The following is a 141,588-nucleotide window of genomic DNA, read 5'->3' as shown; positions in this document are numbered from 1 at the left end:
ATGCATTAAATGGTTTTTTTTTTAGAAGTGTGCTAAATTCTTGTCCACAACAGTATATGTATGTATATGTAAAGTGGTGGACAAAAATTTAGTACACTTGAAGAATATAATAAATATTGTTATTGTACTTGTATACCTATTAGCCCTATTATAGCTATCAACTATCAATTAGATACTTGATACATAATAATATTTTTGATGCATTGGTATTATGTCTATCAACTATCAACTTTGTTGATGAACTGCGAATTTTATCACTATTGTGAATGATTTTTCGACACACTTCGTATTATGGATATCCAAAAAATAAATTGAGCAAGTCAGCAGCTCAAAATACGCACAGCATTACGTGATTCTTCCAACACAATGACTTTGGGCGAACACATGTAATAAAATGCTTTCCTTTAATTTAATTTTACATTGGCTAATGAAACTTCATTGCAGATTCTTTTAAAACTTCAGGCTTTACAAACAAGCGTTTCTGGAGGTGTTAAAAGATATTGATGAAAAATTTAAACATATAAGAAGTCAGCAATCCATTTCAAATGCATACTAGAAGTAGCAGCGGTTTTAAAATTCTTTGCCCAAGAAAGTTACCAATTGTGCGTAGGAAACGTTGCTTACTATTCTGCTCTTAAATACAAAAATACCACATATAGAAACAAAGTAATTTTTTATAAGAGCAACTACATTTTGGCACAAAATTTTTTTCCTTTAGTGGCCAAGAAATCACTAAATACTCCACACGTGAAACGTCAAACAAAATAAATACCCATAATACCAACTTATCAAATAATTGATAGAAATTATCGACTATCTAATTGATGCTCATAATAAGGCTGTAAGTTTTGTTTTAAGCAACTTTTAATTTCATGTAGTTATTGACAACATTGTTGAAAAGCAAAAACTGTTTTAAATCTCTAAATGAATAAATTTGTTTGCGTTTTGAGAAAACTGCATAAGTTTTGTAATACAAAATATTTTTAGCTGGACATAAATTTAGCACATTTGAATTTTTAAATCCTTTTTATTTGAACTAAAGTGAACTTTTGAAGGTAATCCGGTATTTGTTATACCCCTAATACCATTGGCGAATCGAATGACAAGGGGATATGAATACCCTAATAATGATTATACACAGTGCGAGTAATTAGGAAAGAATAGGATTTGAAAGGAGATAGTTAATCATTAATGTAAGATTAGTGGTTGTAGATCTTCCAGATATAAATCCATGTTGTAAATCGGATAAAAAATCTTTTAATTGAAAAGTGAGCTTGTCACAGACTAATTTCTCAAATAACTTAGGAAGAGCAGATATTTTACTGATTGGTCTATAATTTGTAATTTCTTGTTTAGATCCAGATTTAAAAATTGGTGTAATATAAGACAGTTTCCAACATTCTAAAAATTCACCTTTCGAGAGCTATAGGTTGAAGATGGCTGTCAATGGAATAGCTAAGGATGGGATCCCATCAGGATCAGGGATTTGAGTTGCTGGAGGAAATAAGGCTGTTTTTTTCTTCAGAAACCGTCAGAACCATAGACCCCATGTTTACGATAGAAGAAACTCTTGGTATACAAACATTCGTTGGAGTGTTTGTGGAGTAAACAGGAATTTAAATAAACAGCAAATAAGTTACAAATTTCTTCAACATCGCTCGTTGATTTTTTAAGCTTGGATACATTACTTTTCACCCTACTCAGCAAATGCACAGGGTAGAGAAACACAACACCTTGAGCGACTAGACTATGTAAGGTGATAACAGAAAAAGACATTAATACAAGACAGAAGAGAAAGAACAACAGACAGAAAGAACACATGACAACAGCACGCGGTGGGTTTCGAGATGGTCACCCATCTGTCTACTAACCACGCTCAGTGATGGTTGATTTCGGTGATCGATGGGAATCAAAGCTTTATTAGTTGCCCTTCTCGGATACATGCTTGCTTTTGCGCTTAGCGTTAATGTACTTCCAAAAATGTTCACTTCACGCTATTAGAAATATGATTTATTTGTATCAAGTCAAACGACTAAAAAAGTCTATTAAATTAATCTCAATTCCTTTTTTATTTAATGTATTTTCATTAACTGGGAAAACTATTATTACTTTATCGTCAACGAATAAGATACATATTCATATTCTTAAATCTACATATACATATAAATATTTTTAAATAACTGCATCTAATCCCCTTCTCCTGGATCGCTGACTTAAAAGAGGCCGAGGTTTGTAGAGATCCTCACTTGAATATCGTTGATTTCGATTGACGATTACCTTGCGTTTGGCAACAGCGTTTATTTCTTTGTCCATTGAAGATTTGCCAGCGTCTCGGGATCCCAAAGAATCTAAAAAATAAATAAATTAGATATTTATCCTTTTCGAAAATATAATCGTTTTGTAAATCAAAATTACCGCTATCGCTTTGGGAGTTTTTATCAACAAATTCATTTTCTTTCGAATTGACGCTCAAATCCGATGATGTAGGTGAAACTTTTGTTTGTGCATTGTCGTCGAATTTGAAACGTTTGCTTAAACAATGCGAAATGGAAGCGTCGCCATATTGTATGCAGTCGATGGTGAGAGTTGCACTGGTCAGTGTTGTGGCTGGCTTGCTGGGACTTGTCGAAGGTGACAAAGATTTAAGTCGACCACTAATCGAACTGGTCTCGGTTTCGTGACTTGCATTGCCCGAACCCGATTCTGATTCGGTTGTGGATGGATCGCGAGAGCTTCCCAAACTTGATTTTAAGATGTTTCGGAAGTTCTCCATGATGTTTGTGAGAATATTTAACCGAGTTTCGACGTCTTCTTTTGTTTTGGTTTCATTTTCAAAATAAAACAACGACTCACCATTGTACGGACACATTTGTACTGTTTGATCAATAATGGTTGAGTTCACTTGGACGCAGGCGTTTCCGATTTCAATGAAATTGGTCTCTGGATTCTTGAGTAAATTATCCAACATAACAATTTCCTGTCCGGCTAAATTCAGCTGAATTGAAGTTTCTACCACACTCCCTCCAGCTAAATAAAAGAAATTTAATTTAAAGGCTAAATAATTGTGAAGGCCTTATAGTCAATAATGTGTTTACCATTGCCATTTGGATTATTTGCAATTGACGTTCCTGACGAAGTATTGCTGTTGTTGTGAGTGCCATTGGTGACATTGTCCTGCGAATTACTGCTTTCCTTTGGACCACGCGGCTGTCCTCCCTCCTGGCTGCTGTCCTCGTCATTGGAATCTGTAGATTTCCTCCATTTGTGTTTCGAGGAGTAGTGATCGTCAACTGAGGTCTTGCTTCGACTAGACTTTTCTTTTGATGTCTTGTCTTTGTCCCTAGTCTTATCTGACCTTGATTTGCTGCGATCTCGACTGCGACTGGATTCTTTGGAATCATGGTAACTGTGCGAGGGTTTGTCATAACGCGAAGAACTTTTTGATTTATGCACCGAACTGCTGCTGCTGCGATGATGATGGTGGTGATGATCTGATAGCGTGCCACCGCTGGTCCTATGGCTACTCGACGATTTGGAAGAATGATATCTTGATGAAGACGAGGATGGTACCTTGTGGCTGCTACTGCTGTACTTATCTTTATCCTTGTCAGATCGCCTGTCCTTAGAGTATTTTTTATGCCGGGAAGATGAGTGCTCTCTATCACGATGACTAGACTTGTGATGAGAATGCTGCGGAGAAGACGTCGCCGAGGGGGATTTTGGCTTCACCATTGGAGATTTAATGGAATTCTGCGACATGGAACACTGGGACATTTCTGATTTTTCAATTATATGCAACTCCCTGTCGACAGAGTCATCAAGCGAGGTTGTTTTTGTAACCTCTTCTAAATCAACTTTGACTTCGATTTTTGAGAACTTGAAATCCGAGTCCTTTTCGAAGGAAAACTCATGTGAGGGCAGTGGGATGTCACTCGTTTCGGATGTATCGATTGTCTTGTTCTCCATGGAGCTGTCCACTCTGTGTTCTTCGCTGATATTCGGGGACGTATCTTCACTTGGTGGCTCGGTTTTTCGTTCAGTTCCTTCGAATATGATTTCGTCCTTTTTGATGTCAAAGTGCAGTGGCTCAGAGGGTTTTTGGTCGGAGCAGGAATTAGAGTTTTCACTGAACTTTGGCATCTGTGCTTCCTCGGATATGTTGACGTTGTTCTCCTCTTTAATTTCACAAGCAGTTGATTGATCATCTTGTGTATTGCCATTGGTAACAATTGAAAGACGGCTATCGCTAGAAACTTGCGAAAGCTGGGATTCCTGTGTGGCATCACCTGGCGACACATTGCATGGAGCACTTGCATCCGACTTAACCGGAGGTTCAGGTGCTGGTTCATTGTTCTCTTCTGCATCCCAGTCTTCTGAAGAACTTTCATCCTTGACTTGTGGATGATATCGCTTGAAAGCAAAAGAATGTGATGCAGGAGCCGCTGGTGTTGCTTCTTCAGTTTTTATTTCTTTTACTTCTTCGATTTTGGGTTCCAATTTGGATTCAAACTTGAATTTATCCAAGTTGCTTTTCTCAATAGGTTCAAAGGCGGGCGATTCAAAGTCATCGAGTTTTTCATCAGTCTCCATATCGTCCTTGGAATCGGATTTCACAGTACACTTATCGGAATCCGGACTTACCTGTTCCAGATCAGTTGGTAGTAAGTCAGTTTCAATTTTAAGAATTCCATTCAAAGGCGGAACATCCGACGAAGATACAACAACCGTTGGCTGCGGTTTTGGTATTCCAAGGTATTTATAGGCGATGTCTTCGATTTTCGGCTGAAAAACGGTAGCAATCTTGGGATTGACTACTTGGTCGACTATTCGCTCGACACCAACATCAAGGAAGCCAGCTCTAGAAAGAGATATGTAAATATTTTTCCCAAGGATAAATGTGAATATCATAAATATTACTCTGTTATGTGCTTTCGAAGCCTTTCGCGAACTTGATTCTTATTCATGTCTGGAGTCCATATTTGGGCAGAAAGGAATTTGTTCACGGTATTTTCAACGCGTTGGCGAAGGTTTTGGTAGGCAGGTTTGGTGTCCACATCGGCCATCGAGTCCTTGCGGAATTGATCAAAGACTCCTTGGGATTTTACCTCATTGGCGATTTTGTCCACCAAAAGTGGATCTAGATTTACGTGCATTTTTGGATTTTGTTTTCTTTTCGAAAAGTTAAAAGTAGATGGAAGTTTGTCTGGCGAATTCTTACAAAAATAAATATAAAAGTTATCTGATAAAATAATTGTTAAAAACACTAGCAGAACGACTGCGACTGACAAAGTGACAATGACAAGCCAAAGTTTTTTAATTTTTTTCGAAATTCGGAGTCGATTCCGAATTGTTAAGGTCTCACTGCACTAGGCAACTTAGGCTTGTCACCAACGAGAAGGTATCTTAAAGTTGCTTACAATATCTTTGTTTTCTAAAAAGTTGCTCGAAATTGCCAAGCTGGGTTTGAAATTGCCAGCAATTTTGTGCATCTTCAAGTAAATAAATAACGATAGTGGGGAAGTTACGTTCGACTTGCCGACGGAACAAGTAACTTAAGTTTATTTAAATAAAATCAATTATTTAACAAATATAGCTGAGAAAGTGCTTCACGACCGACGCGACGAGTCAAAACTAAACCATTACGAATTCGGACTTCAATATGTCCACCATATGTAAAGGTGATTTCAAAAATTTTATTTCGTTATTCTATTTTTAATAATGGCGTAAGTTTAACTTGTCAAATTTAAGAAGATGACAGCTTATAATATGAAAGCTAATGAAATTAAATTAATTGCAATGAATGCTCTTATTCGAAAACACATCAGACTGCATTTGTTCGCATAGAAGCAAAATTTTCAATAGAACTCATTATGTTTAAGCAAATACGCTGCTGTTGTCACGGCTTCTTTAAGTAACATACACTTCGCTGCTTCAGTTAGGGTTCGGTTCTTGCGTACTTCTACACCGTTTTGCTGTGGTTTAGATGGAACTGCGTACTGATGATGTATTCCTTCCCTCTTCAGAAATTCTTCCAAGTCTTTAGATACGTATGTATTCCTTTGCATTGTCGGATCGCAGAATGCAAGGTTTTCTACCAAACTTGTTGAACATAGCTGCGACATAACCCTTTACAGCACTAGCTACTTCATCTTTCGATTTTAGAAAATGCACCACTGTGTTACCAAAAAAATCGTCATTCAGTGTAAAAATATCGGTTACTTCTTGGAGTTGATTTCTGCATAGGACCACACTGATCAGAATGTATCAACTGTAATGATTGCTTTTCTCTATTTTGTCTCACAGGAAACTTATACTGTGCCAGCTTGCCTTTAATGCAATGTTCGCAAATGATATTCTCAGTACACTTCCTCAAATGAATGCCAGTTGCAAGATCTTCCTTCACAAGTCTCTCGATAGCTACTAGATCTCTATGTCCAAGTCGACGATGAATACACAATGAATTGTCAGCTTTACAGGACAGTTCAATAGAATGTTCAGTTTCCAGCTTGTAAAGACTGTAATTTCGCTTTGGTACAGCAACCATTCGGGATCCATTGTAGATTTGACAAACATTTGTTTTCAAAAATGACTCTATGACCTTGATTTGCTATTCGTTGCACAAAAGCAATCCCCCATCAAGCTCAAGAACAAATAAGACTTCTTTGATAAATTTATTCTGGTTATTGCCATTAGGTACTAGGCAATTTAACCAGCTACATCCGATTTCTGAAAACATCACTGACGAGCCATTTGCAAGATATATTTTTGTGTTATGATATTAAAACGAATCAAAGAAGTTTTAATCGTTGGTCATATGGATTGTAGCTCCAGAGTCAATATACCACCCACCACACTCAACTCGTACTTCAGCACAAACTTCAAACGAGAGAAAATCTTTATTGCTGATGCTGTCATGTGATGTCGATGCAACAGATTCTTCCTCTTAAGGTTTTCCAGAAGCTCTCAACAAACCTACAACCTTAAGAATAGCATCTATAGTGGTCATCTTACCACTAGTATAGTGAATGCCATATAATTTTCATCTTAAGTAAAGGCGACTTTCAAAAGTTGACCTCTCGTATTTCTTAGAGAAAACTTCCCAAATACTAAACGCATCTTCTAGATGGGCAATGTGCATCAATTGACCGTCCTCTACGCTCAACATTAAATGAGCTTTCGCTTTATTATTCTCCTTCGTCCATTCATCATCGATTTCTGCTGGTTTGGTTTTGCTAACAACATCCCAAAGTACATCTCTTATAAGGACGGCTTGAATTTTCGTCTTTCAGAAAATATAATTTTCTCCATTTAAAAGCTTTCAAGTCTGTCATAAGATTTGGAGATTATACTTTTAAAATGTTTAAAATAATTAGCAATTATAATTTGTGCCACGATACTGGTCCCATAACATATTGAAAGTATCCTCTGCAATATATATTTACTTTAGAAATAAAAACAAGGACTTCTTTCTAGTAACGATGATTATGATTTAATAATATTAATTTTCATAAAACCATTTAACGAAAATTTACTTGAAACAATATATAAAAACAAAGTATAAATTAATCCAAAGTATTGAACAGTCTGAGAGCGCAGTTTTTACAAAAACAAACAAAAAAGGACCAAAGTGACTACCCTGGGGGACACCAGAATTCACAACAAATGAACTTGAACACTCATTACAAAATTTAAAATCCAGGTTATGAAACAGTCGTTAAAACCTTGCTTACCTTTTAAAAGTAATTTTTTATGACACAATTTGTCAAAGGCCTTGCTGAAATCAGCACAGATACAATCTACTTGTTCACGTTTTTCAAAAACATCTAAATAAAAGGACGTAAAGTGAAACAGATTTGTAACAGTTGAACGCTTTTTAACAAAACCATGAAAAAAAGGAATAGTTTAGCAAGAGCTGTGTAGGTTATTATTTCGTTTTTAGGACCTTTTTGTGTACTGGTATTATGAAGGAGCTCTTCAAGATGAAAGGAACCAGCGAGTTACTTAAAGGCGTTTTGAAAAGAATGGATGATGGTACACCTTCGGGACCAGGACTAAAACATTCATCAAGTTGTAGGATTAAGCACAGCATCTTCACTTATAACGAAATTGATAGAATTTAAGTGGGTGAAATTTAAAACAGTGGTAGATGTGTTAAGAAAACTAATAGTATTATAATCTACACAAGCTTCTTTGAAGTAGTTTGCAAACATGTTCGCAATTATTCTCGGCTCAATACTATTTGATTTCGGATCAGTCATTAAATTAGGGTACCCACATGTTTTTTTCTTAGGATTGACGAATTTCCAAAAACTATCAGGAATATTTTTAAGGTTTAATTAAATTTTCCGAATGTAGTCATCATATAGCATGTTAGAGTAGTTATCGTCGTCAATTTGAATCCAATTGAGATTGGGTAAATTAAAATCACCAACAACCAGTACCTAATTCGTCTTCAGGTTCCAAAAGGATATAAATACTTTCTATATAGTTGTTTAGTTTTTCATTAACCTTGTTCTTGGAGCTTAAAGGTATATATACTGATACAATAAATAAATGTCCTGTTGCCATTTTAATTTTCAAGCATAGTAGTGATATTTTTATAACTTACCAACATGTACAATTTTGTAATGTTTCTTTCAGTTACTGCTCATCGCTCATCGAAAATCAATACGACGACGTGAAAAGGATGAGTTCTTTCAACAATATTAATATATCTATATTAATTCATTTTATTCTACACCTTTCACCATCATTATTTTTATCACCTTTGCACTAGAATTTTCAAGTACGAAAACAAACACACTTTAATTTGGTAAATGTTTCTATCAATAATATATTCTCTTTATTTTTTAATCACATATTTACATACAAAAGATTCGTTTAAAACTAAAAACTAACGAACTACAAAATTAAATAAACCCTAACATCAAACAAATCATCACCCTCATGTATGATTTAAAATGTTTATGCATGATCACGCAAATGAGTGCTTAAAAGTTTAGAATGGTAAAAAATTTCCAATATGAATTGATTTTGAATTTAAATAAGTACAAAAGAAATGGTTTCATGTAGAATATCAAGAAAAAAAATATACATTAAGTTATTATCTTACAATGTAAACAAATGAAAAATTATGTAATTCTTTTCGTTTAGATGAGGTTAATCGTTTATCTAGCGCTAGCCTATGCCTTTCGTTTTAAACCCAATATGCATGCAGCAAAGAAAATTATAATCCAGACTGTCATCACGATGAATCCATTGTACACTTGAGAATTAGTGATTGACCAGCCTTTCTCGATTATGTTCCTAGCGGAAATCGACGGTATTGTGAATGGGAAGAACATTACAACTTCCTGTAGAGCTTTTGGCATGCCCTCCAATGGCCAAAGAAGACCTTTAAAAAGAAGTAAATGTTTATCATTTCATAAGAGATTTTGTTTCAACACTTACCACAAAGAATAATCATGGGATAAAAGGCTCCAGTTGCAACAAAATTTGCTGTTGTGTGCGAGCGACAATATACTGATATTAGCAGTCCAAAGAGCATTCCACAAAAAGCTGTTAAAGTTAACAATCCAATAAGTGTTACGGTGTCACCTTTGTTATAGGTGTCAAATACAAGTCCAATGTACATTATCACTTCGAAGGACTGGAACATCATTATGATGAATTGTGTCAAAAGATGAGCCCATAGCATTTCAGTTGCAGAGACACCTTTGAAATAAGGGAAAACAGTAAATACTTAATTGAAGCAAAAAATTATTGAGTAAAATGTTTTACCCGCAACTAGTGTCCTGTCCCAAACACCATCCATTCTTTCCGATATGAAAACAGCAGCTGTCATTAGAGTTGCTAAGAAAAATACCATCCTTTGAGAAAAACAAAAAAGATATTTGAATTATTTAAACAGTAATAAGGTGTGTTTTTAGCAGAAAAAACACATTAAAAGTAAACAATTATTTGTAAAACGGGTGACATTTGGTTTTCTCTATTGCCTAGTCATAAGATTCTATAATCGGTGTAATGTGGCAGTTTCAGACAATACTACGGACTTCATTTGCATTCAAATACATTTTTTGAAAGTAAATTTACATTATAAAAAGTTAGTTTACTGGTGTCATTAATTTTATACTTGCAACAGAAAACACTTTATATGTAAATATAAATCGTTTGTACGTATCACCCTACAAAACCTTTTTTTCACATTCTTGCATTTGTAATGTTTATGAAAAGATGTGAAATTCATCAACAATTTTTAGAATGATTTTTAAAGAATGAGTTTTTTCATATTTTACAGGCACTTAAAGTGTTATTAGTACTCTTTCTATGTTTATATATAAACACAGTGTGAGCATTAGGAAAATAGGAAAGGATTTAAGAAGATATTCCGGTGCACATTGGTCTTAAAGTTCTGAACATCAACATGGGAAAAAACAGAGTTGGCTAAAGCATTACATATTCTCGATGTGCGACTTAAGAAAGAATCTCTATACTTGACAGTACGCCCGAAATTGAGCTGAAGGGTAAACTGATGAGCATTCCTGGAAGTGCGAGTATTACGGCTGAATCGTTTACGGCAACTGGCTAATTCGACAGAACATTGCTTGTAAAAATATCGATAAAACTACGAAAGGCATGAAACATTACGGCCGTGTTCTAGCGATGTAAATGTTTCGATTATAGTTCTATCGCCTATCATTTATAAAGCCCTTTTTTGTATTCTATCCAAGAGATTTAAACTTGTTTTAGAGGCACCTGCCAGATATGCGAATTATATTCAAGCTTTGGAGGGATGAAGGCTTTGTAAATTACAGTCAGATCAGAAGGGGTGAAACATTTCTTGCACCAAATTCGAATCCTAAGCACCTGGTAGCATTCTTGGAAATATCAAATATATCATCATTCCATAAAAGGTGATATGTGATGCACATACCGAGTACTGACAGTTGATAAGTTTTCTGGATGCAAGTGCCAATCATAGATAGTAGCATCGGGGGTGTGTTACGCTTTAACGACAGGAGACAACATTAAGTTTTCGAAGCATTAAATTCAACACGGTTTCTTACTCCCCATTGGATCATGCTGTCAAGATCACAATTTAATAAATAAGTCCATTCCAATTTGACAAGCAATCATTTTATATTAAAATTCCAATGAAATAATACAAACAATTAATTAATTCCCGATTAATAAAGTTCAGCTTATTTTGACATAAGTACGCATAACATGAAAGTGAGGAAAATTTATCTTGGAACACAATTTTACAAGTTTTGATACTTGAAATTTCCCTTAACTTTAATTCCCTTATGTCGATGAACATAAACGTAGCCAGTAGGTTACGTTGGACAGTACATTCAAAATGTAAAAAGAACTTATGTACGTACTTTTTATGTTTTTGAATAAGACGGTGGATATACAAAAGTTTGTCGTTTTAATTTTTAAATAAATTTGAGTTTCTGCGCAACTTGCCCTATGAATATTTAATTAGATTATGCTAATTTTTGCATTATAAGAAACATATTTGTATAATTAGTCTTTACACTGAATAGTATTAAATCTCGTATTTATTCTTACAAAAGGTTCCGAAGGACTCTTTTAAAACACTTCTACTACTCCTAAAATCTTCGATTAATTGTTTTGAGTAATGTTTTTTCTTCCCCAAGTCATTTCTTTTGAAATCATTACGGACGTCTTGCCAAATTGATTCTTTTCTGACACAAATATCTTGTAAATTTAATTTTGAAAAAGTGTTTCCACTTAATGTGTTGCTTAAAATATTAACTGTTAAAATAAACCAAATCAAATATCTGCATACGTCATTACGACACCTGGAGCCACATATTGCTGAAATTCAATGTCGAGTGATCCATAAATCGGTTCCTGAAACTGAATTGGAGTATTGGCCAATGAAGTTGGTAAATCACAGTCCTGAAGGATGTTCTTCATAAACGTGCTAAATGCTCCTCTTAATCGACGTTCAATAAAATATGCAATCTGTTGATCTAAAATTGAAGATAGAAAATGGTTAAATAACAAATCTAAAAGCAAAACTTTTTTTTTTAAACTGTACCAGTCATATCGATTCGAACTGTAAGTTCTCCCCACTTGAAAGCATCCGCTTCAGCATAACTGCCTTTATCCAAAATTTCTTGCATTGATTCTGAGAAGTTATGAGGAAAATGTATAAATCCAACAACATCAGTTCGTTTGGCAGCTGCCAGAGCTTCTTCGGTACTATTAAAATACACCTATGGAGCATGTAAATGTAATTTTCGAAAATAACATTTGAAATTAAACTATTTGAATGTTATATTACCCTTTGAGCCATGTCGTCACCAAGTTCTGTTATAAATCGGCATGATATCTTGTGAAACATGCAAGTTCCATTTCGATTGTAAACAGATTTAATACTGTGTGCAAAACACGATTCATAGTCTGGTATCTCATTATCCACGATGCCAATTTTTAGATTTCCCGGTGTCTTTCCGATTGCCAAATAGAAGCATGACAGTTGAATTATAGGAAACATTAACATAAAAATTACACCTCTGTACACCAATTATACAAGAAAAAGATCAATTTAAAGTCGATAATTATAAAAATTTGTAAGCAAAACATACGATGGCTGTCTGAATAGCTGAACAAAATTCTTCGTCATCAGAGCCTTAACTCTTCCTTGAGTTGTGAAAAGTACTTTGCGTTTGTTATCATGCAAAACTAAAGGCGGTTTCTCAATCTTCTCGATATTCGCATTTTTGTCCTCGTACACTTCTGGTTCACTGACATCAACTGATGTTATTGCATTTGTTACTGCCGGCGTTTGTCGTCTTGTGATTGTGCTCGAATCAACTACATCAGATTTTCCCTGTCTTGAACTTAAGTATAAGAATGCGTCTTCTATAGAATTTGCTTCGAAATTCGCCATAATATTTGTTGGTGTATCTTCAGCGAGTAACACTCCATTTCGCATAAGTCCAATCTAATTGAAAACAGTAAAATTAGCATTCACAGGACCTAAACAAAAAGAAATCTATTTCTATCTACACAATTAGCTTGTTTGGCTTCTTCGATATAGTGCGTTGTTATTATCACAGCCATCTTACTATTTCGTGTTGATTCTACAAGAAACTCCCAGATTCTATAAGAATTGAATAATACAAATTAAATGATATTGAACGCTACTCAGTAAACTTCATTACTTTTCTCTCAGCATCGGATCAAGTCCAACAGTAGGTTCATCTAATATCAGAAGCTCAGGGTCATGAATCATTGCGCATGCAAACGATACTCGCCGCTGTTGTCCTCCACTGCATTTTTTAACTAATTGTTTTGGTGGAGGTAGCTGGAGTAGGTCACGTAGTATTTTGAATTTTTCGCGGATTTTTTCATCATTTAGACCATATATTCGACCAAAGTAATAAATGGTTTCTTTGACAGTCATTTCTTCGACCAGTGCTATTTCCTATAACAAAAGAAAAAAAAATGTAAGTGTCATTTTCAGATGAAAAAAGCATCCATAAAAGAGTTCGCTGGCCAGCTCTTTTGTTTTTAGTTACATTATTGTCATCAATTCAAAATGTTTGTATTCTCAATGTATATACTCAAAATAAATTTACTCACTTGTGGCATGTATCCAATACGTGATCCAGGGATTCCACTTCCCGGCAAGCCTGGTTTAAGCCCAAGTACTGTCACATCGCCACTGTTGAATTGACGTTGGCCTACAATGCATGACAAAAGTGTTGTTTTGCCGCAACCTGATGCACCGAGAAGACCATATCTTCAAAAGAAAAATAACAATACAAAATAATTGAATGTATATCGGTATTGTTTTATTTATAAAATACTAATACATAAACGTACAATACAATATTTAAGAATGTTTAGATTAAAGTAACAAAAAGAATCAAAAATTACAAATTTAAATTCAACTCACATCGATCCACGCATAACGTTCATATTAAGATAATTTAAAATTATCTTTTGATTCGATGAGCTGCCATAATATTTGTATCCATTTCGGACTTCAACTGCTGCCATTCTAAAACGTGGCACACAAATGACCTGAAATAAAATTAAATATAAAATAAAATAATTTCCTTGGTTTATTTGGTATTGTTTTTGATATTTGGTTATAACTTCCTTCTTACAAAAAATAACAATATTTACGATTTCAAAGCAATTTTTACGTTAGATTGGAAATAAAATCGTATTATAAAATAAGTATTCAAGGTTTGCATTTTCAAAATGTTTTCTTTTCAGAAAATGTCTGCATACTTTTAATTAATAAGTTAATTCAACGTTAAAACTTATATACATGAAACAAGAGCACAAGTTTTTAACGAATCTTGAAGAAATTTTCGATGAAAATACCCATTTATAATATAAAATGAATATCCTCTTTTTCTCAGCATAAAAACTAATAAGCACGAATTTAAAAGTTTAACTATTATTAACTTGACATGAAGAGTTAAAAAAATAAAATCGTAAACGAAAAGACAAAAAGACTAGGGTTCTACTACAGATAGCTGCATCTGGGATTCTTAAAGCAGCGGTGAAAAGAATATGATTAATAAATCTTTGAAAGAGAAAAATAGAGTTCAGAAGATTGGATGCCATATCCATTTCTACATAAAGATTAAGGACTATTGACATGTTCGTTTGTCATTTGTTAACAACTCGACTTTTAAAACGTTATTGTAAAAAGAAGCAAACGGCTTTTACTGAGGCTCACGTTGAGTATATATGTACATAAGTGATTTGTGATTTAAGAAGTCAGAGTCTAATGAAATATCATTACCAGTGGGAAGCAATTATCTACGATATCCATTTTCATTTAAATGGTGATGTCAATAAACAAAATCTTCGATTTTGAAGTAAAAAGGTACCTCGTTTTATTTGAACCCCTCCCCTTCCTCTCACCTGAAGTGGGGATATGAATAGGAGTTGTGGCGGCATGGGACTTAATAGGTCTGTATCAAAAATAAGGTACATCATTTGAGTGATATTATTTTTAATACCGAAAAGCTTTGAAAATAAATGAGTACACCAACAAAATTGTGCGTTTTTTTAATGAGACTTATAGGCTTTTTACTCCAAGTCCAAAACCCTATTTTCGCGAAATCATCGGTTTTGGCCGAAAACCTACAACGAAAACTCAAGTTTTCTCATACATTTTTTGTAAACCAAAAGTTTACAAGCTGCTGCTGTCAAAACCAATATTTCATTTTCAAATAAATTTGGTCGTGGTAAGCACTGGCACTGGCGGTTCTTTTATGATTCTCCAGAGATTCACACGCTCTTTGTTAAGCAAGGAATAGGAATCGGAATTCACTGTGGCTACTGGCGTGACGACCCCAAAGATGAGGAAGACTTGCTCATAGTTCGTAATGACTTTTCCAAGGGATGCGTCTTCGACGTTTTCGCTTACTATCTAGAGACAGACTTTCCGGTAACTTCGTTCAATCACAAGGGTTTGCAAGATTTGAGAATTACCATAAGTTAATTTGTCGAGGAAAATAAGTATGAAAGAAAACCTCTGGTGGAGGACAGTAAGCTAGGAAAATTTGCGCCAAAACATTCCACAATGTGGGAATCGTTGTTCCAGTGAATAAAACCACAACAGTGCGCTATCGACATCCGCGGAAGCGGATGCGGATGCGGATTTTTTGAGACTCACATCCGCGGATGCGGATGCGGATTTTAGAATTTATTACATAAAAACAATTTTAAGTCCGTAAATAAAGGAAAATTGTATTGATTATCTTTGCGTTTAATAATAAAATTTAAAAATGGGTGAGTTATATTTAATAAAAAGCAAGATTGCAGCCTTCTCAGACTGTAATCTGTTTCTTAGTTTATCGTATATTAATCCAGCTGCGCTAAATAGTTGTTCGCTAAAAACACTGGCTGGTGGAAGTGATAAATACCTCAGTGCAACTTTGGAGAGCCTTTTAAAGTCTGTTTGATGGACTTTCCACTAATCAAGTGGATTATTATCCAATTCTAGTCTTTTTTTTTATTTCGGTAACATGCTAACTCCCTTTGGAGAAGTCCTTCGTGACTAGCGTTATCAGATTCTCCTTCACCTTCGTCTTCAGTTGATGAATCTAGCATCATTTGCATATCGCTTCTAAAGCAAGCCTTTGTTTTATGTTTATAAAAAATATCATACCTGCATCTTCTTTCTTTTTTTTTAAAAGATTTTTATTGCTGGCGCTTTCAAATAAAACAAACTCTTCTGGGCGCTTTGACTTCAAGTGGTTTTTCAACGAAGAAGTGTGCGTCCTTTTCGTGGGTATGTTTTACGACATATTTTGGATTCGGACTTGTCAGGATCATTTTTAATTAAATTAAAATAGATCCAGATGCTGCTTTTTGTTGGTGGTGGCATTTATGTTCTGTATTTGTATCACTTTTTCACTAAATATATAAAAATAAACTGTATCCTCTGGCCACTTAGCAATAGCTCTTATAGCCAGGCGAGTTCTCAAAGGAAGAAGCTAAAGAGATAATCATGGAGAAATTGAAGCTCATCATAACAGCTTCAGTGATCGCTCTGGATGAGTGTGATTTTGGTACGAATCTGAAACTTGGAATTGACCTTTTCTGCTCCGGCCATAAGAACCTATACGAAATCGTTCAGAATCTTCTCGACCCCGCCTACAAGTTGCTCGGACGGCCACAATATCTGGCGATTCTGAAGGCACATTTTGCCAACAGAAGCAAAAAGTCTCTGTATTTTGGATTGAATTTGTTTTGAAAGAAGAAAAAAACGTTTTAAATGAAATTAATTTTTATTGCAAGAGTTTTGTTTGTTGTTGATTCTATGATATATTTTCTAGACAATTAGCTTCTCCTTAGTGAATTGTTGTCAAGCGAGCTTGTAGTTCTTGTTGGTTTGTGTCGTGAGCCCATTCCACCCGTGCCCAGAACTTCAGTTGAAACTCTTCTTCGAGACAAGCTAGTGTTACGTTAAAATTAATTTAAATTGGAAGAACAAAACTTTTTACTCACAATTTCAATGCAAAATTTGACAGTCGGTGTTAAACAAATTTAATATCGTGTACTAAACTTCACCATTGATGATTGTGGAATGTCTTAAAAACCGTGCCAATATTTTTTTTTCAACTTCCATAACCTTTGTTTCAGATAAATATGTCTTATAATTTTCTACATACTTCGAAAAGAATGCATATTAATGTTGAGATTTGAAAAACGTTCAGTTCAAAGAAAAAGAGAAGAAAAAAGTTGCCCACTTCATTCCATTATTTGAATGAGTACAATGAAACGGTTACATAAAACTATCTTCTTACATTACTCGTACTGTGTTCCCTCTGACCATACATTGCAAGTTCATCACTCTCAAAGAAAGAAATATTTTTATTGGGTCAGTCAGCCGTCATTTTTAGCGTCGATATATCTTTCGTATAATAAAATAGCTCTTTTATATTTGAGGTCTACTTTTACTAATGGACTGTCACATTGGGCTATTGAGTGTGATTGATGACAAAGAAAAACCAGAAATCTATCAAAATAAACACAAAGGTTTCCTTCACCACCGCACCATTTCGCCTTCTCATCGCACAATAAAGTATTTCATGACATGGCATTTGATTCATTTTAAAAATTTCTTTTTACTTCAAATTCAAATAACCTGGTTTATGAGATGGCACCGAATGGAATTGGCGGAATCGCACAAAACATATCTTTGAACAATATATATGTGTATTTCTATTCATTGGAACAGAACCACAGTGAAAAAGGAAAATAAAAGTCGGTTTGCATTTTCATTGCTCCAATGGTTTTTCTTTTCGACTCCACACTCCACGAGTAATAACACGGAAGTGCGCTGCACGGTGTTCCGATATCTGCAGCAGTAGTAAGTAGCAGCAGAAGTGCGGCTGCAATTTTGCTCGCTAAGCAATAATTCCAACTCGATTTCAACTTTATTGTGGTTTTATGTATTTGTGAGCTTCTTTTATATGTATCTATGTTATGAAGCACATTTATATATAGTACGCTCCGCATGCTGATATGTAAACGGGTATTGCCATTGCTATTCGGAAAAACTTGAGACCAAGTTTGGCCGTTGTTGGTGTTGCCCGGAGCCCGGATTGGCGTAATGGAACGTAAACTTCGTTTTGATTGCTCCTCTGTGCTGTGCACTTTATTTAACTGCTTCGGTGTGGTGCAGACTTCAGAGTATAAAGTTGAGTACCATCGGCATGCGTTTATTCCGGAAAATATGAACGTTATGTCCGCTTCGTGCATTTATGCAATATCTGACCACCAAAAATCACCAATACGTCGTCCGTCGTCGCTAACTATGTACGTAGAAGAGTGTTGGCACATACCTTAGAGTCACAAGTGTTTGACCTCGATTTTGCAAGAATATGTTTAGTTATTATGTTATTGTTTTAATTGTTATTGCACATAGGAAATATGCATATGGCACAGGCAGAGTGCGCCGATATAAAGTTTTATTTATTTAGGGGCGTTTGTCTATGATCAAAAAAATGAAGGAATTATTATTTTAAACATTGATATTTATGAAATAAGGACAATTTTATGAACGTCGATAATTTTTCTTTGCTTTATGGTTAAGAGAAGTAAACTTACAGATGACTCAGGTTTAACCGTGGTTCAAGTATGTAAAATAGTACGTACTTACATAAGATATGGAATGATTTTCTTTAAGATCGCTTGGATTAAAATTCAATGTCAAACTTTATACTGTTTATTTTTTGAAATATACTTATGTCCGAATGTAATGTGCTGCAATAAAATATAGTTACCTACATTGTTTATTTATTTTTCTCATCATTTTCATATTTACAAACAATGGCAGAGATTTGAGATTCGATACAAATCGTTTTTATAATGACATTGTTTTTCTTTTTTTTATTGAAGATCTTTACTGGATTAATCAACTATTCTTTAAATTAGTAATTATACTTGTACTCGATTTAAAATTATGAGGTTGGCCTTTATTTATAATATTACAAAACAATTCCGTTCTTGAAAAAATTGGTTTACCAAAACGGTCACCATGAACCAGACAAAAAATAAACTAGGTTTCTTTTGTGCATTTAAACTCATTGCAGAGTCAAAAGTTATGTTTTTATTTTTATATTAATAATACAACAAAAATGTTAATGATGTATTTTGTATGATATCGAATAAAATTCATAAGACAATAATTAGCACTATCAAAGGACGACTTAAGAACTCACAAAATATTGAATTTTATTTTAAAGGATTTTCGACAAACGCAGCAAACAATACTTTTTATAATTAAAATATATATGTTAACTAGCAGATCCGGCCACGCGTTGGTGTTTCTGCTGCCATTACCCGTTATTACAATGAAATTATTATCTGCTAACTAACCCGGAATCTATAAAGCTCGTAAAAAAATTACTGGTTTGGGGACTTTAAACACAATTAATCAAAATGTTCGCCTGCTGCTTTAAATATTTCGGCAGCGATGCCGTCAGCTCCAGAAGCTTTGTTTGACTTCAGCTTATATGTATTAGATATAGCTATCTTCACTTCGACAATGACGGGTAGGCGGAATTGTTGATCTGCGTCGCCTAGGTTGAGTGGTTCTCTTACAGCGGAATTCGGTTCGTCATCGCCGTTATATAATTTGGAGAAGTGATCTTTCCATATTCTCAGCATCGACTGTGGTTCTACTACGATGTTTCCTTGATCGTCTTTACAGGCTTCGGTTTGTGGCTGGTACCCTTGGGAGGTTTTTTTTTACCTTTTGGTAAAATTTACGAACCTCATTCCTGTTGTGACATTTCTCTATGTCCTCGATCGCGCGATTCTCATGCTCTCTTTTTTATCATCTATGAAGCCGGTGTTCCTCTCTCCTCTTCTGCTCGTAGAGCTCGCGAGCAGCTCTAGTCCTTTTGTGCAGCGCCGTTTTGTATGCCTCTTGTTTCGCTGCATGCGCTTGCCGGCATTCGTCGTCAAACCAGGGGTTTTGCTGTTGTGGCCTTGTGAAACCTAGCACTTCAGAGGCGGCACCTCTGATGACTGCAAGGCAATGTTGCCACTGGTTTTCAATGCTTAATGAGGCAGCATAGGACTCCTTAAGAGGTTATTAGAGACTCAATCGGAAAAGGACATGGCAGTCTCTTGCGATTGTAGCCCTCTAACGTCGAATCTTCTCACAGTACTTCCTTGTTTTGGCTTGGATCGGGATATCCGTAGCCGTACCCTGGCTACAACGAGGTAGTGGTCCGAGTCAATGTTGGCCTCTCGGAATGTTCGGATATCCTGGATACTGGAGAAGTGTCGTGCGTCGATCGCAATATGGTCAATCTGGTTGACGGTTGATTGATCAGGAGATTTCCATGTCCCCTTGTGGATATTGAGATGCGTGAACTGCGTACTAGCTACCAGAACGTCTCGCCCCGCAGCGAAATCGACCAGCCTGAATCCGTTGTCGGAGGTAGTGTCGTGCGACTGTATCTCCCGATTATCCCACCAAAGATGTCTTCTCTTCCTAGCTTGGCATTAAAATCTCCTAAGACAATTTTAATGTCATAGCCAGGGCACTGCTCATATGTCTTGTCCAAGAGCTCGAAGAATATGTCTTTGGTGTCTTCATCTTTCTCCTCTGTTGGGGCATGCGCGCATATTAGGCTTATGTAGGCGAATTTACCCTTGATGCGGATTGTCGTGATGTGCTCGCTTACACGGTTGAAACTCAAAACTTTTTGCCTAAGTCTAGTTCCAACAACAAATCCACACCCAAATAGACGCTGTCTTTGTTCTCGGTAGCAGTCGACGTAGTAGATATCGCAGTCTTTTAGTTTGCGTTTGCCCGGTTCATCCCATCGCACTTCTTGGATGGCGGTAATATCTACCTTGCAGCAGTTTAGGGCTTCCGCTAATTGTTCGGTTGCATGTGGTCTGTTAAGGGACCTAACATTCGACGTACAGATCCGAAGTTCTTTGTCTTTATTTCGTTTGCTTGGGTTGTCAACCGTGAATCCGTCCGTATCCGGGGCTTGTTGGTGCTTCGCAACTAAGGTATTTTTTACGTGGTCAGGAAGTCACCCCGACTGCACAACCCCCAACCTGGAGGACCAGATCCTTAGTATAACTCCAAGGACGCTCCAAAACCATTCCTTATAGGCCAGGGCTTCGAATAAGTCGTAGAAGCCCTATAAGGTGTTTACTAAGTAGTTCAACCTTACTAGACCTGTAGACGCCACCGTTCATTTTATCTCGAGAATTCATCCGCTGCCGTCTGGAAAAGGAGAGGTGCCTTAGTGGAAACACCTCTCCCCCTCTCTCGTTTGCACGTAATTTATGTATATTAAGATTATTAAATTTTATTTCACCAAAAAGACACAACTATCTAGAAATGTCTATTTATAGGTAACTCCTATCGAAAAGGCATAACTCTCAGGAAAGTCATAAAAGTTATTTTAATCATACAAAATAAAATAAAATTGGAAAACATCCTTGAATTCAAAATTCGATTCTGTATTGGTCTACGTTGTGCTACGAAACTTAAGACAAATAATTGTAAGACCTTTTCATATTATCAAATATATCAATAAAAAGTTTGTCTTAAATGTATTGGAATAATTGTGGTAATTTAGAATTTTATGTGACAGTATTACAAGACAAAAATTATGTAACACGGCAGCGCCAGAGTGGCGCGTCGGTGTTCGAAATTATAAAATCTCGTTGTTTTAGATAAATCTAACAATTTCTATTTGTCACATATAATAAATCTCCTGCGCGGGCACAAAATCGAAACAGCTACCCATCTAACAATGACATTATTATAAACCTCTAGGACAAAATATGCCAAGCTGACTGACTTGAGAATATTTTAAGATGTGACAATCGTCGGAACTCAGCTCAAAAATAATGCAATTCTTGAATGTAATTTTTTAAACGTTTCATAGGAATGATTTCTGTCTAGGAAAATTCTTGACACTGGCGCCTGGTATCATTACATAAAATGGTAAAGTCTGCATTCTGCACATATGTATGTATGACACATCTCGTCAACTTCGTAACGTGTTATGCTTGTTAGCAAGTCGTATGAAGCTTGATGGGTATATAGCTTAAATTGGTTACAATAAACTACTGCACATGCACATAATGCTTGCTGCATATATTTGTTGCATCAAACAAGCTATAATCGCCATGCGCTAATTGTTAAACAATTCAATACCAAATCGAGGTGATTTAATTAACATTTAACAAAATGTTCAGGTTCTTGATCCTCTGAAATGTATAAATCTTGTAAAAATAAATAAAGTTAACGACGATTTGGTAAACAAAATAACTACGAGTATATTCATACCTTGCAATAATTGTTTAATGCGTATGCCACATTAACATAACTTTATTAATTAAAATGAATAAATTAGCCGAGGACGTCTCATCATCACCATTGATAAGCCGGCTACGTAACCCTTACAATTATTATTCCGCAACTTGTTTTCATAAAAAATCAATACTTCTCTAATAGATATTTTATTATTTATATCTTTTTATAAATGAGTTATGTTCTTTTATTATAAATTGTAAATATGAATCTTTTCTTGTCTCAACAACAACAACAACAATGTAATTGATAGAGTAACAAAATTAAGATGATGTAATATTTTGATTTATAAAGATATTTACTTGGTCATTGTTTATGCATATTAACTCGAGGGCTTTATACATACATCTTGTCTTCTTTAAAAAGCTAGCTCATCAGGTTTTCTCATAATTGTATTGTTGTGCGAACCTGTAAGCCATACAAACAGTGGTTAGGCAAAAGTAGATACCCAGGTACCTTAAAGATGGAACAAACATTATTATTTGTTTCTGTAACGAGATTATATTGATGGATCTTTTTTGAAGATAGGCTCTACATGCGATGCCATGATCATTGTGCGTCATTGTTTATCGACTTAAGCTGGTTTAGACATTTTGTTAAGACGAAAACCCAAGCGATTCCATCATTTTACAGTGTACATTCAGTGAAGTTAAAATATTCAATCATCTGATGAGACGAAATAAAATATATAAACATAGCTCGTATATTATAGTCAAGGTCGACTTTCTTTTCGGATGCGACCTTGAGGCGGTGTATTCTTTGCATAATGATAATGAGTTGTGTGAGTGTGATTTTAATGCAAGAGGCAAGGTATAATGACCTAGATTACTATAACAATTTGTTTAAAACAGGTTAACGTACTGGACTTACGAAAACGTTAACATTTTAACGATGTATCAATTTTTTAGATAGACAAACGCACGCTTACTCAACTCTGGTGGAATTTCGGTATTGCTTGTATTGTATTTTTTGTTGTTAGTAATAATAAAATAAATTATTGGTTTGCTTTTTTTAAGATTTTTCTTTTCAAAGAGTTTTAAAAATCTAGGAGTACAATAATTTTTTAATTTTGAATTATATCAAACTAGCTGGTTTACCCGACTTCACCCGGGAGGTATTCAACTATTTTATATACAAAAATTAGGATGAAAAACTACTATTTTCTTATAATGTACCTTTTTTATTTAATAATTTTTATAAAGTATCTCTATACATATTTCTATTATGGTTAAAATACTTTTTTGTAAGCATACAGATTTTTTGCCGAGCTGACACGGAGCAAGCAATATAAAATTGTCCGTGGGTAAAACAGGGATTTGTGATATAAATGCCTGCAACCCTCAGTGTCCGTGCCTTATTGATAGACATAGCAAAACAAAGCTTTATAGGGCATTCGTTAGTAATCAATAATCATCAGTATCCTGGGAATGAAAACGCTTTGGCCTTGGGCTGAACCGGAAAGAATTTTAGCTTCAATCGCTTTCCCCTGCATAGTTACTATCCGTAATCTAGTACCATTGCATAATTTCGGTGCATTTAATTCCTCATAAGTATTATTTGAGCCGCAATTTTCAAGTCTAGTTTATGCCAAGGAAGTTCTAATGTATTCAAAGAATTTAAAAATTCGATTGGAATATCAATAGCATCTTCTTGATCAGTCAGATTATCAATAGAAAGATAAGTTTGTTGATGGGCTTCAAACATTGAAAGAATTTTATGATTTATGCTTGGAACAGAATCGTTTTTAGGTTCTAAAATCACTCGTTCGCGTGACGGCGACGGGTAAACATTAGCTTTTAATACATCTTGTCTAGCTAGTAGCAAATAATGGTTCTATTAGTACTTCACCATCATTATTTAAAATATTTACATTTCCTATATCCAAAAGAGTTTAAAATTGTGCTGCATTACTATCACCACCCAAATGTACGCGCATATTTGTGGTCAATCTTAAAAGTTTGACAGAAGTCCACAGAAACGACGATTTTATACCTCTTGGCACACCTGCAAACAGTATCACAACACCTCTCATCGGACGTTACTCAGTTCTAAAATTCCTAAGTGTACGATCCAGAGCTTCAGGCTGGTCGTGGCATTATTAATTAAACTTCACTTCCCTTCAATCCACTTCTTAATTATTTATTTAATAGAAATAGTTTTAATATTGATTTCTTACAAATATCAAATTGTCATCGATACGTCATTACATAGCTGTCATTTTACGTCAATTACATAGCTGTCATTTGCGTTTTGTTATTCCAAGTCTGATCCTTTTTTGTTATACCACGTTTTAAAGTGACTGACGTTTCATGTCAAGTCACACGGGAACGCTGTCGAACGGGATAAAAAGTATCCTATGTCCGTCTCCTGGCTCTAAGCTACCTCCCTACCAATTTTCAGCCAAATCTGTTCTGCCGTTCTTGAGTTATAAGTGGTGTAACTAACACGACTTTCTTTTATATATATAGATATATGTCTTTATTGTAGCTCTATTTTTTTCAAGGCAACGGATTGAAGGTCTAAGAACTTCGTTGTGTAACAAAATTAAAAGGGATTTCTTTGTTAAAAAAAAAGTCAATTTTAATAAAAGTTCAGGATCTTCGTGAAGTTGGAAAAATTTACGGAAACTTCAGAATTTAAAATTGTCTTAAATATTTTGACAGTTCAAGATTTAGAAAATCTCGCTAGGTGTAAATTCGAGTCTAAGAATTGTATATTATCAATATAGACACATAGAACGTGTAATGATCTCATATATTTTTTTTAATAAATGATAAATTTTGAAAAAGAGAACAAATTCAGTCTCAGTTTGAAACACTAGAAAATGTCATTGTACAAACCCCGTTTATATTTTGATATGTATCTAAGTACCTTTAAAATTGAAATGTTGATGTGAAAATTTAAATGCATTTATGTATTCATGCATGTGTAATCCTAAAAGTATCATGCAAATGCTAACTCACGAAAACATTAAAAAGTTTATTATAATTAGTATAATTTTGTGTAGATATGTAGCTTTACCGTACATGTATAGTTTAAGATGGTTTTATTACGTGGTTCGTTGTATTTCGAATTGAATCATTCTTAAGTCTACTTACCTAAAACCATGACGAAGAAGCTTGTCAAATTCACTTAAAAAATGCAAACAAATGATAATTTTTCTACAAAACATCGCAAAACCAATAATAATGAATATTTCTAAGTTCTAATCGTTAATAATATTCTTTGTGATTTTTATTCTCTTCGGTCATTCTAATATTATTATTTAATTAGTATGCAAATTTAAAAGATAATATGACTTTTTTATTTATTTAAAACCCAGTTTATCGTTGGAGTATATGGTGGGTAATATATGTACCTTTTAATGAAGCGAAATTCATTAAGATGTCCTCCGAAAAAAGCTTGACTTAGTCAATTAAAAAGAAAATTGCTGAGTCGAATTGAAATTGAATATTTTGGCACACAGTATTAAACTCTGAAGTTTCTTTTAAACGGAAAATAAATATCACAACTTATCAATTCACATAGCATTAAGCTTCCTGTATGCATTAGTGTCTTATGGCACAAGATTTAGAGCACTTTTAAGGTCATTTTAGTAAGTTAAAACGATGGTTTTGCTAATATGTTACGATTGTAGCAATTTTTTTTACAAACCGTACATTTTTAGAAGTTTTTTCAAATAGGTAAATTATGCTAAACAATTAAGGAAACTGTTTAAAACTTTGTCCCTAATACATGTTTTAGCTAACTATTAGAAAATAATGTTACTGATCTATTTATCAAACAAATAAATTAGGTGATGCAGCAGTCCGTTGATAACTAGGGCCTAGTGACTTACAACTCTCAACTATGCCTGGTGTGCGAGTATTTTTTGTAACAGATGGATTTTCTATTTAATTTAATTTACTTTCATTTTATTTTAACTTAAGTTTATTACTCCTTATGTGCAGGTAAAGTAAAACTTGCTTAAGAGAAACCCGTATAAGATATAAACTTAGCTGTGAGTATTTGTAGTGTGGTCGTCCTCTCGTTCAGTCATGTTGAAAATATCACATAGCAGTGGAAGATCTTCGCGATGTGGAACGCAATTTATGTTAAGCAGTTCTTAAACGAAACATGTTGGAGATATGCTCTACAGTATTTATGTCCTGGAAGTAGTTTCTTTCATTAAGATTATAGTTCAGCCTGCTATAGATCATCCGAAAAAGTGAGCTGGACGCCTGTTCTGTGAAAACATTTCTAAAATTTTCATCCAGACGCCTAATTATCTGTTACAGTGACGATTTAAATGTACTCTGTTCACTGAGATTTAAATTTACACCTGTATCTTCTGCTAGCCCAATCCACTCTTTAACCCATCCTGTTTTGCTTTGTATCGCTTGTTAAGCTGCTTTTTTTCTGTACTTTCAGAATGTAATTGACTTGCAGCTTCAACGGTTTTATGAAGACTAGGGATACGCCTGTTTCTAACAATATTATGTAGTTTGGGTTGCATGAAGGAAGGCGGAATGTTCGTTTCAAATAAAATCTCAGGATTTTTTCCACAGTCTCAAATTTCTTTGCTCCCCACACTTGGGCTGCGTAAAACAGGATCGATTAGGATACTGCTTCGAAAACTTTATATTTACTGCTATGCGCAATGTTTTTGTTGTTGAAACATTTTTTCCATTCCACGTTAAACGCGGTTTTAGCCTTAAGAAGTTTTTCGTTGAGGTGTTTTTCCAAACTTAAGTTGTGAATAAAATATACTACTAAGTATTTGTATTCTTTCACTCTTTCTATGTTCTTATTGTTGAAGTATCATTGTTCACTTGAGCTTAACCTTCCTCCACCATCACTTTCGACTTGTTCAAGTTCACTACCAAGCTCCATCGCCTACAATATTCCGAAAGTCGATTTATCATAAGCTGTAAGGATTGCTGTGAGTTTGCCACCAAGACTATATCATCTGCGAAGAGTAGGGCTTTAATGACCTCTCCAGCAAATGTAACCCCTCCTGGTAATACGTCATCGATGTCATTTATAAATATTGCGAACAAGCTAGAACTGAGAACACAGCCCTGTCTTACTCCCGACTGCGTCTGAAACCATTCAGATACCTGGTTTCCATTCCATACATCAATGAATATCAATGCGTTCCGATCAACTTAGTCAAATGCAGCTTTAAGATCCACAAAAAAAGTGTATAGCTGTTTATTTTTTTCCAAAAAAGACTCAGCAATGCTCCTTAAAACGAATATATGATCGATGGTCGAGTAACCCGACCTGAATCCGGCTTGAGACTCATATAAGAGATTATTGGAGTCTATCCACGTGTTCAGCCGCTTTAGTAGAATATCGGTCAAGATTTTATAGGATGCGTTCAAAAACGAGAATCCTTTAAAGTTGGCTGGATTTTCGATGTTACCTTTTATGTGTATCGGAAAAATCAAAGCATCTTTAAACTGCTGAGGGATGATTCCAGTTTCAAAAATTTGAATACATATGTTTGCCAGGTTCTTAATCAGTTCGTCAGTAACATATCTGTAGAATTCCGCTGGTATTCTGTCTGTACCTGCCGCTTTTCCATCTGCTAGTGCGTTGAGCGATACACGAACCTCATGCCGGGAAATTGCACCGTCTAAAATCTCGTCATGAATATAGGGTTTGCCATAGTATTTCATGATTGGGTCCACCATTGATGGGTTCAGCAGTTGATTAAATCGATTTCGTAGAGTAAAAGTATGCAATCCACGACTGATAATATACTTCGATCCATTTAGTTTTCGTGCGAAGTTCAAAATTCAGAGGGACTACTACATCTAGCTAGCTTTTCTACCTCAGCTTCATATTAGTTTACTCTTTTTTCCTTACAAAGCCCTTTATAAATTTGATTGTGTTCAATATATTGGTTTTTTAGCATTCATTTAGCCAAGCAAATAATAATTTTCTCGCTCGCGCACAAATTGAATCAAGCATTTGTTGGCACCTTGTGCGCCTCCTTTATGAAACATTCAATTTTGCTCAAGCACATATAATTTTCCTCGGACAGTAGGAGTGAATTCAGTTTTTGTCTGTAATTTGAGGCATAAGTTCTAAGGCCACAATTTCCTCTCGTACCGTTTCGATCATTTTCCGTTCCTCCTTCGTTACCGATCCTGACATTTAAATCTCCAACTAGCATCAAATTTTCAACCAGGTTTACCGGTGTAATAAACTCCCTAGTTTTTTTAGGTTTTTCTATCTTATGAACAAAATTTATAGAAATAAAAATTTTTCTGAATGGTTTTTTTATTTTGCACCAAAAAGTGGCATTTTAATGTCTGATTATGACTAGAAAACTCGAAATAATAAATGAAATTGCGATTAACTCAACCGTGATACGTTTAAGTGAAAATCCCGCTTAAAAAATTAGTGACATTTTGCCGTTTCTATTAACTTTAACTGTTAATTTATTTGAAAAAAATTGCATTTTTAGTAATGCCATCTCCAGCTCTTCATAACACTGTTCATAAATACTGTTTTTTGTTAAAAGTAATAAATGAATTTATAAAACATATGGACGTTTTCAACTTTAACTTTATTTGAAATGCATGAAAACAATCAACTGAACGAAAACAATTCCTTTCCATTTTAAAATTATACCTATTGCATAATATCTAAAGCAAATGTGAACTGTAGCAAAAATTAACAATTATATTTGTTGAACTGAGTGCATAAGCCTTATGACATTAATTTATTCAAAAGTTCACTACTTTTACATCAAACAAAAATTAAACTTATGACTGACAGAAAACGTACCAGTTTTAACTAGAGAGTGTATCCTTCGTATGACCTTCGGGTTTTTCTCTTGACGTTTTATTGGCTTTTACTTTACATCTTTACGTAACCCAAATATTTAACATTATAACCTGCATTGTAAGTATACCTACTATACCCATTACATAGCGCGTCGTATGTGCAGGAAAACCCATTGAGATACACTTTAGAATCCGCAGCGAATAATTGTAATGATCGTCAATCATCACCTTGTGATTCTGTGTTTACCTTACAATTATGACTGTTAAAAATATTGACTCGCAAACATCTTTTGAGCAAATAATATTGAGTACACTAGGTGACCAACTGAATGTCTGACATTACCTTTTCTTTGGAACTTTGAGAACTTTTACGCCTTACAAAAGTGTCACTTACTTTTTGATGGATATAAGGTAAGGATGCTGAACTATTTTCTTAAATCATCGTCGTTTTAAACTATGAGACCAATCCCACTATCTGAGTAAGTGGATGAAAAACTGACTGATACGTGATGGACACTATACGCACATTTTATTTTGTTTGCAATGCACCGTGATATTGCGCACCACCTAAACTGCCAATAACCGTACAACCTTGGAATGGATGGCGCGGCACGGCGGCGTATACGAAATATGACAATTTAGTGAGGCGATTGTGCGGAGTATAGCCTGGCAATAAACGTTTCCATTGTTGGGTTAACTATAAATATTTAGGTACTCCATAGTACATGTGGCAACGATGTATTTACCAATTACGTGAATTGTATAATAACTGGTATAATTTAAGCAGCAGAGCTAGTCGCTGTTGCTGCTGCGATAAAGCTTTGGGATATCATTAATTTTGTTTTTGGAAGCGATTGGTATTTTGATTGAAATTGTTGAAGAGATTGTTTGTAATTCATTTAAATAAAATGAAATGCTGGTCATTTTTGTTGTGATCGAATGTGAAGCGAACGTCAAATCACGTATTCAATAATTTTTTAGAAGGTATAAGTATATCCATTATAATTCAAATGTGTTTTATGTAGAATACAATGAAGAAAGCTAGAGATTTTAAGCATAGGCGCCGCCGGGAGGGGACATTATATTTAAAATAAATTAAAATAACTTTTTATACTTTTCACCCTGGAATTATCTGAATTACTTCTGTACTTCTCTTGTTCTTATCAGTTGTGTGTTTTACTCTCTGATAGCACCTTAATAAAGTTAGCATTCAGTTCTCTTTTTATAATAAACGGGCACTCGAGGGGTTATTAATACCCTTAAAATGTTTAAATTTGTGTGAGCTTGTGAGCTTTAGGAAAATAGGAAGGATTAAAAAGTAGATACCGATGCACAATGGTCTTAAAGTTTTGAAAACCAAAATGATAGGGAAAAACAGAGCTGGGTAAAGCATTCCACATTCTCGATGTGCGGTTAAAAAAAGAATCTCTATACTTAACGGTGCGTCCGAAAATGAGCTCCACGTTAAATTGATGTGCATTGTTAGAAGTTACGTATTTGTTTCGGTTATAGATCCTGTCCAATATTCTTAAACTTGTTTTAGATTCACCTGCCCAATTATGCGAGTTATATTAAAGTTTTGGACGAATGAAGGCTTTGTAAATTACAGCCAGATCTGAAGGGGTAAACATTTCTTGCGCCGTCAGAGAAATCCTAAGCACCTAGCAGCATTTTTGGCAATATCGAATATGTGATCATTCCATAAGAGGTGATCTGTGATACACATACCGTGTACTGAAAGTTGATTAGTTTCCTGGATGCAAGTGCCGCTCATGGATAGCGGCATCGGGAATAGGTTACGCTTTAACGACAGGAGACAGCATTGAGTTTTCGAAGCATTAAATTCTACACGGTTTTTGATTCCCCATTGTACAATGCTGTCGAGATCAGAATTTAATGGGCTTAACATACTCGTACGCTGCTGTTGAAGTTCCACATCCGAAGGACAAGGATGAGAATCTAAAAACGAATATGAAAAAGAGTCTACATACATTTTCTTTTTTTTTAAATTAGCCAGAATTGTGTGAAGTTATTTACTCAGTATGTAAAATAAGCTCGGAAGGTAAATTTAAACTACTCCAGAAAATCAAAAAATATAATACTCTGCTCAATCCAAATCTGCAGGTATAATATTATTAACAAGAAATTACCCACTATAGCGTGAGAAAAATAAGAAGGAAAAAGTCAAAAAATACTAAATTTTTTCACAAAAATGTGTTAATTTTTCTTCGGTCGTACTATGAAGTACAGAGATTCGTTTTTTAGCCATACTACGCGAATGTTGAACGTTTTGCCACGCTCTATCTTTCCCTGTCATTGCAATGTTCAGGAATTCAAAATCAATGTAAACCGACACCTCCTATCCAACCTTTCCTTCTTTTCCTAATGCTCACACTGTGTCTTTGGCATATTAAAGGTATACCCGTGCTTTAAGAGGAGATACATCAACTGAAGGTAGCTAACCATTTACAACGTCGTAGGACGCCGATTTTTTTAACACAATTTTCTTCAACGGAAGCACATTTCTCACTCGGTGGGTATGTTAATAAACAAAATTGTCGTATTTGGGGTTTTCAGAATTCTCAAGTAATTGAAGAGATGCTATTACACCTACAAAAAGTCACTGTTTGGTGCGCTCTTTTTAATTTGACACCGCTGAACTTATTTTGTGTGGCTACCCTAAGGGGCCAGTTATAGCTATCATTGAAATCGATCCGGAAAATTTTTCGAATCGATATTTGACCGTGTTTCCTTTGATTAGAAATAAATTTATATACTGATCGATCGGAAATCACACAAAGAATTTTTTTGCCGGACGGAAATTCATTTTTCTGAACAACTGATACTTTTATGTTCAAAAGTGAAACGAATCGTGATTAAAATTTCACACAATTCCAATGACAGATTTCAGTCAGTAAAAATTTTTTGGTGGCTTTCAATCAGAGAATTTTTAATGAAAGCTATAAACGACCTGCCAAAAAAATTCCAATGTTTGTTTTCAATTATGAAAACCAATAATAGCTATAACTGGCTCATAAAGAACATGTTTACGCAGATAAGCCTCTTGAGCCTATAAAAACCAAAATTCGTTAAGTTATGGCTGAGATACCGACCAATATGTGTCAAGAAGTGGTCGAAAATTACCTCAAAAGAATCGATGCTTGCAACAATTTGCGTGGTGGTCACTTAAACATTGTAATATTTCACAAATATTGTCAACGTTTAATGTCAACGTTTTATTTTACGTTTACTTTTGAAACCATAAAATGGATAACCCTTAAATATCAAGATCCTTTTTCCTGCTATCACATTGAACCCATTTTATAAAATAAGTTTTCAAATGAAAGAGAATTTTCTGCAGACTATGCGAATTCTATTTTAATTGAATATAATTTATAATTTGTTTGAAAACATAACATTTGTCATAATACAAATTCGAAATACTGGGAAGATGATAATATCAAAAGAAATGGTTTGTGTATTCGAACGAACGAATCGAATGCACGAACCGTTTTTCTCTGTAACTTAGTTTCCCTGTATTTTATATTTTTTGAGATTAGTTCTTTCTAACGTCATAGATGAGAAAGAAAGGTCTAAGGACGAGCTAAGACATGTTATGAGCTCTGCGAATGTTTCAAATCGTGGGCGGTGCCAAGGCAGCCCATGCTTTGAAATCCGTCAGGGACACTTTATACCGGTAACTCACTCCCACAAAACTGCAACACTGGAAATCAATGTTATCACAGGTTAATGAATTTTGTATTTCCGAATGGGTTTAAGATTAATTTAAAAAATTACCAAATGTTAAGTCAACGTGGATGAGGAAGGATAATGATTTATGATAATTATTTGGAAGGTGTTAGCTATTTAGGCACGTTTGGTTTACACAACCTGAAAAGGGATGTTTGCATACTAAAGGATAACTTTTGAATACAAATTTAAAAGAGATCTGCTAACTTTATAAAAGGCAAGAAAAAACCAGACTAACTTCAGAAAGCTTGAAACATATAATAAGTTTTTGATAGCCTTATTGAAAAGTTTTTTTTGCGTCAGTTCTTCTAGCTCTTTATAATTAAAATACCAATTGACATTTCAAGCAAACATAAAAAATGTGGCTCGAAGTTTAGTAATTGGAAAAACTTCGGGTAATAATATTAATGAATAATAGGTCCGTTCTCGTACTTTCTGCACTAAAATTCGTAAAAAGAGAAATTTTAAAAAGTGGGGGTAAAACTCTCTCACAAAAAAAAAACAACAAATATTTCAAACAATATTATTGTCTTGTTGTTGTTCTTTGAAAATTTATTTTTAAATTTTATAACTGACAGCAAAAGCGAGCAATTTATTTAATTTATTTGAATTTCTATCAAATTTGACACTTTTCACAAATCAGCCCAAAGAAATTTCTTGGGCTAAAATTCGTAGTTTGGGGAAATATTTGACTCTCTCGTGAATGCTTTCTTTTAATAAAAACTACGAAATTTTTGAGTACGTGAACAGGATTTGGGTAAATTTCGTATTTTTTCGTATAATTGGACTGTTTTAGGAGGGTTCACGAACGGACCAAATAACTTCAAACTGAACTCGTGAATATAATTTACCAACTTTAAGACTATAACAATTAATACAAAAAATTGGGTGCCGCAACAGTCCGTTAAAAACTAGGGCCTAGTAACTTACAACTCTCAACCATTCGTGTGTGCGAGTACTGTTATCAGGAATGGATACAATTTATAAGCCGAATCCGAATGGCTAATTTAAGAAAGGACTTTTCATGACAATAATTACTCTTATAGAATTTGTCAATTCCTTGCAAGAGGCAGTACCCGTGAAAATAGCTTTAGATGGCATCGGCAGGGATCGAACACAAGACCTCTAACATGACAGTCCAACGCACTAACCATCATGTCACGGGTACTACGACTTTTACAATAGTCAAATGAAATATTTACTAAGCAAATTATTTAACATTTTTAAATATCAGTGTGGATAAAAGTCAATTAATTTTTGTAAAAATCAATTATGAAGTAAAATAAATAAAAATTGTTGTCCAAGCTTTAGTAAATTTCCAAAATCTTATTAAATCCGTTTAAAAACTGAATTATTTTACTGAAGTACGATTTATTAAACACTTAACATTTTACTTTTCTAATATACTTAATTTAATCGTTTTTCGTTTAATGTCCAATGGATTAAAACTCTTTTCTTAATTATCCTTTTACAGTTCTTTAGGTACAACAGTTTAACGATTATTTTAAAGGCCAAACTTTAATACGTTTGTCAAATATTCAGTTTTATTGTAAGTAGACGAAATAAAATGTTTATTCGTTTACCTCCATACAAAGTTAATTATGGAAAAGAAATGTTTGCAATGTATAAAAATTGAATTATTGCACCCGAAAAATATAAAAAATTCTTACTTATGGAGAAGTCTCTTAAAAGTTTTTAAAACAAAGTTTTTAACGAAGTAAATATGAAATATGAGAAACATCTTATGTTGTGTTAGTTTCATTGCGACAATCTATTCTAAAGACTATTAACGTTTGGTCATACAATTGACAATTAAAACTACCTTAGATTTGATGAATAGTTGGCAACACTTCCTTTAAATGTTGGCTATGATTCGACTGTTTGTCATAGTTAATTATTGTATTGTTTGATTTACCGACTAATTTGTGTCAATTTTCTTTCTTAAAATGAATTATAATCTATGACTGATTTATGGGTAGTGTGTAATTGTTTGAAAAAATGTCCACATTTTATTGAAGCATTAAATTTATTTCACTTAAATACAAACATTTCGTTCCCACAATTGTTATTTTTAAACGGTGGGATATTAAAACACCTTTAATAATAACTTTTTTCCAAAAAATGACCTTGGTTCAGAAGTTATTACTTCAAATTTCAGACAAGTCTTACCGAACCAATGAAGTTAACGTATTATGAGATACACTCATTACAAGTCTCAGTACGAAAATAGGTCAGTTGAAAGTAAATTCGTTTAACTTTACTCGTAAAGATTATTTTCATAATTTGAAACAATTTTGTCAGAAATATTAAAAGATAACAAAACTTTGTTAATTGCTTCAAACTCAATTACTTTGTATGTTATTATATTAAAAAATTATGCAAATAAACTACAACCTAAACTTTTTGTTGAATAATTTTAATACCTGTTCCCGCGACTCAGATTATAATAGATGAGGTTTGTACCCTCATTGTAAGTACATAAACCTAAAGTTAACTTAATAATTAAATTTAATTGTATTCTAATTGTTTCTGTCATTTAAATGTTTAAGTGAATTGCATGCTTCAATGTTATACACAATCAACTCACGAATAATTGTGCAAACACTTCCTTGACAATCGTTAATATTTTCAAATGATATGCAGCAAAAACTGATGCTACACTTTTGATATCAAAATATGCATATTAAGGCAAGGTTTACGTATATTGCATGTGGTGTGCGCTCATTTAATCTTTATCAAGATAAAAACATTTATTTTAATTTGTTAGAAAATTAAAGTTCGTATTTTGAAAGAATTATAATAGGTAGGTATTACATTCATTTAACTTTTTAAAGAATAATTTTCTGCTTTATTTAAATCAGATGTGCACAGAAAATGGTTGCTCAAAAGGCTTGACTTGATGGAATTCCCGCAAAGCTTTTACAAGCATCTCCAACTTCATCAAGCGAACTGCTTCATCCGCTCATAAAAGAAGCCTGGGCCACCGAAATCTTCCACCATTAGTGGAAGAGAGGAATTATCGTCAAGGAGATCTTACACACTCGATGTCGAACAAGCAGGATTCCACGCTGGATCCTCCTGTATTGATCATATCAACACCCTGCGGATCATTATTGAACAGTTCGTTGAATATCGATCACCACTACACCTGCTGTTCATTGACTTCGAGAAGGCCTTTGATAGCGTTAACAGGGAGTATATCTGGTAAGCTTTACGGAGGAGAGGCATGCCAGAAAAACGAATTGCTATTATTAAAGCAGCATATGATGGATCCAAGTGTCACGTTCTGCATGATGGTAGGTTGTCAGATGATTTTCCAAAGCAGAGTCAGACAGGGCTGTATTCTGTCACCAATATTGTTTTTGTTGGTGATAAGCGATGTACTGCGCCCAGCTCTGTAGTTAGCACTTGGATTACGCGGACGATGTTTGCTTACTCTCTCATAGAATCATGGATTTTCATCAAATGACAACAAGTGTGGAGAGAGAAGCGGAAGTTGTTGGGCTGAAAATTAATTCCGACAAAACAAAAATGATCAGCGTCGGAACCCAACCATCCTCTCAAATAAATATTTTTTCGCAAATTAGAAGAAATAACTCAATCAATTTAAAAACAAAGCTACGACTGTTTCGCACAAATGTTGAATCTGTGCTTCTTTATGGGTGCAACACTTGGAAGGTTACTTCAGCCATAACAAGAAAACTGCAAACATTCGTGAATAGATGTCTAATTTAAAAACAAGTATATGTACAGAAATAATAATAAATAAAAAAGGTAGCAATAGATAAATCTTAATTACAATAGAGATTACGATAACAAAGCAGAGATAACATTTTTTTTAAAAACATCTCTTGAAATATTAGAAAAAGTATCCATAACCTCAACAACAGAATTCGTTTCTCTTTTGCAAAGTGCAAACGATCGTTTCTACTATAATTCCTTCTATGAAAAGTCTCTCGCAAATGAAAATTGAGAGTCCTTCATGGAAAGTAAGCAAATATTTTCAAACAAACATGAGTATTTGATACGACTGCTTATTAAATCTTTTACAAACATTATTGAAAAATATTTTCTCCTTACTTCAAGCGTTTGAATGTCAATAAGCAGGCATCTAGATTGATAAGATGGTACTTCGATATTCCAATTTAATTTATAGAAATCATACCTAGTAAAACTTTTTTGAATTGTTTCTATTCTAGAAGAAAAAGTACCGATCTAACAAGTTCTCCTGAAAGCTTTACTGACTATGTAATCGATGTGCTTATTAAATGAAAGCTTTTCATCCAATATAACTCCCAAATCCTTTTTTTCCGTAACCCTATCTAAACGCGTATTGTTGATAGTATAATCAAATATGATAGGTGTTTTTTGTCTACGGCATGTAAGGCTTTGACATTTGGCAACATTCAGGAACAACTTGTTAGATTCACACCACTCAGTCAATTTTGGATATCCTCTTCAAGATACAGACAGTCTGTAGAAGATTTTATGAGCCGGAAAATCTTGACATCATCGTCATACATAAGATACTTCGAGTATTTAAAATTTACCGGAATGTCATTTATAAAAAGGATAAATAATAAAGGGCCAATATGACTTCCTTGCGGAACAATACTTTTGGATTCAAACTTTCCCAATTTTACAAATTGAACCCCATTTTTTTAAATATGAAGAAATCCATTTTATGAAATTAACTCTATCAAAAGCTTTTGCAAAATCTGTAAAGATATCATTAGTTTGTAAACCTTTTTCGAACCCGCAAAGTACAGATTCACAAAACATTGAAAGATTTGTAGCAGTAGATCTTCCAGAAAAAAAACCATGCTGGTATTCGGATATTAAATCCTTAGCAAAAAGTATAATTTTTTACAGACAAACATTTCGAAAATTTTTGGGATCACTGAAAATTTACAGATAGGCCTATAATTGGTCACATTTGGCTTGAGCCAGACTTAAATATTGGAGTTAAATAAGAGATCTTTCAACAGTTTAAAAACTAGCCACTTTTTAAAGACTGATTGAAAATCAAGCTGAGCGGTAATGTCAAAGAAACAGCACAGTTTTTTACTGCAACAGGGGCTATGTTATCTGGCCCAGCACTTTGATTTACATCAAGACTAGCTAGAGCTTCAAAAAACATTAGAAACATTTAAATCTATACTTTCAATATCAATAGCATAAGTTGGTGACAAATCAGAGGGTTCACACGGAGCAGAAGGCAAATAAACAGATTTAAAATAATCGGCAAATAAATAGCATATAAAATTCATATTACTAGATACACAATTGGAGTACTTCATGCAGTTTGGAATCCCTAAAGACTTTCTTTTAATATTTATAAATTTCCAGAAGTTGTTTGAATCTTTTCTAATTTTTGACTCATCAAAGAGAATAAAATTATTAAAAAGAAAGCTATTGTGACAGTCAGGTGGCACTGAATGTATTTCTGCTTAAGGAATATACATATCAAAAGCTTCATGTAGATACATTGCAAATTTTTCAAACGCATGATCAAGGCTTAAATTAATCAAGGCATTATCACAAGGAATTGACGACAAAAAGTTATTGATTGCAACAAAGTTTGCACGTTTATAATCCAAATAAAATGCTGGTATATATCAAAAGTCCTTGTATTTAGTAAAGAGTCGAAAGTTCGAGTACCAAGTACTTTTAATTATTTAAAATTCATAAAAAAAACTTAATCTTTGACCTACATTAAAAAAAACTTTTACTTATATACTCTTATTAAAATATCTTTTATTAGAAATTGAATAAATCTTTTCCTTTTGTACTTTGACATGACTAAAAGTTAATAAAAAGTTGAACTTAGTAAAAACTAGAAATATACATACATAAATAAAAGTAGGAAACTATACATAAAATATTTACTAATGAATAATCATTAAAATGAGGATAGAAAAACCATAACTTTAATTTATGGTTTGGCAATAAAAACTAGTTGATTACAAAAAAATGTATTAGTTTATAATTCATTTCAAACGACAATGCACTTCGACCCTTGAACGAAAGGCATATGTATACATTAGACCTTGAAAAAGAAATTGCAATTAAATTACTTTAATTAAGGAAACCCAAAGTAGCTTTGACAGAACATCTGCTAACGATGCTTTTTTTTAAACAAATCTATAAAAAGGATTTATACTTTCAGACGAAAACAAAGATAAACATTTTGCTCTCCGTTGGAAAAATGGTTAAAAATGAAAAGAAAAATATTAGCATATTGAAACCTTTGCCTAAGTTTTCAAATCCCTTTATTCTAAAAGGTTTTTTCTAAACAGCGATTAAGTTTGCTTTAGAGTGTTGACTATTAATTTGTTATTGTGACAATGAAGTAATATTTACAAATGAATTCCGGATATGCTATGATTATACATACATATGTATTTACAAATGAAATCTATTACTGTACATACGAGTACATTATGTACATTAAAAATTGTTTTAAAAATCTCGATTAATCATCCCATTTTTCTACAAAATATTTACATAAACAAAAAAGCAATGTAAAATCACAGTACTTACATAGGTAAAGTTGTGATTGAGAAAGAGCGTAAATGTAAAGTGAAATTATTTGAACACATTTTTCTTTTTTCTATAGACAAAGGCTTTACATGATAGGAATACTAATTAAGTAATATTCGATTCCTATCGAGAGAATTTGTTTATGCGATTCTTCGAGTTACTCATTTTACTAATTTTTATAGAAAATCTTATAAAATCTTTATAATATAAATACACATGTCGATACTATTCTATTTAATGTTTTTGATATTATTTCGTAAAAAGTACAATTATTTTTAGGTTTGTACTAAAACAAAGTCATTCGAAGAGTTAACGAACTTCGAAATAGCTTCAATAGCGACTGTTTAAGTATTCAGTTCACATATCAGGCCACAGACCATACGCATCCGCATCCGCATCAGAAATAATGCTTTTAAATTTCTATAGAACAAATTTCCCTTGTAGAATTGGCATATTTCCATTGAGAGTTAAGAACTTCGGTGAATTCAAATACAAAACAATAACACGTTTTCTAATTCAACTTTTGTTTTTCATACTAAAATTTCAAATTAAAAGAAACAAAAATAATTTTTTTTAAAATTTAAAGTTTGCGTTTTCGATCTACATATATATTTCCTTACTGTGTGTCTTTTTTAAAAGTTTTCAAGTACTTTTCGTTGTACTACAAAAAGGCTTCACACCCAGAACAATTTAAGATAATTGTGAATAATAAAATGGTTATCTTTATAAATTTGATAGAACAAATTTTCGTGAAAGAGTATTTGAAAAATGTATCCTTAATCAACCAACATTATATGTATGCTAATAATTTAATTTGATTTAATTAGGTACATACATATATCTTATTATTCAAACCAATTATAATCCGAAAAAAGCTTACAGCTTAAACAATAAATTATAAAAAGAATGAAAAATTAATCTATTAAAAAAATGCATGATTGCTTTGTTTAATTATTATTAACTTTGATCTTTAGTATTGTTAGGTTAAACCGGTTTAACATTAATTTCCACACTAGACTTTGTAATTTGTATTATATAATAACCTATACATGTTTTTATGTACAATAATTTGAAAATTCAAAACTTTATTCCTTAAAACAACTTCAAAACGAGCTAGAGCTATAGAGTCAAACTGATCAGGTTCGCGGGATTTGTATAGTAAATATATCGTTTTATAGTATACTGGCTGACCCGGTCACGCGTTTCTGTAGCTAACTTTTTTTGTCATATTACATTGTTGTAAACTATTAAAGGTAAACGGTAGGAGAACATCAGACATTTCCAATACCATGCTTTTTACATATGTAGATGCCATTTATAAACAAAAATATGGCGACCTTCATGAATGATTTTCTACTTCCGTGACTCCTTATTACAATGAAATTATTATTTACGAACGAAGATGGAAACGTTAAAGTTGGTATACAAATTTACTGTTTTTAGGATTTGAAGGGAAAGGACTTTGAACACAATTGATCAACATTTTTGTACAGTTGATGTAAAACAAAAATGAATACAAAAGAATAAAATGTATTATTAGTTTTATTGAAATTTGGAACAAATTAGTATATTAGAAAGTTTTTTAGTAAAAAACCATGTGACAGTAAAATTATAAATAAGGTATGTAGGTAGGGCGGATGTTTAAAATCTTCTAACAATAATATGTATTATTTTGAATTGTAAATAATTTTAATTACGATTTAATTTAGCACTAATCAGTGCAGAACATTTTTGGTTTACCTGTCTTTCTCTAACATAGGTTCATCGGTTTTCCTTCACGTGAACATGCAACAAATAGCTTCCCATGTGGAAATCATGATTTTCAAATCCTAACTAACTTGAGACTTATTTACAGAACTGGAAATTGTAACCTTCTGAAGGGTGTGGGAGAATCTGATTGGAATACGTCGCAACAGGACTACTCTTCCTTTAAACTTTCCAACTTTAAAATGATTGTTTCAAGAATATTTCCGGTGGTTTTTTTGATGACCAAACGTTTATCGTTGCATAATTAAGAACCAATCTTTAATCGAAGGCTATTTAGGTATATCTAGTGAATTTGAAAAATTCAATTAAAAAATGTACACACATTATGTTGCGATCATAAATGGAGATGTAAGCTATCCTATCTTTCAAGTTCGATCAAACTGAACACGGTTTACTAATTTGATTGAAATTGGTTAAGTAGTTTAGAAGTCTATCGCGGACAAATAGCTTGACACGTACATTTTTTTTTTATAATAAGCACACACTCAAGGGGACATTACTACCCTTATTATGCAGAGGCACAGTGTGAGCACTAGAAAGAGGAGAGAGAATTTAAAAGGAGATGTGGGTGCACATTGGTTTTGAATTCCTGAACTTTGCAATGACTAGGAAAGAGAGAGTGTGGTAAGGCATTTCCCATTCGCGTAGTACAGCTAAAGAATGAATCTCTGTATTTGACAGTACGGCTGAAGTTGGGCTCGAGGGTATACTTATGAGCATTCCTGGAAGCGAGAATATTACGGTTGAACTGTTTAAGGGAAAGAATACAACTGGCTATTTCACTAGAACATAAACTGTTAACCTTACGACGATGTTCAATCGAAGTAAATGAACTTATGATGATATTATCATCTATCTATATTTAAATGCTCTACGTTCAATACTATCCAAGATGCTTAAGTATATTGCAGGAGCACTAGCCCAGAGATAGGAGTTATACCCAAGCGTTGGATGTTTATAAGTTTTTTAGATAACAGCCAGATCAGAAGGGGTGAAATATTTCTTGCATCGCCTAAGGAAACCCAAACACCCTGCGGCATTTTTGGTGACATCGCGTATGTGATCATTCCACAAGAGCTGGTTGGTGACACACATACCGAGAATATCGAGATGTTCAGTCTCATTGATGCAAGTGCCATCTATAGATAATGGCAATGGGGGTATATCTCGCTTTAACGATACAAGACAGCATTGCGTTATTAAATTCCACTCGGTTTTTTAATCCCCATTGAACAATGCTGTTTAGGTCGGAATTTAATGAGCTTATCATATTTTGTCGTTGCAGTTCCACATCCGAAGAAAAGGGATGTGAGTCTGAATATGAAAAGCTAAGATTACTATCGTCAGCGAAACAATGTATTGGATTAGATTTTGCAGACAGGAGATCATTAATAAAAATGAAAAAGAGTGTTGGAGATAGAACAGAGTCCTATGGCACACAAGCATTTATTTTATGGTTTTCAGACTTGAATCCATCCAATACTACTTGTATTGAACGATTCGAAAGGTAATTACTAATCCAATGAAGGAGGGATTCATGAAAACCGAAAGCACGTATTTTTAATAAGAGAGGCTGATGCCAAACCCTATCAAATACTTTTGAAATAACAAGTGCAATAATCTTACTTTCTCCAAAGTGATGTAAGGATTTGCTCCACTGTTCGGTGAGATGAACCATGAGATTACCAGTGGACCTATTACTTCGAAAGCCTACTGCCGGTCATTAAGAAGCTTTCGAACTTCAAGATATTTCTTGAGCTGATAATTAATCAGCGTTTCCATGACCTTGGAAAGAGGGGACGTAAGTGCAATCGGTCGGTAATTAGAGGGCGATGAAGATTCGTCTTTTTGGGGATGGGCTGGACAAATTCAGTTTTCCATTCTCTCGGAAGGAGAACTGAGGAGTAGGACAGATGAAAAAGCTTACGCAGTGGTTTTGCCAGCGTTGAAGAACAATAGCGGGGATACCATCTTGACCAGCGGACTTATGTGTGTTTAATTCTCTAAGGACTCTTGCCACAGTACGAGTGTGAAAAAAGATTGGTCCCATAGAATTACTAACTCGCTCAAGTTCAGTCATAACACTCACTGGTATCGTATAATTGGCGGCGATTAGCTTTCTCTAAAGCGCTAACAAAAGAATGTCATTGCCAACAAGATAATGGACAGTTTTTTAGTTCTAAAATATTCTGTTTTATGTCCAATTAACAACGGATTGTGTTTTGACAACACCTGGGTACTCACTATTTTACCAAAGCGAAATTCTAAGAAATCTTAAATATAACAATAATGTGACTACATATTAACTTTCAACAGATTGATGTTTGATAGATAGATAACTATTATTTTTCAGAAAACACTGTTATAAACACGAGGTTTTGAATGTTCTTGATTTTTTTTGCAACAAACATTTTGAAACTAGGAACAGTGCTAAGATTCTGTGAAAGTACCAGTTGAGCTAGAAAACAATGTTGGTATTGCACATTGAACTACATCGTTTGTCATAAAAGAAGACTGTGAATGGATCAAGTTCCAATACAAGGGCTGCAACAAAACTCCTTTGCTTTATTAAAGGTTTCCCTATCTTATTAACTTAATAAGTACTTTTGAAAGAAAAAAAGTAAGCAGCTAACTTGAAAATCGGGAAAAGTTTGTGTTTTCAATACCGAATTGGATACACAAAAAAGATAATTCAATATAATCAATGAAATATAAATTATGAAATAGGACTTGATCTTGGCAAAAAGGTTCAAGACATTTTAGGGTCTAATTATTAAACTAATTATTATCCTTTTAAACTTCTATAGTCCTATAGTTTTGTAGATACGATGGATCATTTATTTTCCACCGTTTTCAACGTTTCTGTTCAATGAGCTCTCAATAGAAATCTTAACCTATCTATTATACATACATACATATGTAAGTATTTCAAAAGAACTTTTGCCTTAAACTTCTAATTTTATTCTTAAAATATATAAGAATATACAAAACATCATTAGTTCGTCGAACAATATTTTTCATTTTCCTGAGTACAGCTAACATTTTTAGATTTTAACCAAAAAGAACAAACTAAACACTTCTTGAGATTAAAAACAGCTGTTCGGTTAACTCCAGCTTAGTATATTTAAAATGCAAAGCAATTATGTTTTTATATACAACCTTAATACAAAAATAAATAAATTGAGTGGCGCAACAGTCCGTTGAGAATTAGGGCCTAGTGATTTACAACTCTCATTCATTCCTGTGTGCGAGTTATGTTGCCAGGATTGGAGGGGACCTACAGTTTTTCAAGCCGAATCCGAACGGTTAATTTGAGAAAGCACTTTTCATGACAAGAATAACTCTTGGAGAAATTCTCAATTCCTTGCAAGAGGGAGTACCTACCCGTGAAAAAAACTTTAGATGTTACAAGCAGGGTTTGAACTCAAGACCCCTGGCATGATAGCCCAACAGGTAGTACCTTAATATGGGTATCAACCTTATAAGAAATTGTACAATAAAACCTATAATTTCAAATCAAATATGTTTTAAGAATAATTTTTAATTACTTAAAGGAACACAGAAATAGAAATTAAATAAAAGAAGATATTAAAAACTTGCGATTTCCACGTAATCCAATAAATGCTTAAATATGATGAATATTTAAGTCGTTGTTTATTAATTGCACAACAATTATTGTTAATATAAATTTTTCAGTTTTTCCTTTAGCTCTTTCTTGCTTTTTTTTTGTATTTTATTTGTGTGGCAGGTATGTGCTCATATCATACCACCATTAATATCCATTAATTTCAACACATTGCAAACTATTAACTTTTTGTTTCAACTTTTTCTCTTCTTTTACGTTACTTTTTAACAAACATAAACCACCACGTTTGAAATTAATTATGATTAAAATTGTTTACATAATACACAGCTTGTTTGTTTTTGTAAGCATATCAAAAAAAAAAAACAAAAAAACATAAGTATAGTATCGATGCTGCTAGGATATCACCTTTTAAATATCTTTAAGTTACTATAAAAGTTGCAAAAGTGTATTCAAAACTGGAAACTCAAATTGCGTAAAACAAAAAACAACAATCACACAAAAACATTTTGAAATTTATAATTATTCACTTTTTTCTGTTGATGCACTAGATACTAGATACGACTCTATAACAAGGCAAAAGACAACTACTAATATTAGATACAAAAATGTCTACTTTTGCGGACAATATAACGCTAGAAGTTATCATAGGTAGCTAGCTATCTAGCCATCTGCAACGCCTTAACCGTCTTACTTCGGATTATAGGTCTTGGTTGTAGCAAGCCCAAGGAAGAAGAAAAATAACAAGAAACTTTATTTAAACTTGTTAAATAATATCTTCCAACACACGATGATATAGTTGCTAGTCATAAAGAGTTTAATATTGTACCGTAGCGTAGTAATGTCAAGTCAGCTTAATTGCTTCCAACAATTATGTAGGTCGAGTTTTTGTTTTTTTTTTGGTTTATTATTTTGGCCCGAATTTTATTTTTATGTAATGTTAGCAGAAAATTAATTGGACTTTTGGTAAGCAACTTATTGCTGATTGTTTCAATGGAAACTTAATTTTTATTCTGGATTTAAAACCCATCCCGGCAGTAATAATAAGAGTGGGAGAGTTGTGATGGTGCTGGTATGGTGTGGTGTGGTGAATGCAAGTGCTAAGTATCTAACAGCGATTGCACATTTTGTTTCTTTTGTATCTTTACCTCACTTTAAGCAGCGCAATCTGTTCACACAGCGTAATCGAGCACTATTTGTGGTATAGAGTTGTTAGGAAACCAGTATTTTGGCTTTTGGGTATCGGTACCCAAAACAAAATCAAAGAAAACGAAGAGGTATTTTCGCTGGAGCTCTTTGAGTGTAAGATACTTTCAAAATTTAGTGTTGGCTCCGTTCACCTGGCCCGATTGTATGCGCGACACTAACTGAGTCGTCAGTTTTAAACTACCAACTGCTGAAGCTTTAAAAGCGACGACGACGATGCACAGCACAGTTGGGGCTTACTAGTGTATCTCGTCCCACACTATGTTAATAGCGCAGCTATCAGAAATGACTCAAGCGAACTTAAACGATGCAGAGCTAAGAAATTGGTGGTGTGAATTGGATTTCGATGGAGTATTGGAGTGCAAAAGTTAAGTTTCTTCCTATACAGGGTGTCTCATCCCAGGTATCAATTTCGTTTGTCATTTTAAGCTATTGAATGTTATTTTCTTCTTTAAAGCTTTTTTTTTTGTAATTGCGAAGAAAAGGAAATATTATGAAGTAGGAAAAACCGATCAAATATTTTCGAATGCAATTTATGTCAGAGTTACTGGTGCCGAGAACTATTTTTCCTAAATCATTATTTAAACATCTTAAAATGGTTTAGAATCATATTTATTGTATACAAAGATTTTAAGAAAGATTGTAGAATAATTAATTTTTCGTTTATCAGTTTATTGAGTAATGTTTGTACATAATTTATCGCCTTGCATCAGTTTTATGATACTTTTTCTTCAAAAAAATACGTTATTTTTCCTTTCTTTATTTAGTTTTTAGTATTTAGTTTATTTAGAAATGAAAAACATTTTCAAAATAATGTTTAAAGTACTAGAATATTGCCAAATATGAAACTAAATAAATATTTTCTTGCAATCATATACGAACATACTTGGTATAACAATTTTTACTGTGGAGGAAATTTCAAAATCTGTTTGAAAAAGGTTTTATAAAAATAATGAGTTGTCAAATTAATACAAAAAAATATAATAAATTAATATTATACTTAAACTTATTTAACTTTCAATCAAATTATACTTTTCCTAAGAAGGTTTCTGATGGACTCAGTAGAATGCGACCTCAAAATCTGTCTCTCACGTCAGGTTTTTGAAATATAATTTTTGAAATTAAAAAAAATGTAGTGTATATATAAGGTTTCTTAATTCATCTGTCTTCAATATGAATAATTTTGGTATTTTATTTTCGAAAAATTTTCATACATTTTTAAATCTTTGCAAGTAATATTTGTCTAAAAATGGTTAAGGTGATAACCTTAAAAACACAGTATTGAATATTTTTTAAACATTTTATTTGCATTATTAAAGTGGTAGATAGAGAGATAGATAACTTCTTTATTAACAAAACATTTTGATTAACAATATTTCTTTTCTTAAGAATAATGACATGGCTTATTCTGCCGTCTGCCTGATATGACATTTCATTTAGTGTTATAAAGAATAAAAATGAAATAAAATAAATATAAGTAACATGTTTTTTTTTAGTGTATACAAATTCAAAAAAGCATAAAGTAACTCAAAATTAGATTTACACAATTCAATTGAGAAATTTAACAATTTTAATATGATTTGAAACACCATACTAATTTTGAAATGATTTGAAACACAAATATATTTATACGTTTTCAATTTTAAAGTGATTTGAAACACAAAAGATATCAACAAAAATTTTGGTGCTTGAACTGCAACAACTGCTGTTTTAAGTTACATAACTATTGCGATATGCTAAGGCGTATTTGCAGTACTTATAGAGGGTAGACCATCCTATCGCTCCATTGAGTATTTCATAGAGTCGGTTTAGGGTGAGATGACATGATTCGAAATACAATCGTCGGATTTCCTGCAGCATTGGACAGATCGCAATAAAATGGATTGTATCTTCATTCTCTCGTCTGTTGCAAAGCTCGCTAATTTGTGACAAGTCAGCTCGGCGGGGCATAAAGTTTAAGTTTAACAATTCGACACGAAATCTGAATATGTAGCTTATAGCTTCGGCCGAACATTCAGTACAGAAATAATTCGTTTCCGAGGGTAACTGGTGATTGAGGTTCTTATACATATTTCTAGATGTAGTTTCATTTGCTCTAGATAGATGCTGGGTGTAAATTTATTCATCTATTTAAGCGATGACATTAGCAAAAAACCCCGGCCATTCATCAACGTTTGTTTCACTTAGGGGAAGATTAGTTCTGTAGGCTAGGGCTAACTCGTTCCAATCCTTAAATGGTGAAGCCCTCGTTTGCAACAATCTTACTATCTAAATAAGCGCTTGAAGAAATATCTTTGTACTGCTTCGAACGCCTCTATATAAGTATGTCCGAAAACCGGGGTACCATAGCACATGCATGTATTCACAGTCGCGCGAAACACACGGTATTTTGACAACAGATCCATTTCTTGGTTCGTAAAGAACTTGGGCCACATTATGCTCAAAGCTAATTTATCCTCATTACTTTTATTCTTAACATGCTTTGCGAAGTTAAGGTTGTGTGTGATTAAAATTCCCAGATACTTAAATTCCTGCACCACTTCAATAGCAATATTATTTAGTTGCCAATTCTCTTCGGGAAGCCTTCTTCTTTGACGAGTCTCAAAAATCATCACCTTAGTTTTACTAGTATTGATAGCTAACCCCCATTTCTCGCAGAGTGTATTTAAAATGTTTATTTGCAGCTGTAGAGTGAAAGGGTTTTCCGCCAGCAATACTAGGTCATCAGCATAGAGTAAAACTTTTACTTGTATGTCGGCAAAAGATATTCCTCCTGGAAGAACATCGGAAATGTCATCAATAAATAAAGCGAAAAGGATTGGGCTTAAATTGCAGCCTTGTGGGACACCTGTTGTCGTTTCAAACCAATCTGATAGATGCGACAACTTAAGCCCATTGCTTTTTGCACTGTTTCTCGACGATCTAACTGATTGGCTTACTTTCGGAGTAAACATTGGAAATCTAAGTATAAAGACAATTATGTACGCGGATGACATAGTGTATTCAGCTGAGTCACTATCATCACTTCAACTGATGATTAACAAACTTGTTGAATATTGCAATCTTTGGGGACTGGAGGTAAACACAGATAAATCCAAAGTTCTGATTTTTAAAAATGGATCAGGTAGAGTGGGAATGGAGGTAACATTCAATTTAAATGCAGATTCGCATCCTAAAACAAAATTGAACAAAGCGAAATCAGCGATTTGCGCAAATTGGAGAAGAATCTTCAGTAATAGACTTATATCTGTCAACATTAAGTACCGAGTTTTTAATGCAATGGCCATGTTTGGGGAGTGGGTAAATTTGAACCAGTGAAATATCTTTTGAGATTTTTTCTAAGAAAAATATTCTACCTGCCTATAAGTACCCCAAAGTATGCACATATGTACTACCTGGAAACAGGACACCCAAGTCCCAACACTGAAATTAAATGCAGATTATTTGCTAAAAGTTTTAAAAATGGAGGACACTAGGCTGCCACAGCTTATTCTTCAGTATGCAGTTCTTAACAAAAAGCTATTTTGTAAGGATTGGATTAATCTTGCTGCCAACTGCGGTATGACGATTAATTTCTTGGACATGAATGCTGATAACTGGAAACGGTCTTCGTACGAAGTCATATCTCTTACAGACGTAGATGAGAGTATCAAATGAAATGAGTATCATTCATCGAAGCGCCGAGATTGTCAATGAATGAGTGGAATTATTTCAACAATGCCTACTCTTGTTTAGTAATAGGCACAGTTTTCAAAATAAGAGGAGAGCTTTTAAAATTGAATTAACTGCCACATCGAACAGAGAGAAAGAGAACTATAACATGTAATATTTGCAATCTACACGAAAGGGAAGACATATTACACTTTGTGGCGACTTGCCCTATACTTAAGGAGATTAGGCGATATCACTTCGGGGAAAATAATCTCACACAAGAAGAATTTTTCAACTATCTGAATGAATGAAATTTACCATTAAAGCGATGAACTACAGAGAAAAAATCCAGAAAGAAAATTTTTAAAAATTCTAAAGATCTATTTTTGCTAGTTTGATTTTAATACACGTAAAGTAAAGTTTTTAAAACCATTTGCTATTTTATGTTAACTAAATTAAAAATTAGTTTTTTTTGCTATTTTGTTTTTAACTAAACTGAAAGTTCCACTTTTTTGGTATTTAGTTTTAACTAAACTGAAAGTTACATTTTTTTACTAATTTGTTTTAACTAAACTAAGAGTTCCAAACATACTTAGTTTTATATGCCAACTAAATCTTAAATATCACAAACAACAGCAACATTAATTTAATAACAAAATGTATGATAAAATTATGACTTTATTTGAAATTTATAAAATAATAGTATTTGGCAGTCATGCGTGTATTTGTATGCAAAATAAAAAATAGTTATTAAAATAATAAAGACTTTTGAAGCAAAGAAACAACAGATGGCGTTTGAAAATTAATTCAGTTCTTTTTTCGCCAAACCTACAATCACAGTAAAAGAGCTAAGTTTTATATGAGAATAAGTACCGTATAGTACCACCTTAATATAACTTTAATACCACTTTGATAACACTTAGTTTGAAGTTTTTTTAAGGTTTGTGTTCATGTTTTGGTGTCAAAGAACAGGTATCAGTTATGAAATCTGGAATGAAATCTTGTGGAATTGATAGTAAAAAAAGAGTATTTAAGTCCAATAAAATGTGTTTTTTTCTGTAAGAACTTCAGTTGTTGTGCTCACGTGTAACTCACGCAGATCCGTTTTTTTTTTAAAGAAATACACGATAGTAGGTGATAGTGATAGTTAAATTGTAGTAGAACATTGCCATCCTCATTTTGTTTTAACCTTTACGCTTTGATTTTGGCAGCTGCAGCTGTCACTCACCCCAAATACAAAATAAAACAGTCTTACCAACTGCATAACAAATTCCATCCAACCATTTTGCATCTTCGTGGATTTTTGTTTTCGCGGTTAGTTTTGCAATGTTCACCAAAAACTGAATTACCTTTTATTTATTTTTGGTCATTTTATTTTGATATACAAAAAAAAAAACAATTCACTCCTGCTACCTTTTGCATTAATATAATTCATCATCTTCGTAAAACAACGCAATTTCCATCACGTCAATCCCAGTTTCCTTGATTTTAATTTCGAAAAGATATGAGAAACATCAATTATTATTTGTGTTTTAATATTTTAAATCATTTCGAGTGAAATAACTGGAAAGAAATTTACCTATTTCCTTACCTGTAGTCCCGAATACTTGTGAATTCTGACAGCTTTGTCGCGGCAATATTTTGGCGCCAAAAAAATTTGGCATTCGATAGATGTGTGCGCTCAACAATTGAATTGATTTTTTTCTTTTGGTCTCCCGCCTGAAATCATCTCCATCCAACCCCTTTTGCATACATTATGAAATCCACCGAAGGTAAGTTCGCCGCGGATATTGAAGATATCGCCACAGCGCACTTGATACGATTTAAATCTCCCCCAGGTAAAGTAAGGGGAAGGCCACCCATTCGACAAAAACAAAAGGATACGAGTGCGTCGTCCGAAAATGAACACAAAACAAGTATTCTCGATTTCTTCAGCCCGCCACGGAAAACTGACCCAAACTTAAATAATAATGACAAACGCAGTGGTTCAACACCAAAAAGTAGGTTTTCCCAAACTAAATCTATGTCATTTACTTATGTTGCGTTTGTTTTTGTGTGTTTGCAGGAAGAAAGAATCCTTTGGAAAATCTTCAGTCGAATTTGAGTCCCAAATATATCGGGTTTAGCACGCCAACATCGACAGACAAGCGTAGATCAAAATACCGGATAGCGAAGCTCAACGATTCCGATGGTCCAAGTTCGTATTTCCAATCCAATCACGGTCTCATTGGATGTGTCCGTCGAACTACTGTAAACGGCCGCCTTAACTCGCCCAAGTCTTCTCCTGAAGTCTCTTCACGGCGGAGCGATTTCTTTGAATCTCCCATCGAAAAGCTGCTGCGAAAGAACGGCGCTATGAAGTCACTGCCTAATTCACCAAGTCATGGTAAGGTCCAAATGTCTGCATCCACCGTGGTCGACGATTGCATTCAGAAGCTGGAAGAAGTCGCAAGCAGAAAGAAGAATTGTGTTGTGCGCTTGGAACAGATGAACCACGGTGTGGCTATGGTTGGTGCGAGTAGTCACGTCACCGACGAGGTGGAATCTGAGTTTGATGCTTCCACTGCGGAACATGACATCGATGTTAATAACGAGTGTGATAATTTACAAGTGATTACAATCGCAGATGATGAAGAAGATGCTACCTTAGAAGCCAATAATGTAGTCCCCACAGTATCGAACATAGAGCATGAAAACACAGTTGCTGTTGGGGTTAAAGATGATGTTTTGAAAGGAGCTGAAGATGATGTAGTAATGGAAGAACAGAAGACTGCTTTGAATGAAAACGTTGATGATATCGAAATGGAAGAAAATTCAAGCAATCTAAAGAAAGAAAAGACCCAAAGTTCTCCTGCAACAACAGCGGCAGATTCGGAAGAGAAAAGTGATGCTAAAACTGCAGTTGAAGTTGATGACATTATTAGCATTGAGGATGACGAAAGTCAATCAAGCGTGAAAAATGTAAGTTCGATTATTTTTTCCATTTTGTTGAAATTTTTAGCAACAAATTTTGAATACTTTAAAATCGAGACTTCGTAAAATTGGCGTTGATTACACATTTTTAAAATGGTGATAAAGTTGCCTTCGTCGATGTAAGACATTTTTCATCCCTTCTGATCTAATCTATCTGTGACGTACAAAGCCTTCCTTCGTCCGATTCATATCAATTTTACCTCTGTTAAAGGTAAATTCAAAAGGAATCATTAACCGTTGCTTTACAATCCTGGCACTTTTCTTCATCTCCGTGATGTTAAAGGGTTGACGGTGTTTGTTTTCCACCCCGAAACGAAGCAAGTTAAAGCATTCTTGCTTTGAGAGTTTTAGATGATATGGAATATGGATTCTTAGGATGTGATGTTTTCTGTTGATACACGCTCATTAGGATTTCATGTCCAATTGATTAATGACATGGGTATTTCTATGACCTACATATGAGCTTCTTTTCATACAAATCTGCTGTTTTAGTTCCAGGTATTCCAATTAATGTCGTTGATGTTTCTTTTGAAGAATTTGGGTTATGCATTTGTTTGTATAATTTTTTAGTCTATTTAAAACGTCTTAGTTGTCAGTGCAAGTAAGAGTTTTTTTCAGACCAGTTTCTTAAGTAGCCTTAGGTAAAAGTTGGTCTTTAAATCTATGTTTGCTAGTTTGATAAATGAGTATAACGTGTAGTTTTGCGTCATCATTATTAAAAATTTCATGTGGATTTATGGAAACTATTATGTCCTTATCCATGGCCTGAAAAATCCTTTTTGGGGTGCAATTTGTGTTGCATGTTTCTAACTTTGGGTGTTTATGATGGTTTTTTAAATATAAGAATGGTTTTGTTTTAGTGAAATCTACGTCAAGCAAGATGAGTGCAATATTAATGCCTCAAACTAGTTATGACTGAAACCCATGGAAATGGGTATCTTATCTTATTGGGGTGGCTAATAAGGCTAATGCAGCTGTTTTTTTATTTTATTTTATCAATATCTTAAAGCTAGACAAAAATTCTTTAAAAAAAACTAGCGTGAATTTCAAAAACTTAAAAAACATCTTACTGGCCCAATGCGGATGCTCAAAGTTAATCCATTATCTTATAACTACTGCCTTTCGGCCTAAGAACAATTTTAATACTAAATAACAAGAACTTAATCTAAAACCAAGAAATTAAAAAAAAACTTGGTATCTTTATCTTTATTTTTGATTTGATATAAAATTTAAAACTAAATACAAAAAAAAACGAAGCCATTATAATACTTAAGCTCCTTAAAACTAACCAAAACCAATAATACTACTTCAAATTCTTAAAAAATACTTAAAAACTAGGACAGCCACAGTAAGCTTTTTTTTGTTTTTTTTTTTTTAAATTATATTTTTTAATAGTTTTTCTTGGTGCCACCCTGACTGTCCCTAACCTAATCCTTAAACCAATATAAGCCGGCCAAGATCAAACGCCCTTGAAAACTTAAATGACATTCTCAATTTGAAGCCACCAAAACTGGTTCTCCTGCATCACCCTATCTCTTCTGTCCCTATCGGGATCCTACTGAACCGAAGGCTCTCGGCTCCATGTAGTGCGAGGACGTGTCGACTGTAAAGGAGTCGTCTATCTACAGTTTTACGGCTGATGTGGTAGATTAGCGGAACCGTCTCCCTATCATGTATCAGCCCTCGATTGTCTAAATAGAGAAAAGCTTTGGGCGGAATGTTGCGACTTAAACGTGCACTTTTGTAGTACTCATTGTTGGGATAGTAAGCCCCCAAATTAAGCTGTTAGTCGACGACAGCGCTTTGCAATGCGACCCCTACCAAGCTTCAGCAAGAAATTAACTATTTTGTTTATGTTTGCTCTGTTGTATAGAATAGCAATGTTTGTACTCCGACTCTGGTGTTCTGTTTAGTCCAAGGCAACGTCGCCGACATTGTCTCTCAAACACCCGAATCTTTTCCATTTGAGATGAGGCAACGTTGAACGATACCGGGCACCCGTAGGCAATCATCGTCCGGATAAGGTCCAAATCACCTTCACCCTGCTGTCAAGACGGCTGCTAAAAAACAACCGTTTTGTCAGTGCAAAGGCTCCACTAGATGTGGGCAGAGCAGCACTCATATGTCTGTCGAAATACAAGCACTGATGCCAAGGTACTTAACTACACTTTTATTCGCCAGTGGCTGTCGATTTGGTCCAACGATCACTGATTTCTCCAGTTCTTTCTCGTATCCCTTGAGGCTCCATACAGAGGAGTCCTGAACAGAATAGTTTCGCATTTCTGAATGTTGATTTTCAAATTCCAGTCATCGCAATATTGCTGAATCTTTTTAAAGTCGCTCTGCAAAAGTGTCTTGATAACCTCAATTTTTGGGGCCGTTCTGTACGCAATAAGGTCGTAAGCGTACGCTATTGCCTGAGTCAGACTTGCTATAAAATTACTGGTGTAACTGAATAAGATCGGTGAGTTAACCGCTCCCTGTTGAAGACCATTATTAATATCAAAGATTTTGGTAGATGTTACATTGCCAATTTTGACAATAAACCGTCTACCATTAAGCATGTCATAAAGCATATACAACAGTTGTTTATTTATGCCAAGTCTGTTTAACTTTAGATACAGACCCTCTAACCATACGGTATCGAAGGCCTTTTTCAAGTCAACCGGACAGGCACCCGTGTATTGTCTTTTAGATTTGTTCCACTGTATATCAGAAACAAGCTTAGACGCTGCATGAATAGTGTCATGTCCCGCCTTAAAGCCGAGCTGATTATCCGGAATTATTTTGTTATTCTTAGCCCACTTGGACAGAGCTCTATTTATAACCTTCTCGAATACCATACTGATACTCGGCAGCAGACTTATTGACCGGAGATTCGCCGGATTGGAGTTGTCCTTTCCCTTTTTCGGGAGAGGATGTACCACAGCTGTTTTCCAACGGACCAGATAATATGCATTATTCAGAACGTTGTTAAACAGAGTGGTAGAAATAAAATCCCAGGATTTTAATATAATTTTGTATTGGAATTTTTTGCTTGCTTAGGCATATCGCGATTCCATTTTGTTGAGGGCCACTTTAGCTACTCCTCGTTCAGCTTTAGCTTCCAAAATAATAGGAAATATGAAAATTTCTGAGCACAATTACGTACTTACTTAAACAAAAATTGTAAATTTTGTCAGCGTAAACGCCTACGAAATCAATTTTATCAAGTGGTTTAGTTAATTTTTGAATATACGCATCAAAGTAAAAATTGAAAATGATTACTGAGAGCGAAAATCCTGAGCAATTTTATTTGAATCATCAGTTGTGAGAACAGAATAAGTCCATTTTGAAAAGGGTTGGGAAACGCAAAAAACTGAATAGCGTCTATATTTTACTTTACTTTTGAGATGCAAGACCTATAGATAAAATGAAGATCACGTTGATTTGAGTGGAATAAGATCAAAATTTTGTTTGTATCCGGTTCTGGTAGCCAAGTATAACAGTTTGAAAACGTTGGACTTATTCCGTTCTTGCAACTTACGGTTTGAAATTTTATATAAAACTCAAATTTTAATGAAATTAATACATGATTTATTTAAAATAAAGCTTTAAATGATAACAAAATATTTAAGTAATAGTAGAGATTATGTAATTAAAAAAAAGTAGTATACATAAGCAAGATCACATACAAAAATATAGTAACAAAAAAGTTTAATGAAAAAAAGTTGTATCTTTTTTATCACCTTCAGAAACTGTGGTTGGCCATGTTAATATAGTTAGGTAGAACTCCTATTTGTCGTCTTCGTTGTTAAACGTTGCGGCCGTCCTCCTTTTTTTTATGGTTTATGGGAATTTTATTTTCATAAGCCATTGTCGTTGGTAAGGCAGGAGTGGCGAGGCGTTTTTTGAGCAAAAACTGGTGTTTTATAAGACCGTCGATCCATTCCGAAGCTTCCACGCGCCCTATAGATGTTTAGCTGTAGGTCAGATGTCTGTATTTAGAAATCATAAACATAGAATCATTGTTTAATGATTTGCTGGTTTTCTTGTAAAAATTTGGCCAGGTGTTTTTGAAATCCAGCATATGTATTCGCAGGGAGTGTAATCCGATCAGTTCTTCTTATAAGCGTTTTTGCTGTCCCAAAATTCCGATCACATTGCAGGAATGAATGACCCCGTACAGGAATGGGCTGATGAATAACGTAACCTAAAAACGGCCCAATGAAACTCAAAGGAAGAATCTTACTAGTGTGTTTTTCATGTTTTGCCCTCCACAGACGGCACTAAATACATGTAATTCTTTGATAGCAGGATCAAGATTATGAATACTCCTCCTCAGCAGACTGCAAACGTCATCAGGTCCTCGCTTTGCTATGCCTTCATGGTACGTATAAAAGTCCGCAGTGTTCGTCTCTCATATCATGGTCGTACATAGAGCCACAGTTTTCGCAAATAAAATATTTCTTGCACTGGAATCTTCGGCAAAGGCAGGTTCTGCATGTATTCAAAAACAATTCCTCCAACATCTTTTCTTTTACCACATAAAGCCAGCACTTCTTGTTGTTTATTGTAAAACTTTTTTGCCCGTCTCGAATGAATCATTTTTTCTGCGGCCTCACGTATAGTCTTAGTCACTGTTGCTGGAGTCACTAGACATTTCTGGAAGGAATTAATTTTGTTTCTAAAAGAAAATTTTGTAAGAAAAAATCCAAGTCACCGCTTAAATGTTACACTTACATACCTTTAAAAATATATTTATTTAAAAAACAAAAATTACAACAAAAACTGTAAAACTCAAAGTAGTTTACTCTCTAATATTAAAAACCAAAATAGATATTGATGAAAAAATAACTTTACATCTATATATACCACAAGTTTTTCGCGATGCGGACACTTTTTCACACAGTTTGAAAAACATACCTTTTTTTATTTTCTTTCATAAAGTTCGTGGGTTTTCCTAATGACCCCAATATCTTTATGAATCACTGTTTGCCAAATATTTACTTTTTGGTAAAAAAAAACATATGTATCTAATAGAAGGGTTTTATTACCCTTCTTATAGGGGCAGGTATAAAAAACGCAACTTTGCCTTAAAAGAGGTAAATTGTTACATTTCATTAACAGAACTTGAAAAATTCCAAAACGTTTTCCTATTGACCTGTCTAAAGATGAATTAAAAAATAATTAATTTTTACATTACACGAAATTACATAACTTTTGAGTCCTGGACTTATGAAATTTTTCACTCTCTGTAACCAAAATAATTCTTCGTTTGATTTCTTCGTTCAAAACTCAATAACAGCTAAAGCCATTTTAACCGTATCTGTCAATACTCACAAACACTACATTGGCATCATGCTGAGTTGGACAAACTTTTGAAAGATAGTGCATCTAGTGTTGAAGTAGCGCGAATTCTATGTGGAAGTCCTGCACAAACGGGCATGGCTCTATAAATGCTGTCATAAGCGTCCTTACTATCGATTTGATTCTCATGTTTTTTTTTTGCGACTACAGATTAAAACCTATTAGGTTGTTGATGTTATGCCAGAGAAGATTTTGTAAGCAATGTTAAGGAGACTGATTCCTCTTTAGTTGATGCAACTTAGTGGATCTCCTTTTTTCAGTATAGGGCAAACAATACTGAGGTCTCATTCATCGGGTATGCTTTTTTCTGACCATATTTTACATGCCCCTTACCAAATTATTTTTAACTGTTTTAAAAGCTCGGCATTCACGCCACTCGCTTCATCAGCATTATTAGACTTCAGGATAGATATGGCAATCTTTACTTCGTTTAAGTTCGGAATACAGGAATGTTGGCTTTCGTCGTCTATACATTCATATTAAATGGATCATTTTGCCTGACAGTAGGATTGGCCCTACCATATCCTGAGCAGTGACTACAGTTCTACTATGATGTTTTCACTTTCATCGTTGCAGCCTCCATGCATCTTTAAAACATCTTCTACTAAAAAAGTAAATTTGGAAAGTATTTTAAGGAATACCCATTCTTGGAGTTGAATGATTGTGGTAACACTATCGAAAACTTTTTCCAAATCCACTGATAGTAGTATTTTTCATCTGTTATTTTTGATTGCATGCTGGACAGAGGTATTTTCATTTTGTATACTAAACCGAACTATTCGTCAAACAAGAATTTTGTAAATTAATTATTGAGAAATCAGTTAGTCTTTATATCAATATATGTAATTAATTAATATTAAAGTCCATAACATAAAATTTAAATATTTCTTTAGCAGGCATCCGCTCAAGAAGACGAAACTGCCCTTGTAACAGGAGAAGCTCTTTCGACTGAAAATCCAGCAGAGGATACGCTTACCAGTTCACGATCAATTGCCGAAGAATCTGCTGCTCCCAATAACGACTCGGAAAAAGTTATAACTTACGACGAAGTTGTGCAAACAATAAACATTCCACATGAAACTGAAGAAACCAACACGATTTTGAATATTTCAACTGAACAGGAACAGGAACAAGAAGACGACACCTCTGAAACATTTAATATTAACACGCAACTAGTAGATACTCAAAGCGAACAGCTTCTGCAAGCAAACTCGAAATTCTCCAGCGAGGATATGCTCTCGCTTAAATCACCCTCTACGTATTCGGTGGACAGTGCCAAAGGATCATCGCTTGACAATGACTTAAATTGGGTATCTATTGAAACTGGTGACTTATTTTGGGGACAAATTTTCAATTTTGCCTATTGGCCTTGCATGGTTTGTCCTGATCCAGAGGGCAAGACAATAACATTTAACGAAAACGGAAGGCAATCTCAACATGTGATGATTCATGTGCGATTTTTTGCGGACAACGGTCGTCGTAGTTGGGTGAAAAGGGATAACTTAATGTCGTACAATGGTCTCGAAGCATATAAAAAGAAACAAAACGAGGTGGCACAAAAATATGGCAAGAAGAATGGAAAGTACAAAGTCTTTGTTGTCTCCAAGAAAACTACACTATGGAATCAAGCAATCAGAGAAGCTGATTTAATTGAAACAGTGCCGCTGGAAGAACGTCTGGATATGTTCTTTAAACTTTTAGAGGAAGTGAAGTAAGTAATATTTTTATTCTATTAATAATTCTTCAAAATCAAGTTGCTTTGGTTATTTACATGTGTGTGCATATTAATGAAATCCGTCTTTTAAAAAATATAATAGTTATTTTGTTAGTCTCAGTCCACACGTTATATAAGATTTCTGTCTGTATGAATAACCTTGACTTGAGGCACAGCTTGCTTCATTCGACACAAAGGACTTTGAGCAATCTAGTAAAAACAGAAAGTTAATTTACTTGCAGTTGATGTCATTGTTAATTGAACATTTGAAAAGCTTTTCCCGTAAAACTAGAACTACTTGCAGTAATGATACGTGCAAATAAAAATGATCCCTTCGAGTACTGCTTTGTACGTAGTATTCAAATGCAAAATATAAAACAACACTATTTGCTCGTCTTTAATGACACCATTTGCAAGCTAAATAAATAAAAAGCTTGCAGCACAGTTTTTGGATGGAGACTGACACGATTCTTCTTAAGTTGCTAAAGTAACCATTTACAAAGCATTTATCCTGTCAGTCCCGAAAAAGGCGGATTCTCCTTCCCTTATACTATTTCCAATTGTTGCGATAATACACTGACCGTATATTTATTAGGATCAGAGGTAAAAAACAAGTCTAGGGTGTTGGCGGAATGACGTGCTTACTTTACTTACTTACTTAAGGTGGCGCTACAGTCCTGTGTGAACTAGGGCCTCACCCAACAAACTTCTCCATCGCGCTCGGACCCTAGCTAGATGTCTCCAGTTTCGCACTCCAAGTTTTGCGCTCCACCTGATCTTCCTCTCTTCTCTACTGCGCTGTCCTGTGGGTGTGGATTCGAAAATTTTCCGGGCCGGAGCATTGGTTTCCATGCGCTCTACGTGACCCAGCCATCTTAGTCGATGGACTTTTACCCTTCTGGCTAAGTCTACGTCGCTGTACAGCCTGTACATCGTCGATCCATCTTCTCCTCCACTCCCTTTCGATGCATACGGGACCGTAGATCACACGAAGAACTTTTCTCTCAAAATGACACAAGGTGCTTTCATCCGCTTTTGAAAATTTGACCCTTCGAGAGAGGACTTTGCCGCTCTATTCCTTTCTTAGCCCAAAGAAACAGCGGTTATCAAGAGTTATTCTTCGTTTGATCTCAGCGCTGGTGTTGTTTTCTGCGTTTACAGTGGAGCCTAGGAAGACGAAGTCCTTGACTACCTAAAAGTTACGTCTGTCGATGGTGACGTTTTGGCCAAGACGTCGGTGTTTGTATGTCCTTTATTGACGACAGCATTTACTTTGTTTTGCCCCATTGACGTCACGCTGAGTTCTTCCGATTATTGGACAGACTAGAGCCTGTAGTGTTGACGTGTGAGCTCTGCACTATTCTTTCAAGCACGATATTAAAAAAACCGCATTACAGCGCATCACCTTGTCTAAAACCTTTTTTGACATCGAAAGGTTCTGTTAAGTTGTTTCCAACCTTTACAGAGCAGCGTGAATTCTCCATGCTGTCATATGCGGTCTGAAAGCAATGAAAAGATGGTTGGTGTCGATTTGGTGTGTGGACTTTCCTGGTCCAAAACCACACTTATAAGGACCTATCAGGTTGTAGATGATAGATAGATATTACGGCAGAAAAGATTTTATAGGCGATGGCGATGTTAAGTACACTAATTCCTCTATAGTTGATGCAGTTAAGAGGGTCTCCTTTTTTCAGGATCGGGCAACAATATCGAACATGCCTTCTTCCGACCATATCTTACAGATACGTTGGTGCATGCTCCTAACCAACTTATCTCCAGCTGCTTTAAAGAGCTCGGTTTTCAAGCCATCCGCTCCAACGGCTTTATTAGATTAGAACCAACTTATCTCCAGCTGCTTTAAAGAGCTCGGTTTTCAAGCCATCCGCTCCAACGGCTTTATTAGATTTCAGCTTAGATATGGCAATCTTTACTTCGTCTAAGTCGGGAAGACGGGATTGTTGGCTTTCGTCGTCTATGTTGAATGGATCATCCTGCCTGACAGCGGAATTCTGTTCGTCGCCGCCGTTATACAGTCTGCAGAAGTGGTCCTTTCATATCCTCAGCATTGACTGCGGTTCCATTATGATGTTTTTCACTTTAGCCTTTGCATCCTTCTGTTCTAGGTTTATGTACCTGTGAATTTCATTTCACCTGTTCATAAAACTTTCGAACTTCATTCCTGCTTGCAATCCTCTCAAAACCGCACGTTTCTCATGTCCTCTCTTTTTCTTTCTGAGAAGCCGGTGTTCCTCTCGCCTCTTCTGCTCAAAGAGCTTATGAGCAGCTCTCGTCCTTTTATGCAGCGCCGCTATGCGTGCCTGTTGTTTGGCTGCATTTGCTTGACGACATTCCTCATCAAACCAGGGGTTCCTTGTTGGTGGCTGCTTGAAACCCAGCACATCAGAGGCGGCTTCTCTGACTGCATCTTGGCAATGTTGCCACTGGTTTTCGATTTATTGTGTTGCCGGTAGAGAACTTCGAGAGAGGCTACTCGTAACTCGGTCGGAAAAGGATTTGGCGATCTCTGGCGATTGTAGCCGTTCGATGTTGCACCTTCTCCCAGCACCTCCCTGTTTTGCCTTGAATCTAGAAACTCGAAGTGCTACCTTGGCTACAACGAGGTAGTGGTCCGAGTCGATGTTAGCTCCTCGGAAAGTTCGTACATCCATGATGCTGGAAGCGTGTCTGGCGTCGATCGCAATATGGTCAATCTGGTTGACGGTTGATTGATCGGGAGAACTTCAAGTTCCTTTGTAGATGTTGAGATGTGGAAAACGCCTACTGGCTACCATGACGTTTCGCCCGCAGCAAAATCTATGAAATGTAGACGCAACCGTAGATTCCATCTCGGGAATTCCTCTGCTCCCGTCAGGACAAGGAGAGGTGCATTAGTGGAAGCACCTCCCCCCCTCTTGTTTGCTGCCCCAAACAACTCTCCACTGGGGTTGGAACCCAATCTCCAGTTGAGGTTCTAGGCACCCGGTGTTCACACAGAGGGGTGAAAGTAGGAGTTGAAAGACAGGTGGGTTTTGAGAAAAACCTGTGGACACTTGTGCCCTCTTGAATGAACAGGTCTACCATTTGAACATCGGATTGACCTGCAACGTTAGGAATCCGCGTTTGCTCGTCAACTAACTGAGTCAGGTGGTTTAACTCAGCAAAAATCTCGACACACCTTATCTCGGATATTGTCTGACCAGAATAGCGCAACCACGAAGATGTTTTAACTTGATGACTTTCTTTTCTTAAAATTACTATGCAATCACCTTAAATATTGTTTTATGATTTTAAATTTGTTCATAATTTTTTAGGATCAATAATAATTTGGAACGAAAAAGACGGCAGTCCATGGTGCGTTCATCGACTTCCGATATCTGCAGTATGTTTGACTCTAATGACAATTTGTACCTGAAACAGCCCACCCTTAAACGGGATCGGTCTCCAACACCGGTAAGTCCGGCCTACTCGCCCATCGCACCTAAAAACTCTGAAAAAAGAATCAAACTTGATAACAACAATACGAGCAGATCGTCATTCATGGATGACCTAGACATGAATCCCGATGCAAATGTAAATGAAACCTCGAGTAGTACCGAGTTGGAACGCATGCAAAAGGAAGACATCTACAATGATACCGAATTCAAGAAATTCGTTTCCGCTATGCGAGGTTTTATTTTGGAAAGCTCCAAGGATCCCAAATTAAGTTATGAGTTTATGATGAATGTTCGTAGTTTATGGGCCCTCAAACACATCACGGAGCGCAATCGGTTAGAAGCACAGAGCAACGCCAATGGCTTGAAACGTCTTTCCCAAAGAATTCGTAATATTACAATACAAAGAAGTCTACCATCGACCCCTGTGCAAAACAATGAACAACAAATTGCCCTAAAGTCGACTGGCCAAAAGCCAAGGAGACCTTTAAACCGACCCATAGACGAAGTAATAGATGACATCTTCCAGCTGGATAGTAAATACCTGTTTAGGGATATTCCAAAGGAGAATCTTTGCAAGGAATGTTTTAAGGCTGGATCGGATGTAGTAAAGTGCTCTATGAACTGCCAGACCTACGTGCATCCTGCATGTAGTGCAAATTTACCCGAAGAAGAAGTGCCACAGGTGCCAACTCCTTTTGTTCATATAACTGGAGATATTGACGAATCATTGTCCAATGCGGAAACTAAAGACCAGCCCACAGTAATATGCAAGTCATGTTATTCGGGCGAGGCTATAAAGTGCTTCGTTTGCAAGAAAGACGATCCCGAGTTGGGCGATATGGCCCGATGTAATAGTCAACAATGTAGTAAGTTTTACCATCCGGCTTGCCTCAAGTACTGGCCTCAGGCAAAAGTTACGAAGTCTTCTGGAAAACTCGAAAGTCTGCGTTGTCCTGCACATGTATGTCACACTTGTGTCTCGGATGACCCGAAAGGAAAATTTCTGCAAATTGATAAATCAAAGCTGACCAAATGTCTGAAGTGCCCAGCAACTTATCACATGGACTCTACTTGCATCCCAGCCGGTTCACAATTCCTGACGCCTGCGTTGATAATTTGTCCTCGACATTACAAACAACCACAGGATCTGCTTCTTAATGTTAACTGGTGTTTCATATGCGTCGCCGGTGGAAAGCTTATTTGCTGTGAAACTTGTCCCACAGCTGTGCATGCTGAGTGCCTGAAGATTCCAGTGGCCGATGAGGGGTACATTTGTGAAGAATGTGAAACCGGACGCATGCCCCTGTATGGAGAAATGGTTTGGGCCAAGTTTAGAAACTTCCGCTGGTGGCCTTCGCTGATTCTTCCTCCCACCGAAGTGCCACTGAATTTAGCTAACAAACCCCATAATCCTTCGGAGTTTGTCATAAGATTCCTTGGCAGCAATGATCATGGTTGGATTAGTCGAAGGAGAGTCTATTTGTATCAGGAAGGCGATTGCTGTGAACCACCAAAGACCCAAAAACAAGGTTTGTTCTATTTGTTTTGTTCTCATTCAAAAACCATTTAACCTTTTATGTTGTGTATTCTTAGGGCTTGACCATAGCTATATGAAGGGGGTCGAAGAAGCTAAGCGAATTGCTGAGATTATCAAAGAAAAAAAGATGCTACTAAATACTAACGACAAGAAACAGCGCGTAAGTCCCCTGCCATATGTTAAAATCAAAGCGAACCGCGCTGTTCCCCCAATAAAGCTGTTAGTTGATTACGACAATATAAGCAAATGCGAGTGCGATAAGGATAGTGAGAATCCGTGTGGCCAAGATTCGGGCTGTCTAAATCGGGTCCTCTACAATGAGTGCAATCCTAAAATATGCCCAGCAGGTGACCGATGCCAAAATCAACTGTTCGAGAAGAAACTCTATCCGAAGTTGCAAGTTTCGTATATGAATGAAAAGGGCTTTGGCTTGATTTGTCTAGAGCCCATCAGTGCTGGCACTTTTGTGATCGAGTATGTAGGTGAGGTAATTGACGACGCCGAGTTTCGAAGGCGGATTTCCCAAAAAGAGCAGGAACGCGACGAGAACTTCTATTTTCTGTCCCTGGAAAAAGATTACATAATCGATGCTGGGCCTAAGGGTAATTTGGCAAGATTCATGAATCATTCTTGTGATCCAAATTGTGAAACGCAAAAGTGGTGTATTAATGGCTTGGATCGCATTGGCTTATTTGCTATTAAGGACATTCCAAAGGTAATTTTTTTGTATATAGGAAAAATGTGATGAAGTATGAGAATTTTGTTTGTCTTTTCTATTCTTGCAGAACTCTGAGCTTACATTCAACTATTTCTGGGACGAATTGCTTGGTAACGAAAAGAAGATGTGCCATTGTGGCGCTGAGAAATGTGTTGGAGTTATCGGTGGAAAAAATAAAAAACCTGTAAGAAATAGACTTTAAGCTTAAACTTTTTCAAAGGCCTTTTATCACATACCGATCAATCTTTTCAGGCAAAACCATCTCCACCTGTGCAGCAAGAAAAAGTAGCGAAAAAGAGACGGTCTACTAATACAAAATTGCATCCCCAAAAAACAAAACAGAAATCAAAAACTAAAGAATCTAAAAAAACAACTAAACTGCCAGCTAAAAGCAACACCAACAGTAACAACAACAACAACAACACATCACCAACAGTAGATACAACCGAAGAAGAAGATAAAGATTTAGACCAACAACATACATCCATATCGAAATCCAGTTTGACGTCGGAAACACTTGGGAATAACTCGAATCCAGAATCCGTTGAAGGAGTTCCATCGACGACGTTCTCGTCGTCGTGAAGTTAGTTAATTGTTTAGGTATTGTTTTTTTAGTGAACCTTAATATTTTTATATTTATTTTTCAAAATGAATGAACTTTTGTATCAAGCAACTTTCTCAATCATAAAAATCTATGTGTAAATTTGTATACCAACTGTTACAACAATTAAATTTAATGTTGTTGATCATCTATAAGTTTTTACTAAGAGCTTTATGTTACGGTCGGTTATGTTTGGACCCGTTTGTTCAGAGTAAACTTATGTTTATTTTGTATTAAGCGTTTTGAGTTCATCAGAATTCCTCGGTTGTTGTAGACCAAGATGTATTTAACATTAATAAATTTACGGGTTCTTCTCATCTGTTATAATAAATAAGATATTACAATAAAATTATGTTTTCGAACGTGAAGGTCAAAAGAGAAATGTTAAGAAATAACACCAAAGCTCGTGTTGCAAAAAAAAACAAAGAAAAACAGAATCCATGGTGTTTTTTAGCTTTTAATAACAATAAATAATTTATTTGTGTTTAATCTATTAATATTATTATGTTAAAAATGCTTTATGCTAGAATTAAAAAGTTAAATCTGATTTTTCCTTTTATTCGAACAAGTTTTACATTGCAGTTTTAAGATATTTGTTAAGGATAATAATAAAACAAGTTGTGTTTTTGTAGATACAGAAGGAAATTAAGGCTAATCATTTATTTCAAAATAGTTTATCGCCAAATCTAAGTACGCGTTTCAAATGTGGAAAGTGAGAATGGTCAAAAATATATTTCGAGCCTGTCTACCTAGTGCTCGAAAATTAGACCTATAACAATAATTAGGTACTGTGGACTGTACCAAAGTACGGGCCTTTTTGATAGTTGGCTAAAACAAGGAACCAAAAAATAAGAATAACTCTTTGAAATCCCGAATAAACAAAGACTATATTTACATCTTTATATGAATATGTCATCATCTGGGAATATGAACAATGAATTTATGGTTTGAAGGGAATGATCAATGGACACTTTAGGATGGTTGAAATAAATTACCAAAAAAAAGAAATTTTGTAAGCCCCACGATTTATAATTCTTTGACCATGATAAAAAATAATGGTCAGGTTCAGACGCTAAAAGGGACTTAAAAGTAAGGTAAGTTTCAATTATCTATGTATTTAGCTGCCAAAAAATTGCCTTCCAATTAAGGCAATTTTATGGGAAAATAAGTGAAGAAAAATCTCCCTAACTATCAAGTCAGGTCCACCCATGTCAAAATGACAGCTAATCATGATTTTTCCAATAACAAAAAGTGAACTTTACTATTTTATGAATTATTTATTGCATTTAATGTTTTGTGTGAATTTGAAAAGGAATGAGTTATAATTTCTTTACAATAAAAAATACAAATCGTGTTGGACTTGTAGCTTGCCTGTGACGTGTTTGGTTGACAATAATGATTTTTATTAGTTTTTGCACAATCAACATAAAGGTAGAGGTTTTTGAAGTAAGTTTCAGAGTTTAAAATGTATCACAATTGAAAAAGTAACTAGTTGCCTTGGTCACAAAATGTGCGTTCAAAGAATGCAGTTGACTGCAAATGAAGTCCCTTATGTTTTCTAAACCTGCCCAATTACTAAGCTTTCCAAAGATGTACATATGTATGTCACAATTTTTGGGCAATATCCATTCCAAAATGTTCTCCAAGCATCGAGTTTGTTGGCACCCGCAATCAAGACGTTATTTTAAACTAGGGTGAAATCTTCCATTAGCTGACTATCCAATGTACAAATCCAGCCAGATTTGACAAAGTATAAATTCCCTTTTTATGGTAGACTATGTAGAGGTGCTAATTGATTTTTCATTAAAAAAGATGTAGAGTAAAGATCAAACCCCAACACTTTAATTGGAATGACAATTTTCCCTTCTAGAGCTGTATCGTTTAATAAAATTGGAAATTTTTCCATGCCAACTCGCTAATGCTGCCTTCTGTGTTAAAGTTCGACTGAACATCGTTTTGCTAAACCATTGCGCTAGAGGAAAATAGATTTATTTAAAATGAATGAAAACTAGTGTAGTAACCGTTATAATTTGAAAAAATGTGTTGGTGGCAATTAACAAAATATTAAACACCAAGCCATCAAAATTTGAGACTTATCTAAGGGGCAGAAGTGAAATGAATATCTTAACAAATGTGGAAAACTTTATCCCAAAACCTTAACATTAGGCACATCAAAAGATAGAAGAAAGTAGAATATTTAATGCAACCATTATAATAATTGTATGTTGGGTTTTCAGATGTGGTCAGATTTTAAGAACAACTGAGGTCAAATAACACCAATTTATCGGGAATCCGTGGTGATACGTTTAGTCAGTGACAAAGGTGACTGGATTGCTTGATCTTGGGAATGCCAGGAAATACCAGCTATTGGATAGCAAAAATAGCTCTATGATTACCGAATGATCAAGATATGATAAATTCTTGAGTAAAAACATGAAACCGTCTTAAAAAGGACGGCAGGCCGACCATAACATCAATAAAAAATATTATAATTGACAAAAACTCATTTTAATATTTTATGATATGAAATCCTTTTTCGTTACGATCCACTACGTTAGCAGTGTGTCTTATTTTTCGTTCAATTTGTTCCTTTCGTTCCTAAAATTCTTATTAATCAAACAAAACTGCAATGCTGTCGATTTTTGTAATTTTTCTATGGTTTGCATTTTTTAAGAATGAGTCTTGTCGTCAAAGATAGTTCCATTTCATAGTTGTACATTTTTTGCAATGAAAAATAAAGTTTTTAACAATTGATAAAATTTTGAGAACAATCAAATAGACAGTTTTTTTTATAAAAAATAAAAACCTAAACAGAAAACATTACTCAAACTTGGTAAAAATTGATTTTCGGCAAAAATATCTTTTCAAAAATTTAAGATTATGGCTTTAAACTACTTTTATCTTTTAAAAAATATTATTATAAACATTCAGTAAAATTTTAAGAAAAATCGAATTGACAGTTTTTTTTTACAAAAAACTCAAAACCTTAAAAAAATTTAACAAAAGTTGTTGAAAATTAATATTTGACTCAAATATCTTTTCAAAAATTTGACCTACAAAAAAAATTAATAAAAGTTGGTAAAAATTGATTTTCAACTTAAATATCTTTTAAAAACTTTTAGATATTGGCTTTAAACTAATTTTATCTTATAAGAAATATTGTTTTCAACAATGAGTGAAATTTAAAAAAAAAATGAGTTTTTTTTACAAAATAATAAAAACCTAAACAAAATTAATAAAAGTTGGTAAAAACTCAACGACTCAATTATCTTTCCAAAAATTAAAAATATTGGCTTAAAACTTATTTTATCTCACAGAAAGTATTGTTTTCGATATAAAATAATTTCTCATAAGAATCCAACAGTCCGTTTTTAATAAAAAAAATAGTACGCAAATTTCGTAAAAACTGATGTTCGGTTCTTGATATCTCTCAAATTAATTTTATTCATCAATGCTACTTAAATTGGTTAAAATTTGCTTTCGACTAAAAATCTATTTAACAAAACTAAAGTTTTAAACTAAACTATTTCTTTATTTGAAAAATATTGTTGGTAAATTAAAATTTTTAAGAATAATTCGACTGACAACTTTTTTAACTCAACACGAAAACCTACAAACTTTTAAGCAAGACAAATGGACAGAGGGTATGGAAAGTTATCAGTGTAGATCGCATCCTAGCCTCTTTTTTTATTTAAAATTTTAAAATATCTCAAATACTTTATTATCAGTGATTGTTTAAGACGGCAATTTCATGATTTTTTTTGTTGAATCTCTTGATAAAAATCAAAAGTAATTTCTTGAATCGGCAACTCCGATTCAGTATTCATGAAATTCACAACTCAAAGAATAACAAAAAAATCATATCAGTAATTAATATAAACCTATCAAATTGGAACATATGCACCTACAATCGAGCAATAGCGAAACCTTTTTAGGTTCAGACTGATTCCATCGATTTTAACAGAAGTCTTTTAGATTTAGCTTCAATTTTTTATGTTTAATTACAAAATTTGTTGCAAGCATCTATTAATATGACATCGGCAAATTAGTCGGCTTTGTAAAACGTTGGTCAAATGAATTTTCCAACCACTAAGTTACATCAATTTTGTCCGTCCTATCATTTAATGAGCCTCTACATTTTTGTTCGTTACTTTTCGTTTTTCAAATTTATATTTAATTACCCGATTTCTTTTGCGTAACCTTTTTATGTTATTTTGCATCCCCTTTTTATCAAACAACAACGAGCTCTTTGTAGGCAGGAAACTAGGGTCCGATTAGGGACAACAAAAAAAAACTCTTATAGCAACCGAATGAGATACGGGACGCTGGAGAAGCAAAGACTCGCCGCGTTGCTCCGGCGATTAAAACTCCCGTTGTTGTTGTTTTTTTTGTCAATGAAATTTACCTAGTCTTGTTTTTTTGTCTTAAGTTAATAGTTAAGTCTTTTTCAAAAAAACAATGCTATGAAAATCAGTGTTTTTTTTTGTTTGTGATTTGGCTTTAGAGATGGAAAAAGGGAGGTATTTTCAGGGGGTACGGTATTGGTAACTAATCCCAGGTTTGGCAGAAATGTAGTTTCACTGCAGTGAACTTCCGCATTTGGGGGTGTCCAACACTGGCCGCTGATACCTAAAGGTAGGGTGTGTAATGACCTCACTGCACTAACATCCGCAGTGCCCTGATATGCCAATAGTCTGTTCGTGTATGTTTCCATAATTTTTCCTCATTCATTAGCCTGATCTGTGTTTTTGTCTGCAGGCGAGGTTGAGTTTAGGGAGTAAGACCCCCCCCCCCCCCCTCTGAAGAGCTGACGCCGTGCACCGCAAGCAGGCCGCGTCCCCCGGAGCTCAACAATCCCACCAAACCTTTTCCATATCTTTCTACCTCATCCTTATCCTACCCTTCCATTTCGCCCACCTCGATGCCTAAATTTGTATGATCTTTTCTCCATATCAAGGCTCTGGAAGACAGATATATGACATCTTTTTAATCCTTCGTCTGCTGTCTTGCTCTATTACTTTTCTATTCTTTATAACTTCTCTTCATTAACACTTACCCTCCGTAATTTGAGAAATAATAAACATTCACTTTTTTATCTTCCATCCACCATACTCTTATGCCTAAATGAACACATTTCTCGCATGATACGGAATGGCAATGAAAACTTTATTGATTTTAGCTTAATCACTTCTTGCTTGAAATATCGTCTCCAAAAATGTCCCTTTCACCAGCCTCAGCTATAATTACTTATAGTTTTTAAGTAAGATTAAGTTTGTAGCTTGAATTAAGCCGAACAAATGGGGGGTGTTTTTCCCACAAAAATTATGCTTTTAATTCTTGATTTTTTTCAGAAAGAACAAGTTATTTAGAATACTAATAATAAGTTTTTTATTATTTAATATTTATACATCACACGAAGGCATGGAGTCTTAGAAATAACATTACATTATGTATATTTGTTCTACTACAATATTGTAAGTTAGTTGTTTATTATGATTTTGTTTAATTTTATTCAGTCAAGAGATAAATTAAGCAACACAGAGCAAAACAAAAAAGAGACTTTGATTGCTATTACTTTGTTCGTATAACTACTTTCTTTTTATTTATTTTCGTTTAATTGTTGGTTGATTTTTCTAATTGATCTTGTGCTTATAATATCTCCCATTATTAATTACAACAACAACCAAAAACTGAGCAAAACATTATATTAAATTATTATTTTAATCAAGTATTTTTGTTTTCTTTTTTCTTTTTCTAACCATACTATACACTATCAGAGTACTTAAAGTCTTAAATATTTTAATTTTTACATTTTAATTTTTGGCACAATTGCTGCTATTCTATTGACAATACAAACAACACCGTCCGACGATGAATCGTACAGAAGTCCCAGGGATAGCAATCTTAGTCCGTGTTGGTTGAAAACTTCCAAAACTGACCATTTTTCGAATAGTTTCAAACAATTTCGAACAGAGTCAGTTGAAATACTTTCACCTTAAAAACACACAAAATCAAGTTATCGAAAGAGGTAAACAGAAAAGGAGATCAAAAAGAAATCTTACCATAGGGACAGCTCGCATCGTTAACTTTGTCAGTGATATCTTTGATTACAAACTTAATAAATTCACTTTCGAGCATTGAACTTTTGTACAGAATCTTCAAAGATTGTGCCACAGAGTGGTACGCGTGTGCAAACGGTGCCAATATGTCACAAACATATTTCTGTTCTTGGAGCGTGTTGTAGTTTATGAAAAGTTCCGGCTTTTCTTGATTTTCTAATGGGGTTAAATCCTCATATTCGTCCTCGCCCAGATAGGCCATAAGATTATTTGCCATGCGATGGGTTTGCACGTCACATTCTGTCGTATCCTTAGTCTAACAACGAAATTAGTTCTATAAATTTTCTGAATTTAATATAATAAAGACTCAAACCCACATCTAATCCCTTTATTAGATCTCGATTTATTAATGTATCGATTGTCGACTCGAGAAGTTGTTCTAGCACTTGAGTTGGTTTGTTAAGAATAAATTCATAGCGGTAGACGTCACAATTTTCAAGACTAGCATCGATCAAATGTTTTCGAGAGATCCCAGCGTCCTTAAAAGGCAAAAGGAAAGAGTTTTAGCAATGAACAATTATTATACCTTGAGTCGAGCATTTACGTTTGGTTTGTCGCTTAAAATTGAATGGAGGGATGTCAATACAATTGCTTCAAGAGCAAAATGTGGCGTAAGAGTATTTGAATAGTAAGCTAATTCAATCAGTCTTGGAACGAGTGGATTTGGTTGAATAAAGTTTTGTTGGTCCCTTTTGGTTCTCACTACAAGATCTGTAAACAACAATCACAAAATCTTATATTTGTTTCTTGGATTGATTTTGATTGGACGACTTACCGGGTCCTAGAAGATCACAGGCATATCTCACAACATGAATCGACTCGCCAGAGAAACCCATGTCTCTCCGACCTTTCAATACGCTCCTAAGCTTGTCCAGTTCCTTGGCAATTTCAACTTCTAGAGCACCACTTCTAAACCGGTTAAGCAGCAAGAAAGACAACGCGTTCGTTGACATAACTGACGTAGCAGCCGCGCAATCGTATACCACTTGTCTTGATATGCTATCTATTAAGGTTCGATGTTCCTCACATACAACGTCTGTGCCGTACAAAGAGGACGTGGATTGATTATGTTGCAATGTTCTAAAAACAGGAGGTTTGGTTCGAAATTGATCTTACAGAGCTTACAGACAACAAGCACTCACCTTGCGCCTGGTTTATAGATTTTCATGTTGCCATCTTCCTTTGCAATCTTGTTGTAACTTTGGACAAGTTCGCGGATGGAATAAGGTTCGTTGAAATCGATTCGCATTAACCCGTATTTGGAATTCAAAGCCTGAAAGAAAAAAAACATCCAGCTTCTGGTAAATTTGTTCCTTCGCAAAATTTACTTTACTATTACCTTCCATATACCCGACATAGCTTTACCAAATGATTCTGGTATCTTCTTCTGGCCAAGTTGTTCACGGACGAAATTACCGTCAACAAGACGTTCATAGTTTACTGATACTGGGACTAAAAGTGCATCCGGGATACTGCGATCCATGAAGGCATTAACGATAACGGAAAGGATACCACCCTGCAATAGAAGAACACACAAATGTTTCATTATAATAGTTTGAGCAATTAGAAAAAGAGGATAGGTTAAGAAAGGAGATACCGATGCACATTGCTTCTGAGTACCTGCACAGTGCACATTGATATGAGAGAAAAAAGCAGAGCCTTGTTTTAGTACAGTACAGTCCGTGGCCATATTATAACACGCACGGCAGAATTTTTATAATTATTAGATAATGCGCAATATTTTTAACGTTCGATGCCACACAGCCCGGTCCATAAAAACTTATTTGAAGGAAGGAAGAACGTAATTGGAAGATAAATAATTTGAAGGGCAACATTTAGTCATTATCACAGACTGATGGGGCGTTATTCTCGAAAATTTCGGGGACTTTAGCTTTTAATTTGCTGTTGGTTTAGTTGCTTGGGTTGCAGTTCTGTAGCTTTCGTTTTTGGCATTATAAAGCAACCATTCCTAAACGATGTATGAAATTAAAATGTTGATGATAAATTTAGTTTTTCTGAAGACTGAAGCATATTTTTTTTAGGAATGTTTAGACTAAATTGTGTCAATAAATTCGAAGCTTCCCGTTCTACTAGCAGCTGTAGACTAATCCTTGTTTAACAGTTGCAACAAATTCTCTTTCTTGAATTGCGTACTGGGCTCGCCTTCCATCAGGCCCAATTAGCTAATTTAAATATACATAATAAAAAAGAAAGCAAAAAGAATTTGCCAAGAAATTCGCATCTTAAATATTCAAAGTAACGATTTAAAAAATATTCCATTTATTGTGCAGAACAAAATCTAATGCTTAGTTCAGTGAATGGTAAGGAAGTCAGATGGTTTGAGGATGATTCAAAGTTGTTTTTGTCTTTCTTCCGTTAAGGCAATCTCAAGAATTTGTGGGGAGAGAGGACACTCAGTAAAAATGTGCTAAATTGTTTACGTTACCTTGCAATTCAAGGAATTGTTATGTGCTTGCTTTTGCAAATTATGCTTCTCATACACTCAAGAGAGTATTTGAATTTTGCCTTTATATTAATTTCATAATTGGAATACAAATTATAAACCTAAGATTTTTATTTACATAAATATAAAGAAAAGGGAATTTAACATCAATTATTTGCCAAAAAGTTGAAAAGTAAAAGTTTAAATCTACTTATGCCTCTTATTCTTCTCAAAGCGGTCGGCAAGAGTTCCAAAGGCGTACAAAATGAATACAAAGTAACGCTCAGTATTTAGATAATTGTATCGGGGTAGTATTAAAGCAAAGAACCTTGTTGAATGAGGGAAATTCAGCTTACTGTATAGATAATCAGGCTGTTGTGTTTGGATGATTTCATGCAGGTAACTCAGAGAGCGAAAGTTTTTTAAGCTGGCTACAACCAGAAATCCGTACCGCAAAAATGGATATGTGATCATGACGACGTAGATTTTAAGTATAGCGGGCAATATTGTTATAAGCAACATTCAATTAACGGCTAGTCACACAGTTTAGTTTACAAAAGATTTTACACCCATACAGCACAATTGGTAATATAAGGGCCTGAGCAAGTAGCAGTTTAGCTTTGATCAGGATGTAATTTCGACTGACTTGAAGAAGGCGGAGACTTCCATAGGCTTTACCAATGGCACTATTAAGGAGGTCATCCCAAGTGAGAGTGCGATTGAATACTTCTACTCATTTATGTAAAGTGAGAAGAGGTTTGGTGGTACTCCACTTCAAACATTGAGAAATGTGGACGAGTATCCATTGACCACCAAGCGTTGTTCCATTCTGCTGTGATACGAAAGAACAAGCTTACAGGACTCTTAAGAAAACCCAAAGATAATTTGCAGCTTTCTACAAAGAATTGGGTGGTTAACAGTATCAAAAGCCTTTGAACATTCTAACAGTGTTAGCAATGTAACATGATCACTGTCCACAGCTGTTCTTATTTCATCGGTTACAAGAAGTGAGGCGGATTTGCAGCTGCGCTTAGGCCGAAAACCAGACTTACAGGTACTTAAGAGGTTGTTAATTCTAAGATATTTTTAGATCTGCCCCTGAATAATTTTTTCAAACAACTTCGAAAGAAACGGAGGAATGGCAATCGGCCAAAATTCTGTAGCAGTACCTGTTTGCTTTTTGGGTATGGCAATAATAGCAGTTGTTATTTTTACTGTCAATTAGTATTAGAATTTTTTTTAGATTTGGGTTGGCAAGATTCAGAGCTGTTTTTGCAACTTTAACTGCAAGTAGTAAACGTAGCATAATGGTTGGTGCGTTGGACTGTCATGCCAGAGGTCTTGGCTCCAATCCCTGTCTATGCCATCTTAAATTCTGCCTCTTGCGAGGAATTGACATTTTCTTCAAGAGTAATTCTTGTCATGAAAAGTGCTTTCTGAAAAAAGCCGTTCGGATTCGGCTTAAAACTGTAGGTTCCCTCCATCACTGTCAAAAGTACTAGCACACAGGAGTTGAGAGTTGAAAGCCTAGGCTCTAGTTCTCAACGAACTGTTGCACCACCCAATTAAAAAAAAACTGCAAGCTTCGTCAGGTTGATAAAGTATAAGGTTTTATTTTAAGTTGGATATTTTTGAAGCAGATTGATGAAAATCAGTGGAATCAAGTATATTCTTTGAATTCAATTTTTGTACAACTTTACACTTCGAAAAATCAAAGCAGAAGAAGGAAGCAAAGAAGTTGAGTCGACAGATTAAAAGAAAAAAGATGAGTTAGTTTGCTACTTTGGGTTGGTAGCTATGTTTGAGTACGAATTTCCAGGTATGTCCAACAGGCTCGCTCAATGAGATGATCAAACCTTGATAATTGCAAGTCTTGATAGGCATTGGTAATGCTTTGGTCCAGGTAGGGCTTTGATTAGAACATCAGCTGGTATTTTCTCAGTTGGTAAGTATTCGAGCTTTATGTTACTTTGAGGTAAGACATCCCGAATAAAATGGTGTCGGATGTCGATATGCTTAGTACTTTGATGAAAAACATGGTTCTGAGCAAGAAGTCCGTTATCGTTGTATAAAGTGATGTTTTCCAAGTTTCGAAGATTAAGTTCCTTAATAAAAGTTTTAAGATGAGATAAGTTTGAAAGCCTCTGAGATACCCATATATTCAGGCTCAGTAGAGGACAGAGCCACTGTCCTTTGTTTTTGAGACTTCCAGCTAAAAACTGCATTTGAAAATGTAAAGGTGTATTCTGTGTATGACTTTCTATCTATCACGCACCTCCACCAATCAGAATTAACGAATCTAAGAACACCTTCTTGATTTGAAGAATATCGCAATCCAAAGTCAATTGTTCCTTGAAGATAGCTTAAGACACTTTTAACAGCACCCCAATGAATGTCCGTGTGACAATTCTTGAACTGGGCTGGCCTGGAAAAAACAGCAGCATACAATATACATAGATCCCCCAATTAACTCTTTATATGGGCGACTTTCTTTTTCTGACGATTTTTTTTCCTTCAGAAGTCGTGAGTTAGGTTGCATGGGAATGGCAAGTGGTTTGGCTTGATCCATGGCAAATTTTTGCAATAATTTCCGAATGTATCCTTTTGACTTATGGAAATGGAATTTAAATCTTGATTTATTTCGATTCGGAGACACTATTTAGCCTCTCCAAGGTCTTTTACTTCAAAATCCATCATCAGTTTACTTTTGATTAAGTTAATCTAGTTCACATCCTTCGAGAATAGAACATCATCAATAAAAAAATGGATATATTTTTTGTTTAATAATACTACTTAAAGATGTTAAATTGTCACATAAAGTATGCTTCATCAGATAATTGATCTTAATGAGTGTTGTTCGTTTGATGTGTTTTTCTCCATGCACCCTTCTATTATTCTGCTCATACATTGTCTGAGCGGTACCCATTTATTTAGTGATAGTTTTGGCTAAGAAACCAATTGAGAAACAAAGCCCTCTCTCGAGGGACCAAAGTGTCACGACGATGATGAGATTCTTATCATCGTCGTCCTGCTATACGGTGCAGAAGCATGGACTATGACAACCATGAATATGACGTGTGATCTACGGTGCCGTATGCATAGAAGTTGAGCCGAGGAGAAGATGGAACGACGAGCTGTACGGGCTGTACAGCGACGTAGACTTAGCCAGGGCCTGATTTTTCAATTATTGCTTTCGCTTCTTCGTTTTGAATTCGACCAATTAACGAATTCGAAGGCGAAGTTGAAATGTCATAATGTTTTTTGGCGAAATGAAATCTGAAAGCTTTCTTTTTGGCGGATTTACATGCGAAAGAATGTTCACTGTTCGATTTTTTGGATTCTTTCTGGTTTGTAATTATATAAAAATGTGAGTTAGCTTTATTTTAATTTACTTATAATTTATCCACAATCCACAATAAAATATAAAATTTTGAATAAATCACAGTAAATTTCACAAATTCAATCAAAACAAAATATGGAGAAAGCTGTCAAATCACTGCAATACAGAAAGAAAAAGTCAAATTACTCGAATGAAGGAAGAATTATTTTCGCTTCCCCGCGTATTCGTCGGTCGAATTGAAAACGATCCGCCGCGAACCTTATAATAAGGCCAGCGCATTAGAGCTTTCTCTCGCGGATGTGGAATGCACAAGAGGAAATTGACCTCACCCAACTTGGAGCGCGAAACTGCAGACCGAACTAGATGGAGAAGTTTGTTGGGTGAGGCCCTAGTTCACACAGAATGTAGCGCCAATATAAGTAAGTAAGTAAGTTTTGAGTTGTATCAATTTAAAGAATAATTCGAGAACAAAGATTTCGTTATATAACCCGCATATCCGGTTGTTTAATCTATAAGAGGTTATGTAAAATTCAAATCTTGAAATATTATGTATTATCTCATTTTGGATACTTTCAATTAAAGATGAATTCTTTAGCTAAAACGCCTTTGGAAAATGTTTTTTTCCTCCTTAAAACTTTTTCCAACGTTGTACAAAAAATTAACTCGCAGACAGATTTTTTGCGATGTCAAATATATGCTCTGTGATGAACACACCTTGAAATGAGCTGTCAAGGTCAGGACTCAATTTGGTAGTAGTACGTAGTTCACACCCGAAGTGCAATGATGTGAATGTTTAAACGAAAATGGAAACCCGACAATACTTTCGTCATCGAAACATTTACTGAATTAAAAGAATCAACAAAAATTATAATTTTTAAAAGTAAGGAAGTGTCGGGTAAAAATGGGCCTAGTTTTTTTGTGTAAATTAGAATTAAAACCCCTTATTACTACTTGAGTTTTATGGTCCGAACTTTATTTTTTATTTCAAAGCAGGAGGAAGTAGGCACACACTTTCGTAAAGAGAGCTTAATGCCAAACTCTTTCAAGTACTTAATATAAAGTGCAATAATCATACTTCCTCCAAAACGATTCAAAGATTTGTTTCACTGTTCGGTAAGCTCAACTTGAGTGCACCGGTGGACTTATTGCTTTGAAAGCCACACTGACAGTCATGAATAAGTTTTCGTTCTTCAAGATATTTATTGAGCTGAAAATTCGTCAATTTAAAAAGAGACAAACTTGCAATTGAAAGAAGTTAGTTAAAGGGGAAGGATGGTTCACTTTACTGGGGAAGAACACCACTTCAAAAACTGACAGCGTATTTGTGAATATCAAAACCTTCATGAGTGCGAAAGAGTAATCACTCTTTAAATTATATACGATCTCAACTTAACGAGTATATAATATTAATTCTATCGACAAGTTTTCTTCTTTTACAACAGGGAGAGTGTTTGCAATTAAAAGTTGGACTTATGAAATATACAAAATATTTGTGTTTTCCAAGATCCTTACCTTTGGCATACATGGTTTCCCAGTTCGCGTTCGTCCACCTTCAATGAAGAACTCCACGTTGTGACCCATTTTGAGGGCATGTTGCAAATATAAATGCAAAACAGCTCGATACAGCACATCCTTTTTGCCAACAACTGGATCAATTTTTCTCTTAATGAAGAACGCACCCAGTCCTCGCAGTAATCCCCCAAAAATAGGAATCTGAAGATTGTTCCCCGCAGCGACGAGTGGAGACCTAATATCGTTGTTGGCCAAGATGAATGTTACCATGATATAATCCAAATGACTTCGATGTAATGGCAGGAAGATTAAAGGAATGCCCGGAGCCTTTTCAGCAGCCAGTTTAAGCATTTCAATTTGTCGAGTGTGTGTGACCACTCCGGATAAAAAGCATGGCAGTAGTTTGTATAGCAACCAAGATGTAAAAGCCACCAAGAATCCATTCAGGGTTGAACGCATATCCATAAGTATGCTGTAGCCTCGTTTTTCCTGCTTCTTGAGTATTTTCTGATAAGCCAGGTTCTCTATTTCCTCATCATCCGAGTCTATTTCAGTTGTTGGCAGAATTCGCTCAGAGTTTCTTCTGGTCTTGGAATTTTCCTCCTTTAAAGCATCTTCACTGGCCTGCTTGATGGCGCGCTGCAGTATTGGGTCCTTAAGAACCAACCCCGAAACCTGCCAAAGTAAAAACACATATAAAACATTCTATTCTCTCTCTCAGCCACATATATTTTTATTTATAACTATAACTGCACTTACCTGCGGATACGGAAACTGTTTCATGCGAAAAGCTTGAGCTATAAATGGAAAATAAACACCCCAGTCGAACATTGAGTTATAGGGCTTCCGGCCGGCATGTGGCGTGATGTGCAGTAGATTTTCCGTACCTGAGCCATGTGATAAGTTTACTTGTTGTTTTGGGTCCTTTATGGAAGATAACAGCACATATTTATATTAGATTAATTTAAATTGAATGTTTTATTTTATAAATTAAGTGAAAATTCTCAACACAAACCTCGAACCAACCACGGGTTCTAAAATTCGGATGCATTTTAAAAGAGACAATAGTTCATATAGGAAATGCTTGTAATGGAGAATTAAATAAGTTCAAAACATTGTGTCTGTAATCTCTAATTGAAAATAGCCTTTAAAAAATATATCTTATGAAATATTGAGTGATTAACTAAAAACAAATTAGCCTAGGACTAGAATTCGTAGTTTGGTTAACGCACGAATGAATAATTAAATCTGAATTACAACTACAAGTACAACAACACGAAATGTCAATCCGGCATTTTAAAATGAATTTAAAATGAACTATTCAACTGGAGCAGACATTCACTATGCAGAAGAGTGATGCCAAGTTTTCGATTAAAGTTCTATCATAAATTGAGCTAAGTTCACATTAGCGTGTTTAACAATTATTTATGATCGTTGAAAATGCTTTTAAATTTAAAGCAATACTGGCTGAAAATAATTTAAAATTTAAAAGAACGCTCAACTTTACCTTAAAAGCATGAAAGTTTACATGCTGATTTTTTTTTTTTGGCAAGCAAGTATATGTTATTTATCCCAAATTTAGGGCGAATCAACATTTTCATAATAAATACAAGCAATAATGATTTTTTTTCAGTGATGTCACAGTCTTTTTCAGAGATTTTACTTAAAATTTTTATTTTTTAGTAAATTGATATATTTTTTGTGCATTCGAATGAAAGGTACTTTTGTGAAGTATTCCAAACACATTTAATAAACATTAAACAAATAAATTTAACTTGGGTAAAGTACGTCAAACATTTTACTAAACAATCTAAACAAACTAAATATTTCAAACCTGAGGTGAAATCGGCTAAAGTCGAAATCCATTGTCAATTTTTTAACAGTGTTTTTTTCATTATTGCTCTCTTTAGCTTTTTTTATAAACATGGCAAAGGCATTAATTGTTTTATTTTTTTTGTTTAATTGTTAATTGTTTTTTTAGCATATACTTGACAAAGATCTTAAGGGATTCATCCCTTGTCAAACTTAAATTGATACAAAGGATTATTAATATTGGTGTTTTTGTGAAGCGATACAAAAAAGCTTCAAAGATGCAATTGCTTTGTTTTCTTTGTTGTGGTCTTTGTTGTAGTTCACAAAAATCTCGTTTAAATATTACGCATTGGAAACAATAAAAATACAAAGAACATAATAGTTAAATATGGCATCAAGTTGTTTGCTGATGATGGTACACAACTTTTAAATACAAGCAAAAACCTTATAAGGCCATTCATGGTATTTTCCATAACCTCTTTTTCAAACAAGCAGTTTAACGACCCTACAGCTTGAACCAAGCATAATCGAATTTTGAAAGATAAGTGAGAGTGGGATGACCTTGAATTCGTCTATGAGTGATTGATTAAATCGAAACGAATCAGCTTGTTCTTGAATACTGGATTAATTTTATTAAGCCACTATCAACCTAATATTTAGTTGACAAAAAATCTAAACATGAATTCACTAACATGAGAATGCGAAGCTATTATTTGAATTTCAACTGATTAGAACTGCTTTCAATTAAAATTTGTATTCAATCACTGAGTGTTCACATGAGATACGATTGAATTTTTGCTTTTTTTTCTCCTAGAGATAACCAAAAGCAAGATCAGCGATAAGAAACTTAAGTCAGGCCATATTATTATTATTATCGCTTCAAGCAACACTATATGCAGTATAAATTATTTAATTACAAAAAGAACCCCAAATAATGGCTCACCTGATTATTGGTTGGAAGAAAAGATGACAAATATCCCATTTTATTAAACGTATCAAATGATGAATTGATGTTGATATTGAGGTGTGGGAAAAGTCCAGCGATTATAGTTGGAGCCCTGTAAATAGTAGATAAAAGTTTTAATTAATTATTTATATAACAATGTTAGTTTAAATTTCAGTTTTAAATTTTCGATGCTAATTTTTTAATAGTGAATATGAACATAGGGTAAGATATATAGGCTTAAGCATTTTCACTAGAGCAAAGCAAAGGTTTAACTAACTCTATGCTTTTCATTAAGAGGCTTCATTTTGTTCTAAACAATGGAATGATTTTATTGTAAAGATAAATGTTTTCCATTAATAACGGAAGACGATATCAGCGAAATCATATCCATTTCATATAACTTCCCAAGACCGAATTTCATCTTTAATCGATTGTGAAACGCTGACATACCAAAGGTTAAAGAAATAAATCGTTCCATCTGGGTGAAAAATTGAGATCACATCTCCGAGAAGTTATACGGCCAGGAAGCTTTACTTTCAAAGTTGAGACTTGTGCATCTTCACTGGCCTTGTGTTATAGTTTTATTAGTTTCAAAGAGTTCTAAAAGCGTGTATGTTCCATTTTTAGTAGTGAAAAAAATAGAAAATCAAACCTCTTATGTATCTAGTTATTTGAAAATCCTAAGAAATAGTTTTATATTCTACAAAATTCAATATTTTTTTTCAGTATTTAATAAATACCATTCAATCTTCTGACGTATAATTTTGACGGTTTACGAATTTCAAAGTTTAGAAACCGTAGTAGTTTTTTGTTGGAAAAATAATCGAATTATTTACTCTTGTTTATGCGTAAATACAGCTAACCTATGTATAAGCGGATCGCTTCGCACGACCCCATTTGCGACACTGGACACCTTACTCTACCTAATACCTCTTCATTTTTAGCAAACAAATAGCTCCAAGCTCTGCTATTCGCCTCAAAGCTTCGTCGCAGTGGACTAACAACAACATGGCCTCCGTAATTCTTAGGTATTTAGATTCAATTCCAAAACACACACACTACACCATCCCCCAATTGCAATTCGACTGAAATTTCAAGATTTCTATACCTCCCAGATCTTTCTGGGAGGATATGACATTCCTGGAAGATGGGTTTATCCATTTTTATACAGATGGTTCAAAAACAAAAGAAAGAAAGCTTTCGACAGCGTATGAATTGAGGCTCTCATCCATGAGCTCCGAATTTTTAATATCCCACAGCCAATAATAAAAATTTTGTTTTCTTTTCTTTCTCTTAGAAACTTCTTCGTAGAAATAGATAGTTGTAAGTCAACGATTAGAGACGTAAAGGCTGGAATCGCTCAAGGATCGAAACTTGGACCGTTCCTCTACAGCCTGATGACATCTGACCAGCCAGTGCCAACGGATTGTGAGAACCTGCTGTTTGCGGATGACTCACTCACGACATGACTACGATCGCAGCCCGAAGAGTAGAAGCACACATAAGCAGACTTAACGAGTACTACCAGAAGTGGGGAATAAGGATAAATACCTCCAAATAGGAACTGGTATGCTACCGGAGACCTGTCACAAGCAACACCCGCTGTAGATTGGCGGCAGTGGCCCGAAACCTTGTTCTGACGTTCCCGGATGGATCAAGGATTGAAGCCAAGAAGAACGCCAAATACCTTTGAATACACTTCAATGAGCTGCTGCGCTTCAACACTCACTCTAAGGCTGTGATTACAAAAGCCAACATCGCACTCCATCGAGTTCATCCTCTCTTGAAGAAGAAAATTGGATTAAGTAAACCAACGAAAATGTTGATATACAAACAACTGCTAATACCAGTTATCACCTACAGTTTTCCGATATGGTTCACCATATCAAAAACTGCAATGGAAAAACTTAAAGTCTTCGAGAGGAAGATCTACAATTCTACCGTCAACGACAGAAGCACTATAGTAATCGTAGAGTCTACGAAGAAGCTGAAATCAAGCAACTTGAACAGTTCCTTACACAGGCAGTAAGGAAGATAATCACCAAAGTCGCCAGCCACCCTAACAAATTAATGAGAAGGATGACCAATCAGGAACGACACCCGGACCCTAGATACCTTTGTGGTATAGATATCTTGGATTAACTTCCCACTGACGACGACGACGTCTCCTTCTATGCTGGCCTGGAGTCAGCATACTACGGCGGCTGAACGCCGCCACACCCAACCAACCTCCAGCAGGACAACCGGGACTCAACAACCCGAGATGAACCTCGCCAACGACACTCTTTTTTTAGCCATCGACTTCATGTTAAACACATGTTAATTTTTGTAATTATACAATGTATAAAGTTAGGCCCCCTCTGTGCCAACAAATGTTTTAATTTAAGTACTTGTTAAATATTATTTATGTTAGAATTAAGCCAAATGTATAAAATTTGGAGGTGTGTACTCTGAACACCTGAAATTATGTCTCTCATTCTGCCTTCCCAATCATTGTAGCGTGTTCCAGGCGGAAGTTTTGGCGATAAAAGAAGTCTTGTCCTGGCTTTAAGAAAACGTGATATCAACATCAGATATTTTATCAGATTGCCAGGCCGCTATCAAATCTCTGGACTCTGTCTCTACAAACTCTATAACAGTCCATAACTTGCTGGGTGCCGGGCCATAGAGACATTGCAGGAAACTGTAAGGCAGATGAACTCGCTAGGAACGGTACAATGTAGCCCATCCTACCACGTTTGGCACATACTGACATACCAATCGCTACTTGTAAACTGTTGCTAATGCAAGACGCTGTGAGGAGGGCAGGCACCAGTTGGAACAACATCATCACGTGTCAGGTCACAAAAAACGCCTGGCCAACAATGGATTTAAAACGTTCAAGGTGTTTGCTATCTCTAAGCAGATCGCATATAAACTCGATAATATGTGTCATAACCTGCCACTGTCTAATAGGAAAGCGCGACACGCGACTAGGCGTATTCTGAAATGACTTTTGCAGAAGCTGTATGGACGAGGAAGAGGAGAAATCAGTTCTTCACCTTCTCTGTACATGCCCTACTCTGGCTCGAAAACCCAAGAACTACCTAGGAGAATTCTTCTTTAACGATCTAAATCATATTAACATAATCAGTCTATCACGTTTCGTAAGGAACTCAAACTGGTTCCATTGAGCTTAGGAGGAAGCCTCAAGATTCATGTGGTATCACAATGGGCCATTAAACTGGCCTAAGTGTGTCCGTTTCCATCTTGGACAGCCACTTCAACCAACTCCGAGAAATAATACGGTCAGGAAACCTTACTTGCAAAGTTGAGATTTTATTGCTTGTGTTATAATTTTAATAATTTCAAAGAGTTCTCAAAGCGAAATAGTCAAAAAATAGAAAATAAAACATCTTACTGGAAAACCATATATCCACTTATTTAACAATCTTAAAAAATGGTTTTATATTCGTCAAAATTAAATATTGTTTTTCACGAAAAGGTTTGACAATATAAAAATAAAAGAACTATATGTTCTTGTTCATGTGTAAATCCAGCCATTTTTCTTTTAAAAGAGAGACATTTGAGCGTTTAATTTTATTAAATAATTATAAAAAAAAACACACTTCATCAATACGTTGCTATTTGTATGTAATATGTCGTATTGGAAAAAATATTATTCGATTTTAAAATAATGAAAACTTTATTCTCATTAATATGCATGACAGTGTTCCACAAAATTCTATTTGGAACTATTTTACATGTTCAGAAAAATGAGGCTATAGAAAATAAATTTAGAAGTCATGTTATGCTCAGAAGCTAAACTCTACATGGTAAACATTATAGCAACTTGACATATCGTACAGAGACCGAGTTATAATAAATACACAAATGGCTTCATTTGAAGGGGATATACATTAAAAGTGTACCTCTTAAAAGTTATGAATTGTAAGTTTTTAAGACCAATTTGCTAGTCATCTATATTTGAAAGATATTTTTATACGCTGTATGATCTTGAGGATTACCTAAATTTTAGAATTTACAAAATTGTAAATAAGAATAAAAACCGAAGGGTATTTTTGACGCATTGCGTGCTTCGTCGTCCAATAAGTCTATGCAACTCAATTAAGCTTTACGAAATTGGTCATGCCTGGCGAGTTCATATACATATTCAATATTATGTTCATTACACGAATTTATAAATACTGCAATTCATTTACCTGCATCAGTACTTACGAGTACATTACCGTGAATAATTCAACATAAATTCCTTTAAATGAATTTCAAAAAAAGCCAAAGTACAAGTACGTCCCTTAAATGTAGTTATGATTACAAGGTCGTTAACCCATTATTTATGGTAAAATAAATAAGTTGCATTGTTTATACAATATTATATTATCTAGAAGAACACCTGTATGTGTTGTATATATTGTTTTTAAGACAAACATATGTACAAAACATTTTGACTGAAGAAATTAGACGCATTAAACTTCAGAAAGATAGGGTATCCGGATACTTTTGCAGCTGTTTTACGTGTTAGAAAACAGCTGATTGAAAGCAGCTGGATGTCAAACAAAGAATCCGATGGTATCCAAGAATTTCTGTTATTCTAACAGAAAAGCTGATTCAATAAATGCTTGAATTTGAAGAGACTTGGAAATTGATTTAAAATTTGTATTTTTTTTTTTTGTAAAAATCCGTTTAATATTATAGTTTTAGAATTTTGTTTTACAATAGTTCTTAACCTCGAAACCTAAATGTTTGGTAAAGACTTAAAACTTGTTTTTTTGACAGCTGTCTCAATTCAGGTACCCAACTCGTTCAATAATGTAACTCAAAATTCACTTATCCAGGCTATCTATTATAGCCAAACGAACACGATTTTGAATGCAGCCATTATGTTTCCTATAAATTATGACAGCAACTTTTGTACATGCAATGTGATTACAGAATCGCACGAGTAGGCTATAGGGGAATCAAAAGTCAATTTTGACATTTCTACTATGGTTAATTTGCCAACAAAACAATTCGAATCCACCCCCAACTCGTTTAAGGTGTTCACTTGTGAAAAAATGACAGAAGATTTGGATTTTGAAAGCCTTACACATTTACGAGTATGTTATACTCGTGTGCTTACTTCCAATTGGACACTTTTCAAGTAATTAGATTTTAACTGTGTGAGGTATAAATACTACCGATAAAAGTTAAAGTAGAATCTTACTACGGATGGGTTTTTGACATTTATACGAGTCTCGAATGGATCTTATGTGATTTCATTTTCAAATGTTGGTACGATTGATATTGCATTTGTATCTCGATGGCTGTGTTCGTTAAGTAGTTGTGCATTTGGAATCATGTGTTTTCCATTAGGGAAAAAATCAATCTGTTACTGTTGATATTATTTAGTTTTATTAATGAAAATGGACTTAGTTGGCTTATTTTGTAAGAGAAAACAATAGAAAAGATAATTAAGTTTTGCAAAGGTTTATCTCAGTTAAGATTAAGTTAATCTTTTTGGTTTTTTCCACAGCACAAGAAGATTTGAAAATGATTAAGGTTGAAAGCACTTTCTGAAATGCAAATGGTGTTTCGATGTTTCTTGTGAAGTGCAAGTTAGATAGTTTGATTCGAGTTAAACAATGGAGAAATGAATAGTTCAGCACCATACAAGAATATGCTATCTACCCCCTGTGCATTTTTTTTCATTTGATTGAAACAAACTATATTTTTTTGTACACAAAAGTGCAAATAAACAGACCATAATGCATTATCTGTAAAATCAACTCCACTCGGATCCCCGACATGAATCGAGTCAAATCAAGCTCATTTCAACTCGATTCAGGTATATACGCTTCAAGCTCGCTTCAACACCACATGTTAATGTAGTAGTCTACGAACAAACCCCCTCCTTGAAGTTTTTATTTTATGTCAAATTGTTTGGTTAAAACTTTGAAATCGACCGCCAACATCTTAATTTCCAGATATTTTCTTACCATTTCTTCCTGAAAGTTATCCATTTTAGTTAGTTATTTTTTTATTTAAGTTAATTTTAACTTTTGATTTTCACAAAACTTCCTTTTATTTGTGTTTTTTTATTATTATTTTGACAGGTCTACTTTCAGTTGTACCAATTTTTAAATACAAAAATCTGGCTACTGCCGATGGGTTTTCTTGGGAAGTGTCTACTATAATATTTATAGAATGCCAAACAAACACGGGTACTCTTTTAAAGAACTGGACTTCAGATAAATTGGAGTTATGAAGTCGTGAAGTAAAATGTTTTATTATCTTTTTAAATACAGTTTCACATGCATTTTTTATAACTTTTTGAAATGTTTTAAGGGTCACCAAGATAAGATGACAACGAAATGAGGTCTAGTAAACCGATTACATAGTATAATAATTTTGTAATGGTCTCTTAATATCTAAATCCAATTCTATTTTGAATCATAAAATGATTGTAATTAAGAAATTTATCGTTTATTACAAATATTCGTAATATAATGATTATCATACATTCAATGTATGTACCTTCATGTTTGTAATTTTATAGCTCATTTATAGTAATTTGAATTTACAGCCTTACAAGAGTTCGGTGGTAAAATTATTGGATTTTGAAGTACGAAGTGTATAATTGAATATGTGACTTGTGTCAGAACAAGATAAAAATATATTCAACTGAGAACAAAGTGCAAGGTCTTTGTGATTGATCGAATGAGGTGTTTTATATTTAAAAACCATAAATAATGAACTTTAAACTTTGAACTCAAAAAATTATAGGACTTGCCAAAATATATTTTCTACTTTTTATTCAGTACAATTTTTGTTTGTTTTGTTTTGTTGAAATATTCTTGGTAATGATCGCACTTTATTACTTGTTATTACTTTCATATTATTTTATACGAAGATAGATAGTATATCAAAATTTTGGAAGGAATTTGTGTATCTGATAAGGATTTCAGCGCTCGAAGTTCAAAAAATTGATTAAATACTTTACCATACAATTTAATATACAAACATTTAAATGTTTGAACAATTGAAAATATTGAAATATGTATATTTAAAGTGAATAACAACTTAAACTAGTTAATAGAGGTTTGTAACTGGAACTTAAATTATGCTTTTCCGAAATGTTTGATAGACGTAAACCACCACTCTATTAACGCTGAGTTGTTAAGATATCAACTTTTGATTTCATTTTTTTACAGAAACTCTCAATCATATGAAAAAACAGTTTCAAACCGAAAAATAAGTTCAATTGCTTTTTTATTATATTAAAAAATAATCTTGAAAACGGTTTTTTTCTTCATTTAAACTATGTATATCAAAAAATTGTTCAAAATAATAGCTAAGGTATTTAAAGAAAAACTGATTTTCAACCATAATCCCAAAGATTCGCAATGTGGTTAAGGTCTGGGGATTGGGGAGGATGAAGCAATTGTGATTTAACATTATAGAGAAGCGACTCCTTTACTATCCTTGATGAATGTTTAGGATTGTTGTCTTGCACAAGTAAAAAATCGTCTTTAAGGCCAAATTTTTAAAGCGCAGGCTTTCAAATTTTCTTTTAAAATTTGTAAATATTTGTTGGTTCTATAAAAACTAAATTTTCCACACCATTGGACCCCATAGCTCCCCAGACTATAACATTTCCGCCTCCATGTTTTACCGCTGATTGCAAATTCTTCACATCTAATGCTGTGTTTAGTTTCATCTACACAAATCTGTGACCGTCCGACCCAAAGACACTAAACTTGCTCTCTTCAAGGAATAACACATTCTTCCAAAAATTTTCTGGGTGCATAGATGCATTCGCATACTTTCAAATAATTTTTTAATACATATTGAACTGTAGACCGTGGTCTATCATAGTTGACGATATCTCAGCATAACTTTTTCCGTTCGTTTCTTTGTTTAAAAATCAGTTTTCTTACTTCAAGAGGTACTTTTTTATGAGAAGCCTCCATTTTCAAAATAAACTTCGCAAAATTAAAAACAAAAAAACAATTAAAAAGATCAATACACAACGGCATACAGAGCCTAGATCTCTCAGTATCATTACGGTACACAATTTACATTTCGAACAAAACCGTTATTTCCATTTTGTTAGAGAAGAGAGAAGAGAGGCAAACCTCGAACATTTTGTTGCAGTTTTGTTGCATTTCCTATTATACATTATAATTTTATCAAATAAAGTCAATAAGCTCAGGTTTGTGGTAGGAAATTCATAGTGTAAGGGAAGCCCATTTATTAACTTCCCATAGGAATTTATTGTAATGGGTCCGATTTGTCAAATTGAAAATTTTGACATTTCTCGACGTTTCAAGGTCCGTAGAGTCGAAATAAAAGACTTTTAGAAAGATGTCTGTGCGTGCGTGTGTACGTACGTTCGTACGTCCGTACGTCTGTACGTCCGTACGTCCGTACGTTTGCGACGTTTTTTTCGTCGTCCATAGCTCAAGGACCAGAAAGATGCAGAAAGGGCTCTCAAGAAAATTGCGTGGGTGGTTTTTTTACCATAGCAGTTTAAAAAAAGGTGAACATTTTGGTTAACCCTTAATATCTTACGAACCAAAAACGCTAGAGACTTGAATTAAATTTTATATAATAGGCTGTAACGTAATCTCAAAGAAGTATATTTTTTGAAAAAAATCTATCTAACGGTTTTTTTTCTAAATCAAAAAAACTGAAAAAAAAATTGTCACCTCCTAAATTTAACGACTAACATATGATTTCATCTGCAAAACAATTTTGAGCAACGGAGAATAATGTTTTAAAAATCTGATAAAATTTTGATAAAAATCAAATTGACAGTTTTTTTTTATAAAAAATAAAAATCTAAAAAAAAACATTACTCAAAGTTCGTAAAAATTAAATATCGATTCAAATATCTTTTCAAAAACTTGAAATTTAGGTTTCGCGCTTATTTTATCTTATAAGAAATATTGTTTTCAACATTCAATAAAATTTTGAGAAAAATCGAATTGACAGTTTTTTTACAAAAAATAAAAACCTAAAAAAAATTAATAAAAGTTGGTAAAAATTGATTTTCGACTCAAATATCTTTTCAAAACTTTGAGATATTGGCTTTAATTTACTTTTATCTTTCAAAAAATATTGTTGTCAACATTCAGTAAAATTTTGAACAAAATCGAATTGACAGTTTTTTTTATAAAAAAATTAAAAACCGAACAAAAATTAATAAAAGTTGGTAAAAATTGAATATGGATTCAAATATCTTTTCAAAAACTTGAAAGTTAGACTTCAAACTTATTTTATCTTATAAGAAATATTGTTTTAAGCATTCTGAAAGATGTTGAGAAAAATCGAATTGACAGTTTTTTTTTACAAAAAATAAAAACCTTAAAAAAAATCTATAGAAGTTGGTAAAAATTGATTTTCGATTCAAATATCTTTTCAAAAATTATAGTAGTAAAATTTTGAAAAAAATCGAATTGATAGTTTTTGTACAAAAAATTTAATACCTAAAATAAAATTTAACAAAAGTTGGTAAAAATTGATTTTCGACTCAAATATCTTTTCAAATCTATAAAATATTGGCTTCAAACTAATTTTATCTTATAGAAAATATTGTTTTCAACATTCGGTAGAATTTTGAAGAAAATCGAATTGACGGTTTTTTTGCAAAAAATAAAACTCTAAAAAAAAAACAATACTAAAACTTGGTAAACATTTACTTTCGACTGAAATAGCTTTTCAAAAATTCAAAATATTGGCTTCAAACTTATTTTATTTTACAGAAAATATTGTTTTCAATATTCAGTGATTTTTATACAAAAATCCAAAAGTCCGTTTTTTCATAAAAAATAAAATCTATAAAAAATAGTACGCAAATTGGTAAAATCGATACTAGTACATATAGCCAAACTTTTAAGCAAGACAAATCGACAGACGGGATGGGAAGTTATCAGTGTGGGTCGCATCCCAGCCTCTTTTTTTCAATTGCTGTACGTGCAATTTTTTGATGTATTGTAGTTACAATCGAAGTTTTGAAATCATACTATTCAAAATATTGAAGTCATGTGGAGAACAATCATGGAGGTGAAAGTTATGAATGCATTTATAATATTGAAGTTTTTCTGTAAGTAGGTATAAATGAAGTGGTTTACAGCTGATTTAAAATAAATATAGTTAAAGCGTTAAATGATTGGTTATTAAAAAAAAATCAATATCTAACAGAATTAAGCTTAACTTAGGGACATTAAAGTCGATTCTTTACTTATGAAGTAACCGAGAAGCGATTGATAGTGTTTATAGTTGTCTGGGTTCAACCACTGCCCGTTTCACCTAAAATTTTGTTCAAGGATATTGCCTTTTGTAAGGAATAGACAAATTTTCTAGAGTAATTCCTATCATGAAAAGTGCTTCTCAGATCAGCTGTTCATATTCGGCATAAGCACTTTAGGGCTCCTTTATTCGAGCGGTCTAACACCAACAAACTCATTTATTTTAACTGAAACTGAATTTTATCGTAATTAATCGAAAACTAAGAACTAAATGCCAGACAATATAAAAATGGGGCTTTATGTGTAACAATATACGACTGACCAAAGTGTATCCATCAAGTAAAGGTTTGGGTTTCAGAAGTGGCTTTCTGTATTTAAGTTCAGGTTTTAAAATGAATTATTTTTGTAGTGTTGGCAAATGTATTTTATTTCCAGTTAAAAATAAAAACAATGTATTCAGACACCAGCTTTTCAACACTCCTTCAACTTCTAAAGCTTGTACTATGTTTTAAGCATATTAAAGGTATACAAAGTCCTTTAAGTGTTCGCTTAATATATGTATCAAAAATCAATCACCTTAAGGTGAGATTGTTCAAAATATTGCATTGTCATTTAATTTTTAATAAATTTATTTTTTTTACGATAAAAATCAAGTAATTCAATAAAAGATCTTTATTATTTATTTTTCAGGTTGATTCTTACTAAGATTAGCATTACCACATAACAAAGAGAATTAAAATCATAAGTGGAATTGCTAAAAAGTGCGTTTACGTGATTTTAAAGTTAAAAGTAAAATACATTAATTACTCAAATATGCATAGAAATGTATATACATATGTATATATGTATACATTTTATATATTATCTCCATTATACTATTAATAAAATTGTCGAATAAATTACTTTCTAATTTAGCATAATATTTTCAATGTTACCGAAGAAAACTTTGGCCGAGTAAGTTACGTAGTTTCAAATATTTTGACTGATTGGCATATCACAAATTTATTAATTTAATTATATTGTACATTTAGATAAAGAAGTCAAAATAAGTCTTTCGGTTGACAACAATTGTGTATAAGTTTATTAATTATGTAGGGTGGTTCTTTTATTTACATTTTAAGTAATTCCACTTTGGTTAGGTAGGAATCAATCGATTGATCAATCAAAATTTCATTTCCATCTCATTTTTAAGATTTATTTAAGTTAGAAAGTAAAATGTGATTTTTACCGAATACAAAAAAGATCTAAAGGGTGATTTTGTAGCTATTATCTTTTTGGCAGCACTGGTTTAAAAAGCTAACACTTTTCGTTTTTTGTTTCACTGTCAAACATCTTCAGTTTGGTCTATAATTTAACCACAAATCATCTTACAAACGAACAACGCTTGCAAATTTATTGATCTTTATTATCAAAATGCGTGCACTGTTAAGAAAGTTCAACGTGTGCTTCTTCCAGTGAGCTGCGAATTGTCAATTTTGAAGTGAATATCAGCCAGAAGTGTTGTAAGAGCTACCAATGCATCCAGAAAAAGTCGCAGTTTGGTGCCGTTTTTGGACTGGTGGCATCGTTGGACCGTACTTCTTCAAAGATGATGCGAACCATAACGTAACTATGAATGGTGAGCGCTACCGTGAGATGATATCCAACTTTTTGTTTGCCCAATTTGCATGAGTTTGACTTGCGTGACATGTGGTTCCAATAACAAGACGGTGCCACATGCCACACAGCACCCGCAACAATGGACTTATTGGGAGGCGAATTCAATTGGCCGCCTAGATCGTGCGATTTAACGCCCTTAGACTATTTTTTGTTAAATCTTGGCTATGTTAAAGATCATGTCTATACAGACAAGCCCGCTTCAATGTTGCCTTCCAATGCGTTGCCTTCCTTATTCGTGGGATAACGGCCGAAATTTTGGAAAGAGTATGCAAAAATTAGACTAAGCGGATGAACCGTTCGAGACACAGGTCATCATTTGAATGAAATATTCGGGGCGACTTTCCATTACGAATTTCCTTCTGATTTTTTTTTACAATTAGGTAGGGGTAGGGGTGTCAATAAAACATATTTTAAATATTAAGGCGAGGAAACATGTTTAAGTCATAGAAAAAAATATTTTCTTTTTCGGACTTAACACTACTTTTTTTATATTTAATTTTTTGAGCCTAAAACAAGTTTTTTTTTTGAATTGATAGCGAGGCGCACAGTGGTGCGAGAGCGGAAAAAAGTCTTTTTTAGAAAGTCATATTTCTCCTTTTAAAGTTAATGTTGTAAGAAACGTCAACTTATATGGGAGGACCACGAAAGAGTTTTGACGAATGCTGTGATCGAGCTAAAAGCTATAAGGGGGACGAAATTAAAAATATATTTCCTCAAGAAGAGATAAGCTATGCAGCAACATAAGAGAGCTTTTCCTGCTCACAATTTGTTCCAGATGAGGCTCTTTCATTAATTATACAAGCAGAATTGTCGAAACGCCAATATGAAATATTAAAATATACCCTAAAATATTTTACTAAAAACAACTTTTATTTAAATATAACTTCAAAAGCCTCAAATTGTATTAAAATGTCAATACTTTTTTTTGTAATATTTTTTAGTGACCAAATTTTGACCAAGTATGTATAAGACTAATCTTAACATATAAAATTTCATTAAAATTCGTTTAATAGTTCATATTTAAAGACTTTTTTCCGCTCTCCCATACAAACATCAAAACCCTAAAATTTTAGAAAAACGCCAATAACTTTGTTTATAATTATTTTTTTTCAACCAAATTTTGATCAAATATGTATAATACATAAACACGTTTGCCAAATTTCATTTAAATCTGTTAAGCGTTCAGATTGAACAGATTTTTTCCGTTCTCCCATACAACCCGAACCATTGTGCGGGCGTACTAACAGCTACATATATATGTAAGGGGACATGCTGCCCTGAACAAAAAAAGCAAGTGTGGCAACACTGAACAAGAAGCAAGGAGGAAATGTCAAAATCAACCATTTGTGCATGTTTTATATGTAAAAAAGTGAATTTTGAAAATTAATTTAAAATAGAAATGAATGTTAAATCGCTCTAAAATTGCTATAGTTATTATTTATTTAAAACCGTCGAAATTCGAGCTGCGGTAATGGAAAATTGAGCCAAATAATCATCAAACATTAAATTATATGAGCCGTACTATCATTTTTTGAATTGTATGTGTTTTTTTAACATGAATTGAATGTACGACAAAGGAGTGAGTTATATATTTTAGAACCATCCTAATGTACACATATAATATCAATCGATCTTTACAAGTTCAATTTTTTTATAAATCATTTAATCTTAACTGATAATTTAAGTATTTTACCTCCCGTCAAGATTAAAATGTGTCAACAGCATAAATCAAAAACTAAGCAATTTTGTTTATCAAAAATTATAATTTAGGCAAAACAAAAAAGTAAAAACAATATTTTGCAAACTTCTTCAAATTAGTTTTAAATTCCATGATGGTATTTTATGAACAATTCGGTCATTTGTTTCAATTTTAAAACTAGCAAAGATTAAACTAATAAATATGTTGGTAAATAGTTAAAAAAAATCCATTATCATGATCTGAACTTTGAAGTGGAATATCTACAAGAACGAGTATACCTACTATTCAATTGATTTCAAATTTTTATATTACACTTACTCTATAAACAAGAACTTCAATATTTGATATGATTTAAAAACGCAAAATACCTACCTACATATAATAGATTTTGTCAATTTTTGAAGATTTGAAAGTCTTATAAATTCATACAAAATATTATTTATTTATTTAATTATTTAGTTTCAACCACAGGTAGGTAGGTAAGATAAACAATTAGATAATGAATTGTATCATAAACTTCGGCGGTAAACTTTGAAAGCATAGAACAAACAAAAAACATATTATGTACATATTGTATATATGTACATATGTACGTTCCTAATTAATTCATAAAAACAAATATCAAATCAAATTGAATAAATTCTATTAATACCACAACAATACAATATGTTTCCACTTCTGAAAAACTAAAATGAAAAAAAACCAAAAGAACTTAGTGTATTTTAATTCCATCATATTGTATTTTGAAAAAACATCCATTCATTCATGATCAATAAAGAAATTATCATTTTCATGCCCACAATAAAAATGTGACAAGAGCAAAAGACCTACATTCATTTTAATAATATACGACTATACTTTGAAACGAAAGTGTAGTACATTGGCGCGGCTATACGCATTTTATACGCGGAACCTAACAAAGATTCGTGTTGTTTTTTTTTTCTTTTGAAAAATAATCAACAAGAAAAATAAAAATACTTCGCAATAAATCGACAAAAAAAAAGAAAGAAAACATTACTCGGTTATCATGTCGTCGGTTCTGTTTTGTTAACAGAAAACAATGCGCAGCTGATCGATGTGACTCGTTGTGATTAACATACTCGTACATATGTAGGTACACGGACTTCAGATACATTTCCATCTGAAATCTAAATTAACCCTTGCCAATTATTTTGCTTTTTCCATTCAAAATACAAGCAAGGGAGGGATTGAAATACAATTTTGCGAACAAAAACCAGACCAAACATTACTAAAAGGTGCATAACCTACCTATAGAGGAGGTAAAGTACCTACTCGTTAAACAAAAATTTAATTGCGACCAAACAAACTTTTCCATGTCAATGTAGATGTCAATAATAAATTTTAAACTCATCCACCGTACATAAGTGTAGTATACATACCTTGTCTTAGTGTAGATGTAGTACACAATGAAGGCCACCGATGCAACCTCCACGGCTCCCAATAGTGAGAAGCCGACCGAGAAGCCGACTGCGCTTTGCAAAAAGTAACTCAACGAATCCATCATATTCTTTCTAGCGATGCTACGAGTACGTTTAGTTTTATGTCATTCGCAACGGTTTTGCGTTTTTTGAGTAACACCAATGCCTCCTCTTCGAAATCCGAAGTCCGAAGTAGATAGAAGTGCTCCTTTCTTCTTCTTTCACAAGTTTTATTTCCTCACTTTTGTATGATTTTATTATTTTCAAGTCAAATTTTAATTCAATTGTGGATTTCACTGTTGCGGGCTGCGGCAGCAATTAAGTAACAAGTGCATTCTTCTGTACCGTCCGTCAGTAAGGTCAACAATCGGGGAAAGAATGAGCGACAATTTACTTGCTACTTCCAAATTGCGGTTTATATTTCTCATCAATTCCTATCACAAAATCACAATCACAACACAGCGTCACTTTGCTTCTATTTCCACGTTGCAAACATCATTTATAAAAAAAAAACAAAAATTAAAATTAAAAAAAATAAAAGAAATTTAAAAAGTACAACATCTATTTTATGCCGTATGATTGATTGATGGCTTTAGCTAAAAAACTGATGATCATCGAAATTCAAACGATCCGATCGATCCGACCACTTGCAATAAAATGAATTTGGTTGTTCGGGGTTCGGGCTCGGGCTCGGGTACGGTCTCGAGCAACCGCAAACGCAAACGCAATCCGTAAAAAGTAAGCACTAGGCAGAGGTAGAAGCAGAAGCAGAAGCAGAGGCACTAGGCAGGGCACGAACAACGAATAACACAAAATCGAGAACAGAGTGTTTATCTTTTTTTACAGCTGGATGTTATTGTGTGCGTCTTTTTTCCTCTTTTGTTGTTACTCGTATTTGCGTTTATATTAAGCACTCGCTGTCTTCTTCAATTCTTTTGTTTGCTAGTTTATATTCTAAGTTAAGATAGGGTGGAAGCGGCAGTCTTTGTTTTTTTCTGGGGCGATTAAAATGGCTATCTTAAAACACATACCTAATTGGTCTTTTGCAATAAATTTTGTAAAAATCTTTTTATTTTGTGTATAATCCAGTGTGTTTTTGAAAACAAACTTACAATAAAGTTAAACGAAGTTATAAAATTTTTAATCGATTTCAAAAAAATTTCCAGAATCATTTAAACAGCCGAATAGCAAAATAAGGCGCTCACTATCACTATTAAATAGTTGATCTTCTTTTAAGGCGTGATAGAAGAATTCAGGACCACATTTCACTCCTAAATGTGTAATAAATTGATTTTCAGTTTTCATGTTAAAACTCATCACGAGGAAACTCACCCCGAAAAAGGATTTTGAAATTCTGAAAAAAAACTATTAGGATCATGAATCTCCATTAAATGACAACAAGTGTGGAGAGAAAAGCAGAAGTTGTGGGACTGAAAATTAATGATCAGCCTCGGAACACGACCATCCTCTCAAATAAATATTTTCCTGCAACCAGTGGAAAAAGTCGAGAGCTTTCAATACCTTGGAAGTATCGTTTCCATTGAAGGTGGAACCGAACAAGACGTTATATGCCGCATCGGCAAAGCAAAAGCGGCGTTCGGTATGGTGTCGAAAATTTGGAGGAATAACTCAATCAGCTTAAGGACAAAGCTAAGACTGTTTCGCACGAATGTCGAATCTCTCCTTCTTTATGAGTGCAACACTTGGAAGATTACTTCAGCCATGTCTTCGTAACATCCTAAGGATTTTCTGGACAAACCGTACCTATATCAAATGAGGTCCTTCATAGAAGGACAGGTCAGGAACCTCTAGACTCTAGATTATGAAGACGTATGTAAGTGGCAATGGATTGGACATACGCTTCGAAACACATCTCCAGAAACCGTAAACCATGGTGCGTAGGAGTAGTAGATACCAAATGCCCATTAAGGGGTTCCCAACAGACTTAACAAGGATAAGGACCTATTTACTAAATTAAAAAAAAATCGTGTTTGATATTTTCAAAATACTTGTTTCTAATATTTTGATATAGTAAATATTTTATCTCAGAATCAAAAAAATAAAGCTTCTGCTGTACGGAGACTTTTTGGACTATGTGTACTTGTATTCCACCTACCTGGTATCTGAAAATACCTTAAGAAGAGCAACGGAGCTCCGTTAGCGGGTCTTAAGATCATGCAAAAACTGGGAAAGTGTTTGTTATAGTTTTTTCAAATATTTTATATCCTATGATGTTATAAAGTCTAATTCTGAAATTACAATGAAATAAAAGCCAAAGAAGAAACATTATAGAAAGTAGGAGATATGCCAAAACTACAATAGTTTTTTAACCTCTCAACTTAATCATTTTTATAGCTATCATAGGTTTTCATCATTGAAACCAATCATTGAACATTTTTGATAGGATGCTTACAGCTATCATTAAAAATGTCAGTCACTGAACAAAAATATTCTATTTGAAATCCACCAACAAATTTGTACTAACAGAAATCAGTAATTGGAATTTTATGAAATTTGAACATAAATCAATAGAATGATTCCTTTCACTTTTAAACACAAGTAAGAGCTTTTCGATAGTGATATTCCGTCTGGAAAAAAAGCATTTTTAGCGAAATGTAACTTCGGAATTAAATTTTGTTGAAAATAAATTCTTTGTGTAATTTTCGTTTCTAATCAAAAGGAAACACAGTCAAATACCCATTCAAAAACTTTTCTGGATTGATTTCAATGATAGCTAGCAATGGCACCTAAATCCTGCTTATGCATCTTTGTTTCTCCGTTTCAAGGTACAATTTTATTTAAGTTTTTTGTATTAATTTCAAACTCTAGGACTTATGAAGTTATTAAAGCATGTTTATTGAGTGCTAAACTATATAAATAAATATAATAACAGTAAAGACGATTTTATAGAAAATGAATTTGGAATATCATTTTTCATGTGGAGTTACATACGAGGTCTGCTTATGAGGGCGGTTATATGTACATACTACATATATTATATCAGACAGATGTCAATATTAAAAAATGTTTGCTGTTTTGTGGATTTAAACTATCTTTTCGTTTTTTTTTTTAAAATAAAATAATTTAGTTTAATTTCATTCGGAAATTGGAAAACTTAATATTGTAAAAGAGCAAAGGTTAAATAACAACAAAACTCACTTTGGAATTATTACACTACACTTTATTCAATGTTTATTCCCAGTTCATTATATATCCATTGTTACGATTTTATTTAATTGTAGTATTGGACATTACCAAGGCTCATTTAGAGGTCACTCGGTAGCTATCATGTAGATGGTTTTATATTTAAATAACGTCGTTATGGATTACAAACCTAGCCATTTACGACAGAGCCAAAAATCGAAAAGGACCCAAGCCGATCCAAAAATCGAACATGTGTGGGGAAATTGATATATCAGCGAACCAAGTAATTCTGTCTGTTTACACAATCTTATCTCGCCACCTAACAACTGTCGAACTATCTTATCTTACCCCTTTTAATTTTGTCTGGGTCAGTTACCAACTTTTGTTTGTATGGGGCATCCATTTTCGGTCATGTTTTTCACCTGACAAGTTTAGTAATTTTAAGATATTTTTCGGAAAATAATAAAATAACAGTTTTTAATGTAGGTCTTGTATGCGAGGCCTATCTAGACCGTGTCCATGTGGACCCGGTCCAATTGACTGGGCCGTTGGCAGAGTATTACGAAGCGTAATTTGTTATTTACGACAAACTAATTTAAAAATATTTATGGCATATTCTTCTGTTATTCTTGGACCACATTATATAATAAAGTTATTTTTAGTTCCCTTAAATCTGGTCCATTGAATCTGGTAAATTAACCAAACAACCAAATTTGTTAGTATAGTAAATGAAAATCAATTAAATATGGAGTCAGCTTCCCATCGTAGCTTTAAATTCATAACTTTCTAATCAAAAGGAAACACAGTCAAATACCCATTCAAAAACTTTTCTGGATTGATTTCAATGATAGCTAGCAATGGCACCTAAATCCTGCTTATGCATCTTTGTTTCTCCGTTTCAAGGTACAATTTTATTTAAGTTTTTTGTATTAATTTCAAACTCTAGGACTTATGAAGTTATTAAAGCATGTTTATTGAGTGCTAAACTATATAAATAAATATAATAACAGTAAAGACGATTTTATAGAAAATGAATTTGGAATATCATTTTTCATGTGGAGTTACATACGAGGTCTGCTTATGAGGGCGGTTATATGTACATACTACATATATTATATCAGACAGATGTCAATATTAAAAAATGTTTGCTGTTTTGTGGATTTAAACTATCTTTTCGTTTTTTTTTTTAAAATAAAATAATTTAGTTTAATTTCATTCGGAAATTGGAAAACTTAATATTGTAAAAGAGCAAAGGTTAAATAACAACAAAACTCACTTTGGAATTATTACACTACACTTTATTCAATGTTTATTCCCAGTTCATTATATATCCATTGTTACGATTTTATTTAATTGTAGTATTGGACATTACCAAGGCTCATTTAGAGGTCACTCGGTAGCTATCATGTAGATGGTTTTATATTTAAATAACGTCGTTATGGATTACAAACCTAGCCATTTACGACAGAGCCAAAAATCGAAAAGGACCCAAGCCGATCCAAAAATCGAACATGTGTGGGGAAATTGATATATCAGCGAACCAAGTAATTCTGTCTGTTTACACAATCTTATCTCGCCACCTAACAACTGTCGAACTATCTTATCTTACCCCTTTTAATTTTGTCTGGGTCAGTTACCAACTTTTGTTTGTATGGGGCATCCATTTTCGGTCATGTTTTTCACCTGACAAGTTTAGTAATTTTAAGATATTTTTCGGAAAATAATAAAATAACAGTTTTTAATGTAGGTCTTGTATGCGAGGCCTATCTAGACCGTGTCCATGTGGACCCGGTCCAATTGACTGGGCCGTTGGCAGAGTATTACGAAGCGTAATTTGTTATTTACGACAAACTAATTTAAAAATATTTATGGCATATTCTTCTGTTATTCTTGGACCACATTATATAATAAAGTTATTTTTAGTTCCCTTAAATCTGGTCCATTGAATCTGGTAAATTAACCAAACAACCAAATTTGTTAGTATAGTAAATGAAAATCAATTAAATATGGAGTCAGCTTCCCATCGTAGCTTTAAATTCATAACTTTCCAGGGTCCCTTATCTAATTGGGTTCTTTTTCCCACTTATAAAATGGTTAACCACATTTTTTGTAGTACCCGTGGCGTGGTGGTTAGCGCTTTAGACTGTCATGTCAGAGTTCTTGGGATCAAACCCTTGCGCTTGTGTTATCTAAAATTTCGTTCACTGGTACTGCCTCTTGCGTGGAAGAGACAAATCCTCCTTTCTAAAGCCTTGTCATAAAAGTACTTTCTCAAATTAACCGTTCGGAATCGGCTTAAAACAGTAGGTCCTCTCCATTCCTGACAACATGACTCGCACACACGAATAGTTTAGAATTGTAAGCCACTAGGCCCTAGTTCTCAAAGGACTGTTGCGCTACCTTATTTATTTATTTAACCACGTCTTTCAAAACATATCTTTTTAACCATACATAAAATGATCAGTTCGAAAGAATATACTTATATTTAAATAAAACAAAAATCGATCAAAAACAAAAACTCATTCACCAATGCCCTTTCGCATTACGAAGTAAGATGATCTATCTTCCTATGGTGTTGGCCGATTCTCTCGTTCAATTCGTTGAATTGATTTGCTCTCCCTCTAGTCAAACTACTTCCATTTCCATTTCCATCCATTGTTGTCGTCTTAAATTATCATCGCTAATATCAACGGAAATTTAACATTTTCATTATCAATCAGCAAACTAACAAAAACAAATGTGAGCGCGATGCAAAGTGATTTAAATATTACGAGAAATAGAAAATTGTGCGGAAAACAAAGCACGGCACGAGGCGTATCTTCGTTTTATTTTTCTCCATATTATCGGCTCCTGCACTTGAGTATTTGGCCGGTAGAAGTAGCAGAACCAGCCAGCAATGCGACGCCCGACGACGCACGGGGCAAAGTGCCATATGTTTTATATGTGCATTTCAATTGAATGCAATAAAGAATCAGATTGAAAGGAAAAATAAAATTCCAATGCCCTTATAAGATGTGATAAGGGTTAATGTTCACTGTTCAGTTTCAATGAAACCCTATTTTGCAGTTACAAAATGTTTTTTTTATTTTTTAAATAAGCGTAGATTAAGGTCTGTCCAAGAACATGTAAACGATAAAATGTAATGCAGAATAGTAGCCGCATGTTTCAACAGATAATTAATGTCATTTTATAAAATACATGAGTACCAACGAGGTAATTTCATATAATGTACAATTTATGTACATAGTATGGTAAATGACCACCAAATTAAACAGAAGCGTGTATTTTACGATACTTTCAAAATATTCTGTTTTTAAGAAGTACCCGTGGAAGGCTATTTTTTTTGTAAATATTAACTGGAAGTATGTAAAAATTAAATTAGAAGTTTATAAGAGTAGCACACTTTTTCTTATCAGATTTCTAAATGCATGAAAACGTACATATTTTCAATAAATAGTTCCTGATATTGAATCTTAATGTTCTATGATTTAAGATATTTTCAATTGGAAGGTTTCATAATTAACCGTGTTTTTATGTATAAGTCCACAGAATTTTGTGTATGTAATTGCGAATATAAACATTCAATTTTATAAACAATAACTGCTCTGATAAAAATATAAATAGCATCTAATTTTTTGGAAATAATTGATTTCAATGAAACAATAAGAAACATTGTTTCTTACTTCTGATCGTGATAAGTACATAATCAGTGTATTGACGCCTCTTGGCCCATCGGACCATAGTGTCATATCTGATAATTTCTCGTGTCGAACAAAACCAGTTAAAGAAAGAGCTCTAAAAAGAACCGTTTGACAGTACGAGAAAGCCAACTGGAACGGTCTCAATGGGCCCAATCACAAAGATAGTGACTACGTAGTCAAAATTCCACTAGCTTTGGGAATGGAAAATTTCACTAGAAAGCTAGTCAATCCGGAACTGTCATATTAATGACAAATACAAAAATATGAAATAAGAAACATTTGTGTTTTCAGAACATTTAATACTTTTTTTTTCTTTAAAATTCAGTAAAACCAAATAGAAGATATGTATAATATGATTTATTTATATTTGTATTTCAATTCCGAAAGATTTATTTCATTTTGAATTTTTGTGTCCTTACCGAGCAGCTGATTATGAAAAGTCAAAACCAGTGTGCACTAAGTTGGTAGCCGAAATTTGTACACTACGTTGGAGGGGAAATTTCAACTACTTTTGTAGTTAGATTTAGCCAATCAAAATCCCTTGACTACGTAGCCACTAGCTTTGTGAATGCGACCAATGATTTCTTCAGGATCTTTAAGTATTTACTATACTTCTTCGGAAGTGACATATGTAGTCTCTATTGCAGATATAATTACTTGTATGATTGCTTTGGGAATGAAAACCTTTATCCCGAATAGGGTTAAAAGCATTAAACCTTAAACTAAATCATGGTTCGATTCGAACAGCAAAGAGGCTACCAAGGATAAAGAGTGTTTTAGAGCCAACCAAATTGAGGAAAACCGGAAAAGGTTTAAACATGCCAGGAAAGTCTGTCACGCCCATATACGAAGGATTAAATTTTTACATGACCAAAAATTACGGAAAAAAAATACTGCAATGTCACAAAGGCGGTAAGAATTGTTGGTCATTTTTAAAATACATGAGGTATTCTTCTTCTTCCTCGGTTCCTACGCTTGCTGTCAATGACACTCCTTTAGTAAGCTACATTCATAAAGCTTACTTGTTTGCAAGGCAGTTCGCCGAAAATTCCACCTTACCAGATAGTGTCATGGCTCTCCCAGTTTATGAACGCGTAAATGATTCTATGGGAATAAGTGGCGAGAGTTCTTAAAGATCTCAAGATACATAAATCCGCTGGTCCGGGTGGTATTCCCGCTATTATTTTGAAGAGGTGTTTTTCCACGGTAGCAAGACCACTGAGTAAGCTTTTCCACCTATCCTATTCTTCTGTGCTCGTTCCAAGTAGTTGGAAAACTCCTTTTGTTTAGCCAATCCCAAAAAGAGGCGAATCTTCTTCTCCCGCAAATTATCGACCAATAGCACTAACGTTCTTTCTTTCTAAGGTCATGGAAACGCTGCCTAATTATCAGCTAAAAAAAATATCTTGAGGAACTAAAGCTTCTTAATGACCGGAAATACCGGTTTCGTAGCAATAGGTCCACGGGTGATCTCATGGTTCATCTCACCGAATAGTGGAACAAATCTTTACATCGTTTTGATATAGTCAGGCATCTTACTCTCTTATTGAAAAATTTCCTTTCGGTTAATTCAAGTTTGTTTGGACGGATTGAAGCCTATAAAATAAATTCTGCTGTTCTCCAGGGCTACGCTTTGTCTCCGACCCTTTTCCTCATTTTTATAAATCATTTCCTGTATGCTACTTCTAATTCAATACATTGTTTCGCTAACGATAGCACTCTTAGCTTTTTCTATTCGTTTCCAGACTCACAACCCTCCTCTTTGGATGTGGAACAGGGACTGCAACGGCAAAATATGATAAGCTCATTAAATTTCGACCTACACAGCATTACAGCATACAATGGGGAATAAAAAATCGTGTAGATTTTAATGCTTTAAAAAAACCAATGCTGTATTGTTAAAGTGAGATAAACCCTGCAACTGGAACTTGCATCAACGAAACGGAAAATCTCGACATCCTCGGAATGTTCATCAGCAACCATCTTTTGTGGAGCGATCACATACGCGATGTCGCCAACAATGTTGCAAGATTTCTAGGTTTTTTGAGACGTTCCGTCTGATCTGACTACAATCTTCAAAACCTATAAGCGTCCGAATTTGAATATACATAACTCTCATCTTTGGGCTGGGGCTCCAGTAACTTATTTAAGCATCTTGGAAAGTATTCTAAGAAGAGCTTTTAAAATGATTGGTGACATTAACATCATCAACTTCATTACTTTACTCGAACATCGACGCAAAGTTTCTTGTCTCACCCTTTTTTACCGTTGTTTTAACGGACTATGCTCTTGTAAAATAGCCCGTTGAATTCCTCCATTTAAACAATTTAACTGTAATACCCGCTCTTCTATGAATGCCCATAATCCTACCCTTAAGCCCAACTTCGGCCGTATTATGAAGTACCGAGAATCATTTTTTAGCCGTACTACGCGAATGTGGAACGCCTTGCCACGCTCTATCTTTCCCTATCATTTCAATGGGCAGGTTCAGCCAATATAAGGGACTTTATTTGCAGTCATCTCCATTCTTTGAACGTAAATTTTGACTGGTAAGTTTTTCAAGCGTCATGAATTTTAAATTCAGAACTTTACTTCGAAAATCTCTACTTTAAGTTCATAGTACAAAATGTAAAAACAAAAAGACTGTCTTCAAAACACTCCTCACGCAAGCTACAAGTCCATCACGATTTGTATTTTGTATTGTAAACAAATGTTACTTATTTCTTTTCCAAATTGACAAGGAAACCTTTTACAGAAAACATTCTATGCTAATAGATTGGAATAAAAAAAGATAATTTCAATTTGCAAATTGCAATATTTGGTTCAAAATATTTTAATATTATTTTAAATATTTTCGAGCCGTTAGAGATTCTTGGATTAATATTTCGGAGACGAAAATAATTTGTTGTGATTCCTGAATCCTTTATCCACAAACTTCTTAAACAAAAAACAAAGAAATTAATTTTTATTTAAATTTTGCATTGAAGTACTCAAGACATTGTTCTTCAATAATAAGCTGGTACATACCAATATGAAGGTCAAATGAAGCAAGAAGTAAAATTAAATTAACTACAAATGGTTTATTGAAAAGCCCAATTCTAAACAAATGCACTTGTTCTAGGGGGATACCTGGGCGTATGAGTGATATTTTTTATCTGTAAGACTTTTACCCTTTTTGTTTTTATATGCTTATCGATTTGTGACCGCCTCCGCAAAATCTCGGTGGTTTGTTAATGCATATATCGTTTTAGATTAAGGGGGTATTCTGGTCTAGAAATAAAAAAAATCGATTTTTTTTGTTTCATATTTTCATAGTTTAACTATTTAAGAATATGTCTACGAGAGGAGAAATAAGTATTTTGCTGAGCAGCCATCCAAATCGGTTGGGCTGCAACTAATAGAACAAAAGACATAATGGGTTACTTTAAACGCGTTTTTCTCAGAACTGTCTTTTTGAATCTAGGCCCTAGTTCACACAGGACAGTAGCGCCACCTTAAGTTACGTCTTTTTGAATCTGATACCCACGATTTTTCAGGTTCTGTCGAACCGATTTACTTGAAATTTTAAGAGAGTCTTCTTTAGGGACTTTTCTACGTCCGGAACTACGGCCATCCCCAAATTTTCATTTTTACTATTTTTAATAAATGGAAGAATGTTCAAAAAGGTTGTACATTTTTTTTTAGGCAGTCGAAATTTTGTAAAAAAAAAAATGTTTGTAACTTTTCCGTAGTTCCAGACATTGCGACATTATTGTAAATTAATATTTTTTTTTAGTTTTTGATTTCAGATTTCTAGGAGAGTTAAAATCGTGGGTATGGTCACACACCAAATTTTTGAGACACACCAATCCATCAGCTGATAACTAACGGAATTTTGATTTTTTTTTACTTTTTTAATTTTTTTGTATGCTTCTAATGTGAATAAATAATGTATAAGAAAATTGATGGTAAAATTGTTGCTTGCTTTTTTCTACAGCACTTCAAAAATTACCTAAAATTCATGTTTCTAGTCCAGAATACCCCCTTAAATGAAGTTAATAAGTTAGCTAATTTAAAGTATGTAACATTATAATGCATGTACATAAGAATACCGACTGCCCAGGGTTAAGACTTACTTATACTTAGAAATGGGTTTCATTGAAATCTTCGTCTTTTAAACGTCATCTGTTAGGGCATATTTTACTGAAAATGCATATTCTAGCTCTCAAAAGGCATACTATTGCATATTTTTAATTTTTGTTTGTAAAGGCAAGCAATTAAAAATAAAGCATTAATAAGAACAAAAATTCGAAACAAAAAATCAGAAAAAAAATTAGGGCTCCATCCAGAGTGAAAACTTTTAAGAGACATAGAACCTGGACTGGAACTTCCACCACAACCACTCATAACGCGATGGGGGACATTGCTCGAAGCGGTGAACTACTACGCCAAGCAACAACGAGGAAGATATTCTTAAATTGAAAGCCGACTTAATATTTTGGCATCAAACTATGGGTTTCTAGTAACATCAATTTCAAAACTTAACCAGGTGGTTTATCGCTCAATTTCAGCACACCAATTATAAGTGAAAACAATCTGCGTAATCATTGAAATACAAAAAAAAATAGAAAACTTAATGGAAAAAAATGATGGCTTTGAAAAACTAAAAATAATTGCAATGGCTTTGTCAGAAGAGAAATCTATAGCAGTTGAAGACTATACAATTGCTTAAGCATTCAAATACGCTTCGATCACTTCTGTTGACGTTGAACGCAGCTTTTCCATGTATGTAAAAAAGTGTATTTTGATCAAACAGACAAAGCTTAATGTTTAAAAAATTGAAAGAAAAGTTAGTTATTTACTGCAACAAAAATTTGCAATAAATTTTCTTTCTTTTCAAAAATGAATTTGCTTTGGTTTTTTTTTTTCTTTAATAATATATGTATGTGTGCTAAAATGAGCTATTCGTCACTAAACAATTTTTTTGAATGTCTTATTTATCTTCAAAAAGTTGGAATGAAGAAGAAAAGTTTTGATTTTTCTTTTTTTGATTGGTATTATCTTATTAATCAATTTACTAAAGCAAATAACGCTTCAAATTAACATCTTTTACATTTATTGAGCATATTTTGAGGGCATATATTTGAATATTAATGATATATTATAAGCGCTAAAACTAGGAGAAATTTTGAAAACTTTTGTTTTTGCTAAATTTACTCTAGTATTGCAGATTTTTACCAATAACTTACTATTGACTCTAGATATAATAATAAGTAATACCATTTTGAAATCTGCATTTAACGCGCATATTTTTAAAATAGTTGGCCATTCAGATATTTATGCATTTTTGTTATACCAGCTATGATTTAACTTTTTCAAAAATTATTTGTTTTCACATTTTGCATTGAAATTCAATGTTAAATAATTTTTTGTCTAAGAAGTCCAACAGTTATAATAATTTTCAAGTAATGTAAAATATTCCTGCAAAAAAAATGATGGAACTCATGCACTTGTAGTCGTGGTATTCAAAAATGTAAAGTTAAAAAAAAAAATAAAGCACTGAACAAAAAAATGCATATAACTTTTCTTGTGGTTGGGATAGAACTTTTTTTATCAGTTTTCAGGATGGTCATAAAGTCTACTATGCGGCATTTCAGGGTTATGCATTACTTACGGGACACCCTGTATAAACGTGTTAATAGATTTCTACCTATAATACTCGTATAATTAAATACACGCAGAGAGTCCAGAACTATAACACCAAATGGAAACAAAAACTAATTTTCCTAAACCTTTTCCAACAAAAACAAGGCCAAATCTAGAAAAAGGTCAGCGAGTAAATCTATTTCTTTGTATTCTTATTTGTAGTTCAATATATGTTATATTAAATTACAATGTTTGCTTTCCAAAGAGTTAGCTTATTATGATAATTTTTGTTTGTTATATACATTTTTCCTGAAATTAATTCGATTCACAATTTACATTGTATTATTGTATGCCATGCGTACATATGTACATGTATATATTTTATTAAGATATTCTTTACATTTATGTAAGTTGCATGTTTAAAGTAAAATTAGTTGAATCTTTAGTTCCTTTTTCACTAAAATTTATCTAATCTATATTTAAAGCATAACTTCTAACATGTTATATGTTAAAAAAATGATATCATTTCAAAAAATTAAGAAATTCAATAAAATCTGTGCTTAAGTTTGTCTTAAAAACACGAACACTTTGGAATGTGTAACAATTTCAAGACGCATAATTTAAAAGTGTTTTCTAACATTCCATGTCAACCAAGAAAATTGTTTTATATGTGCTTGATTGTGAAATGACCATTTGACCAATATCACGATGCAAACAGTTTTATTTTAGCAAATCCTTAAAAACAAATTTATTAGTTTTTTGTATTTTTTTGAAACCTTTATTGGTTTTTTCTACTTTTTAATGGAGAATAATTACTCCTTCATATAAAGTTACTAGATACAAATATACGCGAAAGGTCATTAATAAAAAAGTTTAATCTGTGATTAATTGAAAGTAAATACTTAATGATTTTTAATGTCAAAAGCGAGTATAGTCTTAAAGAAGAGGATATTTTCAACTTAATGGTGAGCCAAAAAAGTAACAGATCATTGTTTAAATGGTGTATCATATAATTATTTTGGTTGGTATGACATTTTCTGTAAGATTCAACATCAAGTAGGTATTAATTGCATTCTTTTTAAAATTATGATTTTAAAATTAGAAACGAAGATAAAGAATCATTTCAGGTAAATCCAATGATTTCTTTATTATTGGGTTGGATGACAAAATAAAATATGCAAACATACGGACAATTGTATTGCTTTTTAGCATGTATGTATGTATGTACATATATATTACAGTGAGTGCCATTAATATTCTATTTTTTTTGTTTCTTTCCCAAAAAACACTTTACTTTTTACTTTAAACTTTAAAAAAGTTGAGAACCAGTTTTTCTTTAAAATATTTTGCATTTAGTAATTTCAATATATGTATATATATTTTTTAATTAAAATAGCAAATTAACAAAATAAAATAAATAAAGAATACTACAACTCAGAAATAAGACTTCATTAATATTAGTTTTTTTGTACATACTTACATTAACTTTTTAATTAATCTTTCTTACTATTAATACTATTATTTCGTTGGATACCCTTGATTGGATAAAACTGCGTCCAGTCGCGTCGGCATATTTTTTATAATTGTTTGAAGGTATTCAATGTCTATTTTGCTTCATACTTCTTGAAGCCGTTGCTTAAGTGCTCCTATTGAAGAGACAGGGTTTTCGCGAACTCGACGGTAAAATTCATCCCTCAAATTCTCGATTGGGTTAAGGTCTGGACATTGTGGAAGTGTTTGGATAACTTTTGGAGATTAATAGAGAAGCCATTCCCTTACAATATACGCCTTGTGCTTCGGATCGTTGTCCTGGTAAAATTTGAAATTCCTTTAATTGCCCTTTTTCTCAGCACTTTGCCTTAATTTTCTTTTAAGATCTTCAAATAGTATTCCTTTTTCAATATACCGTCGATGAATACTAAATTTCCCATGCCTCTTGCCGAAATGCACCCCAAAACCATGATGTGCCCGTCTCCAAGCTTCACTGTTTGCTTCTCTTCTCTTCCATCCGATCCAAACAGGTTGTACCTACTTACTTATTACTTACTTACTTATTGTTACCTCGCAATTAAACGAGGATTTACTTTGATTTTTCTTACTATAAGCCGTTCTTCTTTCATTGTTTAATTTTTTGGTTGACCCATCTGCCTCTTTGGTTCGATCCTTCCTTCTCTTTTATACCTACGCACAATGTCACCGACAGTTTTTGGCTTCATGTCTAAAATATCAACAATTTTGTTTGCATATTGTTTTAGCTTTATTATGGTGAAAAATAACAAGGTTTCTTTTTCAAGGGTTGCAAATAATAAACCTAAATTCAACTTTTACTACGAAAAAACCAATGTTTAAGAATAAAAACCGAATATTAATGACACTCACTATATACATATATATATATATATTTATATAATATTATATATACTATTACCATTGGCGAGAAAATTGATCTCACACTATTTTCGTTATCGAATGTTCGTTAATTTGAACGTCATTCGTGTTATTATTTGTTGAAGGTTCATATTGTCGGAAAATAAAACAATGTAAGTACATATGGGTGATTATTCAAAAGATAGGTAACGCGAGGCATAAACCAATACATACAAAGTTTTATTATATTTAATTAAGATTAGAATTTATTTTAAAACAATGGAAAGACCCAATTTCTGTTCTTCATTTTGAATACAAGTTATTAAAAAAACACAATTAGTTCTTAAAAAGTCAATCCTTTGGCATGTTAGAACCCCGAAAACCAACAATTAAAACTTATCAATTTAGTGTTCTCCACTTTATTTGAAAAAATAAAAAAATTTTTGTTCAGTTTCATTCGTCACTTGTTGTGTTATTTAAATTTGAAATTCATGCAAAATATAGCCGACTCAACGTCAAATCCCACTTTAAATTTTAATGTTGGTAATAAAGTTAGTTGCGGTTCGCACAATTTGTCGGCCACTATAACTGTACCAGAGTTTGGGTTATGTTTGTTGTCTATACCTGGATAAACCAGTCAACATGTCAGTCCTATGGTGAGTCGTTATTTTTTTTATTTTATTTATTCATATTAGAATTTGATTTGTTAAAATGTAGTTTGTTCATATTCGAAATTACAAAAAAAAAACGTTAATTCAAAACTGGATTGAGCTGCATCAACAGAACACTTGGATTTCTAGTGTCCCAAATTCTACAACAGTTAACATTAATTGCGACTCCGATTCAGTAGCTACTATCTTAAGAGGTTGTGGGGACAAAGAAGCTGCCATCAAACTGCTTGATACTTACCATACGACAACAATTATTGGAAGAGAAATCATGACAAGCATTGAAATGATCATCAGTTTTGCCATCATTTTACCTCTCTGAGCAGTTAAGTTCCAGTTTAAGGGGCCAGCATGTTGTGAAAACAACAGATATAATCCAGAAATAATCTAACAAAGATGACACCACCCACAAACAGCACTGCTGCTGTTCAGTAAGCATTTATTTTGTGTAAAAGAAGGAAATTCATAATAATAAACTTCACTTGCTATTTAAACGGCAACTTACTAGTTCGTTATGTTTTACTTCCCCCCACCGGTAAGGAATTTTTAATTTGCGAATTGTCATATTCACAACCTAATTATAATCTCAAATTTCGTCTTTTTCGTCAGTCCTGTGACAGGTATATTGTATTGTTCTTCATTACATGATCATTAGTACTTTTAAGATGAATATGGTTGGATATTTTTTATATTGTTTGTTGATTACTTAGAAATAGTAAAACTATGTAAAAGAAGTAAAAGATAAGTGAATAACGTTACGTTAAATGTGAAAAGTCTGTTCTCAAAACTGATATTGTTTTTTATTATTAAAATAATATAATTCAATGAATTTATTCAACTGCAAGAGAATTAATAAAAAAGTTAATCGAATGAACCCGAATCTGGCAAGGTGTTGTTGTTCAAAAAAAAAACCAAAAGGAACATTGGGACCAATTTGCTACAATCCTCAACTAACTTGGCCCACCTACTCGCGATGGAAAAAAACATTCCAAATAAAACTTGAATTCATTCAACATGTTGTGCTGGATTATAAGCTTAAAATCAAAAGAAACCTTTGGTACAAGCTGTGGATGAACTGCTTGGACTTGAGCAAGCTATAAGCCAGATGGTATGTGCTTTGGTTCATTTAACCAAATTACAGATAACTTATCAATCGGCTTACAAGACATTGAAGTGCTGCCTGAAAAAGAAACTGGTGAAGCCGCTAAACAACAATCACCAGCGTCCCCACCTAAATTTAGTACAGCAGGGATTAAGGAGGTGCTTGCATTTTTAAATTGGTTTTCTAAATTGTTAAATACGAAAACAAACGCTTCATTATTCAATCGAAAATACGATCTGAAACTTAAGAAATTAATTAGAATTAAAAGAACATCCAGTACAAAATATTTTTTATACTTACAGATGATTAAGGAGTTCCAAGAAATTAGAGTTGTGTCGAATATTGTTGCGCAGTCGAAGCATTCTGAAATTTGTCTGTATTTTTCGTTTTCTCAAAAAAAAAATCTTTGTTGCTTATTAAAATAAAAACAAATATAAATTGAACATAACAGTTTGTTTTAATTATTTTTGTATGGTAGAACTGAATTTCGAATTCTAAAGTTCGTCTACCGTGGTATATCGAATGTGTTAGTATGCCAATGAAAACATCTCACTTCGAATGTTCGTTTCACCAACCATAATAAAGGTAATAGACTACAGAAGACACATTTCATTTCAACATACATATTAACACGTGTTGCCTGCATCTAGACACCAACAACAATAAAAAACAGGTCCAATCGTGTTCATCAATCCTTTCCCTTTCGATTCATCCACGTAAACCAACAATTATAAGATTTGAATATTTCAACAATTGTGAAATTCAGAAGATTGACTCCTATTCTAGATTTCAGTTTCGATATTTTAAGAACCAGCAAAATAATTTTGTAGGCCGGAAAATATTTAGCCCAAGCACAGTAAATAAGAGTTAATAATCAAAAACGACTATCAACAATCGCGTAAGCCGATTCCACCCCAGGTCTCTTAGAAAACCCATCATGCTTCAGTCCAACTCGAAACAAAACTCTATTTTGTTTTGATGAAAGCTCCCAGACTTTTGTTGTTATTTGTATTACAAATCTCCTGTTCCGATGACGGGAACTGTGATCAGTCCAATTATCTTCATATTAAGCTTAAATCCACCCTAGAAAACCTACTTCCAACATATAAGCAATGCACTTTATCAAAAATCAATTGAAAACCGTAATCAACGATCCATAATCCACGAAAATAAGAGATCTCAAATTTGTTGTATGAATTAAAAAAAGAATATCACTAAATATATATTTTTAAATTTTATATTATGAATTATCCATAATTTTTGTTTATATTATAAAAATTCAGTAACGAAGTAGATGTTTACTTCTTGGGAGCGGGAGCGGCCTTCTTCTTGGCAGCCAACTTCTTTTTCCTTTCGGCTAAGGCCTTGGACAACATCTTTGAGCGGTTAGCCTCGGCTTTAACGGCGACGTTAGCGAAGTGGTGTTTGGGCAATACAATGTTGTTTTTCTTGGCGTTCAACAACACTCGGTTGATCTTCCTCTTTTCGGCGGCCAAGAGAGCACGACGCTTAAGAACCTCAGCGTATGGGTTCAACTTGATCAACTGGCGGGTGTTGCTCAGTGGATTCAGACGACGCACGCGACGGAATACCCTCTTCTTGGGATCGCGCAACACCTTCCTGATCTCTTCTGACTTCAACAGACGAGCCAAATCGGTGTTGGCCATCTTAGGTTGGGGTAGATTGTATCCCTTCTTGAGGGTGGATGGAGTCTTCCATGTGCCGAACAATTCGTTGAGGCGTTGGAATGCAGACTCGGTCCAGATGACGAAGCGACCAACATGACCACCAGGGGCCAACTTCAAGAGGTTCATCTTGTCAACGTTCATGGTTTCAATACCGGGGATGTTACGGAAAGCCTTACGGAGACCTTCATCCTTGGAGTAGACGACCAAAGGTCCACGGCGGGCAATGCGACGACGGTCACGCATGGTACCACGTCCAGCACGGAAGCGCTGGGATTTGTACACCTGAAATGATGAGACGAAAATAAAAGTTATTTATGTCATGTCAAGATCTAGATAAGGTTAAATGTAGGACCAAGCTACCCCGAGATTGAGCGTGAAAAACTCTAAAACGGAACGCCTGTTGATCCAATATGATCTAGCAACACCTGCAGCAGAAACACAGGGTCATAGTGTCACCGCAAATAAATGCAAACGTTGCAGAAAGATGAAAAGTTCAGGTGCAATTGCTTACCTTTTGGATGTCAGCCCAGATCTTCATACGTCTCAAGAAGACAACAGCTTGTTTGGTCTTCTGCAACTTTTGGACCTCATCGGAAACAACCAATGGGAACTCAGAGACTCCATCGATGATGTGTCCCTTGGACTGAACCAAAGCTGGTACGCCAGAGGCGGCAATAGCTGAAACAACGGCGTAGCGACGTTGGTTCACATTGATCTTGCGGTGCCACCTGCGGAAAGTCTTGGTTGGGGCAAACATACGACCACCACGACACATGTTACCGAAAGCACCCTGACCGGAGCGATGAGTACCACCACCACGGACACGAGGAATACGGGCAACAGCACGACCAGTACCCCAGGATTCAGCAGAGGTTTGGTGACCTATAGGAAGAAGACGAAAAACAAACATTAGCAATGTATAAAAACTGAGAGGCCTGTGACGCGGAGCTACTAACCTGCAAGTTCGCTGACAGCATAAGCTTGACGCTTGTTGCGGCGCATCAATTGGTGAACCTCATTGACAACATCAGGGCGAATTGGTGCCTTGAATACAAATGGGAGGCAGATGTTCTTCTCCTTGATTTGTTCATTTTTGTCCGTAAAGACGGAGACCAAAGGTCTGGCGTTGGCTAAACTCTGAAATAGAGAAAGTCGAACTTGAGTCGCGAGGCATACACTATTCACATTTCAATAACACGTGCAGTATTTTTCAATAACACTTTTCTGATAGTATTTGATGCATTTGGGCCAATATTTTTTGACAAATGTTATCTTTCCACTTAGCACTGCGAACTTTCAATAATTCTTACCATTTTATTTGGTTAAATATCCCAAATTTTAATATTTTATTGTCTGCAGTAGCAGAAACGTCCTGTATTAAAGAATGACGGACTAAAAAAGACAGCATTTTGCCGGAAGTTCAAGATGGCCGAAAAGAGTGTTTGTTTGAGCTGATAGATGGCGGAAGCATACATAAAGAGAAATTTGACTGACTGCAAGGTGTGTTACACACTTGTGAATGTGTAGTAGCAGGTACAGTTTTTTGTGGCCCTTAGGGTATTTTATTGGCAAGTTCACGAAATAATTCTTAAATATTCGTCAATTTTTTAAGAGAATATTACAATTTTTTCTTCTTGGTGCAAAGTAACTGCCAACAAAATTAACAAACAAGTTAAATGGAAATAAAAAGGAATCACGGAAATTAATGAATTTAAGAATTGATACATTTTGGTAGTTATGTGTGTCTAGCAAATGTTGACATTCTAGATATGGATTAGTAGTAGATTCAAAATCAAAAAGGAAATCCCAATTAAAGATTATATCACCTCTTTAACTATGCTCGCCTTTTTTTTAGAAGTGGTCGACAAAATGAAATTCATTTTTAAGCACCATCTCCTAATTATTTAAAAAGGTTTTTCCTTATTGACCGCAAAAATCGTAATAATAAGGCAGCTGAGAACCGAAATGCATTCATTTTGAATAAAAAGAATTGCAATTTAAAAACAACAACAAATTTTGCCTTTTTATTACTATTTTTGCGGTCAAAAAGGAAAAACCTTTTTAAATAATTAATTAATCCGACTACAAATCATCACAAATTAATTGTGAATTTAATTAACACCAACTTTTCTTTATTTGTCTCAATAATTTGTTTTGTTCAATGCACCGGTGGTAACTCTTTTTTCATCACGAACGTAGAGAAATATACTGGTAGATATATTTCTTTATGATCACCAACTCCATATTAATCGGAATCTTTCACGATCTCAGAAAAAACTCATACAATTTTGCATTACGAACGGATTTAACGTTTTTTTTAGGAATTCGTAAAAGTTTCGGATTACAGCTAACTTTATTTTTTGAGAATACAGTTTTGCCGCAAGCCTAAACGAAAGTGTAATGAAATTAATTAATGGAGTCCCTTTACCGCGTCTAGCATTTGTCGTATAGAAAGAGTTCAAAAAAGGTTCACAAAGTTTGCCTAACGAAAAATATATGGTTATTCAAATGTTCCATCTTATGAGACGAGGTGTATTTCAATTGACCTAAAACCTCTTGCGCAGAGAAGAAAATTAAACTCAATACTTTTTGCATTTGATGTCTTGAATTTTAATATTGACTGTCCAGTTTTTTATGCGCCTTCTAGAAACTTGCACCCTCGTGACTGTGATTTCCTAAATGTTCCTTACCTCAGTACTAGCTATGCTAAGTATAATCCTATCACAAGAGCTTGTATGGATTTTAATGAATATGATTTTGCAATTGATTTTAATATTAATAGAAATGTTTTGAAAAATATATTAGTAAATTTGTTATAATGCTATAAGTAAATTATGTATTTTATTTTTATGTTATGTATTATATAATTATTAGTCTAAATGGAGTGTGTAACTTTTAAGACGTATAAATAAATAAATTATTATTGTTAGAAAAATCTAACAAAAACTTAAAAAATGTAAGATAATTGAAAAGCATTTTTGGAAAACCACAAAACATTGGCTTAAAAGAAAAATGGTTGCTATAACTAAGTACACAATGATTTTTCATCGTTTTAAAAAGTACTTTTTAATATTTTTAAACCAAATTACAATTCGGCAAAGTATCTCACTAATGAAAGAAAATATTGCATTCTTCTTTCTCTATCCAAGCAGTGTAATTTTATTATTTTACCTCCTCTTTGTCATTAGACTTCGAAGTGCAGATACATGAAAGTCCGTCATAAGTTTCAATAAAATGTGATCACCGTCTATTATTAACACGTGTTTATTCGGAATAACTCTTGTGGCTAGACCACATTACTCCTATCGTTTCGTATGCCTTCTAAATAAAAAAAAAATTTTTGTGCCTTGTTTTGTAGCAGTGACAACTAACCTGTCAATTTTTGACAAACAGAAACAGAAACAAAACACTAAAGTTCACTACAGCATAAATTGATTGTGCTTGTTTAATTTCTTAAAAACTTTTCTATTGAAATAAATAATATAAATTATTTAATATGGCTGGTGAAGTAATTGTTGATGCATTGCCCTACATTGATCATGGCTATGATGATCCTGGCGTCAGAGAATCGGTAAGAGAAAGAAATACAAAAATACAAACAATATAATTTCTAACAAGCTCATCGTTCTAATGTCTAGGCTTTGGCAATGGTCGAAGAGGAATGTCGTCGCTATCGGCCCACCAAGAACTATCTTGACCACCTTCCACCGCTAAACACATCAGCATTCGAAACCAAAATGATGGCCTACGAGTTCGAGAGAATACAAAACCGACAACCCATGGAAACATTGAGTATGAAACGATACGAACTTCCACCGCCCTCGACGGGTAAACTCTCCGAGTTATCCGCATGGCAAGAATCCATTGAAAACTCCATGGCGCAACTCGAACATCAATGGACCAGAGCAATGAATCTCGAGCTTATGGTTGAGTATGGCTGCGAGTCATGGAAGGCCTATTTAGAGATCTTCGTAGCCCTCCAAGCCAAAGCCCAGAATAAACTACAAGAAATCAAAAAGAGCATTCAAGATGTAAATTGGCAGCGTAAACAAGCTCAAACACAAGCCGGCGAAAAATTGAAAACCTTAGAAGCTAATTGGGTTATGTTGGTGTCAAAGAACTATGAGATCGAACAGCAGTGCGTGGAGCTAGAGAAACAAATTGCAGAGATAACGGCAAAGCTGGAGGAAGAAGAAGATAATGACAGTGAACCATTAGAAAACGGGGACTCAGTTGTGACAAATGGAAATGCTTGAAGAGATCAATTTTATGTACCTACAGAATGTATGTTTAAGTTAATATAATTTCAAAGCGATATAAAAAATCAATAAAATCTTTTAACAAATTCGAAACTTTAATTTATCAGTTTTTTATAATATGAGGTAAAACTAACGATCTTGAATGTTTGTAATATGATAACAGTGGAATTGGTCATCGTGGATGCTAGCTTACAACTAAGAGTCTCTCTGACCTATTTAAAAGCTTTTATGACAAGTTAACGATAAGACATAAAATAATGCCAAATTCGATGTTTTGAGAATAATAAAATTTAGTTTTACGATGAAGAATGGTAAGGCATCTTTATTTGGACTTTAGTTAAAGAAAAAAGGTTTTCCAGCATTTTGAATTGACCGTTTTACGTTTTTCAAGTAATATGGTATCTACATTATGTACATGTTAGCTTTTAATAGAGGACAGGCCAACGCTTCTTCGAATGCGAACAATTGTTGTTAGATTTGGAAAGTGACACTATTTACAAGTAAGATTATGTAAATTGATACAAAAAAATACAAAAATTTTTAAAAAATTTACTTCTTTAATAAAAGAAACTTAACTATACATATGTAGGTAAGTCTTCTTTAAGAATCAACTTAAATAAGCACCCAGCAACGTGTGGAACCCATTTGGATTTGACACTTTTGCTGGATGCTTAATTTGCATGATAATGAAAGTATATATGTGTCTGAGTAGTAACTAATTGAATTTTGTATTTTTATTTGATTTGAAATAAAACGCCTTTAAATACGTATCTTGAAAATTTAATTAAAAAAAGAAGTTAATACATATGTACATATGTGGATCATATTTAAGTTGTGAAGCATAAATTGTTCCCCAAGGTAGCCATCTTGGACCACTTTTGTTTCTTATATTCATATATGATCTTCCTGATTTTCTCTTACATTCCTTTTCCTTAATGTTTGCCGATGATTTCAAATTTCTGAGATGCATTAAAGATCCGGTAGACTGTGTGCTTCTTCAAAAAGATCTTCAAAGCTTATCAACTTGGTGTAAAATCAACAAATTAAACCTCAACATCTCTAAATGTCAATGTTTTTCATTTTCCCGCCGATCTTCTCCTTTTGTATATGATTATCATATTGAGAACAAAGTTCTCGATAGAGTCTCAGCCAAAAAAGATCTGGGAGTGATTTTTGACTCTAAATTCAGCTTCAGTAATCATTTAGAATTCATAGTAAACAAGGCCAACTCTATGCTTGGATTTGTTGTCCGCAACTCTAAAGGTCTAACTGATCCCTATACCTTAAAAACGCTTTACATTGCTTATGTTAGTTCAGTTCTGGAGTACTGCTGTGTGGTATGGAATCCGTTTTACAAAACTCATTCTGTTAGAATAGAAAAAATTCAAAGAAAATTTACAGGAATAGTTATTTATAAACTTAGATGGAACGCTGATGTTATGCCACCCTATAATACTCGGTGTCAACTTCTTGGCATTCAGACCTTAGAAAATCGCCGCAAAATATATTCTATAATGTTCATTAAAGATATTTTATCCTATCATATTGACTGTCCGTTTTTATTGTCTCTTATAAATTTACATGCTCTAACTCGAGTGCTTAGAAATCGTTGTTTATTCCATGAGGTATTTCATAGAGTAAATTATGCTGTTAACGAGCCAATATCTCGCTGTGTCAGAGAAATTAACCAAATATCTGATTTTATTGATTTTAATTTTCATTTGAGCAGAGATGTATTTAAAAATATGCTCAGCTTATTCTTTCTGGTTAATTGACTAAAATTTATGTTAAGACAAATTTTGTATTTCTATAGTCTGTAAGAGTTATTATAATCTCTAATTGATGATAAATAAATAAATAAATAAATAAATTATTTTCCTAGAAAAGTAGGTGGGGGAAAAATGTGTGGCGTTGATTTAAGATCATTAAATAAATTCAACAGATAACAGTTATTTTAAGCGGATTCCATATGGCTAATTTTAGAAAACACTTTAAATGGTAGAGCTTAGCATACACGATTGGAAGATCTTCCAATGTTGACAGATTTTTCGGAAATTTTTCTCTCAAAAGTAGATATTGGATGATGTTCTTTCCAAAACATTATCCAATTTTTAATTGGCAGGAAGTTTTTGAGCAAGAAACAACAACAAAAGGTTAATGGATTTTGACAAAAGTTTGAAAACTACGAAAGACGAACAAAATTAGAAGTCGGCGTTTGGCAAAATAAAAAAATGTACAGCGATAAAAAAAAAGTTGTACAGTTGTTCTCTTAGTTCTTATAGCCTGAAACATAGAAAACTATATGGAACAGCGAAAAGAAATTTATTGCAAATAAAAGGGTATTTTATCAACTTTAAAACACAACATTTTTTATTTATTTAATCAAATAATTTTTGACAAAAAAATTACGGAAAACTAAAAAATTTCCATTTTAACAAACCAAAACTTGTACACTTCATTATTTTTTATTACAAAAAACACTATCTTGTGAAAAGATTTCAGAATTTAGTATTTTGTAAGGTGTCCCTTAGCATCAATAACTCCCTATAACCTTCTGGGCATTGATAGAACCAAACTTTTGGTAACCTTTGAACTTATTTCATCCCAGGTGTTTTTTAATGCGATGTTTAGTTCAGTTTTTTTTTGCTTTTAACAGTCCTTTCTCTCAATTTTATTTTTTTAAGGTCTGTACTTTGGGGAGGGTGCGGAAGTACGTTTTTTACATTGTACAGCAGCCATTCTCTTACAACAAACGAAGAATCCTTGGGGTCATCGTCGTGAATAAAACAGAAACTACCTCCGATTTATAATTTTGCGGCTGTTGATTGCAGATAATTTATAAAAATGTTGAGCTAATCTATTTTATTCATGTTTCCCTCAACAAACACCGTTTGCTCCCATGGCACCCCACACCATTAAACTTCCACCACCATGTTTTACTATACAATTCAATTTTTTGTATCTAAAACTGTACCTTGCTTTCTCCATACAAAACGTCGGCCATCCGATCCAAATATGTTAAATTTCGATTCATCTGTAAAGATAACCGCATTCCAAAACTGTGTGGGCTTTTGTACATATTCTTTTGCATAATCTAGACGTTTTATTGAGGACAAAAGCGGTTTGTTTCGAGGTGTAAAATCTATAAATTCTTTCGAATGTAGAAAGTTTCTAACAGTCTGTGGATGTACCCCAACAACTTCATTTTTATTTAGGCTATCCGCAATTTCCACAGCTGAAATTTTGGGATTATTTTTGATGATTTTGATAATATGCCTTTTAGTTTGTTGAGTCGCGATCTTAATGGGGCGTCCACTTCCACTAGGTCTGCTTAAAATCCGTTTTTTTTGTACTTATCTATTATGTATTGCATTGTACAGAATGTGGTTTATTTACTATTTCTCCAATTTGTTTTAATTTAATCAATTTAATAATTTTTATAAAAAAACAACAACGGACCAGCAAATGAAAATGCAGAAAGTAAGCGAACGGACCTATTATTGTTTACAAAACAATCCTCAGGCAAGCTACAAGTCCATCGCGATTACTATTTCGTATTGTAAAGAAATATTACTTATTTTTTTATCCAATTTGACAAGGAACCCTTTTACAGAAAATAAATTAATCATAGAGTAATAAAGTTCAGCTTTCAATTGAAAAACATGATCAACTGTCATTTTGACAAAAGTGGACTTGACAGTTAGGGAGATTTTTCTTGACTAACTTTCTAGTCAAGATTCCAATAAATTTAACTTGATTGAAAGGCAATTTTTTGACAGCTGGACAATCAAATACTTGAAACTTTCCTTACATTCAAGTTAATTATGTCGTCTGAACCTGGCCAATTCCGCGCAAGAGGCAGTACGAATCAAAACTTAAGCTGACTCAGGCAGGGATCAATCCTAAGACCTTGCATGTCAGCCCTATGCATTAACCATCACGCCACGGTACTACATTTTTAAATCATTTGGATTATTATTGCATACAATTTCGGCATTTAGTTTTAATTTTTAATGAAAAACCTTGTTCTATTTAATAAACTTTTCTAAACAATAAAAACGCATATTATCTTTTCATCTCGAAACTATCTACAAGAAAGTATGCAGTTATTTGAACTCCTTTGAGATTTTGATTTCCTTTAAATTTTGACCAAGGCAACTAGTTAGTTTTGCAAGTGCCATGAATTTCAAATTCAGAACTTTACTTCACAAACCTCTACTTTAAGTTCATAGTACAAGAACTACCAAACACATTATTGTCTACAAAAAACTCGTCACACAACCTATAAGTCCATTACGATTTGTCTTTTGTATTGTAGAAAAATATTACTTATTTCTTTTTTAATTGACAAAGAGCAGTTTTACAGAAAACAATAAATGGAATTGTGCAGAAAATAAATAAATTATAGAGTAATAAAGTTCAGCTTTCAGTTGAATGAAAAGCATTATCAACTGTGATTTTGATGGAAGTAGACTTGACTTAATAGCTGGGGAGATTTTTCTTGACTAACTTTCCACAAAACATTCCAATAAAGTTGCCTTAATTGGAAGGCATTTTTTTGCAGCTAGCCAATCAGATACTAGAAACTTGACTTACTTTCAAGTCCCTTATGTCGCCTGAACCTGCCCAGTGTCAATCGAATTACCGAAGTCCTGCTGTTACTGTATTTAAGAAAAATAACTTTCTATAATAAATACCTTTATTGTTTAATATTTTTGTTTTGTACATTGATTAACAAGCAATTAATAGTTAATAATAATATGTAATAAATTTGTTTTTAGTTTTTATAATAATATATACGAATCTTAATTTCTTATTTCTAAAGCTTAGCGCCAAGAAAAAATCTCATTACATAACTACTATATACTAAATATTTTAATAATTATTTGCTGTTTTAAAGATGTGATTTGGTTTTCTATTTGAAATAGAAAAAAGCGTACTCTATTCATTTGCTCATTCATTTGCATCATGCGCATGATTATTATTATAATTTTAAAATATTTTTATTTATAGGCCATATTAGTGAACTTAACACGTTAGAAATGCATGTAACTTGTATTTTGTTTTTGTTTTGTTTAGAAAACACACACAAAAAAGCAATTAAGAATATTTAAATCTTTGGATATGGGTTAAGGCAGCGCCTACAAGGTCGTCTCAGGAACATTGTCGTGTGTAATCATTCGCTGGTTTTGTCCCAATTCGATGCTCATTTCGAGAATTTTCTGTTCTAGTTTGCGTATTTTCAATTGGTACTTTCTTTTTGTTTGTTCCAAGGAGTGTGATAGATTCCTAAAAACGAAATCATGTTTTCAAAAATTAATTAAAATTAAAAAATGACGTCTTACAAGTTCATTTTTTGCAATTCCTTAATGTTGTTTTGTACTTGTTCGTACTTCTCATCGGAGTTCTTTTGTGTTGCAGAGACCGAACCTAACAGTGACTGTATTCTTATTTTGAGTTCGGACTCTCGGGTGAGGGCTTCAACTAGTTGGCGTTCGGTCAGAGCTGCATGATCAGCCTCGGAAAAGGACGATCTGTCTGCTGCATGTAGATTAAACAGAGCATCAGAGTCGGATAGCTGGGTTTGTAGCTGCTGAAAGGCTTCTTGCAAGACACATATTTTCTCCAAAGCCGTCTGTCGTTCACGATCCGCTTCATCACGCCTTTGTTTTAGTCCGATATTTTCTTCGCGTAAATTTAGCATCTCTTGCATGAGTACGGCCATCTCCAGATCCAGCTGAGTGCCTTTTTCTTGTTTAACTTCTTTGCTGCTTTCCAAAGCCATGCGTGATTTTTCGTAGAATGTGCTAAATGGTGATTCCAAGTTAACTATGGTGTTTTGAACCGTCGACCGACGGCCTTTCAATTTGGAAACGTGGTTTCTAAGGCGGTTATCGTCATCTGGTGTCCAGGGTTCAAACGGTTTATCAGATATACAAAATCTATGTTTAAAAATGAATAGTGATGGTTTTCGAAAATTTGCAAACAATTATTAAAATTTAATTTACGTATTTTGCCATGGACCTAAGCTGTTTTCGCAGAGGTTTTTCTCACTTTCAAGGCGGTCTAGTAAGTGTCTTGCAACTGCTTCTACAGATCTTCTACTGTCCTCTGCTGCAGTGGAACTTTCTTTGAGTAGAGCCATCCTAGATTTAAATGGTGAAAAACAAAGAGATTAGAATATGTAAGAAAACGTATATTACTTTTAAATGTGTGATATGTGTTGCAGTACTAAGTGCTGAGAGAAAGTTTTAAAAAAGTTCATTAATTTAAAAAAAAATAAAGCTCAACCAACACGAGCTTTTGGAACTGATCTATAAGTTTTTGCCCTTCATGTCAAATGAAAACTAAGACATTTTGTTTGACTATTTAAGTCTTGACCTTGGTTACTCGTCACAATTAGGGGGCTAAACAATTCGTTGAAAAGTAGGAAAACTAGGACCTATGACTTACAACTTTCAACCATTCCTGTGTGCGAGTAATGTTGTCAAGGATGGAGGGGACCTACAGTTTTAACCCGAATCCGAGCGGCTAATTTGAGAAAACACTCTTTCATGGCAAGAATTACTCTTGGAGAATTTGGCAACTCCCCACAAGAGGCAGTACGTGTGAAAAACTTTAGATGGCACTGTCAGCGATTGAACCCAAGATCGCTGTCATTTTAAATGTTGGAAATACTTGGTATTGATTTGTATAAGTTTTTGAAGCATTATAATAGAGATGTTGAAGCAGATCTCTTGCTAATTAACTAAGTCACAAGCAATCATTTCAATGGAAGATTCACGTCCTCAAAATTTAAAACTTGTGACAGTAGTTTTTATATTTATAAATGGTATTTTAGGAATATTCAAACTTTTCTAAGCATCATTTTTTAATAAGAGAAAAATAACATCTTTTTGATGTAATTGAATAAAGACATAAGATGTTGTCAAAGGATATAGATACATTAAATAACTCACTTGCTCTCAAGCAGTGCCAACATAACATCATAGGCTTCAATGGCACGATCACTACAATTCACTGCTGACTGTAAAGCTATCGCATTCGACTCATATTTCCCACAAAGAAGATATAGATGATCACAGTGTTCCTTGCATTCTTCCAGGGTCAATGCCAATACGGAGTTCCTAACTTTCAAATGTTCTATTCTCCGCTGCAGTCTTTGAAATTCAGTGTCAAGTTGCGAGGCTTCGATGAAACTGTCCATCATGTTGTTGCTTTGAATCAAATCCGATACTAAGTGCTCCACTATTTCAGTGTTGTTAATCTGAAACAAATTAGCAAATTAGCTTAGAATGAACTTAACGTCATTGTTAGGCTTACCCCAGTTTTAATGAAATCAGTTGCTGTTATATTCTGATCATCGTTTGTTTTGCGCAGTTTTACACGTTCTGCCATTTTAGGTATTGGAGCATCACTGCTTGTGTTTTTTATTTGACGTTGGTATTTTTCTTTAAAATATCAATAAGTCAAAATAAGATTAGAGCATTGAAACATACAAAGTAAAATACCTCTTTCTACAAAGGCATTATTAGCGGGGACATATTTTGTATTAGAACTGCTCTTTCCCAAGCACAAATTTCGATCATCAAGCGATTCCATATACAGTTCTTTTGAGTGTAAATTATTAATAGCGGCAAGCATGTCCTTCGAGTGGTAGTCGTTCTCATCATCTTCAGTCTTATAAAACTCATTATCATAGATGCTTGTGTTTAACTTCTTTATGCTCCGGCGTTTAAAATTATCATCTGATGCTTTGTCATGTTCATTGTTGTAGGACACAAAACCGTCCTGGTTGTCATCGAGTTCTGGATCCCCGTGCACCAATGTATTACTTTGAGGAGGATTGGCGATTTGTGATTGAAGCAGTGCAATTTGGGCTTTCAAATGAAGAACTTCTTCTTGGAGATCCTGCAAAACAATTCAACATTTTTCGATGGTAATTTTTTTTAACTAAAATAATGTAAATAATTTACTTCAAGTTGAGTCTTTGCAACTGCATCGTTTAGTATTTTTTGATCCTCATCAATTGAGTACTCGGCATCGAGTGGATCCGTTTGACATTCCGCATCGGGATTGGTGAGATTCAGTTCCGAATTGTAGACAGAACCCTCTTGATAACTTATTTCTGTTAAACAAATTTAACATATTAAAAAGTTATGTACCGTGAATATGAATACAGTTTTTAAGTTACGATGAAATAAAAGGAACTTTTAAGATTTGTAATATGGTGATCAAACAATGCCATATATGTATAACTGTCTAAGTAACTAGTGAAATCAATTACTGAGCATAAACTTTAAAGAATTAAAATAAAGTCTGATTATTTTGTACTCTGGCGAAGAGGAGGCATACAGAAGTCCAAGTCTCAACGGTGTGGGCATCAAATTGACTAAAGAAACAACCAAAAGTCTTATATCCTGGAAACCGATTTCGGCGAGGGTTATGACGGCTAGGTTTAGCTGAAAATCGGAAAAGTCACCATTATTCATCTGAATTCGGTATACAACGGTGTTCCAGGGGGCGATAGCGTTATCATCATGGGCGACTTTAATGCCAAAAATTGGTTCTGATAATGTAGGCCTCGAACGAGTTATGGGTAAGCATGACTTAGGTCAACGTAACGAAAATGGTAATATGCTTGTCGACTTCTGCAACGCTCGTCAACTTGTGATTGGGGGATCTTTATATCCGCACAAGACCTGCCACAAAATCACCTGGGAATCTTCTGATGGTCAAGCCAAAAATCAAATCGATCACTTCATTATACAGCAGAAATGAAGGAAATCACTGTTCGATGTTCGTAACGAAAGAAAGGCTGATGCAGGTAGTGACCATCACTTGCTACTGTGTTTGCTTCGCTTACGAACAGTTGCTGTACAGCATCGCTCAGAGGGTATAGCAAGGAGACCAAGATTCAACACAAACGTTCTAAATGACCCTAACGTCGTAATTTCGTCACCACACTCGGCGACAAAGCATCGAACATACAAAATGCTGGCTTATCGGTAGATGCTTTGTGGAGCCACATTAAGAGCGCTTACATGGAAGCTAGAACTGAAACTATACCCAGACAGATAAGAGCGAGAGATTCCTGGATATCCCAACACACCTGGGACAAAATCACATATCGAAGAACACTTAAAATTTAAATCAATTCAGAAAGTAATGCTCAGCGGAAATTGATTCTACGAAACGAGTATAGAGCATCTCATAAGACAGTGTAGCGGTGTGTGAGACGTGACGTCCGTTTTTCCGAAGTTAATTGCAACTATTATTCTCGAGAGGATTAAGTTCAGGATCGAGTCTACCCTCAATAGGCACCAAGCGGGGTTTCGCAGTGGTCGATCGTGCGTCGACCACATCACCACCTTGCGAATCCTACTCGAACGATATACCAATCACCGCTGTACCTAATGTTTTTACATTTTGAGAAGGGTCAATCGTGAATGCATCTGGAGATCGCTTATTGCGCGAGGAATCCCTGAGAAAATTGCCACTGTCATTAAAGAATCGTACAACAACGCAAGGTGTTTTGTGTTGCACAATGGACAGCTTTCGGACTCCTTCGATGTGCGTCAAGGAGATGTCTTGTCACCAATTCTGTTTTTGCTGGCGATTGACGATGTGATGACTGCCACGGTGGGTACAAATGAAACACATGGTATCCAATGGAGTCTGTTTGACAAACTTAGCCACATAGATTATACTGACGATATATGTCTTATGGCAAACAACACGGCAGGCTTAAATCAGATTTGTCATTCGCTGCAATTGAATGGAGAGGTGGCTGGCTTAAGGATTAACACAAATAATACTGAAGTAATGACCACGGGCCAAAGCACACAAGTTATTCTAAGGCAGGGAACCATAGAGGAGGTAGAGCAGTTTAATTATCTGGGAAGTTTTATAGCTCTCGATGGGGGAACGGACCTACGCACCAAGTTGAAACTCTTCGAATCCAACGTCAAATCAGTGTTGTTATATACTTCTGAAACATGGAAATGCTCTGCCAACATCTCGAGCAAACTACAAGCTTTCGTTCACCGTTGTCTGCGCTCTATTCTGAAGATCCGGTGGCCGCAAACCATATCTAACATTGAGCTGTGGAATAGGACCGGACAGAAAAAATTGGACGTAAACATCATGCAACGGAAATAGCGTTGGATAGGCCATACACTGAGTGAACCGGACGACAATATAGCAAAACAATCGGTCCAATGGAATCCCCAGGGTAATAGACGCATTGGAAGACCAAAAACAAATTGGAGGTCATCAGTTTTGAAGGAGGCTCGTCATCACAGCTGAGGTCAGTTGCTGTGAATCGGGATAGGTGAAAGGATCTTGTTGCTGCCCTATGCTCCAGGAGGAGTCATTGATCATTGGTCTCTTATTAATCCAGGACTAACCAAGCACCCTCTCAGTTCGATTCGTGCTGCGCTTGTTGGCACAGTACTGCAGTACTGTATGTGCCAACAAGCACATACAGTACTGTGCAAAACTTTGCAAGTATCACCGCATATACATAAAAAACGAACATTCGTATGTATAAGCGTTGTTGCAATGAAATTATTTGTATTGCTTTAGACTTTTGTATGTGTCACCTTACTGTTTATAATATTAAAGCACAAAGGCAAATTCTAGAAATGCACTGCTTTTACAAAAATAATAATGATTTCAGCTGTGCAAAACATTTGCAACTTGTGGCCATTTTTCTGTTAGTCTCATTTTAATGGTGGTTAATTTGATTTATTTTGAAGTTGGAAAGTTTATACGTATAGCTTGATTTGTTTAGTTAATTTTTGCAGGGACTTTGGTCAAGAAAACTTTTTTTTTTAAATAAATTCTCTTTAAATTAAAAAAATAAGAGTTTGTTTTAAAAATGGCGGGAAATAAATATTCATCAGATGTAAAATCCAGAATTTCCCAGGTCATCATCCATGGAAGATTGAACCTAGGTTACCAATTGAACCATCAAATATCAGACGTCGAGTACTGCAGGCTGGATTTCGTGGTTTTCAGACAGCAAAAGAGACATTTATTAAAAAAAATGTGAAAGCTTGCAAAAACTCATCCCAATTGGAGTTCCCAAAAATGGGAAACTGTCTTGTTTTCTGACGAATCAAAGTTCATTATGCACGGACCGGTTGAAACAACATGTCAGGAGGCCAAGAGTTGAGAGAATAAATCAAAATTACACTAAAGGGACGGCCAAACATGCATGTGGCTCAATTTTGGTTTGGGCATAATAACGTCTGACGGCCATGCAGACATCTTTGTAACACCATGCTGCTTTATGCTCATTGGGAAATGAACGTTCCAACACGACAATGATCCCAAACACAAGTCGAAGTTGGTCACAAAGTGGATTACAGAGAAAAGATTGAGGTTTTACCATGGTTAGCCCAATCCCCAGAACTAAACCCAATAGAGAACCTATGGGAAATTGTGAAGAGAAGAATTGGGAGCAACATTTTTAAGAACAAAAGTGATCTATTCCTAGAATTCAGAGGCAGTGGAAGAGAAGAATTGGGAGCAACATTTTTAAGCACAAAAGTGATCTATTCCCTGGAATTCAGAGGCAGTGGAATGACATTCCAAAAACATTATTAATAACTTTATAGCTTCGATGCCCAATAGATATACAGCCGTTATAAAAAATAAAGGGTACACAATTAAATGTTAACATTTCCTTGGCTTGAAGTAAGAAAATAATTTGAAATTTAGATGTGATGCCTAAGTTGCATAGCAATTTTACCAACTATTAAAGTATTTAGTAAATTATTTTTTGTTTAAGAGAAGAGTGTTGATTTTTTTTTTCAACAATTATAACGTAATATCACAGAAAGTTTAAAAAACTAAAGAAAGAATTTGCCTGTTTGATTTTCTAAACATTTTTTTTAATGAAAAATGTTGGAGGATGTTTTGCACAGTTTTTTATGCATTTGTTTATTTCGCCATGATCAACCTAAACCTATTAATAAGACCAATATAGTAATTCTATCGCCTTTTTACAGAGTCCGCAACAATTTCAAGAATACATTTTGGTCTATTAATTTTGTTTTAACTGACAAAATACGCTCAACAAAAAGATACTAAAGCACAAATGACATCCAATTCAACGATTTTCGCACAAGCAAATATGACGAAAAAACTGATGTTTTTAATAAAGTTTGACGGATTTCCCATAAGCAAACATAAGGGTATCGTCCATTAATATGTTTTCTACCTCTTGCTATTTCAAAGTCCTTTTTTGAGTTTGGGCAAGTTTAGACGATACAAGGACTTTAAAGTAAGGCAACTTTCTAACATCTGATTGGTGAGCCGCCAAAAAACTATCTTCCAATTAAGGCAACTTTAATGGAAAGTCCACTGAAAAGTTAGTCAAGAAAAATTTCCCCAACTATTAAGTCAAGTCTACTTCTATCAAAATGACTGTTGATACTGCTTTTCATTCAACTAAAAGCTGAACTTTATTACTCTATAATTTATTTATTTTCTGCACAATTCCATTTAATGTTTTCTGTAAAAGGACTCTTTGCTAATTAAAAAAAGAAATAAGTTATATTTCCTTACAATGCAAAATACAAATCGTGATGGACTTATAGATTGCCTGAGGAGTGTTTTGTAGACAATAATGTTTTTGGTAATTTGTGTACGATGAACTGAAGGTAGAAGTTAGTGAAGTAAAGTTCCGAATTTAGTTGCTTTGGTCACAATTTATTTTCAAAGGAAGCAGTTAACTGCAAATGAAGTCCTTTATGTTGTCTGAATTTGCCCTTTGAGTTTTGACTTTATGTTTTAAGTTTTTATCCATTTCAAACTCTTTTTATTTTAACTTACTGGACAAATTTTGCTACTTCTTACAAAATTAAAAACAAACAAAATGTCAAAGACTGAGGACGGATCACAATTCTATTTCTAAGTTTAAAACTTACCACTGCCATCAGGCTCATTCTCTTCCATAATTGTGTTTTCCTGCTTTGCTCTCAATTTTTTACTCAGTTCTGCGATCACACAGTGCATTTCAGTTATGCGACTTTCGTGGGCGGCACTTATCACTTCCAGTCGCCGATAGCATCGTTCCTTGTCCTCGGTGGCTTCGTCCAATTTTCGTTTATAATCATCACGGCACTTTTCTGATTTTTGCAGCTTTTGTGACAGTTCTTTAAGTTGTGTTTCCAGCTCAAGAATAGATAAGTTCTCCACCTATGCAAGCACACACAAAAAAACACAAGTTAGAAAACTTACATTTTTTTTTTTTTTTTTTTTTTTGGAAAAGAATAACATCATCACTAAAAACACGCACATTAATGCGACGTATTTGAGGTGGCTGTGTTATCAGTGTGTATTCCCAGCTTCTATGTAATTCATTCCTCTGTAAGCGATTGCTACTGCTATTCTCCTTCTGAAACTCTGTACAACACAAGCAACTAAAACTCTTGGGTAATTGCGAAATCGACATTACACGTGCCCTAACTTAAGTGTACCGAACTATTCAATTAGGAAAAAACCATGCCAGGCATAATTCACCCATGTCCCTGGTGATGTTATTCGACAGGGAGTAATCACAGGACACAATTAATGATAGAATTTTGTGGTGACATGTTTTTTTTCTTATTATTAAATGAATAATGTAATCTTATTTCAAGATTTTGTTCCTTTCCTTATTTTCTGTGTATCACTATTCTGAGCTCTGTGTGTCGAATGCATCAACGTCATATGTTCGGGATACTTGCGCAGTAAGGGAAAACCTTGCAAATAATTTGGTTGGGAATCAATATAGGTGAGTGTATATGATGGATGATGGCTATCTTCGTAGGGTATATTAAATAAGTTATAAGGAATTCTTCACTTAACATAGGATGACAAATAAAAAACAACAAAAAAAACCTGTAGCTTCAGGATACAAGAATAAAGTGTTTATAAATACTGCTATTTCTTTTTATTGGAATTAAAAGGGATGACTAAAGACTAATAATCCTTTTTTTTTGTTAAAATAGCATTTAAAAAAAATTTTAAAAGATATACTTGTTTTGAAAATAATAAATTCCAATTTTATCAAAGTTTTCAAAATAGAACATTTATGTAATTGTATGTACAGAATATAGTTTTTTAGTTGCTGTATTCAGTAAAGTTGACAGCATTGAATATAAATTTACCGGGCTCAAACTAAGGACAATAAGGTAGTGAGTAGTGACTACGTAGTCAGGTCATTGTGATTGGTTAAATGCAACTACAAAATGAGTTTCAGTTTTGACGTTTCACGATGAGCTGCTCATAATGAAATAAATCGTTCAGTATTTAAATATAAATCACTCATGTTGTATCTTTTATTTTATTTTATTCAAATTAAAAACAAAAAAGATTATTTAAAGTTTCTATTTTTATAAATAAACCTTTGTAATAAGACTGTTTCGGATTGACAAGCTTTATAAGTTTGCATTCATAAAAATTGTTTTCACTACTACTTTGTTAGAGTCGGAACATTTGTATTCAATGATAAATTTGTCTTAAACACGGGAATTAAAAAGACTATATTTTCTTTATAAATAAGTGGTTTCGCTTAATTATGAATGAATTACAGTTTCACAAAAAACATCAAATTGTTGGAACAAAAAGATCGTTTTTACATTTGTTAAACTAGTGCAAACTTGTATGAATATATTTAAAATAAGTGTGGTACCTTGATGTGTAAGAAAAACATAACACTGTACTTGCAATTTAGTTCAACAAAATTTTGAGACGAGGTTTGAACTCCTTCGTATCTAACTATTTGAACTAAACTACCCAAGTAAGGACATAATTTCTTAGATTAATTCAATTCCTAAATATTCTAAAAAAACAATTGAGGTTATAATGAAGTGAGGAGGAAGAAAGAGGAAAGGTATCGGGAGCCATTGGTATATAAGTAGGGTGTTATCTCATAACGAGGTTGGGTGTCAGTTGTCGTAAGGCAAATGGGTGAGGAAAGGGTAGGATAGGTTCGGTCGAAGAAGGTAACTCTGGGATGGGAACTAGGATAGGGATTGGGTGGAGGAAGGAATGTCCGTTACGGTAGCTGCGGCATGCTTGTGGTGCACAGCTGAGCTCGTCGGATGTTGTGGGGGTGGGGCCTGTTTTTCGGATTCCCCACAAGCGGACCAAAACATCAAAAAAAAACAAGGAATCTACAGAAGGAAGGAAGAGGAGGAAACCTAATACCCATAACTCCAACCTGCGAGCGGTAGGAATCCCCGAGGCCGAAGCTAATTATCATTTTTTTTTTCATTTTCTCTACCTTCTAAAGTCTTAAGTTTTTTTCCACAGGGATGGATCTATAAATACTGGGACAAGCGAACATTGGACAAAACGATGGCATAACCCCACACAAAAACAAAGTATCATATGAAGGACGAGGAATGGAATTATAAATCATCTAGTTTTTCTAACAACATTTTTCTCTTTCAGGAGCAGCCACAACAAGCTTATTACGGATACAAATTGAAAAGTTTAAGTAAAAAGACTTTTCACTTATTTTAAATAGCGTCGGTTTGTTTTAAGCAAAATTTAATGAATTTTGTTTACAAACCACAATAGTTCTTTATTTCCTTTTGAAAGGAATCTCGGCGAATTGTCCTTCATCATAATTGTTAAATTTAATAACAACGGTATGAAATGTTCGCTACAAGATTAAAGTGCTACAAAGTATACATACGTTTTTGTTTCTAATTCATAATTACTCAAACTAAGTCGGCAGAAACAGAAAAAATTACAGCCATTTTTGGATGCTGAAAAACTAAGATACTTTGTTCTTACATAGATTTCATATTTATTTTTTTATTTAACAATTGAATCGAATTTTAAAATCAAAACAGGAAATAATACTCTTTACAATTTCATAGAATAGGGTATTATATGTTTAAATTGTCGTTTTTTCATTACTCTTTCTATTTTTTTTTTCACTGACATGCTATCGTTTGTTTTTCAAGTCCTAAGAATGACACTTTCGATATGGTTCAAAAAAAGAAAACAATAAAAATATTCATTCTCCATCAGAGAAGTGTGGGCGAGTAAGCACACTTGCATTGCATTGAATTGGAATTGGGCATTGAGTGAAGATAGAGGAGCTATATTTTTCTTCCTTCCTTACCTTATTGACAATGTCTAAAGTTGAACAAGAGCTGATATTGTTGTCGCTTTCATTGTTATCCTTCTGAAGAAAGCCTCTGCTGTCTGCCACAACACCCCCACCTCCCATATAATCCGATGTAGACATCCCACGAGGTGAGGTGCTTCCGAAAATGTAACCATGGTCTTTGAAATTTTTGAAAACCTCTTGATTGTGATCTCCACTGCTTAGATTACTTATGACCATGCATTTGGGTGGATTGTTAACTTTTCCATTCCCACTTCCCACACCACCACCCCCGGCACCAATATTTGCACACATTTCCATGTTTTCTTTTAATTTTTATTCACATCCACACACCACACCACACCAACTGCCGTACCTAGAGCTTCATCTATCGATACCTTCGACAATTTAATAGCCACTGTCTGTAAATTTGATTAAATTTTTACCAAATAAAGGCATTTTCTTGCTTTGAACTTTGAAAGAACTTTCAATATTCACATTAGCCTTTATTCCGTTTGGCTATTTAATTTATTGGATGCGGATGAGAGGCAGCTGGGACATACTAAGAGGAGGGTTAATCCGACAAATGTTTACATTTTCATGGCTGCTGAAATATATTTTTTTTGAGTGTCGCGTCTCGCGGAGTACGCCCAAGAAAATTCGTCTGCTTGCGGGTTTTATTTATGAATTGGATGTTATATTTTTCATCTTCACGTTAGGCTTGTTTTTTTAATAGTTTAGTTTCACATATTTTGGTTGGAAAATTGAAAGGGAAATTGGAGAAAATCTAATAAATAAGGAAAACTATCACGGCGCTCGATTAAGATTTATTTGGCTGATTGACAGACAAGAGACAATAAATAGGTTTTTGTTGTTGTTCTTGTCATCAAAGTTAAATCTCTAAGCCGAATGTAGTGCCATCTGTGGACCATAACGTAATACTAAGACAAGCGAATTTTATTTGTGTTTCGTTAAAAAAGAACTGCCAGATTAGAAGATTTTTCAAACAGCAAGCACTTTATTTTTAATTACAATGTTAGATTGTTTGATATAGTCTAGAGAAGATTCGGAGTAAACATTGTTAAACCGGATTAAACATTATTATATTATGATATTATCTTGCATAATTATTTAAAGCGTTCAATGCTACAGATGTTCTTTATCTGTTGTGTTTGCATGCTTTTCGGCGGCCAATTACAGAAATCTTCAAGTTTTTTAACCGAGTTAATGTGTTTTGTTTTGATTCGGAGAGTAAAAGTGAAGGCGAAGAAGTGTCACCTCAAAAATAAAGTAGAGTGATGAGAAATTCTTTAGAGGAGGTACCTATTGGCTACGGCGACATTAGCTATTGCATTTTTTTTTGGAAGAGTACGATAAGGATAACTCAGGCGACAAAGTTTAATGGCGGCCCATTTAGGCCATAGGGGCAATTTAAAAAAATATGTGCGTTAAATGGAAAAAATAATGGCAATACTTCCAACTAAGTCTTATATTTTTTTTTTAAAGCCAACACTTTTGTCTATTAGCTTGTTTTTAAATCGAGTCAAAACTGCGCAAATTATAATGGTTCGTTGAAATATTATATTTTTAATCAATATTTATTAATTCGATTTTCTCCGATGCCAACTTAAGACTAAAATCGAAAAACATTTTTGCTGTAAACTCGCATCAAATATGGTTCAGCAAAGAATTTATGGTTTTTTTTATACATTTATCACTTATAAGGAAATCAACATGTAACATAGTATTTAATATCATATTTTATGATCGAGAGGATCGCGCTTATTGCTTATTATTATATTTTGGTTCATATTTTCTAATTACTAATGGAACAGACATTTGTTGATTTGCATAGTTTGAAAAAAAATTGTTTTAATCTCAAAATTTGGGCAAAAAAATGTTTAAAGTATTATTTTTAAAACTTTAAGGCTATTTACTATTATTTTTAGAATACATGGCTTATATTTTTTTGATTAAAAACTGAAAAGTAGATGATTTTATGTCTTGTAGTTCTTGAGAAAATTACAAAAAAAATATTTTAATTAAATAATTTTTTCCTTGCTTGAGTATTTACGTAGTCTTATTTCGATAGTAATAATCGAATATGGATTAAGGTATACCCGGGATAAATAATTTTGTCTTAAATCCAGCTTATTTGAATACAAAAGTAACTTTGGCTAGAAGACTTTGTGATTGAAAGTGGCAAGAAATTGTTAAATTTTAAATTTACTATATTTAAAAGTGTGTACTACGTATAATACACTTTTTAATTCAATAAAAATCTATAATTGTCTAACAAGGCATTTGTTGTATTATGTTAAGAAAACTTAAAATATATAAGCAAAAATGTAAAACATTGTTTTTTTTTTTAATTTAAATGTAATGTAAAATTATACATTCCAAAAATTATCTTTTTTGAATGTTATAATAATTCTTTTTTTTCGAATTAACGAAACAATGACTATTTCCTAAAAGTATTTTGATAATTACAAAACAGTGACCAAGTTTTAACAATTTTACTATAAGTTAATTTTCAAATAAAAAAAATTATAAAAGTGTGACAACACCTCACCATCAGAAATAACAAAACTGTTTATTTCGTAGAGGTGAGTTTGAAAACGTCAACAAAGAATTCAGAATTTTTAAATGTCTCGAATAGCAAGTTTCGTTTTTGCATTTGTTTATTTAAAAAAATAATAATATCATTTACAATATCTTAAAATTGTTTTTTTGAAAACATAACTTATATTAATTATTAATTATTATTACATTCTAATATTACATTTTAATCAAAATCGGCTAAAAGAGCGTTCGCGGCTTTTGTGTTGTGGTTTTTTATTTTGCAAATAAATAATATTTCAGATTACAAGTATGGATAAAAAAAGCACGGCGCGCTGTGTAATGGGCTGTTCTACATTCAGCCACACGTTCCGCGCTCCAATTGAAAAGTAAGTAGACACAATATGGTTTCCTCATTTTAACCTATTTCTGCACCACATTGGAACTCACTTGGACGTGTAGGTACAATATTGTACAAAGGACACGACCAAATGAGTTCCAATGTTTGCATTTTTAAACATTTTTGATAGGAAAATACAAACATTGGAAATCACTTGGACTATATATAACATAATATATACTCGTATGTATATATATTCCAATGATTTATTTTATTTATATATAGTCTACAATTGCGGGTTTTTTATTGCTGCCACTCAAAGTATACATACTTTACTAAACAATTTAGTTGGCTTGAGTTCGAAGCTCATTTCATAATTTCTTCATTGGACATTTTTAAATATGCCAAAAACTCTGTTTTAAATGCTAAGGTTCGGCACAGCATGCTCCTTATTTATGAAATGATTTTTAATTTTGACAAGTACAAATATTTATCGTATTCATACAGTTTAAATCTGTTAAGTGTCTCACTCTTCTTGCATAAATCATCATTAGTCTTTATTTTTACTTTAATATTATCTTTCCATGGTTTTGAAAATACATTTAAGAGTTCGGTGCTGATTTAAAAATCGTCTCAAATTTCAAAATAAATGTTTTCAACATTGTTTTATACCTCTTGAATGTATTTAAACCCCCAGAAAAAATATCATAAGATTGAAAAGTTACAAAACCATATTAACCGGTGCTATTAAATAAAATCCAAAAGTATAGTATTTCCGTGCGGTTTAATCAAAAATTGTCAAGGCAGCAGAGATCAAAAGTTTACTAAACATTTTTCGAACAAATACAAGTCTATTTTTTTAAACTTAATTAAAATGTTGGCAGTTAAATAAATAAGTTTCATTTTTATCTCTTAAATTAAACCAACTTTTCAAAATAACTTTGACTCACTGTCTTCCATTTTATTTCTCGCAATCAAAAAAACGCACCTTATATATTATTAAGCTCATTGTTCTATTTTTTCAAAGTAGAATTAAGAAGTAACAAATTTTGTATTGTACCTAATTAAATGAAATATAATTCAGTTTTGAATATATTATTTATGACATCCATTCAATCATTACCATAAATTGTTTTAGCGAGACATTATGAGTCAGAGTATAAACTTGTCAAACTATTTTAGAATTTAAAAAATTTAAAACAAGAGATGCAAAAATAGAAGTGGTAAAAGATATTGAAACTAAATAATGAATAAAAGCTTAAATTGTTTTATTAAAATTAAAGAAAAAAATCCTGGTACCTATGTTTATAAGCTGTGAAATGTAAAACACATTGTTACGTTGCACAAATAAATATCCCAGGCTACCGCATTGGAATTCTTAAGCTAATGTTTTGTTCGTCAATGTGATCACGAAGTAATCCCAATCTGTAATGACTTGGGGATGTTGAAGTTAACGTGTTTACAAGTATGAAGTTTAGCCCAAAAATAATCTTATGAATATGCTGCGAAAGAAATTCAAATGTCAATTTGTATGTTATTTTGCTAAAAAAGTCAAAGAAATCTATCCACAACTCATTTTTCAGATTCTGTTATGTGAATGGTAGGTTAACTCAGTCAATAAAACAAAAACCATTGTCTAATCTTTTATTATCGATTATTTTTGTGAATAAATTGTGTTTGTACATAATATTAAATTTTTATATTTTTCGGACTACAGTAAAATCCGAAAAAGTTCATCACATTAACATTGATAGACACTTTATGAGAGCAGTCAAAGTGCACCTGGCTCAAAATCATCAAGGTTTCAAATTTAGAAATTATTTTTATGACAAAACAAATTTTAAACTATAATGATGACTTTTAGTTTATACTGTTTAAAAATTTGTATATTAATAAACTTTGACAGGGCAGCGTACAGAATTCTTTACTTTTTAAGAAATGTTTTTAGTATTGAATATCTTACAGAAACTATCGATTCGGGAACGTTTTTCTAAGTTTGATAAAATCAACAAGAACAAAACAAAGCACATAATTAAAGCTTTGTTTAATAATATGGGTATATTATGTATCTACGAGTATTATGTATCTATCTCGTATTATAAGCAATAATGAAAACAATACATACAAAATCTTCTACAAGGAAAATACGTCACATCATATTCGGGAACGTTCCCGAAATGACCGTTCACCAAATGACGATTTCAAATAAGCGAGCACTTTGATTATACGACGCTCATCTTAAATGCGATCTGACTTTGTCAATAAGAAAATGTTTGAGGTTACTTTGTTATTTCGTGTCGTAAAAAAGAATTTCATCAATAATTACCTAAATGTAATAAATACGTTCACGGAATGACGGACTATAGATGTAAGCTCTACGAATAATACATGGAGAGGTACTTACTATTTAGATATAATTTATTTTACGATAAATACTTTGACAGCCGGCTTTGTTATTGTTGTCTTCCTCTATTGAATGACGTTTGACACCGATTGGCTGCGTTTACTTAAAATTATTTTTGATCGATTATCGATATGTTCATTGAAATGACCTGCGCGGTATCGGACAAACTATTTTTGCATTTTTATAGTTAAAAATAAATAATCTTTAAGTATCCTTTCTAAAACTAGATTTCGTATGCAAAATACGGTGTATTAAGTAATGACCGTGGTTGCATACCCTACATTTTTCAATCATATTTTGGACTTTTTGTTGAAGATTGTACATTAGGACGGGTTCCGAAATGATTTTCTATGCCCGTATATTGATTTCATTTAAAATTAACTTTATTGATAAATTTTATTTTTTGATGGACAAAACAAAATAGGTTAGTTTTTAGTATTTTATT

General features: G+C 33.8%; 7 protein-coding genes and 1 long non-coding RNA gene across 12 annotated transcripts; 3 read left to right on the top strand and 5 right to left on the bottom strand.

The window, feature by feature from the left end:
- Positions 1–2,041: 2,041 nt before the first annotated feature.
- On the bottom strand, positions 2,042–5,288 carry LOC129940959 (dentin sialophosphoprotein). The gene is made up of 4 exons (XM_056049492.1): positions 4,918–5,288; positions 3,096–4,858; positions 2,416–3,027; positions 2,042–2,348 (listed from the first exon to the last, which is right to left on the bottom strand). Exons 1-4 carry the CDS (start codon positions 5,151–5,153, stop codon positions 2,173–2,175), a joined length of 2,787 nt encoding a protein of 928 aa, XP_055905467.1. The 5' UTR covers positions 5,154–5,288; the 3' UTR covers positions 2,042–2,172.
- Positions 5,289–8,803: 3,515 nt separating this feature from the next.
- LOC129939874 (ABC transporter G family member 20) lies at positions 8,804–46,217 on the bottom strand. The gene is made up of 12 exons (XM_056048052.1): positions 45,937–46,217; positions 13,937–14,064; positions 13,621–13,780; positions 13,200–13,462; positions 13,045–13,138; positions 12,621–12,979; positions 12,317–12,548; positions 12,071–12,248; positions 11,816–12,002; positions 9,781–9,869; positions 9,451–9,714; positions 8,804–9,394 (listed from the first exon to the last, which is right to left on the bottom strand). The coding sequence occupies exons 2-12, from the start codon at positions 14,038–14,040 to the stop codon at positions 9,183–9,185; spliced, it is 2,142 nt and encodes a 713-aa protein (XP_055904027.1). The 5' UTR covers positions 14,041–14,064; positions 45,937–46,217; the 3' UTR covers positions 8,804–9,182.
- Positions 46,218–50,938: 4,721 nt separating this feature from the next.
- LOC129939439 (nuclear receptor binding SET domain protein) lies at positions 50,939–66,516 on the top strand. Of its 2 annotated transcripts, none has more exons than XM_056047453.1 (8): positions 50,939–51,417; positions 51,484–51,645; positions 51,711–52,606; positions 58,864–59,678; positions 62,993–64,644; positions 64,709–65,367; positions 65,438–65,554; positions 65,623–66,516. In XM_056047453.1, exons 1-8 carry the CDS (start codon positions 51,402–51,404, stop codon positions 65,950–65,952), a joined length of 4,647 nt encoding a protein of 1,548 aa, XP_055903428.1. In that variant the 5' UTR covers positions 50,939–51,401; the 3' UTR covers positions 65,953–66,516. The 2 variants fall into 2 exon arrangements, with proteins under 2 accessions (XP_055903428.1, XP_055903427.1); XM_056047452.1 differs by having other exon boundaries at positions 58,861–59,678.
- A 4,820-nt stretch (positions 66,517–71,336) lies between these two features.
- Positions 71,337–97,886, bottom strand: LOC129939852 (glycerol-3-phosphate acyltransferase 1, mitochondrial). 3 transcript variants are annotated; one of them, XM_056048027.1, is made up of 12 exons: positions 97,729–97,885; positions 97,131–97,644; positions 82,141–82,255; positions 80,145–80,309; positions 79,386–80,060; positions 73,430–73,606; positions 73,233–73,363; positions 72,866–73,170; positions 72,635–72,801; positions 72,408–72,569; positions 72,034–72,346; positions 71,337–71,965 (listed from the first exon to the last, which is right to left on the bottom strand). In XM_056048027.1, the coding sequence occupies exons 2-12, from the start codon at positions 97,253–97,255 to the stop codon at positions 71,778–71,780; spliced, it is 2,523 nt and encodes an 840-aa protein (XP_055904002.1). In that variant the 5' UTR covers positions 97,256–97,644; positions 97,729–97,885; the 3' UTR covers positions 71,337–71,777. The 3 variants fall into 3 exon arrangements, with proteins under 3 accessions (XP_055904002.1, XP_055904001.1, XP_055904003.1); XM_056048026.1 differs by having other exon boundaries at positions 97,131–97,886; XM_056048028.1 differs by lacking the exons at positions 82,141–82,255; positions 97,131–97,644; positions 97,729–97,885 and adding an exon at positions 80,401–80,610.
- A 15,036-nt stretch (positions 97,887–112,922) lies between these two features.
- Positions 112,923–115,274, top strand: LOC129939730 (uncharacterized). The gene is made up of 2 exons (XR_008780573.1): positions 112,923–113,209; positions 113,284–115,274. It is a non-coding gene; the product is annotated as an uncharacterized LOC129939730 (long non-coding RNA).
- LOC129939729 (60S ribosomal protein L4) lies at positions 114,998–116,915 on the bottom strand. Its single transcript, XM_056047846.1, has 4 exons — positions 116,775–116,915; positions 116,421–116,601; positions 115,976–116,346; positions 114,998–115,746 (listed from the first exon to the last, which is right to left on the bottom strand). The coding sequence occupies exons 1-4, from the start codon at positions 116,775–116,777 to the stop codon at positions 115,075–115,077; spliced, it is 1,227 nt and encodes a 408-aa protein (XP_055903821.1). The 5' UTR covers positions 116,778–116,915; the 3' UTR covers positions 114,998–115,074.
- Positions 116,916–118,865: 1,950 nt separating this feature from the next.
- LOC129939277 (pre-mRNA-splicing factor SPF27) lies at positions 118,866–120,029 on the top strand. The gene is made up of 2 exons (XM_056047244.1): positions 118,866–119,035; positions 119,103–120,029. Exons 1-2 carry the CDS (start codon positions 118,961–118,963, stop codon positions 119,718–119,720), a joined length of 693 nt encoding a protein of 230 aa, XP_055903219.1. The 5' UTR covers positions 118,866–118,960; the 3' UTR covers positions 119,721–120,029.
- Positions 120,030–124,493: 4,464 nt separating this feature from the next.
- On the bottom strand, positions 124,494–136,678 carry LOC129940788 (colorectal mutant cancer protein). 2 transcript variants are annotated; one of them, XM_056049266.1, is made up of 9 exons: positions 135,856–136,678; positions 132,662–132,932; positions 127,700–127,851; positions 127,235–127,634; positions 127,047–127,174; positions 126,683–126,990; positions 125,732–125,869; positions 125,069–125,665; positions 124,494–125,012 (listed from the first exon to the last, which is right to left on the bottom strand). In XM_056049266.1, exons 1-9 carry the CDS (start codon positions 136,159–136,161, stop codon positions 124,865–124,867), a joined length of 2,448 nt encoding a protein of 815 aa, XP_055905241.1. In that variant the 5' UTR covers positions 136,162–136,678; the 3' UTR covers positions 124,494–124,864. The 2 variants fall into 2 exon arrangements, with proteins under 2 accessions (XP_055905241.1, XP_055905242.1); XM_056049267.1 differs by lacking the exon at positions 135,856–136,678 and adding an exon at positions 133,033–133,411.
- Positions 136,679–141,588: the final 4,910 nt, after the last annotated feature.

The sequence above is a fragment of the Eupeodes corollae genome, chromosome 1 (genome assembly GCF_945859685.1).
Source record: "Eupeodes corollae chromosome 1, idEupCoro1.1, whole genome shotgun sequence".
NCBI lineage: Eukaryota > Metazoa > Arthropoda > Insecta > Diptera > Syrphidae > Eupeodes > Eupeodes corollae.
The sequence above is the reverse complement of the archived record's forward strand: the minus strand, read 5'-3'. Positions and strand labels throughout refer to the sequence as shown.

Bases quoted from the DNA above. Each gene is read 5' to 3' on its own strand.
- LOC129940959 (XM_056049492.1), bottom strand. From the start codon at position 5,153: ATGCACGTAAATCTAGATCCACTTTTGGTGGACAAAATCGCCAATGAG. The intron at 3,028-3,095 runs GTAAACACATTA...TCTTTTATTTAG, and splicing joins AAATAATCCAAATGGCAATG to CTGGAGGGAGTGTGGTAGAA. The intron at 2,349-2,415 runs GTAATTTTGATT...TTTATTTTTTAG, and splicing joins AAACTCCCAAAGCGATAGCG to ATTCTTTGGGATCCCGAGAC.
- LOC129939874 (XM_056048052.1), bottom strand. From the start codon at position 14,040: ATGGCAGCAGTTGAAGTCCGAAATGGATACAAATATTATGGCAGCTCA. The intron at 13,781-13,936 runs GTGAGTTGAATT...TTTCTTTTGAAG, and splicing joins AACGTTATGCGTGGATCGAT to ATATGGTCTTCTCGGTGCAT. The intron at 9,870-11,815 runs GTATGCAGATAT...TTTTTCTCAAAG, and splicing joins GCTCCAGGTGTCGTAATGAC to GATGGTATTTTTCTTAGCAA.
- LOC129939439 (XM_056047452.1), top strand. The intron at 59,679-62,992 runs GTAAGTAATATT...ATAATTTTTTAG, and splicing joins AAACTTTTAGAGGAAGTGAA to GATCAATAATAATTTGGAAC. The intron at 64,645-64,708 runs GTTTGTTCTATT...GTGTATTCTTAG, and splicing joins ACCAAAGACCCAAAAACAAG to GGCTTGACCATAGCTATATG.
- LOC129939852 (XM_056048026.1), bottom strand. From the start codon at position 97,255: ATGATGGATTCGTTGAGTTACTTTTTGCAAAGCGCAGTCGGCTTCTCG. The intron at 82,256-97,130 runs GTATGTATACTA...TACTATTTACAG, and splicing joins TACATCTACACTAAGACAAG to GGCTCCAACTATAATCGCTG. The intron at 80,310-82,140 runs GTGAGCCATTAT...TCTTCCATAAAG, and splicing joins TTCTTCCAACCAATAATCAG to GACCCAAAACAACAAGTAAA.
- LOC129939729 (XM_056047846.1), bottom strand. The intron at 116,347-116,420 runs GTTAGTAGCTCC...TTCTTCCTATAG, and splicing joins TGCTGTCAGCGAACTTGCAG to GTCACCAAACCTCTGCTGAA. The intron at 115,747-115,975 runs GTAAGCAATTGC...TCATCATTTCAG, and splicing joins TCTGGGCTGACATCCAAAAG to GTGTACAAATCCCAGCGCTT.
- LOC129939277 (XM_056047244.1), top strand. From the start codon at position 118,961: ATGGCTGGTGAAGTAATTGTTGATGCATTGCCCTACATTGATCATGGC. The intron at 119,036-119,102 runs GTAAGAGAAAGA...TCTAATGTCTAG, and splicing joins ATCCTGGCGTCAGAGAATCG to GCTTTGGCAATGGTCGAAGA.
- LOC129940788 (XM_056049266.1), bottom strand. From the start codon at position 136,161: ATGGAAATGTGTGCAAATATTGGTGCCGGGGGTGGTGGTGTGGGAAGT. The intron at 127,635-127,699 runs GTAAATTATTTA...ATTGTTTTGCAG, and splicing joins TTGCAAAGACTCAACTTGAA to GATCTCCAAGAAGAAGTTCT. The intron at 125,870-126,682 runs GTGAGTTATTTA...ATTTAAATCTAG, and splicing joins TTGGCACTGCTTGAGAGCAA to GATGGCTCTACTCAAAGAAA.